Source organism: Haliotis rufescens, unplaced genomic scaffold (genome assembly GCF_023055435.1).
Source record: "Haliotis rufescens isolate VD_foot unplaced genomic scaffold, xgHalRufe1.0.p SCAF_26, whole genome shotgun sequence".
NCBI lineage: Eukaryota > Metazoa > Mollusca > Gastropoda > Lepetellida > Haliotidae > Haliotis > Haliotis rufescens.
Genome location: NW_025963957.1, coordinates 4,144,264 through 4,288,442, shown reverse-complemented (window position 1 = coordinate 4,288,442; position 144,179 = coordinate 4,144,264). Strand labels below are relative to the sequence as shown.

Sequence of the window (144,179 nt, the reverse complement as noted above, 5' to 3'; positions counted from 1 at the left end):
TATATTTACTAGAGGCAAGGTACTCTGGCTCCCTATTGTATTAACGAGAGGCAAGGTGTTCTGGTTCCCTAATATATTAAGTAGAGGCAAGGTGCTCTAATTCCCTATTGTATTAACTAGAGGCAAGGTGTTCTGGTTCCCTATTATATTTACTAGAGGCGAGGTGCTCTGGTTCCCTATTATATTTACTAGAGGCAAGGTACTCTGGCTCCCTATTGTATTTACTAGAGGCAAGGTGTTCTGGTTCCCTATTATATTTACTAGAGGCAAGGTACTCTGGCTCCCTATTGTATTAACTAGAGGCAAGGTGCTCTGGTTCCCTATTATATTTACTAGAGGCAAGGTACTCTGGCTCCCTATTGTATTAACGAGAGGCAAGGTGTTCTGGTTCCCTAATATATTAAGTAGAGGCAAGGTGCTCTAATTCCCAATTGTATTAACTAGAGGCAAGGTGTTCTGGTTCCCTATTATATTTACTAGAGGCGAGGTGCTCTGGTTCCCTATTATGTTTACTAGAGGCAAGATACTCTGGCTCCCTATTGTATTTACTAGAGGCAAGGTGTTCTGGTTCCCTATTGTATTTACTAGAGGCGAGGTGCTCTGGTTCCCTATTATATTAAGTAGAGGCAAGGTGTTCTGGTTCCCTATTATATTTACTAGAGGCAAGGTGCTCTGGCTCCCTATTGTATTAACTAGAGGCAAGGTGCTCTGGTTCCCTATTGTATTAACGAGAGGCAAGGTGCTCTGGTTCCCTATTGTATTAACGAGAGGCAAGGTGTTCTGGTTCCCTATTATATTAACTAGAGGCAAGGTGCTCTGGCTCCCTATTGTATTAACGAGAGGCAAGGTGTTCTGGTTCCCTATTATATTAACTAGAGGCAAGGTGCTCTGGCTCCCTATTTTATTAACGAGAGGCAAGGTGCTCTGGTTCCCTATTGTATTAACGAGAGGCAAGGTGCTCTGGTTCCCTATTGTATTAACGAGAGGCAAGGTGTTCTGGTTCCCTATTATATTAACTAGAGGCAAGGTACTCTGGTTCCCTATTATATTAAGTAGAGGCAAGTTGTTCTGGTTCCCTCATATATTAAGTAGAGGCAAGGTGTTCTGGTTCCCTATTATATTAACTAGAGGCAAGGTGTTCTGGTTCCCTATTGTATTAACTAGAGGCAAGGTGTTCTGGTTCCCTATTATATTAACTAGAGGCAAGGTGTTCTGGTTCCCTATTGTATTAACGAGAGGCAAGGTGTTCTGGTTCCCTATTATATTAACTAGAGGCAAGGTGTTCTGGCTCCCTATTGTATTAACGAGAGGCAAGGTGCTCTGGTTCCCTATTGTATTTACTAGAGGCAAGGTGCTCTGGTTCCCTATTGTATTTACTAGAGGCAAGGTGCTCTGGTTCCCTATTGTATTTACTAGAGGCGAGGTGCTCTGGTTCCCTATTATATTTACTAGAGGCGAGGTGCTCTGGTTCCCTATTATATTTACTAGAGGCGAGGTGCTCTGGTTCCCTATTGTATTTACAAGAGGCGAGGTGCTCTGGTTCCCTATTGTATTTACTAGAGGCAAGGTGTTCTGGTTCCCTAATATATTAAGTAGAGGCAAGGTGCTCTAATTCCCTATTGTATTAACTAGAGGCAAGGTGTTCTGGTTCCCTATTATATTTACTAGAGGCGAGGTGCTCTGGTTCCCTATTATATTTACTAGAGGCGAGGTGCTCTGGTTCCCTATTGTATTAAGTAGAGGCAAGGTGCTCTGGTTCCCTATTGAATTTACTAGAGGCAAGGTGCTCTGGTTCCCTATTGTATTAACTAGAGGCAAGGTGCTCTGGCTCCCTATTGTATTAACGAGAGGCAAGGTGCTCTGGTTCCCTATTATATTAAGTAGAGGCAAGGTGTCCTGGTTCCCTATTGTATTTACCAGAGGCAAGGTGCTCTGGTTCCCTATTATATTTACTAGAGGCAAGGTGCTCTGGTTCCCTATTGTATTTACTAGAGGCAAGGTGCTCTGGCTCCCTATTGTATTAAGTAGAGGCAAGGTGCTCTGGTTCCCTATTATATTTACTAGAGGCAAGGTGCTCTGGTTCCCTATTATATTTACTAGAGGCAAGGTGCTCTAATTCCCTATTGTATTTACTAGAGGCAAGGTGCTCTGGTTCCCTATTGTATTTACTAGAGGCAAGGTGCTCTGGTTCCCTATTGTATTTACTAGAGGCAAGGTGCTCTGGTTCCCTATTGTATTTACTAGAGGCAAGGTGTTCTGGTTCCCTATTGTATTTACTAGAGGCAAGGTGCTCTGGTTCCCTATTGTATTTACTAGAGGCAAGGTGCTCTGGTTCCCTATTGTATTTACTAGAGGCAAGGTGTTCTGGTTCCCTATTGTATTAACTAGAGGCAAGGTGCTCTGGTTCCCTATTATATTTACTAGAGGCAAGGTGCTCTGGTTCCCTATTGTATTTACTAGAGGCAAGGTGCTCTGGTTCCCTATTGTATTTACTAGAGGCAAGGTGTTCTGGTTCCCTATTATATTAACTAGAGGCAAGGTGCTCTGGTTCCCTATTGTATTAACTAGAGGCGAGGTGCTCTGGTTCCCTATTGTATTTACTAGAGGCAAGGTGCTCTGGTTCCCTATTGTATTTACTAGAGGCAAGGTGCTCTGGTTCCCTATTGTATTTACTAGAGGCAAGGTGCTCTGGTTCCCTATTATATTTACTAGAGGCAAGGTGCTCTGGTTCCCTATTGTATTTACTAGAGGCGAGGTGCTCTAATTCCCTATTGTATTTACTAGAGGCAAGGTGCTCTGGTTCCCTATTATATTTACTAGAGGCAAGGTGCTCTGGTTCCCTATTGTATTTACTAGAGGCGAGGTGCTCTGGTTCCCTATTGTATTTACTAGAGGCAAGGTGCTCTGGTTCCCTATTGTATTAACTAGAGGCAAGGTGCTCTGGCTCCCTATTGTATTAACTAGAGGCAAGGTGCTCTGGCTCCCTATTGTATTAACTAGAGGCAAGGTACTCTGGCTCCCTATTGTATTAACTAGAGGTAAGGTGCTCTGGTTCCCTATTGTATACAATCAAAATGTGATAATAAATTATTGAGAAAGGGAGTATGAAGAAAGCTTAGTCACTTGCTTTAGAAATATTTTTGACTTATGTGTGAAGAAGGGTATTGATCTACATTTACAGTGGATCCCTCGCTGTGGGAACCAGAAAGCAGATTACCATAGTCGTATGGTCGACTATGATGACTTGGGTATTGCTGAAAACGTTTTCCAAAATGTCAACACCAAGTGGGGCCCTTATGGTGTTGATCGGAACACCAAATTAGAGGTATTTAATTCACGTTACAGCAACCCTGGATGTGCTGCTGTGGACTGCTTCACTGTGAACTGGATAGGAACAATGAACTGGATTGTGCCCCATATTTGTCTGATTCCCCAAACAATCAAGACTTTAGCACAATATAGTGCAACGGGAACACTTGTCGTCCCCGAGTGGCATTTCTGGCCTTTATTAAATTCAATTCAATGTTTATTCGACAAGTTAAAAGTTGTATATATTTGCCAACTTCCAGAGAGTCTTATTTTGCTCGTAGGATTGCTGGTACGAATGAGCTTGATCATCTTCCTGTTCCTATTCGCCAGCTGGCTATCGGTCTGCCGGACCTGTTGTCAGAGTCAAGAGTTGAGTCCACTGTCAAGAAATATACATATGGTCTTGCTGATTGGCAAAGGTTGGCAAAAATGAATAACATGCCTGATGTATTACTTATTTCGCACCTGCATTGTGCTATTTATCTTTTATCTATTGTCCAACAGAGTGATACAGTGTCACCTGTCATTACAGCCTTCTATAGCTTAAGGCATGCACATTGTAGTGTGGGGCTTGAGAGTCCTACTGAAAATGGTCTTGTAAAACATGCATTGGAAGCAGCCAAACGTAAATTGGCTAAGTCTGTTGTTAAGAAGGAGCCAGTTACTGTTGCTATTCTTGAGAGGTTGTACGATTCTCCTACAGAAAAATATATTGCTTGTTTGCATTTCAGAATATACACCAGTTGAATTCAATGCACACTCGAAAATACATAATAACCGAATTTAATCAAGGAGTTCACTATCAATACATCAGACATCCTAACAGGGAATTAAAACTAATATGAAAAAAGATTCCTGGTGTAACATTGGAATTATCTGTCCGTGTATACCCTGCACCCTGAAACAGTGAGTGAGTGAGTGAGTTGGGTTTAACGCCGCTTTTAACAGTATTCCAGTCATATCACGGCGTGTCAGCTTAATTGTGGGAGGAAAGCCCGAAGTGATGCAGGTCTCAGGCGTTTACCACTTCGGTGAAACCCACGAGCACGGGTATGGTGCTGACAAACCTAGAAACATCATCGGGGCGAACCGGGATTCGAACCCACAATCATAGGTTTCTGGCGTGCCCAAGGGACGCAACTCTGCACAGCGAATCGCGGCGCCTTAGACGACTGGGCCACCCGTGCCCCCGCACCCTGAAACACTGTTGTTACATTGTTAATATGGTTTCAGGACAACATTGCTTGTGTCTGCAAATTAAAAAAAACACGACTTGGATACTCTAAAATAGATAATAACAAAATTAAATGATTGTGGTATGCTTTTTGTTTAACGCCGCACTCAGCAATATTCCAGCTATATGAAGGCGGTCTGTAAATAACCGAGTCTGGACCAGACAATCCAGTGATTGACATCATGAGCATCGATACACACAATTGGGATACGATAACATGCATCAACCAAGTCAGCGAGTCCGACAACCCAATCCCGTTAGTCGCCTCTTTACGGCAAGCATGGGTTGCTGAAGACCTATTCTACCCCCTATCTAAAATACTAACTTTAAATAAAGGTGTTAACTTTCAAACATCCCAGTAAGTTGTTGAAAATATTATCAAGATAAATACCTGGTTATACATGGCACTTATCGGTCATTAAACCTTGACTACGTGAAATACTCGAATTTGATGGACAAGCCATAAAATTAGACATAATCAAACACGATTGAAAAAACCCGTCTGATTTTATGACCGCTTCACTGCGCACTTATACAAATCATTTGTCGTGGAATCAGACGATGTTGGAATAGAGTTTATCACAATGACACATTCGGAATCCACCAAAAGTCACCCAGGGCCCGGGGCATGCAATATAGGAGTCAGGCAAACCCCCGAATATAGGCCACTCAAACTCCCTCGTGCCCCGTTGCATCTGTAGAAATTACATGTCCAAATTTGATTGGTTGGTTGGTTGGTTGGTTTGTTATTTAACGCCGCACTCAGCAATATTCCAGCTTTATGACGGCGGCCTGTAAATAATCGAGTCTGGACCAGACAATCCAGTGATTGATATCATGTTTTTGTTTGTTTGTTGTTTAACGCCGCACCCAGCAATATTCCAGCTATTTGACGGCGGTCTGTAAATAATCGAGTCTGGACCAGACAATCCAGTGATTGACATCATGAGCATCGATACACACAATTGGGATACGATGACATGCATCAACCAAGTCAGCGAGCCTGACTACCCGATCCCGTTAGTCGCCTTTTACGACAAGCATAGTCACCTTTTACGGCAAGCATGGGTTTCTGAAGACCTATTCTACCCCGGAATCTTCACGGGTCGTCCAAATCTGAACTACCAGAATCCTGCTTTCTACCAGCTTCCCTGCAAAACTGTCACTGCTGGTGATCCATGTCGGTACACTTTCAAACCGCTTGGATACAATCCTCTGTCCCAAATGATGAAAACTCTATCCAAGTTAGTCGCATTTACACAAATCATTGCGTTAGGGTCACCACTGTCACTCTTGTGTCGCATGCCGTGGTAGAGGCACGTGGAATCAACAAACTCACTGGTTCTAAATCAACACTCCTTAATGGGTTACAACACTGACTCGTCGGCCGATCAGAAAAAAAGTTCTATTCTTCGTGAATATTCCGGGGTAGAATAGGTCTTCAGCAACCCATGCTTGCCGTAAACGGTGACTATGCTTGTCGTAAAAGGCGACTAACGGGATCGGGTGGTCAGGCTCGCTGACTTGGTTGATGCATGTCATCGATCCCAATTGAGTGGATAGATGCTCATGATATCAATCACTGGATTGTCTGGTCCAGACTCGATTATTTACAGACCGCCGTCATATAGCTGGAATATTGGTGAGTGCGGCGTTAAACAACAAACCAATCAACCAATGAGATTCGACAGTATCCTCCACTGTCACTTCAGTCACTGGATTGTCTGGTCCAGACTCGATTATTTACATAGCTGGAATATTGCTGAGTGCGGCGATGAACAACAAACAAACAAACAAAACAATAACAATCTCTGGATTGTCTGGTCCAGACTCGATTATTTACAGACCTCCCTCATATAGGTTGAATATTGCTGAGTGCGGCGATAAACAACAAACAAACAAACAAAACAATACCAACCACTTGTCTGGTCTAGACTTGATCTAGACATGTAATAGCTGCACTATTACCGAGTGGCATTAAACAACAACGAATCTTCAAGACCTATCATGCAACATTTGTCATGATAATTGCAGTGCAGTTGTGTTGATTTATAAACCTAGTTAATAAATAGATATTGATCAGCTTGGCATATTATTTACAGAGAATAAAACATGGATTTGTACTTGAGACAAAATATTGTTATCAATAAACATGCCATAGACCAAGGGAATGTTTCAAATATTTGACAATATGAACATAAAATGAAGTAAAGAAGATGAAAGTGAAAGTAAACTGTTTCAATGTGGACACCTGGCTAAATGTTATCGTTATCTAATATTCACTTTTCAAATCATGCCCTGTATTAAGTTTTTAACATATAGTGGAACCCCGCTTATCCAGACCCCAGATACCCGGAAACGTCATCCCACCGGACAATATTTTTGTAAAACAAAATATATACTGCCAAAAAATGCTACTTTTATCTGGAAATCCAGTTTTCGGATCGTGTCAGTGAATTTAAATTACGAACAGTGCAAAATACTCAAGGAGAATCTTAACCTAAATCTTTATTTACACATATACTGAAAGGCCACTCCGAAAGTACAGATTGTATGGATAGTGTAATACATGTATACATATTATTATTTAATCCTTTAATATACATTGACTGTACTGATTTTTCCATCACAAGGGATAAATATTTCAATGTTAAAACAATTAAGGACCTTTTTAATGATGTTAATTCTCGTTTAACATTATGTTTTTTAAAAGAAATTGAACTTGTTCATAAATTTTGATGTGTTTAATGTATTATTTTATAAATGGGTAGTGCAAATTCATAACTTAGATGGTTAGTGGCTGTACCCTCGAGGGGGGTTGAAGTAGCGTAAAATTATTGTCCCCCTAAGAGAGTATGTAAGTCCCACATCATTCAAAGTATTTTTATGCATGCCAGAATTTTAAAACGTAGTATTTTTGTCATTTTAATACAAGGCTTAACTGGTAAACTATCGCCGGTGACTGAAGGGTTGATATAAATCCGGAAGCAAAGGTACTGTAAGTCCCCATGGTCCCTGGTGTGGTGATCTCCCTTTAGTTACTGACGATCTCTAGCCCATTTTTATATTGTGTTGTTTATTCATGCTTACTGCTTTTTAATATTCTCTACTAGTTTTAAAACAAATCTGTGATATTCTAGTTATTCTACTGTCCATCGTTGACAGGTTTTTATTTAGTCTAAATATATTTTATCATTAATGTAAAACTTGTCGTCACGATATGGCTGAAATACTGCCGATGTGACGTTAAATATTAACTCACTCACTTTAATATACATTTTCTATAATTCATTGCATGAAATGCATATGATATCACACGTTTTAACACGTTGATATTTTCGGAAGACAGTACAATAAACTTGAAAATGGCTTGTGCATATATGTAATAAGACGATGAATCCACCAATCCACGCGTGCTGCACCTCTCATCAAGGCTTTTGGATTATTGCAAAGCTCCTCTGTATGGGGTGCCTAAATACCAGATCGCAAAGATTCATCGTGTTCAAGATGTAGCTGCCAGAGTGGTAACCCGTGCTGGAAAATACGAATATATTACACCTGTACTAAAGCAACTACACTGGCTCCAGAGCACAAAGCGTATCGAATTTCAAACTACTTGTGTTAGTATACAAAGCTCTTCATGGGCGGATACAGCTTTTTTGAAAAGGGGGATGCACAATTAAGATCTATTTATTGTCTTTGGTGGTAATTTTTACAGAAATAAAGATTCTTTTCGAAATAAAAAAAAAAAAGGGGGGGGGGGGGGGGGGGGGGGGGGGCTTGCCCCTTCTACACGCAGCCCAGACAGCGAATGGGACTTCTCCCAGGAAGCGCTGCCTAGTCAAACCCACCCAGAACCTTTCGGAGAATGTGAAGACTCCCCAACACTGCAGCTTTTTGCATTATCCAGATTGTCAGAAAGGCTGTATTCCTGGTAGCAAACCCGGTAACTCTCCCAATGTCAGTCAACAGATTGGGAGGTGTCAAACCTTAGGCACCGAGAACAATGGGGAGTCGGACAACTTGGTACTTGGGATGCAAGCGTGACATTTCGAAAGCGAGGTCCGCATATTTGCCATATTTTTCCTCTTGTCAATCACATTAGTGTCAAAAGGGACAGATAATTCAATGATGTAAATGATTTCATTGGATTTATCAAAAAGGACAAGATCGGGCTTGTTGGCCTGGATATGTCTGAGGCTGTATACGGGCCTATTCCAAAGAATTTTGTATTTATCAAGTTCCATGACGCCCTCTACATATTCCGGATCGTACCATGGATGGACGGACCTCTGTTTCAAAACCACAAGCATTGCCAAGACGATAATATAACGATCGAGCCATTCCATCATGTCGCTGAAGATACTGTGTTTGTGCCAAAACTGGGCATCCACTGACAATGTGTTGGACAGTCTCATTAAATTCATTGCATAATATACATTTCATATTTACACTTTGATGCAAAATCACACATTGATGGTTTCGAGTGGGAAGTGACTTCCTGAGCAGCAACAGAAGGCCTGTTTCACTTTTCAGGCCAGCCGACTTCAACCAAGCGAAGGACTCTGCAGGGTTGCTGACCTTTTCAACACACTGCACATAACGCGATGCAGTCTGGGCCGATTTGATAAGGCAATTCGCTTGGTTGACACTCATTTCTGTACCGTCCAGCAGTACAGAACCATCAACAAAATCAACACTGACATTGAGATTATGTCCCACTTCCTTGGCCCGTTTTAGAAAACTGTGGAATGCCTTGTTTTCATCATGAGTCTTGACATGCTTCACAAGAGGATCATCAGACAAATTAGTGTTGCAAGAGTGCACAAAACTATTCTTTCATGAAGAGCCTCCACGTTAATTAAACCACGCACTCCCATCATAATTAGTAAATATAAGCGACTGAGGGAAGAGCGGGGATGGTGCGATCTATTGTCTGACATGATTCTTCGTGCGAGGGTGTCAATACCCTGAATGTCTTATATTATTATTATTATAAATACATGTATATTCAATTTGCAAATGATTATATACTGGACAAAAAATTCATTCGTGCATAATATATTTCTAGATAACATGTTTCACGCTTGAATGAGTTAGAAGTAAACATGGCTATAATTTATTTTTTCTGTGCGGCAGGCTGCACCAATCTCTCCGTCACCACCGCATACAAAACAAGTGTATTGTCGAAACAAGGCTAAACATGCATTTCAATAATGCAAGTTTCAGCATGCCTAGTAGGTCTGTACGACACAATGCATTTTATTTACTAATCGGTAGATCCTTCGTAAATCATACTTCTGCAATCCATTTCACTTGTGCCTCGAATAACTCTCAGAAATTTGAAACCAGTTTTTGCCTCAATACTACTGTATGTATCCTTCTGCCGTAAAATTCTCTCATTTGATGGCCATTACTTACAAGCCAATTCTATTAAAACTGGCAAGTTATATAAGATCATGTATGGAAATGTTCCACTGACATGTTTTCTCCTATTGTATCTAATTTCTGTATCCTGTATCACTGCCGTGATTCACGAGAATAAACATCATTCATTCCTCGGGAGAATTCAGGTAGGGGAGGTAACTCTGGTCGCTTAAGGGATTCAGATACCTGGAAACTCGTTTATCAGGACAATATTTGAGAACCCGAAGTGTCCGGACAAGCGAGGTTGGACTGTATATGTTTTATTTTCAATAGTTTATGATTATGGCAAATCAAAGTTGGTATCTGAGGTTAGGTATTAACTATTTTCTACTGGAGCTTCCTTATGTCGGTGATAAGATATGATTTTTGTGCAATTATCTTTTATGAATGCTTCACTGGTACTGAAGAGTGTTTTTCCCACCAAGGTTAGTATCTTTTTCGGGTGTGAGACTTTCAATATCCATGAGTCAGTAACAGCATGTGCGCTGTCTAATGTTTTAAGTATTTTGGCTTATAATACATGAATCGGCAGGTTGCGTTAAGTCCCATAGATGTATTTGTACTTTTGGCAATGAATACTGATAATCTGTATTATTTACTACCCTTTAACTGGAATTTAAGTTTAGGGAAGATTGTGAGGAATGCAAATATAAAAGAGATGGAGTTTCACATTATAGCGGGTGTATAGGAGTGGGTAGAGTATTTCATCGCGTTTTTTTCTGTTTCAGAGAAGCCACCGATGAAGAAGCAGAGGAAGATGCAGCGACAGACGGAGGGGTATCACCTCCCTCAAAAGATACCTAGAGAGCCAACCTTGGTAAAAAAAAAGAAACTAATCACTGATACTAATGATACTGACACCAATAAAACTGATATAGAGGAAGCCACCCTTGCCAAAACAAAGAACACCGAGGAAGCATACCTCGTCAAGTATACAGAAACCAATCATTGATACTAACGATACTGACACAAATGAAACTGTCAAGGACGAATCCAACCTCGTCAAGTATACAGAAACCAATCACTAATACCAATGATACTGACACCAATAAAACTATATAATAAGTTTGATCCAAAATCAGTGAATGTCCTATCACACAGTAAAGAGATACAATTACTTGCCTCATCTGCTATGCGAGTAAATACATGTTCAGCCTGTTTCTGATATATACACAGATGCCTCCTGGATATCTGCCATATTTACTTTCCTTCTCATATGACAGTGAAAACAACAACGGTCACTGAATGTATTACAGTAAAGTACGGTTATAACGAACTCAAAGGGACTACTAATTTTAGTTCGTTATAAACGTAGTTCGTTATAAGCATATATACAGCATAACTACAGCCAGTAGTCGGGACCAAAAAGTAAGTTCGTTATATACGTCAGTTCGTTATAAACGTGTTCGTTATAACCGTAGTTTACTGTACTACGTTCACTCATATCACTTGACCAGACCTCCAGTAAACATGTAACATCATATTCCTGTAGAGTGTGAACTAGTTGTAAACTTAAGTTCCTTTTCAATCACAGTGATCCCATTAGCTGGGCTGAGGCCTACTCGCTATTTCAATCTATTTTGCAGCTCAGTTATTTGTTCATTGTCAGCATCATAAGTGAAGACTTCATCACCAACAAACAGTGTGTCACAGTGACAAACGAACTCTAACACTTGGGTTCTTTTCTCTGTGTTCTATCATTAGATCTACCAGCTTTCTCCATGCTTCTCTAACACTGGGGGCGGTCGGGTAGCCTAGTGGTTAAAGCGTTCGCTCGTCACGCCAAAGACCCGGGTTCGATTCCCGACATTGGTACAATGTGTGAAGCCCATTTCTGGTGTCCCCCGCCGTGATATTGCTGGAATATTGCTAAAAGCGGCGTAAAACCAAACTCACTCACTGACTCTCTAACACTGAGACCAACGTCCCCAGACACACGAACTTCACTCTTTACATTGATCTGTCTGTCCTCTCACTGATTTCGTTTCTGGTTCTATTTTCACATTCAGACCATGTTTCAGTGTCATTTCCTTTTCAACGATACCGTTGAACATTAGGTTATCCTTACGGCTGTGGTTTTCCAAACTATCCAGTTGATGTTTTAAATTTATATTATCAGATTTTAAATAGTGTATGTCTTCCCGTAACTGATCTACTACAGATTACTACATCTTGTTCTTGTTTCAGTTCTCCGATACACGTACAAACCAACATACTGGTATGTTGCGTGAACGCATCACATGTGACGTCATATATCCATGACTCGAGATGCACCGATCTTGAGCAGGATTAGCGTGCAAATCACATGGAGCATATCGTGATAGGAATAAAGACACCCAGTGGTTGCATTTGATTGATTGTAAGTTTTGTCATTAATTAGTACACATTGGAAACATCTCTTCTTAACTTACATACTTCTCTATGTGTTTCTATGGTTCGCGTTTCTTTTGGAGGTGAGTATATTGGCGTCATGCCACACATAGATCGGACCCGAAACGAAGCAATGGCTGCAAATTGATTCAGGACATATATGATAAGCAGAGGGCGATATACACTTGATACTCGAGGCTGTCTGATATCAGACAGTTCCGCACTCAGCATTATTCCAGCTGCATCGCGCCTGTACATCAAAACTGGGCCAGACGGCGATTACTATTAAAGGTGAGTGAGTGAGTGAGTGAGTGAGTATGGTTTTACGCCGCTTTTAGCAATATTCCAGCAATATCACGGCGGGGGACACCAGAAATGGGCTTCACACATTGTACCGATGTCGGGAATTGAACCCGGGTCTTCGGCGTGACGAGCGAACGCTTTAACCACTAGGCTACCCGACCGCCCCACTATTAAAGGTACGTGGTCACGTTATCAATCATGTCACCGAGTCTGAACACCGGTCTAATGAGTCACCCCAGTATAAAGTGATCGAACGATGGGAAAATGATGAAAACAGTGTTCTAGACTGGTAAGAATAAATTTATGTTAAAGAAAGAGTTGAGGTAAAAAGGGCTTTAACGTCACGTTCAAGGTGATTGCACTTACATAAACGCTGCGGCTGTGGCTGCATGGGCTAGTGAAGACTTAGGCCAATGTTATATTGCAAGCGCACGGAGATACCGTGTCCCACTCAGACAGCATACGGACTCTGAGCAACCAGTCATTGTATTGGCTATCCCCTTAATGCCATGCGCCAGGCGACCGCCTCCGTGGTCTAATGGTAGAGCGTCCGCCCGAAGAGCGGAAGGTCCGGGGTTCGATCCCCAACCGCGTCATACCAAAAGACGTTAAAAGATGGTACTTGTTGTTACCCTGTCTGGCGCTCGGCATTAAGGGGCTAAAACAAGGACTGGTCGGCTCGGAGTCAGTATAATGTGTCTGAGTGGGGTATTCATGTTAAACTGCGGCATGGTATCTCAGTGTGCTAGCACTATAAATCGGCATCAGTCCGGACTAGTACAAGCAGCCACACACACACATACACGTGCATGCACGTCGCTATATAAGTGCAATAATCTTGGACGCGACGTTAAACCCCATATCACCTCACCTCACCAAGCGCCAGGCAGAGTAACAAGTGCCATCTTTGTACGGGTTTTAGTATGGCGGGCCATCCACTATACCACGGTTATAAAAATGAAATAGGCAGTTGTATATTTTATCATGTCCACAGCCATGTGCAAAGTATATGACTTCAATACCGTGCGAGAAACGAACATGTTGCGACAACTGGAGTATGATATCTTTGATGAACCAAGTTGGAGTGAGAGGAAAGCCCGAAGTGATGCAGGTCACAGACGTTTACCACTTCGGTGAAACCCACGAGCACGGCTATGGAACTGCCAAACCTAGAAACATAATCGGGGAGAACCGGGATTCGAACCCGTGATCATAGGTTTCTGGACGTAGAATCGAAGACCATATACATATATGAAATATGCAGATAGTAAAAGATGAATTTCAGTGTTTGTTAATGTGTTTATGCTTTAATATATTGAGACAAAATCTCATGTAACAACATTATGTTAAATATCCTGATGTATATCACTACAAGTCCCTGTTATCCTGCCATCACAAACATGTTGTTAAAGGAGGCTTTAGCAACAAGGAATTTACTGTTTGAATAAAATATTTTACTATTTGTTTTGGTTCATTGTCATATTCAAATTGTATGCAAATATATATATACAGTATATTTCCATTGTATTATGGGCCGGTGGCCTGAAGTACCGAATAAATTTGTCTGCCTGTCTGTTTGTAAATGATATATTTGTACGTGAGCCAGGGGCCTTTCAACTGAAATAACTAATCTAATTTATTATTGCACAATTGTTCCTACAGAACACTTGTCCACTCACAAAATGAAAAACATGATGAAAATGCAGAAATCAGCGACACCAAGCCCTTGGACGATTGCAAGCTGGACAAACTGCCCGGCAAGTAGCCAATGCATTTCAAGTGCACATACGGACCATATACAGGCTCCAGCAACGGTGGGGGCACGGGTGGCCCAGTAGTCTAAGGCGCCGCGATTCGCTGTGCAGAGTTGCGTCCCTTGGGCACGCCAGAAACCTATGATTGTGGGTTCGAATCCCGGTTCGCTCCAATTATGTTTCTAGGTTTGTCAGCACCATACCCGTGCTCGTGGGTTTCACCGAAGTGGTAAACGTCTGAGACCTGCATCACTTCGGGCTTTCCTCCCACATTAAGCTGACACGCCGCGATATAACTGTAATACTGTTAAAAGCGGCGTTAAACCCAACTCACTCACTCACTCCAGCAACGGTACCAGACCACCAACACTACAGATGATCGACCACATAGTGGAAGACCAAGGGTCACCATCCGACATCAGGAACGTCAGAATGTGCGACAACATCTTCAAGATCGCTTTATTGCCGTTGTGGAAACTGCTCGACAGACCATGGGGACACATCAGCGACACATTAGTGTGGACACCATGCGTCGACGATTGGGGGCAGATACCTCCACTGTCACAGGCCACACCGAGAACCCATTCTGACACCACATCATCGCCGGGACCGCCTTCAGTGGGCAAAACAGCACCAGCATTGGCACCACCAGCGGTGGAGAAGAGTCCTCTTCTCAGACGGGGGCCGTGACTGTATCTCAACAGCAGATGGCAGAGAGCGAGAGTCTGGAGACGCCGTGGGGAACGTTATTCGGATGCTTGTGTTGTTGAGGGAGACTCATGGGGTGGTCCGGGCATCATAGTGTGGGGTTGAATTGGTCTTGCACAGATAATCGGCCCTGTGGTCTTCCAGAACATCGGTCCAGATAGAGGCAATGGTGTCACAGCAGCTCGGTACATTGATCAAGTCTTGAGACCACACACCATACCTCATTTGGCACGTCGCCTCAACCACAGAGTTTCAGCATGATAACGCCCGTGCCCACACTGCGAGAGCAACAAGAGACTTCTTCCAACAGAATGACATCAGAACAATGCAGTGGTCTGCCCTCAGTCCCGATTTAAATCCCATTGAGCATCTGTGGGACGAGATTCAAAGACGGCTGAATGACGTCCGACCAAGGCCGACAACTGCAGCTGAACTGCGTCAGGCGTTCCTCAGAGTGTCGCCTTAAGTGCCTATGGCCTTCATCAACCGCCTCATCTGCCTCAACAATGCACATGGCGGATACACGAGACTTTACTGTGTTGCACTTTAAGAACATTTGACACTTTAATTTCAACCTTGATGATCTGTTTTGCCAAGTTTCATCTTTTTAATATGTCTCAAAGTATGTTCACAGTGTTTGGACAAATACGGTTTCTCATACATCTATCCATGGCGACGTTTCTTTTGCGGTTCAGTATATTATATCCATTTAATTCTCAATAAGTATTCATTTATGCAATTCTGTGCATTTAGTGATCATGTTCCTTACATTATATTACATTATATTCTATATTGTCGATTATATAAGCATAGGTATTTTTACATATTCGCAGCTCTGGAGAGCGGAGATGACGGGACAGTGGAGATGACGGGAGAGTGGAGATGACGGGAGAGTGGAGATGACGGGACAGTGGAGATGACGGGAGAGACGAGATGACGGAAGAGTGGAGATGACGGGAGAGTGGAGATGACGGGAGAGTGGAGATGACGGAAGAGTGGAGATGACGGGAGAGACGAGATGACGGGAGAGTGGAGATGACGGGACAGTGGAGATGACGGGACAGTGGAGATGACAGAAGAGTGGAGATGACGGGACAGTGGAGATGACGGGAAAGTGTAGATGACGGGAGAGACGAGATGACGGAAGAGTGGAGATGACGGGAGGGGGAGATGACGGGAGAGTGTAGATGACGGGAGAGTTGAGATGACGGGACAGTGGAGATGACGGGAGAGACGAGATGACGGGAGAGTGGAGATGACGGGAGAGCGGAGATGAATGGACAGTGGAGATGACGGGAGAGTGGAGATGACGGAAGAGTGGAGATGACGGAAGAGTGGAGATGACGGGAGAGTGGAGATGACGGGAGAGTGGAGATGACGGAAGAGTGGAGATGACGGGAGAGTGGAGATGACGGGAGAGCGGAGATGACGGAAGAGTGGAGATGACGGGAGAGCGGAGATGACGGGAGAGTGGAGATGACGGAAGAGTGGAGATGACGGAAGAGTGGAGATGGTATGCTGGCAGCGACACACGAGATTATCAGTTATCAGAAATGTGTGCATATATTTTAACGAAACATATTATCCATTTTGTGAAAGTAATATATTCAGTTTTCGTTATAAAATAAAATGATACGGCTATTCATGGACATTGGTTATATGAACTTATAATATTGACTATTACACATCCCAAGAAATACGTTCATGCTGCAGTTACATTTACACTTCATCTTGTAACATTTGTCCAGAGGAAACAACAAAACAAACTAAAGGAAAGAAATATCGTATTTGACACTATAAACCTATACATTCTTATGTAAACAATGTTCAAACAAACAGATTATCAAAGGTTCGTTCATACATGGTGTGGCCTATATGTACGTATGATATCATTTTGAACATTGACAAATATCCAAAGTGAAATTAATTGTGTGAAAAAATGAAAAATCTACATCATAACTGAAACTGTAAACATCGTGATACAATGATCGTGTGCACTCTCATTCAAGGACCTTCACCTCAAAGAAAATACCAAATATGTACAACAATGTTGACGTATGACATCACTACCGGTGACCGACTCTTACAAAATGGCGTGTTCACTGTCATCAATAGGCGGGATTTTGCGAGGGGACTTTCGTTGATTCAGGGATCGTATATACATAAATGTAACATGTAAGTAATCAGAAACATTCTGACAATCTATGTACTGTTATTTGTTGTTATATTTTTCATTGAAACCAACGGAAATAGTCAGAAGTTCCGACAAATACCTTTGTCGTTGTGCGTGATTTTGCGTCAGTCATGGCGTCACACAGAACGATAACTTTGACAATTTCTGTAGAAAATATCAAATCATTGCAATGTATCTATTTTAAATTCCCTTATTCTTCCTACGATTCTCTTTCCATGCATATTCTGAAAATGTTGAGTCAATATCTTGAACAAATAGACGAATGGACAGCTGAAAATATGAAAAAATGCTACACTGTGTAAAATCTGAATTTTGCTTTGTTTACATTTCAAACAAGTACAGTTTTTCGAGCACAGCGTTCGTTTTCACACCTAATTTGTTTTGCTTGATTTCATCTAGGCACTTTGTATTGGTGACAAAGACCATTGGTTATTTGATTCTAAAATGTATGAGGAATTCAAGGATGTATGTATCGCAGCTAAGTTTGAAATATACGTGATACGTTTTGGTTTGAAATATGACAATGCTTGTTTCCAACCCTTAAAATTTTAAAGAGTGTAATGTGTCATTCTATGCAATCCTGAAATATACTATTAATCTATAACTCAGGGAACAATAAAAGTTTTTAAAAAAAGATTTAAAGGAAGCTGAACATGTTCCAGTGGCATGACAATATTATACTATTTGTATGTCACAAACAGCCTATCCCACACATTCAGGTCGCACACTAGTGTCCCTGCCAAATATTGAGTTGCATAATACAAAAGTATTGTGGGTCATATACATTCGGCGTGGTGTATTGGTTATGGCCCTGAGTTGCGAGACGCGACACGAGACTACACATGCAGTCTATGTTAGGTATTTAATTGCAGCATGCTTATTGTAATGAGGCAGTGGTTACGTGACATTAGCAACCGCCGTCGTCGTGGTGTATTGGTTATGGCCCTGAGTTGCGAGACGCGACACGAGACTACACATGCAGTCTATGTTATGTATTTCATTGCAGCATGCCTATTGTTATGAGGCAGTGGTTACGTGACATTAGCAACCGCCGTTTACTTACTGGATCGATTGTGCATACTTGACACAGTTTAGTTGATGTGTATAGTAAATGCTATAGTTGGCGTTAAACAACAAACAACTAACAACATTGAAAGTTGTATGTCTAAAAATACATATCGCGTGTTAGTCGTACGTCTTATGATAAATATCAACAGCAGAAGTAGGTCATCCATTTATGCTATCTTTACTTAGTACTCCAGCTTCTATATGCCCCTCCAAGAAGTAATAGTTTACTATTGATTGGCTCGTCATGTCGAAAACTTGGGTTCAATTCCACGATCAGACCGAAACCCAAACTTTCACTTGGCTTGGCGTAACTTTTTCTTAAATTCTTGAATTACGTCTGCTGTGTACAAGTGCAGAGCTTTTGCTGCTTATAAGTTAAAAACGTTAAGAAATATATTTGGGGTTTTTAATGTGTTTGATAACTGTTAAACCTTATCAACAGAGATATATGAATGCAACTTTGGAATCATTAGATAGCACGGAACAGACACGAATTTGACATTGATATTGATACTTACGTCATCCAATTATTAGATACTGAAAGACATATGTCCATATTAAATAAATGCAACGTTAGCTGTACATTCAGGTAAATTGCTCCCCGATCAAATTATCTCTTACCTGCTGTTGTATGTAAATGTTCCTCCTTGGAACCGCGAAAAAGTGTCTATACTAATCTAACCTTACAATAGCGGTCGGGATTGGTAGCAACACGAGAGAGGGAGAGGGGGAGAGAGGGAGTGGATGGAGAGACAGAGAGAAGAGAAACAGGAAAAGAGGGAGGTTGGAAGTCAGAGAGAGGAGAGAGAGTGGGGAGAGAGCAGAAGGAGGGGGAGCGAGACCATGAGAGATAGTGGGGGTAGGGAGGTAGGGGAGAGAGGGGGTAGGGAGAGAGAGGGGGTAGGGAGGTAGGGAGAGATAGTGTGGGTAGGGAGGTAGGGAGAGATAGTGTGGGTAGGGAGGAAGGGGGAGAGAGGGGGTAGGGAGAGAGAGGAGGTAGGGAGAGATAGTGTGGGTAGGGAGGTAGGGAGAGAGAGGGGGTAGGGAGGTAGGGAGAGATAGTGGGGTAGGGAGGAAGGGGAAGAGAGGGGAGAGATAGTGGGGGTAGGGAGGCATGGAGAAAGCGGGGGTAGGGAGGTAGGGAGATAGTGGGGGTAGGGAGGTAGGGAGTGACAGTGGGGTAGAGAGGTAGGGAGAGAGAGGAGGTAGGGAGAGAGAGGGGGTAGGGAGGTAGGGAGAGATAGTGGGGGTAGGGGGGAAGGGAAAGAGAGGGGAGAGATAGTGGGGGTAGGGAGACATGGAGAAAGCGGGGGTAGAGAGGTAGGGAGATAGGGGGGGTAGGGAGGTAGGGAGTGATAGTGGGGGTAGAGAGGTAGGGAGAGAGAGGGGGTAGGGAGAGATAGTGGGGGTAGGGAGGTAGGGAGAGAGAGGAGGTAGGGAGAGAGGGGGTAGGGAGAGAGAGGGGATAGGGAGGTTGGGAGAGATAGTGGGGGGTAGGGAGGTAGGGGAAGAGAGGGGGTAGGGAGGTAGGGAGAGATAGTGGGGGTAGGGAGATAGGGAGAGATAGTGGGGGTAGGGAGGTAGGGAGAGAGAGGGGCCGTTTTATTCATAAGCATAATGCATGAAAATAAATCGAATCAGGTAACATTTGCACGTCCCTAGTTGGAGTATACTCAAGACGAGTATATATATATCAATAAATATGAATAAAAGCTATGTTTTAAAAGTAGATATAATAGAGTTATTATGCATGATATAAACCTGAATTTGTGTATAAACGCGCCATGGACATAACTGTCAAGTACTAGCAAGATCTCTGACTAGGCACTAGCTGCTTCTCAACTGGAAAGTTTCACCACTACATCCTGATATCAAGGTAATCGTAGAGTTGAACTAAGAAGGGTTTACTTTGATATATTTAATGTTGAAGATCTATTTGATAAATGTACATTTCCATTGAACTATTTGTCAATTTAATGTATACGCTGTTCTCTCAGTAGTCGAGGTGGTGTTGTAGTCCAGTGGTTAAAGCGTTCGCTCGTCACGACCAAGACCCAGATTCGATTCCCAAAATGAATAAGGTGTGTGAAGCCTATTTCTGATGTCCCATGCTGGACTATTACTGAAAGCGGCGTAAATCCGTACTCACTCACTCACTCATTCGGCCACCCACCCACCCACCCACTCACTCACTCACTCACTCACTCACTCACACACTCACTCACACACTCACTCACTCACTCACTCACTCACTCACACACACACACACACACACACACACACACTCACTCACTCACCCACCCACCCACTCACTCACTCACTCACTCACTCATATATGTAAATATGAGTCCCTTATCGTGTCGGGACGCTATGATCTCTGGTCCGAATCAAAGATTACCATTCTCTACATTTGTAAACCTAGTGAAGATCTGGGTTTTCAGCAACCCTCGCTTGTCGTCAGAGGCATCTAACGGGACTGATTACGTGCTTGATGCATCGTATCGCAAGTGCGGAGATCGATGCTCATTATGTTACAGGATAGTTCCAGATCCGAGTATTTACAGACCGCCGTCATGTAGCTGAGTGAGGCGTTAAACAACAAACAAACAAAACATTGGGCTACTCACAGACTCTGACCTAAACAAGGAGGGTCAGGTAAATAACACCTGAAGAGCATGTCACCATCACTTCACAAAGGACGAGTCGACACATCTCGGGAAGTCCCATGTGTACTTAGATCCTTAGTACTGTCAAGACATGACTACTGCAATAGTATGTTCCACCCGATAAACTTCTGAGCAAACTCCAAAAGGTACGGCAGTACGGGAATCACCAGTAAGACCTGCTAGAGAACTCATATAAATCTTAAACATCAACGAAGGGAACAACCTCTCTCGATCAGATACGCCGAAATAGATACACCAGGCGCAAAAGGCAAAATAGCGGTAAAAATTGATTGTATGAATAGAGACAAAACCCGAATCCGACTATATCATGAGAATGTGTTTATGAATCACTATCAAATAGTGATGATACCGGGTGTTCGCGAAAAGGTGAGCCTATCCTGCCACATCGGTCACAAACACATTCAAAGGCAAGTCAATTGTTCACCTATAAAACATGGGAACATACGATACAAGTCAGAATAGGGAATTGCATCGGAGATCGTTTTTGTCACTCTCTTCCACTGGTTTGGAAATGTCATCGACATGTCTGCCATAAAGCCTTTTGAAAGCTTTACTGAAGCCTTGAATGTTGTAGTCTTGAGCACACAACTTCTGAGCACGAGTTGTATTACAGTCTTTGAAATCTTGGTAGAAACAGCATGCTCGATTGTACCTCAAAAGTTGTGAAATGTTGATACCAACGGCTGGAGCTGCAGGAATATTGCTCGAAATAAAGGGAAAGTTGAGGTCCTCTCTCTTGTGTTGTTGATAATGTTTTATCACTTTGAATCACTATGCATAGGTCTAAATATGAAACATATGAAGCGGTCCCACTTATCTCCTTTATTTCTAGTTCAGGTGGGTAAATCAGTGGAAGGTAATTGACCATGTGATGGTTATTGAAAGATATCAAATCATCGATATACCTGAAGTTTAAGTTAAACTTCTTAGCCAAATTACCTTGTTTTGACTTTGCCAATCCGAGCAGAAATTCTGATTATGTGGCAGTGGATTTCATTCTTTAACAATGATTTTAACGTGTTACATTATTTCTGTTGAGATTCGGTAGACGCTCATTGCATTGTGTTTGGACAGTGATCAGTCGTTAGGAAATTACTATGTGTGGGGTGATAAGGTGATATTATGTTATGGAAACTTTATTAAGATGAACTGGGGAGGGCACTGTGTGGAACTTTCCAGTGGCTGGGTTGGTTGTATATAAGGGGACAATAGCGTGTTTACATATCTATCACGCAATTAATCGCTTCGGAACCAGCTTTCATGTGAGGATCGATCATCATTCCTGATTCCCTGTCTAGGCCATCTTGGAAGCTTGACCACTGTCGCCGCTGGGTGAACATATATTATTATCACTGACTTTTGCTATCACCACTGTCTTTGTGTATCTGATACTGCCCACTGCCATCATATCACATACTGTCATTGAATATTGTACTACCACTCTATTGTTAACTGTCACTGTAATTGCTGAGCAGTAACTTGTATTGATTTGTAAACCTACTTAATTTTGTAATACATTTGTTGATTGTATATCACTTGTTGGCTGTTTGATGGTTTCACAACTAAGTTCTTTTACCTACAGATTTCTGGGTTAACGTACTGTTTCAATTTGGGAATTGACACGTAACATGAGTCATGTACATACAAACAGACCAGCAAGAAAGGGGGCGCAATTGGTACCCATAGATATGCCTACTTCTTGCCTTAATGTCTTACTCCTAAATTTCCATAGATGTTATCAATGAGGAAGTCTTTATTTCTCAGGAAACTTCCGATGACATTTGCTTTCATTTTTGACAAATTGACCTGAACCTCTCAACATGGATATGTAACTATATCTTTGGTCACCGAGTTTGTAAAAAAAATCTCATGGATCAACGAAAGAAGTTTCCCCTTAAGTTTGTAACGTTGGATAGTGGTGTACAAGTTGAAAAATCTAATGTTTTGACAGAATTTAACCTGGTTCTTTTCGGAGATTATAAAAGTTAAGCAATTTTAATGAGATTTTGAGAATCCCGACTGTATTAATTTTCAGATTGTTTCTGTGAATATAAAGAAATTTCTTGTTTGATTGTATTGAGAATTAAGGTTAATCTTTGAGACGGACATTTGGTGATATATTAGCGAGGAATGGACACGTCTTCAAGTTTGAGCGTCATGTTCAAAGGTTGATAGTACTCATGCATGTGTTTTTGGCAGATTTCTTCTTCAGTTGACATACTGGTCTTATATATGGTATTAATATGTGGCTAATACCAATTATTTTTTATCAAACAATTAATGTATACCTGTTCTACAATCCTTGCATTGGTTACCCGTGCCAGCAATTATTATCATCTTATAAGACCAGACTACGTGTGTGAGGTGCTATCCAGGCACACCCCTGCAAGATCACTGAGATCTTGATCTTCACGTAACACTAAAACGCAACCTTTCAGCTCTGTTGCTCCAGGTTTGTGGAACTCTGTCTCGTGACATTCGTATCTTACCAACATTGACCTTCAAATCCAACTGTCTGTTCCGGAAACACTGTTAGCTTCTCTCATTGAAATCATAAATGCAGCAAAGAGGTTTTGGGTGTTTAGGTCAGGCTGGTTAGGCTCATCGGTTAGGCTCATCAGCACGGGGCCCTTGTCCCCTCTACACGCTGCCCAGACAGCGAATGGGACTTCTCCCTGGAAGCGCTGCCTTGTCAAACACACCCAGATCTTTATAGAGAATGTGAAGACTCACCAACACTGCAGCCTTCTGCATTACCCAGATTGCCAGAAGGGCTGTATTCCTGGTAGCAAATCCAGGTACTCTCCCAATGTCAGTCAACAGATTGGGATGTACCAAACTTAAGGCACCGAGAACAATGGGAAGTCGGACAATTTGGTACTTGGGATGCAAGCGTGACATTTCGAAAGCGAGGTCCGCATATTTGCCATGTTTTTCCTGAACCTTGTCAATCACATTAGTGTCAAAAGGGACAGAAAAATTCAATGATATAAATGATTTCATTGGATTTATCAAAAAGGACAAGATCAGGTTTATTGGCCTGGATACGTCTGAGGCTGCAAACGGACCTATTCCAAAGAATTTTGTATTCATCATTTTCCATGACGTCCTCTACATATTCCGGGTCGTACCATTGATGGACCTCTGTTTCAAAACCACAAGCATGGCGAAGACGGTTATAAAATGATCGAGCCATTCCATCATGTCGCTTAAGATACTGTGTTTGTGCCAAAGCTGGGCATCCACTGACAATGTGTTGGACAGTCTCATTAAATTCATTACGTAATCTGCAAAATCACATACTGGCGGTTTCGAGTGGGAAGTGACTGGTCCTGAGCAGCAAACAGAAAGACTTTCACTTTTACTCCCAATGGAATCACCTTCGGATAATCGAGACTGGTTATTCTCTGGCGTTGACGTTGTAAATTTCCAGTTGACCGACTCAAAACTTCTCCATTACGTGTCTATTTGTCGGTCTGGTGGAAGCCTTGTGGATAAAGTGTGTCCTTGTCTCGATGGATGTTGTTTTATAGAAAAAACGTATCTCTAGTCACAATGCCCTTCAGTAACCCTTTATAGCTTGGTTATAATAAATAGGTTTCAAGTACACTACGTCCATATGACCTTAAGACTTAATAATTGTCTCTGAACGTATGGTAATTATGTGATGGTCATCATTGATACAATGACCTATCATTTAAAGGTGATCATAAACGTATGTCAAATATGGTGCTGAATAGATTTTAGACATCACTACAGAGTGCTGCTGATTCCCACCCTCGATCATTGTAAGTGTAATCGTAGCGAAGACATGCAAACATTTGTTGTGTGTTTGTTGTTTAATGCCAGAAATAGCAATAGTCCAGCTGTATGATGAAGGTCAGTAAATCATCTGTGACATGCAATCAACCAAGTCAGCGGGCCTGACCACCCGACAAGCGTGCTGAAGGCCAATTGTAACCCGTATACCCACGGGATGTGATCTGCTATCACCCACATGCAGTGAAAAGCATTGACTTTAAAACTTTTAAATGTTGAAGATTAAAGTTAGTGTATAAATGATTATAATTTTTTAATTTGAAGTTTACACGATATACGGCTTTTCCATTGGACGAGAGGTCGGTCACGTTACCGCGAAATTGACGTTCATAAGTGTATGAACGACACAATTTGACGTTCATACGTATTTCACGAGATCGTGTTCTTGAAATGACGTAAACACTGACGGACTACTTCCACATTCCTGGGGAAACCCCTGGGAATTCCCTAGCACGAAAACATACATAAGCCTTCTTTCTGACCATTTAGAACCTTTATTCTTGGTCTCAGTGTTTCAGTATACATTGAGAAATGTCAGAGAGCGTGACTGCATGATTGTTCACGAATATCCTCGCTGCCGCGTATCCTAATGAACAAACGAAGAAATGCACATCTAAACTATCGTAGTATCGACTCAATCCGTGCCTAAGCTGACATTGACCGTCTCCGTCAATCTATGAATTTACCTTAGTGTCTGTTTGACGCATTTTTATTCACCTTTCAATGATCGGTCATTTGATCAATGATGACTAACATGTAACCTCCACATGTTCATTAAGAACTTCGGAAATCTCTCCCGTCACGTTTATCGTGTCGGCCATTTTGACGTCTTGTACTTGATGTAAATGTATTACGACGCGCTGTCATTGTGACTGACTTAATGAGGTAGTTCTTTACAGACCTTTCTAATCTAATGAGGATATGATTTGAACATATGTGCTGCAAATTTGATGTTAACAATTATAGGGGTATTACACTTAGTGATGTATTGGGTAAAATATTTACTTTTATTCTTAATAAACGGCTTACTATGTTTTGTGACATTTACGATAAGATACCAGAGTCTCAGGATACAGCACCATTGATAATATATTTGTGTTGCAAAGTCTAATACAGAAATACTTATCTAAAGCTAATGGCAGATTTTACTGTTTATTTGTTGATTTTAGAAAAGCCTTTGATTGTGTAAATAGAAAATTGTTGTGGTATGTCATGTTAAATAAGGATATACATGGAAAGTTATTTTATGTCATTAAAGATATGTATTTAAAAGTAAAATCGGCTGTAAAGTTATCAAATAGCACAGCAACTTGCTACTTTGAAACGCTTAGTGGTGTACGCCAAGGCTGCACCCTTAGCCTAATATTATTCTCTTTGCTTATTGTTGAATTAGAATCAATGTTGCAGTCCTCCGGGGAGAGGGGAATATTTGTGAGTCAAAAATCTCTAGACATATTGTTGTTATTATATGCCGATGATTTGTGCATAATTGATGATACTGTAGTTGGTCTCCAACGAAAACTTAATATCCTTAAATCGTTCTGTACTAAATCGGGTTTAGAAGTTAACCTTAGTAAGACTGAAATTTTAGTTTTCAGAAATGGTGGAAAACTTAGGAGTACTGAGAAATGGAGGTTGGAGATGTTAATGTTAATGTATCTACCTATTATAATTATCTTGGTTTTTTATTTTCAAATCGGCTGTGTTGGACGACTGGTATCAACTCTCTTGTTCAGAAGGCAAATAAGGCTCTATTCGTTGTTAAGAAATTACAGCATTGTTTGAAGAACATACCCGTACATATACTTTTTAAAATATTTGACAGTCAACTTAGGCCTGTATTATTATACACTTCAGAAATATGGGGCTATTCAAAAATTGCAGCAATTGAAAAATTTCAGATTAAATTCTGTAAATTTACTATTGGAATTGGAAGTCATGTTACAAATGTTGCTGCCCTTGGCGAATGTGGTAGATATGGATTATTTACTGATTATCACAAGAGATGTATTAACTATTGGTTGAAATTGTTATCTTTACCCAGTTATAGATACCCTAAGCAATGTTATTTAATGATGAAATCTTTAGATAAAGTTAATCGCAATACATGGGTAACTTGTGTCAAAAGATTATTATTCAGTTATGGATTTGGCCACGTGTGGATTTCGCAGGAAGTTGGTAATGAGACCCTCTTTATTAATGCATTTATTCAAAGGTTAAAAGACTGTAACCAACAGGACTGGTATTGTAAAGTTCGTGAAATACGTAAATTATCAATGTATAAGGAATATAAGTCATTGCTAACAGTTGAAAAGTATCTCTGTGAAATCACAAGCCGTCATTAAAGACGTATGTTTTGTTGGTTAAGAGTTGGCGAGTTGCCATTGATGGTAAATTTAGGTAGAAGATGCGGTATAGAGTACTGTAATAGGCAGTGCAGATTTTGTAATTTACAGGAAATTGAAGATGAGTTTCATTTTATGCTTGTCTGCCCATGTTACAGATATTTAAGAAATAAGTATTTACCTATTTATCACTCTTCCAAACCTACTTTATTTAAATATAATACACGGTTATCTTGTAACCGCACTAGTATTGTAACTAATTGTGTTAAGTATATACTGGAAGCACTTGCAATCCGAAATACTGTCACTTAATACCCTCTGTCATCTGCCTCATATTGTATTTTTCAATGAGTATTTGTACGAGGGCCTATGGCCTTTATACTGATATAAAGAATTGAATTGAATGTGCTGCGTAAGATGTTTCTGAAGAGCAAGTTGTGTATCCATACGCTCATGTCACCTCTCTTTTTGAGGAACTATTTTACTCCGCGATATAGCTGGTTGTTGTACGGCTGTCAGTGTAAACATGAAGTCACACGTACTACATAAAATTGTGTTTAGATTTTGGCCTACATCATTTGAGGTAAGAAATTGTGATAAAAAAATTATAAGCTCCGACGTTCATACAGTTTGGCCCTCACTCTATGAAGGTTCATACTCCAATGAACTCACACACAGTGAAGGTCAATTCTTAAATGAACGACGATTCTGTATTATTTAATGGCAGGAAAATCCACAGGGTTTCCCCTGGGAATGTGGAAATATACCGTTAGAACACATAAACGTCAAACTGTGTCGCTTTAACAGTTATGATCGTCCAATGTTAAAATAAACCTATATTGTTTTAACATAACATCAAAAGATTCATATTCTATGGACACGAACTTTCTTTTGCTCGGGTAAAGATAGACTGCCATTCAGTGTTCAGTGTTCTTGATATTTTTTTGGCACAATTGTGATACGTAATAGGACGAAAGACAGAAATTATCGGATCATGAAGGTACTCGTCTACGAGAAATAGACTTGGCAGCAGTTCCTTTATGCCGCAATAAGGACGTCTCTAGTTTATGTGTTTCTCATGTCCCACTGGCTCTAAACTACCGTCCGCTCAAATGAAAGAAAAGGGTTTATATATCAATATTTATTGTAATCCCGTTTCATAACAACAATTTTCGCGGTTTTCCTTTGGACAAATATGTTCATAATATCTGAGCCTAACTGTGAACGATGTATAGTACATGAAGTATAATACTTCCCATGCTTGCAGGCTTCATTTGAACCAAATACACAACCAGGCATCATATTCCTGTATGCATCAAAGTGACTTGATGACAATGTACGACATTGGCTACTGCTCTGTCATCTTCAACTACAAGAGCTGACTCTAACAGTTAGGGGAAGAGAGAGGGCCTCGAAGGTGATACGATATCAGGAAGACCTTCAGCTGCCACCGCTAAGGAAAATGTTGATAGAATACATGATTAGTTAATGGATGACCGACTCACCACCTCGCCATTACAGCAGGCATCTGCCACGAGGGAGTTGAGAACATTCCGAGGAACGAATTGGGCATGACAAAGGTTTCTGCAGGCTAGGTTCCAAGGCTTCACACGTCATCATATTTCGTCAGTAGGTACGTCGTTTGAAGCAGACATAGCTGATGTATTAAGTAACTTGTAACCATGGATGACTCTTGGTTTCACCAGCATCAGCGAGAGACGATCAGCCAGAGACTGTCAGCAGTGGAATCATATACCGTCTCCTCCTCCGATGAAGGCAAAGTCTGTTCCATCAGCTGGCATGGTGATGACTTCGGGGTTTTTATATTCCTAAATGATCCTACCTCCTGAAAGGTCAGATCATTAAGAACCAATAGTATGCTAATCTGTTCAGGCAACTTATTGAGAATATCGAGGCTCAACGCGTCGTGGAAAATTAAACGCGTATTGTCCAACCAGGCCAATGTACCGTGCACAAAAATATTTTGTCACCCCTGCAATGCATGACTGAAGCTTTGAACTCCAGATTTGGCACCGTCAGATTTGCCCCTCTTCACAAACTTGAAAAGGAACTGTCTGGTTGAAAATGATGATCACGTCATTTCTGCTGTTGGGGACGTTTTACGCCCCCAGGAGGAAGCCTTCGACAACAGTTGGATCCACGCATTCAAGCATCGTCGGCATCGTTGGACCTTGTGGACCGACGCAGTCCTGAGCCTCTGATGATAGAGGTGTAACTATATCTCTGTTTACCACGTTTAGTAACAAACAATAATCATATATTTATTACTGTTTGGTATAACAGAAGGACGCGTATATGAGTTCTTCCGGTCTCGTTTGTGGTATTTTCAACAATCGTTTGTATTAAATACTGCTGTAGGATTTCAAACAAAAATATTACAGAAGCTTAAAGTGCTCGCCCTCTGGCCCCATATTGTGATTTCCGCACCAAGAACGTGGTGGGCAATACACACACGTTCTACGGCTAGTGATGTTTACACCAGGGCTGAGGGACGATATTCCAATCAGGTACAAAGGTAAAAAAAAAATAACTTGCATTTATTGTGATTAATAAGAATTATCGAGAGTTTTCACTTCCAATGAGTAAAAAAGACCGTTTGCAGAATCCAAAATTGCCCCAACCTTAACAAAAACATTTTTTGGTATATTGTGTACAGAGACAAAATATAGAAGAATTTCAGTGGGTGGATTCAAAGAAAGAGGCCGGTCAGACATCAGATTAACTGACGTTCATCACAATAGCCATCGAGGAATATCAAGGCTCCATCAACCATCAGATTAACAGACTTTCATCACAATAGCCATCGAGGAATATCAAGGCTCCATCAACCATAAGATTAACAGACTTTCATCACAATAGCCATCGAGGAATATCAAGGCTCCATCAACCATCAGATTAACAGACTTTCATCACAATAGCCATCGAGGAATATCAAGGCTCCATCAACAATCAGATTAACATACTTTCATCACAATAGCCATCGAGGAATATCAAGGCTCCATCAACCATCAGATTAACAGATTTTCATCACAAAAGCCATCGAGGAATATCAAGGCTCCATCAACCATCAGATTAACAGACTTTCATCACAATAGCCATCAAGGAATATCAAGGCCCTATTAACCATCAGATTAACAGACTTTCATCACAATAGCCATCGAGGAATATCAAGGCTCCATCAACAATCAGATTAACAGACTTTCATTACAGTAGCCATCGAGGAATATCAAGGCCCTATTAACCATCAGATTAACATACTTTCATCACAATAGCCATCAAGGAATATCAAGGCCCCATCAACCATCAGATTAACAGACTTTCATCACATTGGCCATCAAGGAATATCAAGGCTCCATCAACCATCAGATTAACAGACTTTCATCACAATAGCCATCGAGGAATATCAAGGCCCCATCAACCATCAGATTAACAGACTTTCATCACAATAGCCATCGAGGAATATCAAGGCTCCATCAACCATAAGATAAACAGACTATCATCACAATAGCCATCAAGGAATATCAAGGCCCCATCAACCATAAGATTAACAGACTTTCATCACAATACCCATCGAGGAATATCAAGGCTCCATCAACAATCAGATTAACTGACTTTCATTACAGTAGCCATCGAGGAATATCAAGGCCCTATTAACCATAAGATTAACAGACTTTCATCACAATAGCCATCGAGGAATATCAAGGCTCCATCAACCATCAGATTAACAGACTTTCATCACAATAGCCATCAAGGAATATCAAGGCCCCATCAACCATCAGATTAACAGACTTTCATCACATTGGCCATCAAGGAATATCAAGGCTCCATCAACCATAAGATTAACAGACTTTCATCACAATAGCCATCGAGGAATATCAAGGCCCCATCAACCATCAGATTAACAGACTTTCATCACAATAGCCATCGAGGAATATCAAGGCTCCATCAACCATAAGATAAACAGACTATCATCACAATAGCCATCAAGGAATATCAAGGCCCCATCAACCATCAGATTAACAGACTTTCATCACAATAGCCATCGAGGAATATCAAGGCTCCATCAACAATCAGATTAACAGACTTTCATCACAATAGCCATCGAGGAATATCAAGGCTCCATCAACCATCAGATTAACAGACTTTCATCACAATAACCATCGAGGAATATCAAGGCCCCATCAACAATCAGATTAACAGACTTTCATCACTATAGCCATCGAGGAATATCAAGGCTCAATCAACCATCAGATTAACAGACTTTCATCACAATAGCCATCGAGGAATATCAAGGCTCCATCAACCATCAGATTAACAGACTTTCATCACAATAGCCATCAAGGAATCTCAAGACCCCACCAGACATCAGACTAACCGGAAGTGATAACGGACTGATTGTCGATTCGACAGACGGACAAATGGATGGATGGGTGGGCGGGCAGTTGACAGACAAAAGCCCATGAAAAATGCGTTTTTTTACTCACCTGACTGAACGTTAGGTACGTGTTTGTCATGCTTGTCGATGGTTGTTCACAGAAAAACAACTCTTGAAACATCGTCTTCTGATTCATCGATGAAGCTGAAATCTGGCTAGCATCTTTCTTCTAATCATGAAAACAACTTGTAAAGTCATCGTCTTTTTTCAAGTATGTCAGTATTGGTCATGAATATTTTATCAAAAGCTATCTTCTCAGAACGAAATAACTTTGGATTGGCATAGACGAGGATGTAAAACGTTCTCTTCTGTCAGAATCCGTTGCAGCGTATGTGCATTTCGTTTGAAGGTAACTAGGTGGAGGTTGACACATGTCATGATCGGGATAGTTGAATAAAACAATAACCATTTCTCAAGTAGTTCTATTCTTAGCTCACCTGACTGAAAATCAAAAGATCATATGTGTGGAGTGTCGTCCGTCGTTAACTTGTATAACTACAAGGTCTATGAAGCTGAAACTATAATACCGCTCAAGACTGTTCAATTCCGGGCCAGTTTGGAACAATTAAACGTAATTCTTGCCCATTTTTCAGCCATTGTTGCATGTATCATTATCAAATGATGCAAGCAATAAATGCGGAATAACATATGGTGTGGGTATGTTTTTTTATATTTTGTTCTTGACCCACCTTCTAGTAACCCCGTTGCATCTAGTTCCACTGCAATGTTTACGTCATCTCCTTATGAAGCTGAAATTTGAAGCTGAGAACGTGATCCCAGAAATGACGTCTCCAAAATTTGCAAACCAAATACAGACTTTCGACATGGCCCCATGCTGACCATGTCATTGTTGCCTATTACATAGCCATTTCTGAATGTATTTTGAGTGAGTGAGTGAGTTTTGACTTTATGCCGCTTTTAGCAATATTCCAACAATATCACGGCGGGGGACACCAGAATGGGCTTCACACATTGTACCCATGTCAGGAATTGAACCCGGGTCTTCGGCGTGACAAGCGAACGCTTTAACCACTTGGCTACCCGACCGCCCCGAATGTATTTTGAAGTTTGATGTACAGCAATATTATTTGGTATGCCATATAAATAAGGTTATGATATCTATTGTTGTGTTTTGTGTTGTTTTGCACAACTTCAACCTTTTACCTTCACGAATGCTATGGCTGACAATAATACCATGGCAGTCATGATGAACGAGTAAGTTTGTAATCTCTCCAAATAGCCTGTTATGCATGTATCCTTGTGTTATTTTACAACATGATGTGAGGAGAGAAATGTAGGTCCCTATCAACCTATGCCTGTCGTAAAAGGCGATGAAATGGATCAGGCTCGATGACTTGGTTGATTGCATGTCATCATATCCAACTTGCTCAGATCAATGTTCATAATGTCAGTCACTGGATTGTCTTGTTCTGACTCGACTACTTTCAGACCGCCGTCATATATCTGGAGGTGAGGTGAAATGGGGTTTAACGTCGAGTTCGGGATTATTGCACTGTGGAGACGTACATGTCCGTTTGCGGTGTGTGTGTGGCTGCTGGTACTAGATTTTATAGTACTAGCCCACAGTTTAACATGAATACCCAACTCAGACATAGCACACTGACGCCGAGGCGACAAGTCTTTGTGTTAGTCTCTAAATGCCGAGCGTCAGGCAGGCTGAAAACAAGTACCATCTTTTAACGTCTTTTGGTATGCTGCGGCCGGGGGTCGAACCCCGGACCTTCCGCTCTCAGGGTAGACGCTCTAGAGCTACCAATAGACCACGGAGGCGGTCCACATATCTGGAATGTTGCTAAGTGCGGCGGTAAACAAGAACCAAATTGATGCGTTGAGCCGTTATTTCTTTAGCTATTCCCCTCGACTCTTGTATAACCTAATTATTCCAGAAACATTCCTGTTTTTGATCTGGAGACTTGTCTCCATTCAGTTCACATATTCTGGCTTATGTCACGTGTTGGAATACGAGGTCCATAAAATATCTGATCCCAGTCTAGACCAGGTAACATGCTTGTGCTGTCCCCGCTAAAAGGTCTGTCGGTCAACATTTTACCTGAAAGGACGCTACATACGTTATCTCCTTGACAGTGAATTTGTTCGACGTCCATCAGACTCTAACTAAAAAGTCCATGTGGTAATTTCTACTGCCGGTAATTGTTTTTTACGATATATTTAGAATGTAATTTCCATCAAACTGGATTGTTAATACTAGACACAGGGTATTATGAACGATGTAATAACACTCTGAACTAATTAAAATCAACCGTATCATGTGGTGCCTGGTGATAATAGGGCATAGCTATGTTAAATGGTTGCACTGGCTTCATGTGTATAGGCTGCTAGTATTTCCTTGCTTTTCGGGGGACGACTTTTGTTTTTATTTGAGTGTATGAGTGTGGTTTTACGCCATTTTAAGCCATATTCCAGCAACATCACCGCGGGGGACATCGGTATTGGACTTCACACATTGTACCCATGTGGGGAATCGAGCCCGGGTCTTCGGCGTGTCGAGCGAACGCATTAACCACTAGACTACCCTATCGCCTATTTTTTTATTTGGAAACATTTAAAGGGTTTATTTTTTATTTTTTATTTGAAATAACAATATTTAAAGATTGAAATTGTTTCATTGTAATAGTTCATTGCCTGATCGAAATCCAATGATTAAGTACTTTGATATTGTATGTCTGGACATTCGGGTTTCATCAATTTTGAACATTTATTTTAAACAAGGAGGATACATAATTTCGACAATTTAACCTGTTCACTACCAAATGGTATTTCTTCTTTTCTTGTCGGAAGGTTGAGGTCAACAACTGACTTACCCGTGCATGTGTTTGTGACGGACTTTTTTTGCGAAAACCTGGTATCATCACTGTTTAATAGTGATAAACATATTGAAATCGTAAAATCGACTCTGCTCTGTGCAGATATTTCTTGTGGTTATGGACAGGGTTTTGTCGCTTTTATTTACCTGAACCAGGTCACTGATTATGCTGGTGGTCACTTTGTCCCCGAGACTTATCACGAACTTGGTAGCGTTTGAGGGCCAAGACAGTAACACTGCCCCCGTCATCCCAAAGGCGTTGACGCAGCCATGATCACACGAAAGGACGAAGGCCAAATGATACCATTCATTCCTGCTGAAACCAGGTACATGAACATATTCTCAAGTCTATCAGAGGAAACATTCGGTTCTAAATGTCGTTGGCTTTATATTCGTGTTCCAAAATAAGTAAAATACGAAGTATTCATGGACATGATAATGCATATATGACACAACCCGACTACAGACAGATAAAACGTCCAGGATTGTCTGCCCTTGATACAGCAGACATGTGTTCAATGGACTCCGTTGAAACTTGAGGTAATGGATAATAATATAATAGATATTTTCCCCAGTTCCCAGTCAAGCCCTCCTTTATATATCATGGAGAGCACGAGTGGCCCAATAGTCAAAGGCACCACAATTCACGTAGCAGAGTTTCTTAGCATACCAGAAACCTAACATCGTTGGTTTGAATCCCATATTTTCCCGGATTATGTTTCCGTTTTTGCCAGCACCATTGCATCACTTTGGACATTCCTTCAAACTGAAGCACCGTGACACCTGGCACACCGTGATATAACTGTCCAAACATATTGTCCAAAGCAGTATTAAACCAAACTCACTCACTCATCTATTTATTTTAGTGTTACGGGTATGGGGCCATGGGGCCTATCCGATTGTTGGTTGGTTGGTTAACGTCATACTCAGCAATATCCCAGCTATGTGATGGCGGTCTGTAAATAATCGAGTCTTGACCAGACAACCCAGTGATTGACATCATTAGCTTCGTTCTACGCATTTGCGGTACGATGACATGCATCAGCGAGCCTGACCACCCGATCCCGTTAGTTACCTCTTACGACAAACATTGTCGCCTCTTACGGCAAGCATGGGTTGCTAACCTGACCTATTCTAACCCAGATCTTCACGGGTGGCTCATCCAGTGTTCGAAATGAAGTGGGGTCCTGGGATCTTTGCATAACTAACCTTACATTGTGATCTTAGTCCTAAGACATCAAGCATACAAGAGTGAGAAATCGTCATGTCGCTCAGAGCACTTGTTAGGACCACTTAGAGATACGTCTATTCAGTAGAGAACACTTGTGTGTTATATAATAGAAGTAACTTGCATAGAACTAACAACGTTACCGAATACAGAGCGGTAATGTAACCTACGCAACCTTTTCACTGAAATGTTTAGTTTTGTAAGAGCTGGGCAAATAATCCCAGAAAGATATAAAGGGCCTTTTCGATTGTATATACTGGGTCAACTTGCACTGAGATGTTATATACTGGGTCAGCTTGCACTGAGATGTTATATACTGGGTCTACTTGCACTGAGATGAGTGAGTGAGTAAGGTTTTACGCCGCTTTTAGCAATATTCCAGCAATATCAAGGCGGGGGACACCAGAAACGGGTTTCACACATTGTACCCATGTCGGGAATCGAACCCGGGTCTTCGGCGTGACGAGCGAACGCTTTAACCACTAGGCTACCCGACCGCCCCGAGTAAACGTGGAGGTCATTCTGCCTTAAATCCTGATAATAGAACAATATAACAAAATCCATTATCTTTGAGAAACAAAAAGCGACAAACCCATTTCAATAATCGTAGGAAACCCTTGTTAAGAGCAAATTCCGTCGAACGGTGCTGACTATATCAGTTTATGAATCACTACCAGTTACCAGGGGTAAGCGAAAAGGTAAGCATATCATGTCGCATCGGCGGAACTGGTTACAAACACATGCAAAGCCATTCAACAAATACGGGAACACAGGCAAATATAAGGAATTGCGTCACACATAGGTTTGGTCACAGATGCGTCAACTTTGGAAATGTCCTCCACATGTCTGCCGTAAAAAAAATTCAAAGCTTTACTGGGGCATTGAATGTTGTAACCCTGACGAAGCAACTTTTGGGCAAGAGTCGAATGTCCCTCTTTGACATCTTCATAGGAAGGGCATACTCAATTGCACCTTGAGAGTTGTGAAATGTAGACACCAAAAGCATCTGCTTGTGAAATATTGCTCGACATTAAGGGAAGGTGGATGATATAATTTTCAGTCACTCTGAATCCTTAAGCATATTTTCAAGTATGAAACACGTGAGGTTGTAACTTTTTTATTTCTAGCTCAGGTGGGAAAATCCGTGAAAGAAAATAGGCAGTTTGGCCATATGTAAAGACATCAGATCATCGGCATACCTGAAGCTTAAGTTACAGTTATTGGAGAAATACCCATGTTTTGGTCATGCCAATCCAAGAAGTTCCGATTCATAAAGAACCAGATCAACATACTGGGAAGAATATTTGTTGCCTATGTGGATTCCTACTTCTTGTCTAAGCAAGATATTCCATGTGTTATCATTGAGAAAGTCCAGGATTTCACATATTGTTTTCTCAGCAGATGACATAAGCTTAGATTTCAGATTTCTGTCCTCAACCTGACAGAAATGTAATTACATCTATGGTCAATAATCGTATGGACCTGTATGAACATGGACCCGAGGCTTACATTCTTCATGCATAAAGATCATCAATATATCTATGGTCACCACGTTAAGTGACAAATGCCCCATAGGTCATAGATCAAGGAATAAATGTGTCGTGTGGTATAGTGGTGTACGTAGATCAAGGAATAAATGTGTCGTGTGGTGTAGTGGTGTACGTAGATCAAGGAATAAATGTGTCGTGTGGTGTAGTGATGTACGTAGATCAAGGAATGAATGTGTCGTGTGGTATAGTGGTGTACGTAGATCAAGGAATGAATGTGGCGTGTGGTATAGTGGTGTACGTAGATCAAGGAATAAATGTGTCGTGTGGTATAGTGGTGTACGTAGATCAAGGAATGAATGTGTCGTGTGGTATAGTGGTGTACGTAGATCAAGGAATAAATGTGTCGTGTGGTGTAGTGGTGTACGTAGATCAAGGAATAAATGTGTCGTGTGGTATAGTGGTGTACGTAGATCAAGGAATAAATGTGTCGTGTGGTATAGTGGTGTACGTAGATCAAGGAATAAATGTGTCGTGTGGTATAGTGGTGTACGTAGATCAAGGAATAAATGTGTCGTGTGGTATAGTGGTGTACGTAGATCAAGGAATGAATGTGTCGTGTGGTATAGTGGTGTACGTAGATCAAGGAATGAATGTGACGTGTGGTGTAGTGGTCTACAAAGTTGAAAAATGAAAGGTTTTGACATAATTGAACGTTGTTCTCATCTGAGATTGCAAAAATTGAAGGAAATTTTGGGGGGTTTTGAGAATCCACGTGGTATTGAGATGTGTCAGGCCTCATGGAGTGAGTGAGTGAATATGGTTTTACGCCGCTTTTAGCAATATTCCAGCAATATCACGGCGGGGACACCAGAAATGGGCTTCACACATTGTACCCATGTCGGGAATCGACGTGACGAGCGAACGCTTTCAACACTAGGCTACCCGACCGCCCCCAGGCCTAATGGAAATGGATATGATAAACACGTAGTAATATTTAATACACATTGAAACCGTACGTTAAAGGGATTATTGACCATATTCCAAACACGTTTAAGCTAATTACATATTCACATCATAATTATGCCAAACGTGATATGCAAACATCGTTGGCTTTGTTATGGTTCTCTAGTCGTAGTTTCAACATTTGGTGGATGAGTAAGACGACCCTACATTACATAAATATGAAAAACATTATTCCTTACCCACATATCTTTCATCTTGTTATTCAAAAGAACATTTTTCTTTTCTTGTCAAAAAGAATAATTTCCAGGGTTTATTTTTATGATTATGAGCATATTTTGCTCGTTTTGAAATTGTTCTTATTCAAATATATCATGGCAACACGCAGGTCAACCTTCGCGCATTGCCACATAGCAACATGCACGGTAGTTCAGTCTACTCGGATTGCCACATGGCAACATGGACGGTAGTTCAACCTCCGCGGATTGCTACATGGCAACATGCACGGTAGTTCAGTCTACTCGGATTGCCACATGGCAACATGCACGGTACTTCAACCTCCGCGGATTGCTACATGGCAACATGCACGGTACTTCAACCTCCGCGGATTGCTACATGGCAACATGCACGGTTGTTCAGTCTCCGCGGATTGCCACATAGCAACGTGCACGGTAGTTCAGTCTCCGCGGATTGCCAGATAGCAACGTGCACGGTAGTCCAGTTTCCGTGGATTGCCACATAGCAACGTGCACGGTAGTTCAGATTCCGCGGATTGCGACATAGCAACGTGCACGGTAGTTCAGTCTCCGCGGATTGCCACATAGCAACGTGCACGGTAGTTCAGTCTCCGCGGATCGCCATATAGCAACGTGCACGGTAGTTCAGTCTCCGCGGATTGCCAGATAGCAACGTGCACGGTAGTTCAGTCTCCGCGGATTGCCAGATAGCAACGTGCACGGTAGTTCAGTCTCCGCGGATTGCCAGATAGCAACGTGCACGGTAGTTCAGTCTCCGCGGATTGCCAGATAGCAACGTGCACGGTAGTTCAGTCTCCGCGGATTGCCAGATAGCAACGTGCACGGTAGTTCAGTCTCCGCGGATTGCCAGATAGCAACGTGCACGGTAGTTCAGTCTCCGCGGATTGCCAGATAGCAACGTGCTCGGTAGTTCAGTCTCCGCGGATTGCCACGTGACAACATGTACAGTAGTTCAACCCCGGTATAATGCCACATAACGATACGCACGGTAGTTCAACCCCAGTATAATGCCACAAGCCGATATGCACGGTAGTTCAACCCCAGTATAAGCCACATGACGATATGCACGGTAGTTCAACCCCAGTATAATGCCACTTGACGATATACACGGTAGTTCAACCCCGGTATAATGCCACATAACGATACGCACGGTAGTTCAACCCCAGTATAATGCCACATTACGATATACACGGTAGTTCAACCCCGGTATAATGCCACATGACGATATACACGGTAGTTCAACCCCGGTTTAATGCCACATGACGATATGCACGGTAGTTCAACCCTGGTATAATGCCACATGACGATATACACGGTAGTTCAACCCCGGTATAATGCCACATGACGATATGCACGGTAGTTCAACCCTGGTATAATGCCACATGACGATATGCACGGTAGTTCAACCCTGGTATAATGCCACATGACGATATGCACGGTAGTTCAACCCCAGTATAATGCCACATGACGATATGCACGGTAGTTCAACCCCGGTATAATGCCACATGACGATATACACGGTAGTTCAACCCCGGTATAATGCCACATGACGATATGCACGGTAGTTCAACCCCGGTATAATGCCACATGACGATACGCACGGTAGTTCAACCCCGGTATAATGCCACATGACGATATACACGGTAGTTCAACCCCGGTATAATGCCACATGACGATATACACGGTAGTTCAACCCCAGTATAAGCCACATGACGATATGCACGGTAGTTCAACCCCAGTATAATGCCACATGACGATATGCACGGTAGTTCAACCCTGGTATAATGCCACATGACGATATGCACGGTAGTTCAACCCTGGTATAATGCCACATGACGATATGCACGGTAGTTCAACCCCAGTATAATGCCACATGACGATATGCACGGTAGTTCAACCCCGGTATAATGCCACATGACGATATACACGGTAGTTCAACCCTGGTATAATGCCACATGACGATATACACGGTAGTTCAACCCCGGTATAATGCCACATGACGATACGCACGGTAGTTCAACCCCGGTATAATGCCACATGACGATATACACGGTAGTTCAACCCCGGTATAATGCCACATGACGATATACACGGTAGTTCAACCCCAGTATAATGCCACATGACGATACGCACGGTAGTTCAACCCCGGTATAATGCCACATGACGATATGCACGGTAGTTCAACCCTGGTATAATGCCACATGACGATACACACGGTAGTTCAACCCCAGTATAATGCCACATGACGATATACACGGTAGTTCAACCCCAGTATAATGCCACATGACGATATACACGGTAGTTCAACCCCCGGTATAATGCCACATGACGATATACACGGTAGTTCAACCCCAGTATAATGCCACATGACGATATGCACGGTAGTTCAGCCATTGTGTATTTCAACCAGATTTGTTATGGTCATTTTCGATTGTAAATATTTTATTTTTAAAAAAGATTTTGAGTTTAATTTACGTGTTGGTATTACATATGCTTGCTATTCCAAATTCAAAACTGCTTTGGCAGTGTTGGGCGGTGATCGAGCGTGTTCATCTTTACATAATGCAGCCATTATTGACGAAATCAGGTCAGAAAAACACGAGAAATCCTCTCTAATTACCAATAATCACACAAGAGTGATTCAATGCTGGCAATGCTATAAATAGAATGAACTCTTCACCTCCTTTGTTAAAAGAGTATCAGCTTGGAAGAACACAAAAGAAAAACTTTAAAAAAAATTCGTTAGACAAAAAGCGACAAAGCCAATGTGAAATATGAAGTTAATGACTAATCACATAATGAAAATCTTATTTATGTACTACAAGGAACAAACTAAGATAAGATAAGATAAGATTTATTGCAGAAACGTTCCATTACGGGACAGATGCAATTTTAAAAGACAAGACATTATGATTCATATATACATATATACAGACATACATAATTTACATTCCTGTAGACACATACAAAAACAAAACAATCAATATTACATATTTGATGATATTATTATACATAAAATGTCAACGATTGATTATGAAGGGGTATTTATTGCTTGAAATTATAGATATAGATATACTAGTGATGTTTAGTTTTAAGTCAGCGTCTGTGCAGACAGCAAGCACGAACATTAATTGGTATGCGTGACAGTTGATAGCCTTTCGACGCTATGATTCACTTGACACATTGAGTTTTGTACGTGTTTCGCCTGAGTTTCATAAATACTATGGCCTACAATGCAAATACTATGGCTTCCAGTGCTTCGTGATAATGGCTACACTGCCCAAATGCTTGTTCATTCGTCTTACCCTTTCTGTGATATATATGTTACGTAACACAAGAAAAAGATTTACATATTGTCTATGAAATACTGGGGAACTGGACATTTATAGCGGTGTGTGTGTGTGGGGGGGGGGGGGGGGGGGGGAGGGGATGACGGTGAGATTGAACTGTATCACATTTTGCTGCTGACTACCCCCCCTCCTCCTTTTATATAATATATTTTTATATTTGTTTCATCTACACTGTTTTTGATATTCTGCTGTCTTGGTGAAGGGTTATAAAAGTTGTGTCTGTTTAATGTTTTACTAACTTCTCCAAATTCTTCTTTTAGACATTTACAAACAAAAAACAAACAAAACCATATGGAATCCTTATCTCCGGCGTCTCGAACACAGGCCTTATGTCGCGTCAGTGTGTCAACGTTCTCAATATTGCATAACTCTCTATTCTAAATACCACACATGCTGGAATGAAACACCCAAAATCACACTAGTCTCAAATTTAGAGCTGCGGTGACAAAAATCGCAAGGCAATATCGATCCATGAGAGTGGTTAAAATACGTGCGTCGATTAATGTCATACATAATTACATCTTTCCGGAGACTGATTTAAATTCTAACACCAACTTCTGTAGAAGCCGGTTGTATTGGTGGCGCTCAAGGACAAACTATCCGCGAGAAGCAAAAGTGGGACACATGTTGACGCTACGGTCTAATTCTCACCGTCAACAACTCAACTCCGTGCACTTCAACCTGGAACAGGCTATAATACAAATAACGCCTGTCAAACCCTCGCTCAGCGCCATTGGTTAGAATTAGTCACGTGGACTTCATTGACAGGGGCAGTTTTTTCTTGGAGTGTGTAAAATATCGTACTTGTATTGTTGGTTGTGACTTCACTGCGCGGAGTTGACAAGGAAGGTAGGTGCATGATCTTCATCCACAATGACGTTGGCTACATGTGTATGCAATGAGGTGCCATAACTGTCGTGATCAAATAACAAACTTTGTGTGTACATCCACAGCCATTTACGTATTGACAAAAGTAGTGGCGCGAAAGAACGAAAGTTGGGTCATTGAGCTCTGAACGGGCAATTCGTTATTTGCATGCTTTAACCTCCACAATTGAATTAACGGTGAATTAAATATATGCGGATCGTCATGGCTGCAGTGTGTTTTCAGACATGTTTAAAATGATAAATCTCTCCAATACTTTTTAATTTGATACAAAAATGCATTTTGATTTAAGCCCGCCCAAGCAAAGCAATGTTAGGACAGTTGTCGAAACTTGATAACCCTAAAACGGGCTTGGCTGCAAGAGATTGATATCAGATTTCACATGACACTTCTTTTTTGTTTGTGTTTTAAGAGTGGGTTATTGAAAGTGGTTGAAACATTCTCAGCTGGTAGCCGAAGTACAGATGCCTGTCCGGCAGAAGTGTATTTATTTTCACAGTTTTTGCCATTTTGTCGTCATTGATTTTCAGGGTGTATCTGTTGTAATATTTTCCAAAAGTGTTGTATAGCTTGGGTTGGGCTAATCAGCGAGATTTTCTTGTTTTGATGATTTTTCCAGATACTTTATTTCTAAAAGGTTCCATATTAGTAATAAGACCAGATTGTATATACAAAATCTTAACATACCGACTCACTGATAAGTATTAGATACACAGAATTATGTAAGATTTTAAGCATATAAAGATCTTTTTAAAATTGAATAAAAAGGTTAATTTGTTCCAAATTGGGATGTTTTAATGTATTTTATTTAAATTCAAAAGTGATTTTACTTTACACTCTATGCATTTAGGTAAAACCAAACCTTTTCTTTTTTATTGGCCAGGTTATCAAAAAAATACAAATCAGAAAGCTAACATTGGTAATTACTAAATAACATAATTAGAGATTTTTTTATTTCAATTTTGGAATTCTCACTGAATATCATCCTCTGAGCAGGTTTAGATAAACTGTTGTGTTGCTATCATACAGCCTACACTCTGAGCAGGTTTAGATAAACTGTTGTGCTGCTATCATACAGCCTACACTCTGAGCAGGTTTAGATAAACTGTTGTGTTGCTATCATACAGCCTACACTCTGAGCAGGTTTAGATAAACTGTTGTGCTGCTATCATACAGCCTACACTCTGAGCAGGTTTAGATAAACTGTTGTGCTGCTATCATACAGCCTACACTCTGAGCAGGTTTAGATAAACTGTTGTGTTGCTGTCATACAGCCCACACTCTGAGCAGGTTTAGATAAACTATTGTGTTGCTGTCATACAGCCCACACTCGGAGCAGGTTTAGATAAACTATTGTGTTGCTGTCATACAGCCTACACTCGGAGCAGGTTTAGATAAACTATTGTGTTGCTGTCATACAGCCTACACTCGGAGCAGGTTTAGATAAACTGTTGTGTTGCTATCATAGCCAGAAGCTCATTAGCAAACAGCACCGCTTAACTTGTTCAAGTGCAGCAGCTGTGTGTGAATGTGGGTGTGGGTACTTTTAGTTCACTCATTCACTGACATCTTCAATACACCGTGGGGATCATACAATCCATGTTTATTTGCCTGGCAATACTTTTTCTTCTAATCGTTAATGAAGCGTATAAATAATTATCAAATATTTCCATAATATCACTTAACTGTCTCTTTCAAATTATAATTGGGTGAAATGAGTTGTAGGAAGACTGAACAGCACAGCACTATTTCTCTCAGGCGGAGTGCATCGACATATGAGGTACAAACAGTTAACATTTCGGTGGACAGAGGTTAACTGGAAGTTTTACAATTTTCATTATAGAGTTAACAAATTCACATAGTTTCTTTTGGACATAGATCATACGGCAGTTACATAATTGCTGGAGTTGTAACATAGTTGGTCTTTTTTCGAATAGTGTTTTGGGATTGAGAACACCCCCAGTGATTTGTAGTGAAAAGTGACATTTCAATAAAGTAGAGGAAGATAATTTTCAAAATTCTTGAAAAGTGGAATCAGTATTTCGGTCGGGTAGCCTAGTGGTAAAAGCGTTCGCTCGTCACGCCGAAGACCTGGGTTCGATTCCCGACATGGGTACAATGCGTGAAGCCCATTTCTGGTGTCCCCTGCCGTGATATTGCTGGAATATTACTAAAAGCGGCGTAAAACCATACTCACTCACTCACAATTTCATATATCACTATAGTTAATCTGTCATGCCATAGAAATATGAATGAAATTGGGCAATCCACAATTTCTTTTGAGTAGTTGTCTGCAAATGCTCTTCATGTGATCTAACATCAAATTTAGTTGACGGACAGTACTTTGAACACAGCTCCAGAGAAGGGATAACACAAGTATGTTAGGCCTAAGTAAATTCTGCATCCGTTCAAAGGTCTAGTTGCAACTTTAACCGTGAGCAAGTTCATCACCCAGGAGAATTTTTGACAGCATGTTTGTATTTTCTCTGTACGTCTTTTATCTGCTTATTGTAATAAAGTTATAAACTATGGCTGACACGATTCATCAGTACCTACGATATTATCAATACTTAGGTACGCACAATATTTGAATCATCAGTTTGTGAGATCATGATATGCTATAAATAGAACAAGAATTAATAGAGTTGCCTCCCATAATGACAAGTAGCACAACGCCACCTGTAAGCATGGCAGAACACAAGGATGTGGTAGATGGGGGCCGCTGACTAACTGTTACGTTTAATAACCATCCCTTTTCTTAACATGCTTAAGACTGTTTTGTTTTTCTCGTTTTCTTTGTTAAAGTTTTTGAGATTTCAATACATAAATGTATGAAGAAAGGGGGATTTAGAAATTAGAGCTGTATTTGAATGATTTTATCATTTCCTACCATTTGACGTGGTGTATCGTGATTCCTGTAGTATCGCCAGTCTGCATCGTGATACGAATTGTATCGCAAGATACCAGGCGATACTCAGCTCTATCAAAAACAGTGATGAAATTAACAAAGTGTGTATATTGCTCCCAGTATGACAGATGAACTGATAACTTACACTAGGTTTCTTAACCCGTGAGTGAGTGACTTTGGTTGTACTTTTTGCAATATTGAAGCAATATCATGGCGGGGGACACCAGAATGGGCTTCACACATTGTACCCATGTCAGGAATCGAACCCGGGTCTTCGGCATGATGAGTGAATGCTTTAACCTCTAGGCTACCTGCCCCCCCTTTTAACCTGTGAAGATCCGCATTAGAATTGGTCTTCAGAATCCCATTCTTGTCGTCAGAGGCGACTAAATTAGATTCAGTCTTTGCCCTCATACTGATCAAATCTATATAGCCAGCTAGACCTAAACTATATTTATCATCCGTTGGGATCTTGTCTGGTTTTGAGGCTAATAAATTATTTCAACTGCAGATATTCATTCCTCATTCATGGACCATTTGGATGGGGACTTTTTGTCTATTGGGTCATTGGTTGATCAACACTTAAGTTCCCATCTTTAGAATACACATGCCACATTAGTCAGGGATTTGTCTTCAACTGCTCAAAGGCCGATATTCAGTCCCAAGTGTGTGGCACATTTATGTTAATATGTTATCATTGGTTATGGCTCATAGAGGTAACATGTATATCCCTGACAACAGGGTCATTAAAGTGCAGGAGGCATTAAAACTTAGTTTTACATTATCACACAGAAGGCAATGTTAAGATATTTCTGAATTTAAAAAAAAAAATAAAAAAAATTTAATCCCAATTTTGAACAAAATAAAAAAAGATTTCCTCCAAAATTGCTTGCCATGTTCACTAAGTTTAGAATCTGAGATAAATCCCTGCAAGCTGGTTTAGTGAAATAGGTGCATGATAATTCCTCACTTAACTCCAATCTAATCACTGCTAATAGGTGTCACAGATCACAGCGTGAATGTGTGACACAGCTGATAATGGGATGATTGTCACACAGGGCTTGGGGACGTACATGGCTGATGGCACCCTCACTTACCCCCATGTTGGGGTAATCATCTGGGTGTAATAATGTCACTGTTAATAGGGTGGAACAGGATATTGTTTCTAATTGGTCTCTTGGTGAAGCAGTGGGAGTCCTTCCTAGTCTTACAGTGCCTCAATACTGAGTACTCTAGAGGGAGGGAGTTGACAGTGTGCATTCAATGTTGTCGATAAGTGTATTCAGTGTTGTCAGTCCAGTGTATTCAGTGTTGTCGGTGTAGTGTACTCAATGTTGTCAGTGTAGTGTAATCAATGGTGTCAGTGTTGTGTATTCGACCCGTAAAGGTCCAGGATAGAATGTTTCTCCAGCAACCCATGCTTGTCGTAAAAGGTGACTAACGGGATCGTGTGGTCAGGCTTGCTGACTCGGTTGATGCATGTCATCAATCCCAATTGCATGGGTCAATGCTCATGATGTCAATCACTGGATTGTCTGATTATCTGACTCGATTATGAACAGACCACCGTCATATAGCTGGAATATTGATGAGAATGGCATTAAACATGTTAAACACCAATCAAACACAGAAACAAACATTGTTGCATGTTCAATATTGTCAGTGTAGTGTATCCAATGTCAGTGTAGTGTATTCAATGTCAGTGTTGTGTAACCAATGTCAGTGTAGTGTATCCAATGTCAGTGTAGTGTATACAATGTCAGTGTAGTGTATCCAGTGTCAGTGTAGTGTATTCAATGTTAGTGTAGTGTAACCAATGTCAGTGTAGTGTATTCAATGTCAGTGTTGTGTATTCAATGTCAGTGTAGTGTATCCAATGTCAGTGTAGTGTATTCAATGTCAGTGTAGTGTAACCAATGTCAGTGTAGTGTATTCAATGTCAGTGTTGTGTATTCAATGTCAGTGTAGTGTATTCAATGTCAGTGTTGTGTATTCAATGTCAGTGTAGTATATTCAATGTCAGTGTAGTATATTCAATGTAAGTGTAGTGTATTCAATGTCAGTGTAGTGTAACCAATGTCAGTGTAGTGTATTCAATGTCAGTGTAGTGTATCCAAGGTCAGTGTAGTGTATTCAATGTCAGTGTAGTATATTCAATGTCAGTGTAGTGTATCCAATGTCAGTGTAGTGTATTCAATGTCAGTGTAGTGTATCCAATGTCAGTGTAGTGTAACCAATGTCAGTGTAGTGTATCCAATGTCAGTGTAGTGTATTCAATGTCAGTGTAGTGTATCCAATGTCAGTGTAGTGTATCCAATGTCAGTGTAGTGTATTCAATGTCAGTGTAGTGTATCCAATGTCAGTGTAGTGTAACCAATGTCAGTGTAGTGTATTCAATGTCAGTGTAGTGTATCCAATGTCAGTGTAGTGTAACCAATGTCAGTGTAGTGTATCCAATGTCAGTGTAGTGTATTCAATGTCAGTGTTGTGTATTCAATGTTAGTGTAGTGTATACAATGTCAGTGTAGTGTATTCAATGTCAGTGTAGTGTATCCAATGTCAGTGTAGTGTATTCAATGTCAGTGTAGTGTATCCAATGTCAGTGTAGTGTTTTCAATGTCAGTGTAGTGTATACAATGTCAGTGTAGTGTATTCAATGTCAGTGTTGTGTATTCAATGTCAGTGTAGTGTATTCAATGTCAGTGTAGTGTATCCAATGTCAGTGTAGTGTATCCAATGTCAGTGTAGTGTATCCAATGTCAGTGTAGTGTATTCAATGTCAGTGTAGTGTATCCAGTGTCAGTGTAGTGTATCCAGTGTCAGTGTAGTGTATCCAGTGTCAGTGTAGTGTATCCAATGTCAGTGTAGTGTATTCAATGTCAGTGTAGTGTATCCAGTGTCAGTGTAGTGTATTCAATGTCAGTGTAGTGTATTCAGTGTCAGTGTAGTGTATCCAGTGTCAGTGTAGTGTATCCAGTGTCAGTGTAGTGTATCCAGTGTCAGTGTAGTGTATACAATGTCAGTGTAGTGTAACCAATGTCAGTGTAGTGTATCCAATGTCAGTGTAGTGTATTCAATGTCAGTGTAGTGTATCCAATGTCAGTGTAGTGTTACCAATGTCAGTGTAGTGTATTCAATGTCAGTGTAGTGTATACAATGTCAGTGTAGTGTATACAATGTCAGTGTAGTGTATACAATGTCAGTGTAGTGTATTCAATGTCAGTGTAGTGTATACAATGTCAGTGTAGTGTATACAATGTCAGTGTAGTGTATTCAATGTCAGTGTAGTGTATACAATGTCAGTGTAGTGTATACAATGTCAGTGTAGTGTATACAATGTCAGTGTAGTGTATTCAATGTCAGTGTAGTGTATACAATGTCAGTGTAGTGTATACAATGTCAGTGTAGTGTATACAATGTCAGTGTAGTGTATCCAGTGTCAGTGTAGTGTATACAATGTCAGTGTAGTGTATACACTGTCAGTGTAGTGTATCCAGTGTCAGTGTAGTGTATACAATGTCAGTGTAGTGTATACAATGTCAGTGTAGTGTATCCAGTGTCAGTGTAGTGTATACAATGTCAGTGTAGTGTATCCAATGTCAGTGTAGTGTAACCAATGCCAGTGTAGTGTATCCAATGTCAGTGTAGTGTATTCAATGTCAGTGTAGTGTATCCAATGTCAGTGTAGTGTAACCAATGCCAGTGTAGTGTATCCAGTGTCAGTGTAGTGTATACAATGTCAGTGTAGTGTATCCAAAGTCAGTGTAGTGTAACCAATGTCAGTGTAGTGTATACAATGTCAGTGTAGTGTATCCAATGTCAGTGTAGTGTATCCAATGTCAGTGTAGTGTATACAATGTCAGTGTAGTGTATCCAATGTCAGTGTAGTGTAACCAATGCCAGTGTAGTGTATCCAATGTCAGTGTAGTGTATCCAATGTCAGTGTAGTGTATCCAATGTCAGTGTAGTGTAACCAATGCCAGTGTAGTGTATTCAATGTCAGTGTAGTGTATCCAATGTCAGTGTAGTGTATCCAATGTCAGTGTAGTGTATACAATGTCAGTGTAGTGTATTCAATGTCAGTGTAGTGTATACAATGTCAGTGTAGTGTATCCAATGTCAGTGTAATGTATCCAATGTCAGTGTAGTGTATCCAATGTCAGTGTAGTGTATTCAATGTCAGTGTAGTGTATACAATGTCAGTGTAGTGTATCCAATGTCAGTGTAGTGTATCCAATGTCAGTGTAGTGTATCCAATGTCAGTGTAGTGTATTCAATGTCAGTGTAGTGTATACAATGTCAGTGTAGTGTATCCAATGTCAGTGTAGTGTATCCAATGTCAGTGTAGTGTATTCAATGTCAGTGTAGTGTATACAATGTCAGTGTAGTGTATCCAATGTCAGTGTAGTGTATCCAATGTCAGTGTAGTGTATTCAATGTCAGTGTAGTGTATACAATGTCAGTGTAGTGTATCCAATGTCAGTGTAGTGTATACAATGTCAGTGTAGTGTATCCAATGTCAGTGTAGTGTATCCAATGTCAGTGTAGTGTATTCAATGTCAGTGTAGTGTATACAATGTCAGTGTAGTGTATCCAATGTCAGTGTAGTGTATACAATGTCAGTGTAGTGTATCCAATGTCAGTGTAGTGTATCCAATGTCAGTGTAGTGTATTCAATGTCAGTGTAGTGTATACAATGTCAGTGTAGTGTATTCAATGTCAGTGTAGTGTATACAATGTCAGTGTAGTGTATACAATGTCAGTGTAGTGTATTCAATGTCAGTGTAGTGTATACAATGTCAGTGTAGTGTATCCAATGTCAGTGTAGTGTATTCAATGTCAGTGTAGTGTATCCAGTGTCAGTGTAGTGTATACAATGTCAGTGTAGTGTATTCAATGTCAGTGTAGTGTATTCAATGTCAGTGTAGTGTATCCAATGTCAGTGTAGTGTATTCAATGTCAGTGTAGTGTATTCAATGTCAGTGTAGTGTATACAATGTTGTCTCAGGCCCCCTCAGAGGTCAATATTCGATCCTAGGACTGCATCAAAAGACAATAAACAATCCTGATTTGTATTTCAAATTTCCCAGTTCCTCAGAAATCCATGAAGATTAGAACAATGTCACAACTATTTTCCCAATTTGCTTGTTCTTGAGTTATCAGAGTTGCCATAGCTCCTGTACTCCTGGAGGTATCAAATTCAGTGTGACACTAGCTCCTGTACTCCTGGAGGTATCAAATTCAGTGTGACACTAGCTCCTGTACTCCTAGAGCTATCAAATTCAGTGTGACCCTAGCTCCTGTACTCCTGGAGGTATCAAATTCAGTGTGACAACAGCTCCTGTACTCCTGGAGGTATCAAATTCAGTGTGACACTAGCTCCTGTACTCCTAGATGTATGAAATTCAGTGTGACAACAGCTCCTGTTCTCCTAGATGTATGAAATTCAGTGTGACAACAGCTCCTGTACTCCTAGAGCTATCAAATTCAGTGTGACAACAGCTCCTGTACTCCTAGATGTATGAAATTCAGTGTGACAACAGCTCCTGTACTCCTAGAGCTATCAAATTCAGTGTGACAACAGCTCCTGTACTCCTAGGTGTATGAAATTCAGTGTGACAACAGCTCCTGTACTCCTAGATGGATGAAATTCAGTGTGACAACAGCTCCTGTACTCCTAGATGTATGAAATCCAGTGTGACAACAGCTCCTGTACTCCTAGAGCCATCACATTCAGTGTGGCAACAGCTTCTGTTCTTGAGGCATCAAATCAGTGTGACAATAGCTCCTGTAGTCCTAGAGCCATCACATTCAGTGTGGCAACAGCTTCTGTTCTAGAGGTATCAAATTCAGTGTGACAACAGCTCCTGTACTCCTAGAGGGCCTACCCTCGACCATAGCTTTGTGACTGGATACAAATGACATGACACTAGAGGCCGACATGAATTCAAATTACTCTCGCAAGCAAGAAATTCTGTGTGAAGTTACAGATGAGGGTGGTGAAAATGGTGTCATTGCTTCTCAAACGAAGTTACGAATGAGTCACAGTCTTTAGGATTTAGCTATTTGTGACACACACAAGTGCAAACTATTATTGCAAATTCAACCTTCCGTCTACATCAAGTGCATGTAAAATATATAAAAAATTGTCTAACCCTTAGTTGTGCACACAAAATCGATCTTTGAACACGGTCGGTACCTATAAAGTTTATGTACCATACTACATCACTAATCCCTGTGTTATGTGTAATTTGATATGCTGTCTTTGGCTTGACGTCACCAAACTGTGGGTACTTCAAGATCATGGGCACATGGTCCTATTCATTCGTGACAATATTGAGGTGTTACATTTAGCCAGGGCTCGATTTAGCTACATAAAACATGCACCAGTGCAACCTATTATTGAAAAACACAACCTAATATTTATGTCTAGATGAACCAAGTGCATGTCAATATATTTCAAATTTGTGTCCACACAAAATCAATTTTTGAACACACTCGGTACCTATAAAGTACCATACTACATCACTAATCCCTGTGTTACATGTAATTTGTCATGCTGTCTTTGGCTTGACGTCACCAAACTGTGGGTACTTAAAGATTATGTGCACATATTCCTATTATGTTTCACAACAATGTATCATCAGTTTATGTGACACTAACAGCAGACCAGCTAGATTTTATGGGACCAATCTGGTTTGGTTTTGTGAAACTTGCTTTTCATGTCAACATGCACCTGGTGCAAGGTAAATCAAGTTCCTTAAATCGAGCCACACTGTCACTTATAATAGAATGAGGATGAAACTCATGGATGGCTTAACATGCACTACAGCTTTTGTGTAACTGTTATGACATGTATTAACATGATACATTTTAAAACTTATGATCTATTTGTCAATAGCACATCAACAGGGTCTCATGATTCGACTTGAGTACGCAGGGGTAGAAACTTGACTCGTGCTCGTGTACCCAGTAATAAGAACCTTTTGATATCGTAATTTTCTTTATGAATAAATGAATATTAAGAGTCCCTTTTTCTAGCGAATAAAAGCTAATGATATATCACTTAAATTAAACGTAAATACAAGGCAATGACACTGACGTACATTAAAATACCTCAGACATTCTAATCTATCTGCAGCAGTCTTACGAGAAGTTGTCTGTCAGAATGTCAGCTTGTATGTGATTTGATGGTAGACAGAATTACAGAAGTGAAGAAATACTATCACTGCTATTCTGTATATATGATACAGTTAGGACGTATAATCAGTTTTTGTGCAAAATGCCGTAAATTTCCGGGTACAGAAAACTACGGACACAACAAACTCAAAGGGAGCCCTAATTCTAGTTATAACTGTAGTTTGTAAGGAGCATATATACAGTTCGTGTGTATTTGTTATAAACGAAGTTTACTGTTTTATGTCAATCTGATTCGCTCAGTTGTTATACATAATAACTGAACTTTTCATTGACATTTCTGAATTGACATTGGAATGTTAATGTACCGTATAGTAGTTAACCTTTGTGTTGTTTTCATAGGTTACTCACGTTATAAGAAAGGTTACTCACGTTATAAGAAACTAGTTAACGCCTCTTTGTGTAATTTGTTATTGAGTGATAAATATGATATGGGCTTTTTAAAAATATCAATTGAAAACACTTTCAGAGCTAAAGATAAGCTGCATATTTGCATGAAATAAAACCAAGAACATATTCAAAACCCAAATTCTTTCAATTAACTTGCGTACAGAAACGCATGCATTGAATGCAAAATTCAAATTATAAAAACACCTCACGTAAATTCCCATTGAAGCTTTTTCATCATACGTACAAAGGAGATAATTTCCGAAACACAATTACGTGCTTAATTACTTTCCGGGTCAAGCCTATATTTAAAACAGTTATATACATCTAAAACATTATTTCATTTTTTTAAAATCTTAAAATGTTCACTAATTTTGGGAAAAACCCAAAAGAGTGATGAATAGATGAGTGAAAAAATATTGGTTACCCAATGAAAAATGTAATAACCCAATTAAAATAGAAACCCTAGAGTAGAAGCTCAATTGCTCAAAATGTTATCTGGAGCTCTGACTCTTTAAGGTGTGTTAAGTGACGTCTTCAATAGAGTGGTGTTGTGCAAGAGATAAGGAGAAATGTCAGGTACCACTGTTGTCAAGTCTGATGTTTTGAACATCAAGTACTTTAGGAATAATTTGATGTATGTCCGACATCACTGTACACTGTGGACGATATGTAAACTAACTAACAATGCATAATAGGCGACTGACATGATCGGGTTGTCAGACTTGCTGACTTGGTTGATGCATGTCATCGTATCCCAATTGCATGGATCGATGCTCATGATGTCAATCACTGGATTGTCTGGTCCAGACTCGATTATTTACAGACCGCCGTCATATAGCTGGAATATTGCTGAGTGCGGCGTTAAACAACAGACAAAATGCTTCATGTAGCTGGAATATTGCTGAGTGCGGCGTTAAACAACAAACGAAACTAACTAACAGCGCCATTTCTCTTAGAGTTTCTGTACAGAGAGAATCCAAATATGGAGGTCAAGAATTTATTAAATGCAATAGCGCTGGCACCAACAGATACCAAAGTGACAGATGCAAATGCTTTAAAGCACGATTGATGTGTAATTTTTGATGCCACTCAAGCGGTTCCTGCACGAACAAAGACGGTTGATAAATCTTGATATTATTTGCTCTCTTGTAATGGCAATGTGACGATATTATGTTGATTGCATTAATAAAGAATCAAAGTTCTTTTCATTCCTCATTTTAACACAACAATGTACCACAAGAGTTTGCTTCATACTATTTTGTACATTACACATGTTATAACTGATTACACATTTTTTCTGTGAGCAATGTTGGTGTACAATCAGTTATTATATATAATACCTGCATTTATCAGATATTATACACAATACCCAGAGCTCCAGATAAGCTGCGTATCTGCATAAAATATGCATCAGAAATGCAGAAATATGCAGTAAAATAAAATCCAAGCGTATCAAATACGCAACGAACATTACAGATACGCTACAAAAATAAAACTTGTGTGTATCATCAAAATGTTGTGAAGTAACTCTGTGTATTGGATTAGCAAATCAGCAACTTATTTTGAAATTATAAACGGGCATTCCGTCAACCTTGCCAAACTCCATGATGACAGTTACATCATGATCATTTGCCATCACACTTTCTTGTGGAAGTATCATGGTATTTTTAAGTCCTATAAAGCTCTCGAACCCACACAACACCAGTTTGCAGGGACTAGATGAATAGTGTTTAAAAATATTTAACTTAAGTACCCACATGTGTAAAAACTAGTGGGCAACAGAAATTTGAATACCCAGATAGAATTACTGATACCCAATGATTTTAAAATGCATGGGTAAAATACCCACAACACCAAAAGCTTATCTGGAGCTCTGAATACCTGAAAATGTCTGTTATGTATAATAACTGTTTTGCATTAACAGATACACCAGCTCTCTCTTGTAGCCTAGATTGTTTGCCTAAATTATAAGGTGCCTTTCCTTCATTATGTACGACATGTGTATTGAAAATAACAAAGTACATGAATTAGAGTTACCTCCCTTTAGCGAGTACTTGAGTCGTCAATAACAGACTCAAGTACTTGTTGGAGCCCTATTTGTCAAATTATCTGGATGCTTTGCTAAATCGGATACTGACCATGGCAGCGGCAGTGGCAACTATGCATGTCATTATAATCTCAGAATGATTTGTCAAACAAGAGAGGAAGTAGTTTAGGCCTGAAATAGAAATTGTGTTTGGGGATTCCCTGTCCGAACCTGATCTGGAGTCCCAGACCTTAAACCTGTTTTCTGTCTTTTCTTTTGTAAGTTGCACCATAATTTTACCTTATTCTATGCTACTTGCATGCATTTGCATTATTATGGATAAACCAGTCATTCTACCTTGAATTATGAAATTGCTTGATTCTGATTGGTCAGTCAGAGGTATCAAATCACAATGACCACTTCTGATTGAAACTCGCTGCAGATGTCGCCCCGTTTTCTCCCACTGCAAAGTGATGGGTTTAGCGGAGTTATTGAACGCCCAGTATAATAACTAGAAAAAACAAACACTTTTGATCCGTAATAACGGTATTTAATGATAGGGTCTTTCATTGGTTCTGACATTTGGCCTTTGGATTTTATTCACATGAAAAGCCATTTATTTGGCATTTGTTTTCTTATTACACAATGAAATTAATCATAAAAGATCTAATAATTTTGGAAACATATTTGACTATCATCAGATATCATTATTACGGATCCAAAGTGTTCGGTTTTATCCTTGGAACTGAATATATGTAATCATAGTTAACATTTCTGTCATGTTCAAGCAGGACTAGCAGTCGCTGAAATAAAGTTTCCACTAGAACCCAGGGTCCTGTTCCTCAAAGCGATCATAGCGCTGCAACTGTCGTAAGCCAATGTTATAGTATGGGGGTTACGATCAAATTTGCGCAAAGATCGCTTTATGGAATGGCATCCTGGACTAATCTTCAATAAGACAAGTTTCTTAGGCACCACCAACTAAAATCAAGATTACCGGTATGTTAATGGGAACATTTCATTACCAACTTTGGTGTACAGGCCAATAGATCATGCAATAACATGCAATGAAAATAAACAAAATATTTCAGATTGATTTGCACCACCAACGTCAGACAGTACTTTTTTAGATAAGAAGGGACTTGTTTATAACATATTTAGTAAATTAAGCTACAATAGAGAATCAAAACCAGTTTCCTGATAAAGTTGTTTCCTTGAGGTAGATATAAACCAATCATTGTCCATCTGTAAGTTTTGTAATGGGCGAGGGGCGGTCAGGTAGCCTTGTGGTTTAAGCCTTCGCTTGTCACGCCGAAGACCCGGGTTCGATTCCTGACATGGGTATGATGTGTGAAGCCCATTTCTGGTGTCCCCCGCCATGATATTGCTGGAATATTGCTAAAAGCAGCATAAAACCAAACTCAGTAATGTATTGTGCGATCTTTCTCAATTTATCTTCCCTTCACTAACTTGCTAGGTGCGGCGACATAGTGGTTCTAACCTGGACCTGAAAGCACATTTGGCATGCCCCATACAGGTGATACGTAGTACTATCACGTAAAGCTTGTCATGTTTTGAAATATGTAATCCTTGATTCTGTGAAACTTCGGGGATAACCACGACTACTTATATTGTAGTAGTATTCATTTAATGGCCACTTTTGAAGATCCGGGGTTGAATAGGTCTTCAGCTATCGTGCTTGCCATTAAAGATGACTATGCTTGTCATAAGAGGTGGTTAACGGGATCGGATGGTCAGGCTCGCTGACTTGGTTGATGCATGTCATCGCATCCCAATTGCTTAGATCGATGCTCATGATGTCACTCACTGGATTGTCTGGTCCAGACTTGATTATTTACAGACTGCCATCATTTAGCTGTAATTTTGTTGAGTTCGGCGTCAAACAACAAACACAAACAAACATTTGAAGCAAGACCGTGGGAACAGCTAATAGTTCATTCCAGGTTGCTCCGTTTTTCAGTCAGTATTTAAGTGCGCCCTTCTTGTTTGAAACCCACACTTTCAAAAATGAAATATATTTAGATTGTTTTCCTACATATATGGTGCTGTTGAATAGCAGATTAGGCCCCATGCCTGCCTGACAGTACAGTTGAGCGATGTAAAGGTCTTTTGCTGCATGTACAGTTCGTCAGTAAAGTCTGAAATTTGACAGCTACACAAGTTTTTAACATGTTTAATAGGCTTGTAACTGAGAGAAATTGTGACAGAAACTGGCAAATTAAGCCAGCAACTACATATCATAGCACATGTTCAGAATAAAAGAGATGGCAACCACTGAAATCCATTTTGGCATTGTACAGGTTACACACAACCAAATGTTTTCCCATAGACTTTTATAGTAACGTTATATTTTTTTTTAAAATAACTAAGCATTCAACAGCTATTACCTGTACATGTGTGCACAGTTTGGCCTTAGAGCAGCAATAAAAAAATAAAAAATGACTAACTTAGCCAGCTCCTTTTCCGAGTACAGGAAGCTAAACACACCACCCCCAGTTTCGCACCAAATGTCACCTACTTTAAAATAGCTGTGGTCACATTCAGCATAAGTCATCATGTCGAAAAAGACAGCACTAAATATAGAAAAACATGGTCAGTTTTAATAACTGGATGGATGTACATTTGAAAGACATAAAAATCTTACAGAATATCCTCCAATCACAGCCTGCAGATATCTCTCGATCTGCACTGAAGGCTCCCTACGAAAACCGCACTGTCCAAACTGGTTCTGATTTGGTGTAGTAGAACCTGTAAGGGTTTGTGCATGGTGTAGGAACAGATTGAATGGTGGCTGTTTGTTGCCAATTACTGCCATTATTAGATCTGAATTGTAACTGATTGTAACTCCCATACCTTAACATTGAAAGTCATAGCCTCGAGGTTGTGCAGTACAACCACACTTTTTATGTCATTATACCTAACCTTTTATGTTTCCATATTCTGAAATGTTCAAATCCATAATGGCATTGCACAAAGCCTAGTTTTATTGGATATTGTTTGATATTTGATATTATGCATGCATAGTTTGTTGCACTTGCATGCATTTTGAGCAGTCATTATTATCATTAGCATTATCATAAGCATGATTATTCATGGTGTGCTCAAGTATAGTTTTGATAATAACATGAATAAATGTATCAGGTCTTTGAATAAATATAGCATTTAGGATGTTTGGACAAATCTACATGGAATGATTTGGGGGTTCAGTTTGCATTAGTCTCATAAAATATAAACAATATATTTACTATAAATATAAAATAGAGTAAGTTTGCATTGTTTCATTGATCTGATGTTATCTGACAGAATGACTCCTTTTCTGACGTGGAAAAGTCCTGGGCAATACACAGTTTTTTCCTGTTGTTTTTCTGTTACTTTCCATTGTGTCTGTTCAGGTTTTTGTCACAAACTGAAGAAATGTTGCTATTCTAAGGGTGCTTGGGTAGCCTAGTGGTTAAAGCGTTCGCTTGTCACTGCAATTTGGATCGATGACATGCATCAATGACATGCATCAACCAAGTCAGCGAGCCTGACCACCCGATCCTGTTAGTCGCCTTTTACAACAAGCATAGTCACCTTTTACGGCAAGAATGGGTTGCTGAAGACCTATTCTACCCCGGAATCTTGTCAGTCTTCACGGGACCGCAGTGTAATTGAACAGTCAGAAGGGCATTTTCAACAGCCCAGTAAGTTATGTGTTTACAGTGCATGAATTTGTGCACCTGTGAGCATTTAGAAAAATGTTTGATATAGACTATTAGTTTGCAGTTGATTCTCCTAACTAGCATTCCGGATAATGAGTGTTTATTCTCATTTGGTACATGTATTTTTAGCTCACCTTATGTCATGGCCTGTAGTGTCCGTAAATAAAAGTGAAAATCCCTTTCCATTTTCAATTTGAATCTCTGTTAAAATCTCTAAGTCAATTTTATGATTCTGACTATAACGTGAGTATGTGTTTATGAATCACTGTCCAATAATGATGATACCAGGTGAGCGTATCCTGCCCCACCGGTGGCACTAGCCATAAACACATACAATTTTAAGGCAAGACAATTGGTCACCTGAAGTAACACGGGAACATATGTTACAAGTCAAACTAGGGAATTGCATCGCACAGCATTTTTGTCACTGATGCGATAAATTTGTAAATGTCCTCCACATGTCTACCATGAATCTTTTTGAAAATTCTACTGTGGTCTTCAACATGTTCAATACAGTAACCTTGCTCTAACAACTGTTGAGCCAGAATTGTACTGCGCTCTTTAAATTCTTGGTACTCTACATGGAGAACCACTGGACCGATAAAGCTGAAACTTCACCTGCTTGTTTTAACTAATGATGACACCTGAATTATTTAAGAGGGTCCAGTCTGATGTTTAAAATGACCACCATGGCAGTGATATTAAAAATCCCATGGATGGCTATGACTGGATCAGTGTTCCCTTTCTTTGTGATATCCTTAAGTTTGACCTTTACATTTTTACCACATCCGTTAATGGTCTCCAAAGGCATTCCTACCTAACAAACATCTCCTATCAAACTGCTGGACTAACAAAAACTAACCAAAAATTCGGCATGCAAAAATGATGCATGTTTCTTCTGATGATGACATCATAGTTTGTTCAAAACATCCTTGTTAGTTTTGTGTCGTAATATTTATTAGGCTTTTTAAGAATCAAATTTTGCAAAAAAGATTTCCGAAGGATGGTCTGGACAAAGTTTCACCTTGCAATTTTTCAATGCCTTGTGGTTTAGGAGAAAACAACAGGCCTCACAGGATGTAACCAGCTGGAAGCGGTACATCACTTTAGACATGTTTGATGGGTCGTGAATGCAACTGTGGTTTGCAGTCATAAGGTCATACCGCAGAGGTGCATCACTATCATGTGCAGTAGATGACAAAGCTGGGTTTCCAACACACACAATGCCAGAAACCTTACAGTACGACACATATAGAATTTAACTCTCTGAATGTTGTTCCTGTCAGAGCTGTAAATAAGCATGCAATATTTTTTGCATGTATATCAATATAAACATTAAAAATTTGACTTCAATCTTTATATGTAAATGTTTAATGTTTTAATGTTTAAAACAAAAAATGGAACCAATACAAAATTCGGTGACAGCGCAATAATAATTCAAGCCATTGCTATTCTATTGTCCAGCCAACCAGGAAACAGTAGTCTGTTAAATGAGAAAGGCCTAATTTCTTTTGGTTTAGACACAAAACAAATTGCTTACATACCCAATCAATTGTCACAGGATAACTGTAATTTGATTATTGATCCATGTTTCTTATCGATAGTGGTCATGATTCCTAATTCAGATTTGACACTCACCAAAATTCTGTTGCCTTTACTCATGCCTCCCAACATTAAATGTTGTTGGTCCCTAGGATTGTATCACTGACAACTGACAACCACATGTAACCATGGTAACAACCACATTTAACTTACAGCTACATTTAACTGACATTTCATGATATGACTGTTCAACATGTTTCAGAATTGACCAAGATGAGCGACCACCCTGACATGATTGACCCAATGGTAGCCGGTGGCAACTCTAGAATGAGAGGAATGTTTTCTCGCATGAGCAGAGGCAGGCAAATGTCCACTTCGGTAAGTGTTCATCCTTGCTTATCCAGGGTATGATACCTCCATTCTGTTGTGATAAATATGACCAATCCTAACCAACACTTTGGGTTCTGTACCCAATCAGATGTCAGCTATCTGAAACTATGCTGCTTTATGTCTTCAGTAATTTCGATCTCTGTCAAAGAAAACTGTGTCAGAACAAAAATATTATCTCCATAGTAACCCTTTGGGTGTAGATACCATCATGATAGCAGTCAGAAAAATGTCAGGATGTATAAATCATCCATAACATTATGACAGCACAGCATTTCTCTTTTCCATTCAGATTTCCTCAGTTATGTTTGTTTTTGAATTCAGAAACTAGATAAGCTTGTCTGACTTCTTTCGCACACTTGTACAAAGAATTAAAAAGCGCTGAAGCTGATTGGCTGATAAGAAAGTTCACCAGATGGCGTTGATGTCCCCTGATCTTTGCACAGTAAGGTATTACATCGGAGTAAGGTCTGATTTGAATGAGATTGTGTTTCTGAAGTGACAGCGTCATCGTCATGTCTCTCACTTTCTCCTTCTCAAATTAATCTGAATTGCTAGATGCTGATGTCGCTCTTATAATTATGTTGGGAATGGGTCCAGGTACTTTTCATAATAGAATGGAGATGATTTATATACTGTACAGTCTAGGATGGTTATTGTCAATTTTCATTTGAATACAGAGATGGCTCGTGCCTCTGAAAACAGGTGTGTGCACATAATACCAAGTGACGATGTGGCTTGGCTGATTGCGCTGTTAACATGTAAGGCGTCTGAAAAAGGAGAGTGAATAGTGCTGAAATCACACATGCCATAATCAGCTTCTGAAACAAACTTATAAGGGGGCATGGCCTAAAGCTACCGGCGCATCAGTGACAATAGTTTTCATTGGCTGACATGTTTGCCACGTTTATCAGTCGTGTTTTTCTTTGCCATTATACATGTACTGTTTCTGCTATTTCTGTTAATCAAAAAAGAATTATCATCATTGCATACATTGTTGAATGTGTGAAAGGACCTTTGATCTTGACATTGTGACTAATTAAGATAACAAATAACAATCTGTAGCTAGCGTCTTGTTCCTGACATTCTGTGTGGGTCACAAAACAGCGCTGCCCTGGCCCTAGTCCACACAGTGGATGCCTGTCAGGGATTACTCCCGAGTAAACAACGGAAGGCATCTTCAGTGTTGTTACTAAGGTGACATAAGTTGTGGACACGGTAATCAAATGGATGAGCAGACGTAAAAAAGTTGTAACATATTGAAAAATCGGAGGCAGAAGCAAGCAGACTGGGCGTCAGCCTGATCGTGATGATAATTTAAGTTGTGCAGCGTGTCAAACATTAGGAACCTGTTTTAACACCCAGTAAGGGGAATCCCCTCAGTGACAAAATTTATGGTTTTGGAGATGATTTCGCCTGTCGTTTGTTATCATCCGCTTCAGGCTATTTCTGTTTTTCAAATATAATTTTGGTGAAGCATTTGTGATTAACTATGCCCTAACGAAAATAAAATCTGCAGAGTTGACTTAACATGCCCTACAATACTTAGTTCTATTCTAGTTAGCCCATCCCAATTTTGAACAAAGTAACAATTTTTCCATTTTTGTTTTTGGTTGGCTAATATTCTCTGTGGGTATATAGGACTTCAAAGGTTTGATGTTGAAATGGGATGTGGGGAATGTCACAAAACTTGAAACACATATATTTGTTAACCCTTAGACTGCATGTGGCAACAACATTCACGCAGATCTACTGAGTATAGCAGTGTCTGTCGCGACAGTTGTCACCCAGGCAACTGGAAAATTGCATGCCCATTTTCGACAGAAACTTGTCATGTTCAGTTGTTTTAGAAGTCGAAACTAAAAACATTTTCTGATTCTCAGAATCACATACTTTTCAGTGGTACCAAATTAATTTAATGGATTTATCATTGATATGTCATTGATTCAAAAAATTATCATTGTGCCTCATGGCTCATTGAAAATGGTGGCAGTTTTGGCATCAGTGCAGCATGCACAGGTCGTGTTAAAAACCATAATACTGGCGATGTGGCAATACCAAATTATATTGAAAATATTATCAACCACGACAATAAGCTGTAGGTTGCATATTTCAAGCCCAAACCTGGATTTGGTAAGATTATTTTGTCATGAAAATGTAACCGTATATTAAGATTGGAAATTTGCATTCAAAGAACCGCTACGCTCTAACTGGAAAATAACATATACTTTCAACAATCTGTCAAGTAAACGCTGCCCAGTTGTTGGGCTGAAATGTACAGTTCACTGGATCCTACAGAATTGATCTATGAATCTGTGTATAATTTGTTTAAAGATTTCATTAATTACTGGTAACAACAGCATAGTCTTTGTATAACTACAAAGTCAACCTGACAATCATTTCCCAAATTTATGCAACTATGGTCACATGAATTTTGAAGATGTTCAAAGAAAACCCTTTTACACCAATATCGGAGTGAAAACTTCAGATCTACCATATATCGCTGTGCATAAGGCAAGTTTTTCGTACCTAGAATTAGGGAGCTTTCAGGGGGGGGGGGGGGGGTTGTTATACACAGAGTTGAAGAGTTTTGATGTTTTTCCCCCTTACACAAAGACATTTTATCAGTAAATTAACTGGGAAACATATTTTAATGAAGTTTAAAACTTTTATCTGTAACTAAAAATGGAAATAACTTAATCAAGATGGGCTGAACTGAAATCCCTGGTGAAAGGATGGCAGGACTGCTATCATTGATTTTAAAAAAACACCTTTTGTAGCTGGTGCTGGTTGGTTTGTTGTTTAACGCCGCACTCCGCAATATTCCAGCCATACAACAGCGGTCTGTAAATAATCGAGCCTGGACCAGACAATGCAGTGATTAATATCATGAGCATCGATCCACGCGATTGGGATTGATGACATGCATCAACCAAGTCAGTGAGCCTGACCACCCGATCCCGTTAGTCGCCTTTTACTACAAGCATAGTCGCCTTTTACGGTACTCACATGTGTATGTAGTGATAGACTGGCACACTGATACACAAATATATTATACTTGATCATTTTTGATGATATGGCTCAGTTGTCCTGCCATACTAAATGGGAGTTTGTTCCTCACAGTCACAGCTTTGTTAGCCAGATGATTTTTTTGTCATAATTCTACCACGGCGGTTGATTGTCCCTTTGAGACGATCAATTCGGCTGTTCAGTCAAGTGTGTGACTAATTTGTATAGTCTTTATTCTACTGTTTGTTTAATGGTGCTAATAGTCTTTACCCAGGTATATCAACAGGTGTTATTTTATGGACTGTCAATCACAGAGCTACAGATAACTCCCCACCATAATATTCAAAACCCAATTACTTTCAATTAACATGCGTACAGAACCGCATGCATTTAAATGTAAAACAGCACACATAAACACCCAATGAAGGTTTTTCAGTATGTGTACTGTGGCGTATATGTATTTAGTGGTATGCAACTTCATGAGAGTGACTTAGCTCCCTTGGTCTTGAGCACATGTTGAGATCTGCACATGCGATGCCGACGCTTGTCAATATTAAACTATCATGAAGCCTAAGAAGACTGATGTCTTTATTTGAGAACTCGGCATGTACAATGGAGCTAATTTCCGAAACTCAATTACGAGCTAATTTACTTTCCGTGTCAAGCCTTTAGTTAGAACCCTTATATACATCTAAAACATTATTATTACTTTTTTTGAAATCTCAAAATGTTAATTCGTTTTGGGAAGAAGCCAATAGAGTGATGAATAGATGAGTGAACAAATATTGGTTACCTAATGAAAAATGTAATAACCCAATTAAAATAGAAACCTTCAAGTAAAAACTCAATTGCTCTAAAACTTATCTGGAGCTCTGAATCATTGAGTTTAGGTTTCTGATACTCATGCCCCTTAATTATAATACAGTTACGAGAAACACTTGACGATTCTTGAAGATAAACATGAGTAAACAGGGGGAATGAGTGAGTGAGTTGCGGTTTATGCTGCCTTGAACAATATTTTAGTTTATCATGTAAAAGCGACATTGTTATTGTGAGAGGAAAGTTTCAGTGATACAGGTTGTAGATGTTTACGAACCCATGAAGATCCGGGTTAGAATAGGTCTTCAGCAACCCATCCTAGCCGGAAGAGGCAACTATGCTTGGTGTAAGAGGCGACTAACGGGGTGAGGTCATCAGTCTCGCTGACTTGGTTGATGCATGTCATTGTATCCAAATGGGTTGACGATATGGAAACACACTCGGTTTATAATCTAAATTTACTGTTACATTGCCTATGTTTGTGCCCCAACTGCTCTTGCAACGACTTCACCCGAAGATAAGGATTGCATTTTTGCCATCAAAATATTAACATCCGAAAGACGGTTGTGTCAAGTAGATTGTTTTGGTGGTGTTTCTTGTCGAGTGTTGGAGGTCACTGAGGAATAGCATCAACGTGCGTTGTTCGGGGGAATGTGGAGAATGTAACTTGTCAGGAGCCGCCTCCCTCATAGACTTGGGCAAGTCCCTATGGCAATAATAAGTAGTTTAAATCATAATTTCTAGATTATGTAAATTATAAGAACAAGTTGTCCCTTTAAGAGACTGGAGTCTTCCTGTACTGTCCACATATCGAGACTTGCCTATTAGGAGGAAAGAATTACCACACAGGTCTTTTCTTTCAGTACGCAGCCATGGAGAAAGGCTACCTCCTGGAGAGCAGATCTACATTTGTAAAACAACTTTTTCTCTTCTTAACGTACAAGTTTATCCTTTCAGACTGGAAAGATTTGTTTGTTTCGTGTTTTCAAAATGTTTTTTTTTGTCTCAGTTGAGGAAGAGTGATCACAAATATTGGAGTGCAGGGTTTGAGTGTGATGTGTTGTTACTTATGGTGGGTGGGAAGTCGAAGTGTCAACCCCTGCTGTGGGATCTTTCATGTCTATCAGGTGGGCTGTCACAGGGGCATTCCAGACTACTGTTACTAATCTTTCAATAAGATGGTGACCTAGTTTCAGGTACGGAGTCTGATCACAAAGAAGCTTTGAATAAAGATGGAATTTCCCATAGTCTTGAATAAGAGAAGAACCACACAAGGGTTTTGTATAAGAGACGGAACTCACCATGGTTTTGTATAAGAGGCGGAACTCCCCATGGTTTTGTATAAGAGACGGACCTCCCCATGGTTTTGTATAAGAGACGGAACTCCCCATGGTTTTGTATAAGAGACGGAACTCCCCATGGTTTTGTATAAGAGACGGACCTCCCCATGGTTTTGTATCAGAGACGGGCCTACCCATAGTTTTGTATCAGAGAAGGACCTCCCCATGGTTTTGTATAAGAGAAGGACCTCCCCATGGTTTTGTATCAGAGACGGACCTCCCCATGGTTTTGTATCAGAGTCGGGCCTCCCCATGGTTTTCTATAAGAGACGGACCTCCCCATGGTTTTATACAAGAGACGGACCTCCCCATGGTTTTGTATAAGAGAAGAACGTCCCCATGGTTTTTTTTAAGAGACGGACCTCCCCATGGTTTTGTATCAGAGACGGACCTCCCTTTAGTTTTGTATAAGAGATGGACCTCCCCATAGTTTTGTATAAGAGATGGACCTTCCCATGGTTTTGAAAAAAGAGAATGAGACATCACAAAAATGGACAAAGCTTTCTGGTAATGATGAAGTTTACACAGAGGTATAGCTGATATGTGACCTTTAAAACTTCCAAATGTATAAATGCAACACACCCCTGTATCCCCCTCGCGATTTGCGTGGGTAAAGTGGTGGAGGCTAGTTGGGTGAAGTGATCGGGGCTATTTGGGTGAAGTGGTGGAGGCTAGTTGGGTGAAGTGATTGGGGCTAGTTGGGTGAAGAGATCGGGGCTATTTGGGTGAAGTGATGGGGCCTGGTTGGGTGAAGTGATCGGGGCTATTTGGGTGAAGAGATCAGGGCTATTTGGGTGAAGTGATCGGGGCTAGTTGGGTGAAGTGGTGGAGGCTAGTTGGGTGAAGTGATTGGGACTTGTTGAGAAGAGATGGAGAATAGTTGAGTGAAGTGATCAGGGCTATTTGGGTGAAGTGATCGGGGCTATTTGGGTGAAGTGATCGGGGCCTGGTTGGGTGAAGTGATTGGGGCCTGGTTGGGTGAAGTGAATGGGGCTATTTGGGTGAAGTGATGGAGACTATTTGGGTGAAGTGATGGGGCCTGGTTGGATGAAGTGATCGGGGCTATTTGGGTGAAGAGATCGGGGCTATTTGGGTGAAAAGATCGGGGCTATTTGGGTGAAAAGATCAGGGCTATTTGGGTGAAGTGATGGGGCCTGGTTGGTTGAAGTGATCGGGGCTATTTAGGTGAAGAGATCGGGGCTATTTGGGTGAAGTGATGGAGGCTAGTTGGGTGAAGTGGTGGAGGCTAGTTGGGTGAAGTGATGGGGACTTGTTGAGAAGACATGGAGAATAGTTGAATGAAGTGATCGGGGCTATTTGGGTGAAGTGATCGGGGCCTGGTTGGGTGAAGTGATTGGGGCCTGGTTGGGTGAAGTGAATGGGGCTATTTGGGTGAAGTGATGGAGGCTATTTGGGTGAAGTGATGGGGCCTGGTTGGATGAAGTGATCGGGGCTATTTGGGTGAAGAGATCGGGGCTATTTGGGTGAAGAGATCGGGGCTATTTGGGTGAAAAGATCGGGGCTATTTGGGTGAAGTGATGGGGCCTGGTTGGTTGAAGTGATCGGGGCTATTTGGGTGAAGAGATCGGGGCTATTTGGGTGAAGAGATCGGGGCTATTTGGGTGAAATGATCGGGCCTAGTTGGGTGAAGTGATCGGGGCTATTTGGGTGAAATGATCGGGGCTATTTGGGTGAAGTGAACGGGGCTTTAGGGCGAAGTGATGGAGGCTAGTTGGGTGAAGTGATGGAGGCTAGTTGAGTGAAGTGATATGACAAGTCAGATGAAGTGACAAAACTTCTGGTGTCTACCCCTGATCATGCTGTATGAGTCTGCCCAGGGCCTCTCTGCTGCGTTACGCTAATGTGTACACTGGGGTGTCGTTCACGTGTAATTCCCCAGCTGTGTCAGAGCCAGAGGTGATTACGTGAGAAATTGTACATAATTGTAGCAGCAGCTCACAGCAAACTGCCAGTTTCACATCACTGACTGTGACCCCCTTGTCCTGTGTGTGACAGTTCACACTGTGGGTAGTCACACTGCACAGTGGGATACCTCACTAGTGGAAGTATATTCGTCAACTGGATGATCACTCTCAGTCTCACTGAAACAGTTGTGCCGATCATTATTTGACCCAGACAAACAGCATCCTTACATTATGGTTGAGTAGGTTCGGGAAGCGTGTATTTGTGTATTCGTAGCCGAAGTGTTTGTCAGCTCCGACACAATTCAACCTGAACAAATTTACAAAGTTATTCAACTTTCTATTCATGTGTTTTCTGTTGAACCATTATCTAAACCACTCCCCACTGGAGTCCTGATATTGGAGCACTGAACCAGCCCAACTAATGTCTAGTAACCAGGGCGACCAACCATCTCACTGGTAACCTGAAATGTAGGTCATGTCAAGAAAACTCATCAAAATTTTGTCCCTCAGGGATCCTGGGCAAGAATAGTTCTGGGCAAGCTATTGCTTGTGTTTTGAGTTTGTTTGTTTGTTTGTTTGTTGTTTACGCCGCACTCAGCAATATTCCAGCTATATGCGGGTGGTCTGTAAATAATTGAGTCTGACCAGACAATCCAGTGATAGACATCATGAGCATCTACGCAACTGGGATACAATGACATGAATCAACCAAGTCAGTAAGCCTGACCACCCTATTCCGACACCTCTTATGACATGCATGGGCAACTAGATGAAGTCAGGCGGTGAGACTCGGTGGCAGAAAAACTCTGTGGGATGGTACTGATAGGAGAGACAGATGAACGAAACTGTGCTAGCAAATTCAGGGATTATCTAGACCTGTTCAAGGGCCAATTTTTGACCCAAGGCTGCTGCAAATGTCAATAAAAATTTGCGAGTTACAATTAAACATTTCCCACTTCATGTTCATACAGTTATAACTAATGTTATTGACTGACACCAGGGCCAAAAAGTGAAAGAGACATTGGTGCTTAGTATCCAGCATTGCACTGAATGCAATGTAAAAATACCTCCAAAGTAAGGAAAATCAAAAAGCTTTGTATAAAATCCCAGATTTGAACAAAATAAGTATTCTTTCCTAAATTCATTCGCCATGAGCACTTATTTAGAATCCAAGATAAATCCCTGAAATATGTCCAGGGTATCACAAAAGAATGAAGATATAATACCCTGGATAACAGGATGATGCTTTGTGTGTTTCTGTTGTATACAGATTATATGTACTACTCATCTTTTGATAGGGGTTCTGAAATAGTTCATAGTGTAACAAACACAAGACGCTGAAGGGAATGCTAACATTTACTATTTTCTAAATTGTAGTAATGTTGAAAATGAATCAGTTATAAGGCATTTTGCATGCTGTTTGTATGACAGCTTCTCCCAGCAATCTGGTACATTCAATCCCTGCCTGGACACTCAGGAACATTAACACAGGTATGGAACTTTCCTGTGTGTTTCAGGCTCTGAATCGCAGGTATCGCTAACTATAACTTGGTTCCTGTATTTGTGCATATTATGTTATGGTTGTATTTTTCATATCATGTTAATTTGGGAAGAAAAACAACAACCTTTGCTCACGGAAGGTCTGTGGTGTCTCATGCCATGGAATCCAAGACAATGTGTTATGAGCCTTGGTTGCAGAAGTCATGGAGAAATCAAATCGTAACTCAGAAAAACAGATTCTCTACATGAGTGAGTTGGGGTTACAGCCGCTTTCAACAGTATTCCAGTTATATCGTGGCGTGTCAGCTTGATGTGGGAGGAAAGCCCAAAGTGATGCAGGTCTCAGACGTTTACCACTTAGATGAAACCCACGAGCACGGATATGGTGCTGACAAACCTAGAAACATAATCGGGGCGAACCGGGATTCAAACCCACAATCATAGGTTTCTGGCGTGCCCAAGGGACGCAACTCTGCACAGCGAATCGCGACGACTGGGCCACCCGTGCCCCCGTCTACATTATAATAAGAAAGCAACAGGAGAGATTCATACTGTAAAAAGGCCTTGGCCAAGGCTCAACATTAGTTTCAGTTATTTTGGTCAAGTATTTAATCTTATCAGTCTGATGGCCACCAACTGACTTGTACATGTTGTGAATAAAGCAACTTGAATTAAGTACCAAAGTCACTGTTGGCTGAACCTTGATTTAACATTTCAGAAGTTTTATTACCCAATCCAACAGGACATGGATTTTTTAGCGATGCGAAATATCTTTATTCTATTTTTTAAAATGGTGCAAAGAACAAAACAAGCCTTTACATCCTGGTCACATGGGTCCTGTCATGTGACTTCTTGAAAGAAAAGGTGAGTGAGTGAGTATGGTTTTTTGCCACTTTTAGCAATATTCCAGCAATATCACGAACCCAGGTCTTCCGTGTGACAAGTGAATGCTTTAACCACTAGGCTACCCCACTGCCCCTTATGAAAAGGACTTATAGATTTATATTACACAAGTCTTGTTTCCTTGAAGGGATGTTGGGGCAATAATAAGTTCCGAGTACTCATTGTTTGTCTGTGTAACTCCATTAATTACAATATGCAGTGATGAGTTACCTGCTTGAATGTGTGTCGCGATACCCCAGCCTGGGGAGTTGCTCATGATGTCAACCACTGGTTTACAGGCTTGGACACAGCCACTTTTCAGTTTGTTCAAGACCAGTGAAGTCCTTGACGGACTAGTTGTTTTTCGTTAACTACTTGTCCAAAATGAGATGTGGACCAGTTGAATAGGACCTATAGTGTACGACCCTGCGAAGTGTAAAGACGAACGTGTTACATGTGCCTCTCAAGGAGTAGAGCACCACATGCCATGGACATCTACAGAGCTCCAGATAAGCTTTTGGTTTTGTGGGTATTTTACCCATGCATTTTAAAATCATTGGGTATCAGTAATTCTATCTGCGTGTTCAAATTTCTGTTACCCACTAGTTTTTACACATGTGGGTATTTACATGAATTAAGTTAAATATTTAAAAACACTATTCATCTAGTCCCTGCAAACTGATGTCGTGTGGGTTCGAGAGCTTTATAGGACTCAAAAATACCACTATGCTTCCACAAGAAAGTAAAATGGCAAATGATCTTGATGTAACTGTAATCGTGGAGTTTGGCAAGGTTGACGGAATGCCCGTTTATAATTTCAAAATAAGTTGCTGATTTGGTAATCGAATACGCAGGGTTAGTTCACAATATTTTGATGATACGCACAAGTTTTATTTTTGTAGCGTATCTGTAATGTTCGTTGTGTATTTGATACGCTTGGATTATATTTTACTGTGTATTTCTGCATTTCTGATGCGTATTTCACGCAGATACACAGCTTATCTGGAGCTCTGGTCATCTACTGTATATTGTCAGGTATAGGCCACGTTTTGAGACCAAAATGTGCCCTGAACATTTTAACATACCATACCATACATACAATGCTCGTACAACAATTAGAAGAGAAGAGAATGTGTCAAGATGTAAACACGATTGATCTTTACACACAGGAATGTTTGTACTTGTGTTCAAGACCAATCAGTTTTTAGACCTGGGAAGATCCAGGTAGAAAACAGGTCTTCAGCACCCCATGCTTGTCATAAGAGGCAACTAACAGGATCGGGTGGTCAGGCTCGCTGACTTGGTTTGATGCAAGTCTTTGTATCCCAGTTGTGTGGATTGATGCTCATAATATCAATCACTGGATTGTCTGGTTCAGACTCAGCTATTTACAGACCGCCGTCATATAGCTGGAATATTGTTGAGTGCGACGTAAAACAACAAACAAACACACAGACAGATAGTCAGAATGTAAAATCCTCCATCATTGATGCAGGTAACTCATAATATATCTGTGTATATAGGTGGAAATCATTTTGGGTGAGTGCAGTGAGTGTGTGGGTTGTGTTGTTATGAGCAATATTTCAGTTTTACCATGACATGTCAGCCTGATGTGGAAGTAAAGTCCACATGGATTCAGAAATACAACTTTTGTGAAATCCTTGAGCAAACTGAAAATCACGATGATTCTGAGATTCGAACCCATGATCCTAGGCTTGGAGCATGCCACAGGGATGCAACTCTGCACAGTGAATTGTGGCACCTTGGATGAAGGGCCCTCGGTGTCCCCCATGTCCCCCGGAAATCATTTTGGCTTGAAGGGACCTGAGAGACAGGTGAGCTAGTTGATTGTCATCAAGTGGCGGTGGGTAGCCTAGTGGTTAAAGCATTGGCTCGTCACAGTGAAGGCCCAGTTCGATTTCCATTTCCACGTCCCCTGACGTGATATTGCAGAATATAGCTAAAAGCGGTGTAAAACCACACTCACTCACTCTCACTCACTCACTCACTCACTCACTCACTCACTCACTCACTCACTCACTCACTCACTCACTCACTCACTCACTCACTCACTCACTCACTCACTCACTCACTCACTCACCCACTCACTCACTCACTCACTCACTCACTGTATTGTTCAAACACACACCACAGTTGAAACCATATTTCTTATGTATTGATAATGTTAGTTCCAATAAGCTTGTCATGTAGAATCTTGATGTATTGACAGTACCTAGCATAGATAAACAATAAAGTTCTAATTTACACAAAGCAGTTTATGCCATTTTTTTTTTTTTATTTATGATAAAATCTTAAGTTAACGATTGTTTTTTTAGCTGTTTTATGCTAAATAGTAAATATACCCCCGGCGTTATCAGGTTTTTTTGTGACTGAATTTGTAACTGTGACAGTGGACGCACTAATAAAGTCAAGTTGGTACTTTTAATGCCAACAGCTTGTGTTGACAGGCTAGGGCATTTGAATTTTGCAAACATTGATCTGGAATTGTGATGATGGAATCATGATTTGACGACTTTTTTGTGAAACAGCCGAACTGATCTATCCCGACTCTTGTAGAGGTGTCAATGCTTTGTTTCACAGAAACAGCCGAAAGTGTGTGGGTTAAGGATATCTCACGGCTTCTAATTCTTAAAATAAGAAACTTATTCCATGGTTGAAATTTGCGTAAAGTAAATTGAGCGTGTAGAAGTTGGAAGGATTATGCAGGAACTGACATCATGGCTTGCGACCATTGTGTCTCTGTCTACCTCAGTAAGTACCATGCTTTTTAAAATTAGGCACACTTTGCGGTTTGTTTGTTTTTTGTTTGACACATTCAGCAGGCTGACTAGTCTGCTCTTACAACTGCTATGGACAAGTCTAACCTGGAATATTTTAGGAAGAGACATTGCATGTCACAGGGCCCTGATAATCTCGATTTTGCTGGTGTCGTCAAAAGTTAAGGTTTTCCTGACCCAGACTAGATTGTTTATTTATACTACAAGAACACTCAATTCTTTCATATTACTGTAGTTTATCTATCATGGCATGAAAGATTTGGTTGTTTTAAAACTTCTTTTACGTAGTAGTGCCATATATAATTTACTTGCTGTTGTATTTACTGTAGTCCTGTATGACTGTATAATTTTTACTAAAAGCCTAGGCAAGTCTATATCAAACTAGGCCAAGTCTAATTTCCTTGATTCCACATGAAAACAACAGAGGAGCAAAGGTTCAAAGAAAAACTAATATGATTATTTTAAAGAAATGTTTTCATTGACTAAGTGTTAGTCTATGTTTACAGGTGCTGACTGTACTTGAACAGTCACAATTAAAATGTATAGCATATATGGAGTGAGTAGGGTTCTATGCCTTTTTAGCAATATTTTGGTAATTTCAACCTATCTCCATGTTTTACAATCTATATAGTTACAGATGTGTTAAAGCCAGTGTTAGGGCTAATGATACTACTTACCATTCTTTTGAGTGTCCTTTGGGGGCTAAGACAAGGATGATTTTAAGTCCGCTATTGTTCACTCTTTTTGTAAATGAATTAGCAGTTGAAGTGAAGGCCTCCTGCAGGCCAGGTATCCAGTTCCACCCCGACATTGGTCAGTTGTTTTTATGGTTATTTATCTTGATTTCTGATACATTGTATGGCTACAAACATGCATCAATGCTTTAAAATATTTTTGTGATAATTACCATTTATATGTTAATTTAGATAAGACCAAGGTCATTGTTTTTAAGAATGGAGGAATTTTATCTAAGAAATGGGAGTATGATGGACAACTGCTTGTGTGTGTACCTTCTTAGGAATACTTAGGATTAATGTTTACTAAATCTCTATCATGGTCCAAAGACGTAAAAGATGACTCCTTGCAAGCCAAGAAGATTCTATATGGTGTTTTTAAATGTTTGTCATACTTAAACCATTACCATTTCATTTATTTTTGAAAATATTTGACGCCAATATGAGTACAATTTTTCTTAATGGGGCAGAAATATAGGGTGTAAATCGTGAATTATCCGAAGAAATTGATACTGTACATATGTTGGTCTGTAAGTGCTTCCGTAGTGTAAAATCTACAACTGAAAATCATGTTGTTAAAGGTGAATGTGGAAGATTCCCGTTATGGATTAAGCCTGTAAACGCGTTATAAAATATTGGTGTAAAAGTTTACATATGCCTGACTCAAAAGAAGATCCTATATTTTGTTACACATCTTGCCACATGACTTGACTTGACTTTATTTATTTATTTGTTTGTTTGTTTGTTTGTTTGTTTGTTTGTTTGTTTGTTTGTTTGTTTTTATTTATTTTAATGCAATGCAATGCCGCATGTAAAAACAGGATTTGTAAAAACAAAATTGTGTTTGGTGAATTCATCATCATTCATAATTGCTGGATAAGTCCATAATCATGTGATGGACATTGATTCCTTCAGCTACATCTATTAAAGTACCAACTAAATCAGTTCATATGCTTGAAAATACATCTGTCGACTAGGATTTGCATGCTGTTGTCACATGGCTCCCTACACTGTCAGTCACGTGGAAAAACAATATTTCCCTACTGGCATCCTTTTAAGCTGTTGTGCTGCTGACAAGTGCGTGTAATTGAGAACACGAATGTGTACATCAGTATGAACACATCTTGCCACATGTTTGCTGCGTCCTGCACGTGAAGCAGATGCTGTAGCCGTGCAGCGTTGTCACAGTGCTCCTTCACTACTGCGTTCTGCTACTTCACAAGGAGAAAACTCAGGCGGTTGTTTCAACATGACCATGGTAAGGTTGTTTAGTTAAAAACTCAAGCATTTTGATATCTCAGACTATATGGAGTTTGCACATCCCCCTTTATCAGGCTTGAATTGGTTTTATTTGTGTGTATTCCCCAGGGCCCTGTTCCGAGTTTACATGATCACACCACCACTTTTCTAAGATTTGTTTACTTGCCTTGTGTTTCAATGCCATACTCAGCAATATTACAGCTTTATAATAGTGACCTGTAAATAATCAAATCTGGACTACACAATCCAGTGACTGATATTTGTAGAAATGACCTACTTCATTGGGTACGGTGACTAGGTCACGGAGTCGGACCACCTGATCGATCCATAAAGTTGGCTCTTAAAATTCAGGGGACAAATTCTAACCTGGATTTATTTATGAAGAGGTATTAGCAGTGTCAGTGAACAAGTGATCACCTTGTAGAAATTGCACCAGAGTATTTGCAGGCGTGAACCATTTGGCTCTGAGGAGAAAATAGTGTCTTGAGTCCTCCGTCAGCAAATGTGGTGGAGAGGCCTTGTGGTTGCAGCTAGGGCTGCAACGATACAGGAAGGTCACGATACGATACGCATCTGGATATTCTGGTCACTCACTCACGCACGCACGCACGCACGCACTCACTCACTCACTCACTCACTCACTCACTCATGCACTCACTCACCGACCCACCCACGCACGCACGTACGCCTGCACGCACGCACGCACTCTCACTCACTCACTCACTCACTCACTCACTCACTCACTCACTCACTCACTCACTCACTCACATAACCCATGCAGTCACTAATGATTGCACCAGATCGTGAATTCCTGAACTACTGGAGACATCTTGTAAACTTCACATCTCCACATCCCGTTCTACCCTTTTAGGTCCAGGATCCAAACTTCCCATTAGTCAGGGCTTAAATTAGATTATTTCTGTGTAAATTCTCAGGGAACGTTTTTAGTTAATAGCAAGGAACTATGAAGAGAAAGTGAACATGTCATGCCTTAGATTGTGTAAACAGTCTTCAGGTGATACCTTTCTGTGTCAGGAATATATCAGCATCAGAAATGAACATGTATTTATTTTTTTCAGACGATGATTATATGTTTGCCGATTTCTGGAATTTGATATCACATCTTCATGAATACAATGAAAACTTAACCCTCTTGGTGCCAAGGACCATATATGGTGCCTCACTTTTCTTACCCCGTTAGTGCCATGGGCAAGATGAAAATTATACCCATCATCAACCCAATCATCTCAGCTTGAACAGACATGATTTACAATTTCGGTTGTATTTCTGCATTGTACTATATACTGCTCCACTCTAGATAGGGATGCTTTACTTTCCATGATATAAAGAAATTTCACAATATGTCAAATGTATATTTAGATATACCTGACATTTCTGGTTATCCCTTTGAAAAGTTGAGTAGTATATACTTTAGGGATGTGCGGTTTTATCGGTATACCGGTATATTGCAATACAAATTCATCACGATACGTATCGCGATACGTTTTTGGTGTATCGGTTTTTCCCTCATTATTCAAACTGTGACTGACATGTATATGCCATGATGTATAGTCTTACCTTATTAAATCAAACGAAGACAAAACAAATGCTTCATACTCTTATTTGATTGTAGATAAAAATAATAGTACAATTTTTTTAAATTGGTTCATAATTTTGACCAAATTGTTAACATTGCAGCTTTCATATTAATATTTGTCAAAGGGATATGAAAAAAAGCTTTTCTCTTGGTAGAAATTATTTCCCAATATATTGCAATATATCGCAATACACTTTTTGGTCCAATTCCCGACCCTAATATATTTCCATTTGATTACTGGTATCTCATTACCAGGTTCATCCGGGATGGTTGTTGACAGTCTCTGTACAGTAGTCCTGTATAATGGTTCCCTTCTTGTATACAACTGATCAATACAGTATTTCTAATCTTAATCCTCTCAGGCCTCGCATTTTTAATGCATTTCTTCTTTTTCTTCCATCTTTGTGTGGAAATGTCCTGGACCGAGAACAGTTTCCAGCTTAAAAAAAGCAATCCACCCCACACCTCGTTTTTATCCCATTATCAATGGCTGTGATGTACGAGATGTCTTGGGGTGGTTTGTTGGGTTTTTTGAGCTGGAAATTCTGTTACTGGATGTTTCCATACCATGATCAAAGAATAAGAAGAAATGGATATTGTGAGATAGGATAACGGTATATATGAATATTCAATTTATTGTAAAATTTACAATTTTTTATACTGGGCCCGTCCCGTATACTGAAATAAATATAGTTGAAAGCCGAACCTCAGATGAGTCAGATATGAATTACAAATGAGATATTTTAACTCTTTGATCACATTTAACACATTTGATCCAGAAACTAGAATCACCCAACCGGAATAGATTTGTAATAAAATTATTCATAGAACTCTTGCTAAAAAATTGTTTGATCCGGTTTAAACAAAAATATCTCTTAAAAAAACATGGCAAGTCTAATTTTTTTGAGAGATTCTCCATTCGATTGTGTGTTAGAATTAATTTAACAAAACAAATATATTCATTCCTGACACTAAATTGCAGTCTAAACCTTGGCTAAGTCAGCCCGACTGATACAGGCACCTTGAGAGCCTAAGACAATGACAGAGAAATATGTTAATGCCAGGTGTGGAATGTGTTGTAAGATATGGGGACACCTGAATGCCTGTCTCTACCTTGGTCTTGAGAGGAGATAAAAGGCTGAGGTTATCACATTAATTACCCTAAATACAAAATATACTCTCGCGCAACACATCCATCACTGGGGACAATTTCTTTCATCCTCAGAATTTGTTGTGGTCAACAACATTGATGTCAAGTACTTGTCCATGAAACATATTATCAGCTACTATGAAAATAGACTTCCGTTTGTGTGTGTCATGTTTTTTCCTTTACAGGAAATGACAACTTAGATTAATCTGAAGCTCCAATCACTAAAGATTCTGAGCTTGAGAAAGAACTGTTTGAAAACGGGTATTGGTATTTGTCCTTTAATATGTGACCACCTCCGTGGCCAAGTGGTAGAGTGTCCACCCGGTGAGCGAAAGGTACTGTGTCTGAGTCGGGTATTCAATTGTGGTATAATGGTATCTCAGTGGGCTAGCACTAATCGACATTAGTCCGGACTAGTACAAGGGACAAGCAGACACACACACACACACACACACACACACACACACACACACACACACACACACACACACACACACATACACACACTCTTGGACTCAACGTTTAACCACATTTCACCTCACCTCACCTCACCTCACCTCACCTCACCTATAATAGATCAATATCATTATTTGATTTCGTGGAATGGTAGCTAAATTTGTGAGTATGAATAATTAAGAATCCCATCAAAGGGCATTGAAAGTCAAAGGCCATATGACATACCTTTAGTGTCCAGACAAGAACTGTAAATCTGGAAATTAATGCAAGCGTGAATTAAATGCAAGTGGTCTTTGCTCACATTGATTAAACATCACATATATATCTAAAAAAGACTATCAACAATAAGACGGCCTCACTTCGCATTTTTGGATAGCAGAAATACCAACTTGGACATAAAATTAAACAACTATATATTTCACATCACTGTTTATTGAGCAGCACTTGTAACAAGTATATAACAGAGTCATTCAAACACTAGAAACTACATAATGGATTTACAGTGTTAATTTGCTGAGGCATGTGAAGGTCCTGCAATACAAGTACAAGCCCACACTGTCCCCATCATGGCCCTGCAATACAAGTACAAGCCTGCACTGTCCCCATCATGGCCCTGCAATACAAGTACAAGCCCGCACTGTCCCCATCATGGCCCTGCAATACAAGTACAAGCCCACACTGTCCCCATCATGGCCCTGCAATACCAGCACAAGCCCGCACTGTCCCCATCATGGCCCTGCAATACCAGCACAAGCCCACACTGTCCCCATCATGGCCCTGCAATACAAGTACAAGCCCACACTGTCCCCATCATGGCCCTGCAATACAAGTACAAGCCCACACTGTCCCCATCATGGCCTTGCAATACAAGTACAAACCCGCACTGTCCCCATCATGGCCCTGCAATACAAGTACAAGCCCACACTGTCCCCATCATGGCCCTGCAATACCAGCACAAGCCCACACTGTCCCCATCATGGCCCTGCAATACAAGTACAAACCCACACTGTCCCCATCATGGTCCTGCAATACAAGTACAAGCCCACACTGTCCCCATCATGGCCCTGCAATACAAGTACAAGCCCACACTGTCCCCATTATGGCCCTGCAATACAAGTACAAGCCCGCACTGCCCCCATCATGGCCCTGCAATACAAGTACAAGCCCACACTGTCCCCATCATGGCCCTGCAATACAAGTACAAGCCCGCACTGTCCCCATCATGGCCCTGCAATACAAGTACAAGCCCACACTGCCCCCATCATGGCCCTGCAATACAAGTACAAGCCCACACTGTCCCCATCATGGCCCTGCAATACAAGTACAAGCCCACACTGTCCCCATCATGGCCCTGCAATACAAGTACAAGCCCACACTGTCCCCCATCATGGCCCTGCAATACAAGTACAAACCCGCAGTGTCCCCATCATGGCCCTGCAATACAAGTACAATCCCACACTGTCCCCATCATGGCCCTGCAATACAAGTACAAGCCCACACTGTCCCCATCATGGCCCTGCAATACAAGTACAAACCCGCATTGTCCCCATCATGGCCCTGCAATACCAGCACAAGCCCACACTGCCCCCATCATGGCCCTGCAATACCAGCACAAGCCCACACTGCCCCCATCATGGCCCTGCAATACCAGCACAAGCCCACACTGCCCCCATCATGGCCCTGCAATACCAGCACAAGCCCACACTGCCCCCATCATGGCCCTGCAATACCAGCACAAGCCCACACTGCCCCCATCATGGCCCTGCAATACAAGTACAAGCCCACACTGTCCCCATCATTTCCCTGCAATACAAGTACAAGCCCACACTGTCCCCATCATGGCCCTGCAATACAAGTACAAACCCGCACTGTCCCCATCATGGCCCTGCAATACAAGTACAAGCCCACACTGTCCCCATCATGGCCCTGCAATACAAGTACAAGCCCACACTGTCCCCATCATGGCCCTTCAATACAAGTACAAACCCGCACTGTCCCCATCATGGCCCTGCAATACAAGTACAACCCCGCACTGCCCCCATCATGGCCCTGCAATACAAGTACAAACCCGCAGTGTCCCCATCATGGCCCTGCAATACAAGTACAAGCCCACACTGTCCCCATCATGGCCCTGCAATACAAGTACAAGCCCACACTGTCCCCATCATGGCCCTGCAATACAAGTACAAGCCCACACTGTCCCCATCATGGCCCTGCAATACAAGTACAAGCCCACACTGTCCCCATCATGGCCCTGCAATACAAGTACAAGCCCACACTGTCCCCATCATGGCCCTGCAATACAAGTACAAGCCCACACTGTCCCCATCATGGGCCTGCAATACAAGTACAAACCCGCACTGCCCCCATCATGGCCCTGCAATACAAGTACAAGCCCACACTGTCCCCATCATGGCCCTGCAATACAAGTACAAGCCCACACTGTCCCCATCATGGCCCTGCAATACAAGTACAAGCCCACACTGTCCCCATCATGGCCCTGCAATACAAGTACAAGCCCACACTGTCCCCATCATGGCCCTGCAATACAAGTTCAAACCCGCACTGTCCCCATCATGGCCCTGCAATACAAGTACAAGCCCGCACTGTCCCCATCATGGCCCTGCAATACAAGTACAAGCCCGCACTGCCCCCATCATGGCCCTGCAATACAAGTACAAGCCCACACTGCCCCCATCATGGCCCTGCAATACAAGTACAAGCCCACACTGTCCCCATCATTGCCCTGCAATACAAGTACAAGCCCACACTGCCCCCATCATGGTCCTGCAATACCAGCACAAGCCCACACTGTCCCCATCATGGCCCTGCAATACAAGTACAAGCCCACACTGTCCCCATCATGGCCCTGCAATACAAGTACAAGCCCACACTGTCCCCATCATGGCCCTGCAATACCAGCACAAGCCCACACTGTCCCCATCATGGCCCTGCAATACAAGTACAAACCCGCACTGCCCCCATCATGGCCCTGCAATACAAGTACAAGCCCACACTGTCCCCATCATGGCCCTGCAATACAAGTACAAACCCGCACTGCCCCCATCATGGCCCTGCAATACAAGTACAAGCCCACACTGTCCCCATCATGGCCCTGCAATACAAGTACAAACCCGCACTGCCCCCATCATGGCCCTGCAATACAAGTACAAACCCGCACTGCCCCCATCATGGCCCTGCAATACAAGTACAAACCCGCACTGCCCCCATCAACACCTTCCTTAAATACCTGGTTCTCCACACAGATGAGTAGGGGGAACCTGCTACAGTTATGTGGTCAGTTGATCCCTTTGAAAGGTAATGATAGATATTAGGACCTAGATAATTATGTGACTAGCAAATGTGTCATCAGCTTGGGGTGCTTCCACTCCAGTAGCTACATCATGTTATTACCATTCTAGGATGCCCTCCAAGGATGTCTTTTGTTTTGTTTTGTTTGATGTTTAACGCCACACTCAGCAATATTCCAGCTATAAACTTAAAAATCACTCGGGTTGGTTTGTTGTTTAATGCCGCACTCAGCTATATTCCAGCTATATGACGGCGGTCTGTAAATAATCGAGTCTGGACCAGACAATCCAGTGATTGATATCATGAGCATCGATCTACGCAATTGGGATCAATGACATGCATCAAACAAGTCAGCAAGCCTGACCACCCAATCCTGTTAGTCGCCTTTTACGACAAGCATAGTCACCTTTTAAGGCAAGCATGGGTTGCTTAAGACCTATTAATCACTCTGTTTTCAATTATGTGAATCCCTGTTACTATGGTGATGCAGTAGGCCATGTTACCAGAATGAGTGAGTGAGTGGTTTAACATCGCTGTTAGCACTATTCAAACAATATCATGGCGGGGGATACCAGAAATGGTGGGATGAGGTGAAATGCGGTTTAAACTCGCGTACAAGATTATTGCACTTATATAGCGACAGGCATGGACGTGTGTGTGTGCGTTGTTGCTTGTACTAGTCCGAATGGATGCTGATTTATAGTGCTAGCCCACTGTAATACCATGCTAGAGTTAAACATGAATACCCCACTCAGACACAGTATACTGACTCCGAGCTGACCAATCCTTGTCTTAGTCCCTTAATGTCGAGCAAGTGCAGGTATATCACCATACAGGCTTACGTTACAGTGATATACAAGCACTTAATCCAAGTTCCACTTAATCGCCATACAAGCACTTAATCCAAGTGCCGCTTCATCCCTAAACTTGGCTTACATTACAGTGATATACAAGCACTTAATCCAAGTGCAGCTTAATCCCTAAACTTGGCTTGCATTACAGTTTTGAAATCTGTCTTAATACGGGATGTTCTTTGCATTAAATATCTTATCTCATCTTATCACCAGTGTGTTGTGCGGAAAGAGAATTATATAAAGACATTAAGGTCACGTGGTCCTTTCAGCCCTCCAGTTATATAGTGGATAGATTCCTTTAAGCAGACCCAGCGTGATATACGGTAATTGAAATGGGGGTTCAACATTAAATCCATGTGTACTCACATGTCACTGGGTGTAGTGACACACAAGTACTATCAGCAAGTCAGCTACTGTAAAACAAGGTGTAATGTTTGTCCCACAATAACAATGGTATAGGTATCTAATTGTGGTGTACTTGTTCTCCATGAAAAGAACAGTTTGCCTTCTGTCAGTACTCTGCTGGTAGTCGACAAGCTTTAATGGACACCACATTTGATTGTTTCTTTCACTTGTGGTTGTATAGAAATACACAGCTTGGGGTAACAGACTCACAAGTATCAAGCTACAAGGGGAGCTCTATAGCTGCTGAAGCATTCCTGCCTATCACTCCTTATCCACAGACTAGAGGGGTATGGTGAACAGCCAGCCAGCGAAAACAACTCGCTTTGTTGACTCTGATCTTTAGTGTTGATTTTTATCATAGATTCATAATACTGTCATTAAATTTGCCAATCTGCTTGAGAAAATGCTACATTTTTTGTTAACTCTTAAATATTGGCAACTTTTGGATTGACACAATGACAGTAAAAGCAGCTTTAATGGTATTTTGTACATTGTATTTTATAGCTGTGTTTGAATACATGACTTGATGTCTCTTCCCAAGTACTTTGGGTCTCATTTTCTCAGGTAAAGCCTCCATGATAAATGGAGAATCTCTCCCGAGTGTCTTTTGATATCAAAACGAGTTGATAAAAGTGGAAAACTCCAAGGCTTGCTGAGGAGATTTTCCACTTTTATCAACGAGTGTTGATATATTTGATATCAAAAGATATGAGGGTGAGATTTAATTTATCATCCAACATCATTCTTCCACCTTTTTCAGTGTGTAGACAGTAATAAGCAGTGCCTTAATTGTAAAAAGTACTGCTAACAGCTTCAGTAGCAGAGCCATTAGTGATGTCATTTGATTGTGACATCATGGTAACCAATGACGTCACAATGCTTTGCAGACCATTGTGACGCAATTTCATTGCAGCGATATCTACAATGTAGATATCACTTGATCTCACCCAAGCATTATCTCCTGTGGGAGCCAGTTTTGAATGATAAAAAGTCTTATGCATTAGGTTTTTCACAGTTTATTCTATTTATTGCCACTGATGTATACTTGCGAAAATACCATACATGTTGGTTAATATCTGAAGAATTACTCATATTCAAGAAATTTTAGATTGGTGGGATCCGCAAACAAACATTCTGGTATATTGTGTGAACCACTGCTCATGAACGCATCACATGTGACGTCATAGTCCCATAACTCAAGATGCACCATTTGTCTCGGGCAAGATTAGAGTGTAAAGTTTGGAAATCTCGTGCAGCATATCATGATAAGAATAAAGACACTCTGTGGGAACACTTGATTGATTGTTAGTTTTGTCATTAAGTGGTACACATGGGAACATCTCTTCGTAACGTTCATACTTCTCTATATGTTTCTATGGTTCACATTTCTTCTGGCGGTGAGCGTATTTGAGTGCAACTCAAGGTGATCTGTAATACCAGCGATGGTCCATTTGTTTCATAGTTTAGGCTTTGGGGTAGCCTACTGATTATATCTTTTGCTCATCAAGCCACAGGCTTGAGTTCTACTCCTCACGTTGGTGAGGTTGTGAAGAGAAATGGTCACATTCAGGATTATTGCATTTAAATAGCGACGTGCATGCATATGTGTATATGCCGGTTTTCTAGTGCTGGCCCACTGAGATACCATACGACAGTTTTAACATGAATACCCCACTAAGACACAGTGTACTGACTCCAAGCCAACATGTCCTTGTTTGCTGAGCACCAGGCAGAGTAACAACAAGTACCATCATAGATTGTCTTTTGGTATGTCAGTTAATTACATTAGCATTACAGTAAGGGCTGGGCGGAAGGGAAATAATATTGCTCAGGGGCTGTGAGACAGACTAACAAGACCAGTGCCACCTCAAGTTTTTAAGAGATTAATGGTGTAAGATACATTCCTAATTGTGGCCATTTTTTTATAAAATGTTGAAACCAGACCATTCAATTTGTGAACTTTTCAACTTTTATTTATTTGTTTATTTGTTTGTTGTTTAACGCCGCGCTCAGCTATATTCCAGCTATATGACTGTGTCATGACTATATGTCTGTAAATAGTCAAGTCTGGACCAGACAATCCAGTGATTGACATCGTAAGCATCGATCCACGCAATTGGGATACAATTACATGCATCAACCAAGTCAGCGAGCCTGACCACCTGATCCTGTTAGTCGCCTTTTACAGCAAGCATGGGATACTGAAGACCAATTCTACCCCAGAGTTTCACGGGTCTTTTCAACTATAAGGTTGAGCGATAAAGGTTTGGCACCGACTTTTAGCAATATTGGGCTTCATACATAGTACCCATGTGAGGAATCCAACCCAGCTTGTCTGCACGAGCGGTTGTTTTAACCACTAGGCTGCCCCATTGCCGCAGACATTTTATAAGCCAGTGCAACTCAACTGTGGTAACTGTTTGAACAATTTACTATAAATAATCCAAAATAGATATTGTGTATATATACTGATAGTCATTTATATCAGAAGCTTGGAATGTTTGAATCATTAAAACTAACTAAATTTCACCAGTTTATACACTGAAATCCTATTATAGTGATAATGATAAACCCTCCTTCAGATTGACATCTGTCAGAAACAAATGTTGAAAAGATGTTTTGATCTGCAACACTCTGTCAAGCCCCTGTCAACCAGGCTTGTGTGTTTCAGATAAATCTTCCCTGGGCAATGATGTAGTACATTGTTCCAACCATTTCTCCCAACACAGTTTATGAGACCTTGTTGATGAGAATGAGGGTTTCCATAGCAACAAGTAATTACAATTGAATATATTCATGGTATGTACTTTTTGACTGTGGTCGGAAATGAAACCAATTCCTGCCCATGTGAGGGACCTATAGTTCCCGGGCTAGTTACTGAAAGGTCAAATGTTCGTGAGTTTTCCATTAATCTAAATTCAAAAGGGGCCTTGTTGTCTGCTTGCAACTTGAGAATAGAACTGTCGCCCTGGTCGCATGTCCCCCCCTCCTGCTCCCATGTCCCCCTCCCACGTTCCCCCTCTCCCCCCCAAAGGAGGGGCAATAGGGCTAGCACTATCTCTCTTCATTCAGCTTTTCTCTGAGGCTCTGAAGGGGGTCTCGTTACTCATTTAATTTTGATTTAACAATTCCAGGTTTAGATTGGGTTAAGAGCTTTTGTGGGGGGGAAAACAAGCCTGTTTATGCTGTGAGTGTTTGATGTTGGCAGCAGTATTTAAGATATTGGTTCTTAGTGTTGTGTCTACTAGGGGAGTACATCCAGCCTAAAGAGATTGAAAATGGTACTTGTTGTTACCCTGCCTGGTGCTTCACAATAAAGGGATAAAACAAGGCCTGGTTGGCTCAGTCTGTGTACAGTGTATCCATGTTAATCTGAGGCATCGCAGGGTTCCCCCTAGACTCCAATATCTGAGAGTCACCTTGACTCACCCTATAAATTTTTGGGAGTCAAAAATATTTTTTGAGAGTCAAATGTTTTATTGTATGATTAATGAAATTTAAAGTGTTCACTGTTAATGTTACACTTAAAGTTAAGTATCTTTTATATATTATATGTCTTTAGTTTAAGTTAACAAGTGCTAATTAATGTTCTTAGCTGATTGTACAAAAGAGAAATAAAGGATATATGAATGAAAAACAAAGTTTGTTGGTTTTATTTTTTCACAATCTTTAATTACTTCACAGCTCATGAAACAATTTACAGTGACACTAATACAGGATGAATAAATAACATCAGTCTCAACTGTGAGACATAATTTTTAATCATGGATGGATATTCAAATACATTTCATGTCAGATTATAATTTAATACCACTAACTCATTTACAGGTTTTATCTAGTTATCTTGTATTATCTATCAACAGTGAAGTTGAACTGAAGAATTGTGAACACTCGTAATATTTTCTGGTTGAATACAGTTTATTAGCAACAACAAACACGCCTTAGGCTTTACATTTCGTATATACCATATTTATTCATGTATAATACACACTCGTGTATAATACGCACCCCTAATTATGGGCAATTAAATCCTGAAAAAAATATCTCTCGTGTATAATACGCACAGACTTTTCTCCAGTCTCATTTCAGGCTGTCATGATCCGTCATCGGAAATAGCATAACAAATCCGAATGGAATTACGCAAGTTAATCCTTTTGGTACACTATCTGGTAATAAAAATTTGTCTCTGTATATCTGACCTTATGTTTGTCATCTATTTTATTAATTATCCCCCGCCGCGCGAAAGCGCGAAGCGGGGGATATAGTATTCACGACCGTCCGTACGTCCGTCCGTACGTCCCACCTGTTTGTTGCCGCGATATCTCAAGAACTAAACACTGGATTGTCTTCATATTTGGAACTATGGTGTATATACAGACTCCGCAGACACCAGTCGGTTTTGGTGACCTTGATCCCATTTTCAAGGTCACAGCAGACAAATCTGCTTTTAGAGTTGGAAAACGGTGTTGCCGCGATATCTCAAGAACTAAACACTGGATTGTCTTCATATTTGGAACTATGGTGTATATACAGACTCCGCAGACACCAGTCGGTTTTGGTGACCTTGATCGCATTTTCAAGGTCACAGCAGACAAATCTGCTTTTAGAGTTGGAAAAAGGTGTTGCCGCGATATCTCAAGAACTAAACACTGGATTGTCTTCATATTTGGAACTATGGTGTATATACAGACACCGCAGACACCAGTCGGTTTTGGTGACCTTGACCCCATTTTCAAGGTCACAGCAGGCAAATCTGCTTTTGGAGTTGGAAAACGGTGTTGCCGCGATATCTCAAGAACTAAACACTGGATTGTCTTCATATTTGGAACTATAGTGTATATACAGACTCCGCAGACACCAGTCGGTTTTGGTGACCTTGATCCCATTTTCAAGGTCACAGCAGGCAAATCTGCTTTTAGAGTTGGAAAACGGTGTTGCCGCGATATCTCAAGAACTAAACCTCTCGATTGTCTTCATATTTGGAACTATGGTGTATATACAGACACCGCAGACACCAGTCGGTTTTGGTGACCTTGACCCCATTTTCAAGGTCACAGCAGGCAAATCTGCTTTTGGAGTTAGAAAACGGTGTTGCCGCGATATCTCAAGAACTAATCGCTGGATTGTCTTCATATTTGGAACTATAGTGTATATACAGACACCGCATACACCTGTCAGATTTGGTTACCTTGACCCCATTTTCAAGGTCACAGCAGGCAAATCTGTTTTTGGAGTTGGAAAACGGTGTTGCCACAATATCTCAAGAACTAATCGCTGGATTGTCTTCATATTTGGTACTATGGTGTATATGGCGGGGGATATTTCGTCACTCTGTGACAAATACTTGTTTTATTTAAAATTTCATTCAATAATGTTTACCTAAATTTCGGCAAAAACACGTGTCCCTCCGATACTTACAACTTCCGTTTACCCCGTTCCATAGGTTCCGCTTTACCACATACTGTGACCGCGCCAAATCACATTATTCACCGCAACAATGATAATATTTTCTTCTGTTTCATTTTTAACGAGTCTACACATCTAGATAAACATATGTCATGTTAACTTTTATTGAGAAAATATGCCGAAATGTGAAAAACCTTGTCCATTTGCGGAGTTTTCCTTTGTTTACATCACATTCTGTCATCGAAGCCACACGGAGTGTGAGAGTTACGTTCACTTTGATGAATAAATATATTTTGTCGTGTACCTCACAGTCACACAGTTTTAGTAGCATATCTAAATAATTATGAAAAACAATATGTAAAGCCCCTGGCTGTTCTGATTTTAGCGTTTGTTTTAAAACGAGAGAAAAGTCTGGTCATGTGACAGGCTATGCAAATTAGCCCGTGGCAGTGGTGTTATGCGAAGTTAAGTTACTTCTAAAAACGACGATTAATTAAAAAACTAGACGTAACTTTTAAGATGTTTGCATATATTGTCTTCAGATAATGTTTATAAATTAAGTTCAGGTGAGTAATTGTAATATTTTCATTCCAAAGCTGGTAAACAACAACACAGATATTTTGAAATTGCGTCAGTCATGACTCAGTCATTTATTTCTGGACGTATTTTTCCTTAATTGATAGTCATATACGCAAGAATTCTGCGTCAAGGGAAACCCTGGCATGGTATCTCAGTGAGCTAGCGCTATAAAACCACCATTAGTCCAGACTAGTACAAACAGACACTTACACTAACACACACACGCTTGCACACACTGACACATGACACATGCACTCACGCATACACTCACACACTAGCAGACACACTAACACTAACCGAGCTAGTGTCCACCACTACCTGAGGGATCCGGCGTAGAATAGGTCTTCAGCAAGCCATGCTTGCTGTAAATGGTGACTATGCTTGTAAGAGGCAACTTACAGGATCGGGTGGTCATGCTCGTTGACTTGGTTGATGCATGGAAGAACACATATGCCACATGGTTGTGTAAGAAACACAAATGTGCATTAATCATGCATAATGCATTTTGCCTGTGGCCACATGTTCCAGAAACACCACGCTAATTGTTTTCAGGCGAGAGTAATGTGATTGTCATGATATGTCATGTTGGCTTGTAACTTCTACCACTTTTCTTGCGATGGCTGATTTGATCACCGATTCGATCCTACCTATGCAATTATCCCCAGGTAATAGTTGAGTGGGGTTAAAAATGTATCTTTGAAATTAGATTTTAATTATTATTGCCATGAAGCAACTCATGATGACAACTGACTCACAAGGTTTGCCTTAATTGTTTGGCTGATGATGCTAAAGTAGGACCATCATGAATAGTTCTAAATGCAATTATTTCTAAAATATGTTTTGCATAGAAATTTGAGCTGGAAAAGCCAATCATATTGGATATTAGTATGATACAGGATGTAGGATATACGCTTTGATCAAGGTGATTACAAATACATATTTGCAAATATTATGCAAGATTTATCATGATAGTACAAGATGTATATAAACACTGTATACATATTTGCAAATATTGTGCAAGATTTATCATGATTGTACAAGATGTATATAAACACTGTATACATATTTGCAAATATTATGCAAGATTTATCATGATTGTACAAGATGTATATAAACACTGTATACATATTTGCAAATATTATGCAAGATTTATCATGATTGTACAAGATGTATATAAACACTGTATACATATTTGCAAATATTATGCAAGATTTATCATGATTGTACAAGATGTATATAAACACTGTTTACATATTTGCAAATATTATGCAAGATTTATCATGATAGTACAAGATGTATATAAACACTGTATACATATTTGCAAATATTATGCAAGATTTATCATGATTGTACAAGATGTATATAAACACTGTTTACATATTTGCAAATATTATGCAAGATTTATCATGATAGTACAAGATGTATATAAACACTGTATACATATTTGCAAATATTATGCAAGATTTATCATGATAGTACAAGATGTATATAAACACTGTATACATATTTGCAAATATTATGCAAGATTCATCATGATTGTACAAGATGTATATAAACAGTGTATACATATTTGCAAATATTGTGCAAGATTTATCATGATTGTACAAGATGTATATAAACAGTGTATACATATTTGCAAATATTATGCAAGATTTATCATGATTGTACAAGATGTATATAAACACTGTTTACATATTTGCAAATATTATGCATGATTTATCATGATCGTACAAGATGTATATAAACAGTGTATACATATTTGCAAATATTGTGCAAGATGTATATAAACTGTATATATATTTACAAATATTATGCGTGATTTATCATGATTGTACAAGATGTATATAAACACTGTTTACATATTTGCAAATATTATGCATGATTTATCATGATCGTACAAGATGTATATAAACAGTGTATACATATTTGCAAATATTGTGCAAGATGTATATAAACTGTATATATATTTGCAAATATTATGCGTGATTTATCATGATTGTACAAGATGTATATAAACACTGTATACATATTTGCAAATATTGTGCAAGATGTATATAAACTGTATATATATTTGCAAATATTACGCGTGATTTATCATGATTGTACAAGATGTATATAAATACTGTATACATATTTGCAAATATTATGCAAGATTTATCATGATCGTACAAGATGTATATAAACACTGTATACATATTTGCAAATATTATGCAAGATTCATCATGATTGTACAAGATGTATATAAACAGTGTATACATATCTGCAAATATTGTGCAAGATTTATCATGATTGTACAAGATGTATATAAACACTGTATACATATCTGCAAATATTGTGCAAGATTTATCATGATTGTACAAGATGTATATAAACAGTGTATACATATTTGCAAATATTGTGCAAGATTTATCATGATTGTACAAGATGTATATAAACAGTGTATACATATTTGCAAATATTATGAGAGATGTACCATGATTGTACAAGGTAGTATTAGAATGTGAGGGATCCTGCATCAACATTTCAAGTGAAACGAATAAATGGAATAAATCTTTCACCAATAATTGAGTGTTGTGAAAGCTTTGAGTACTATGATAGATGTCTGATGTTGAGATATGGGATATGATAATTACTTAATAATGTAATGATTCCGACATTTCCTGTTTGAAATGCTGCTTCCCATAGCCATGTGGGTAGAGGTGTTACTTGTCCAGGAATTGAGATTATATCATAGTCATGGATCCGGGCCATGCTGAGTATATTAATGTGATCCAGGTAAGAACTGTTGAAGTGAGTCATAGTAATGGCCTCTTCCATGTTGACCATGTTGACAGACACTAGTGTGGGACACCAAATCTAGAGAATTTATCTGTGTCTTGCCTTCCAGGCAATACTTCTCCACAAGGTTCCTAGAATTCCTATTAGTTTTCTTTTGGTGAAGAGCTGTAAGATCACAGATGCAGGTTTTAGGGGAAAGAGTGCTGCATGATATGAACACAAGATTACCACACAATTGCTCCGTGGATTCAACAACAGAAAGTCCTAGATGTGTTGTTTTCATTGATAACATACAGGTAATCCAGGTGAAGTTGAACCAACTCACAAAATGCGTTTGAAACAAGTAGGCGGTGCACAGAATTTGGGCAAACATATTTGGTTTGTTACAGGTAGATACGGGGTGTACATATGTTGTGCCTGGCAGGTCATGGCGATGAAATTGCGTGGGACAAATTGATACCAGAATTCCCTAAAAGTCATTTGATAGCAGGTAATTACAAACAAATAAACATGACAAAGCTAGGTAAGCATGTCCAAATCATACATTCTCAGGCTCCAGAATTGGCCAGTAATGTCATAAATTACATGGAGTAAGAATGTACCAATAAATCTCAAGCACTGTCAAAAGCTAGCATTGCCAGGGTCTGTCCGTGTCTACACTAAGGCGCCCCAGAGCAGAGGTATCGCTCGTGACAAAGGCAAGAGTAGTTTAATTATCTCAAAATAAATCGCAAAATCACCCAACGTTTTCACAGTCATCGGGTACCTCACATCAGCATGTTATAGAACTTGTAAGCTGAGACAGGACATGCACATATACATCGTACTACTTGTCGCGGACAAACTGCTACCCCTTTCTTCACAGTGGGCGGACCTCAAACATAGTCATACTGGGTTAATTGTCAGATCACAACTCAACTTAGCTTGACTTTCCAGTAGTTTTAGTTTTTGATGTCCGATGCAATTCCCTATACCATAAAGGAATACCATATGTTCCTGTGTTTGGGGGTGAACAATTGACTTTACCTTGCATGTGTTTGTGACGGGTGCCAACAGTGGGACAGGATACGCTTTCTCGAACACGTGGTATCACTGTTTGATAGCGATTCATCTACACATGCTCATGATATAGTTGGAATCATACAATGGACTCTGCTCTCAGTAGAGATTTTTGTGAACACCTTGGCATTTGAGGGCTGTAATTCAGAACCAGTTCTCAAGGCTTCCATTTTGGTACAATTTGAACTGAATAAAACTGACAGAACTGTAAACACAGAAAACACATTAGTTCTGATCTAACAGGACCAGCTACAAACTCCGAGGACTAGTGAAATTAGTGATCCACTAGTCCTCTAGACTAGTCTTACAAAAACAAAAAGCAAATTTCTAATGCTGTTCTTGGCATCAATGAAGTCCAACATCTGTAAATACTGAAATTAATGCAGGAATGTAATTAATGCAATAATTATGAGTGTCCCTTGCTTGCATTAATAAAATGAGACCTTTCTATCTGGACATGTTGGGCTATGTTATGTCAAGTTTGCATGGGCGGAAGGGTTGGAAACAGTGACATATCTAACAAAACTTCACAATAAACAATGCAAGTATTGCTGACTCGTGTAACAATACTTTAAACCTGTACAATCATAGTCTGTGACCCATTTCAATATATGCATTATTTGGGATTTTTCAGTGGAGAGGTCTTGTATGATTGCACCTTGTTGAACATTGTTGTTATGGAGAGTCAGGCACGTTGTATTGGGAGTCTGCTTCTTGTCTGTTTGTACCTCATTAAACATTGTCTTTCTGGAGATCTACGTGCAGTGTTCTGTGGAGATCCATTTCTGTTTGTTTGCAACGTGTTGGATGTGTTGTCTGTCCAGTACATGATACGGACAGAAGTTGTTAGCATACTATGCCAGTCCCACTGATAGGACAACATTTAATAAGGGACTTCCTGTCTCAAAGGTTACCCATCTAACCACACAGAAGCGCGGGAGTCATCTTCAACCAATCAGATTAGCATTTCCTGTTCGTTTCCGGATGTGGCACCATAGTTTTCAACTGCAGCTCATTAGTGATCCTTTACGGTTCACTGAACTTTCTGCCAGTCATCACAGAGGTCAATTTACTAGAGTTATGTTGACGAAAATTGATTTTCGGATGACAATTGATGTATTTTCTTCTAAAGTATTACCGGTATATATACTCAATATGTAATACCCTCTTTGCAAATAAAAATGACAAAAAAATATTTCATAATCATAGCTATAAAACATTGACGCTGGAGAATAACCTGTCTCAGTTATCCGACAAAACATATTCCATTGGGAGAAAATAGCAAAATAGCGATGAAAATTGTATGAATGGATATATGAAAATCAGTGTTAACACTGGAAAATCTCTACCAAAAGGAGAGTCCATTTTATGATTCCGACTATATCATGAGCATGTGTGTCTCAACAAATGTTATATTTGGAATAACACTTTCTTAGTAAAGTACGGATTCTAGTACTTTTTGGGGTTGAGTCCCATCCAGGATTCGAACCCACACTGCCTGAGTGAGGCACCAAATTGCCAGCACACAAAGTCAGTGATGTAACACCGAGGATTCCATAAAAATTGAAAGTCTGACAACTGGTAATCTAGATCACGAACTTAGTGTACCCTTCTGACAAGTGTAAATTAGCAAGGCTGCCATAGCCGAAAGCCGAGGGCTACACAAAGCATGTGTTCATTGCTTTCAAATAAAGCGATGATACCAGGCGTTCGCACCAAATGAATCGACCCATGAAGGTCTGGGGTAGAATAGGTCTTCAGCAACCCATGCTTGTCTCCATGAAGGTCCGGGGTAGAATAGGTCTTCAGCAACCCATGCTTGTCTCCTATGAAGATCCGGGGTAGAATAGATCTTCAGCAACCCATGCTTGTCTCCCGTGAAGATCTGGGTTAGAATAGATCTTCAGCAACCCATGCTTGTCTCCCATGAAGGTCCGGGGTAGAATAGGTCTTCAGCAACCCATGCTTGTCTCCCATGAAGATCCGGGTTAGAATAGGTCTTCAGCAACCCATGCTTGTCTCCCATGAAGATCCGGAGTAGAATAGGTCTTCAGCAACCCATGCTTGTCTCCCATGAAGATCCGGAGTAGAATAGATCTTCAGCAACCCATGCTTGTCTCCGAAGAAGATCCAGGGTAGAACAGGTCTTCAGCAACCAATGCTTGTCTCCCATGAAGATCTGGGTTAGAATAGGTCTTCAGCAACCCATTCTTGTCTCCCGTGAAGATCTGGGTTAGAATAGGTCTTCAGCAACCCATGCTTGTCTCCCATGAAGGTCCGGGGTAGAATAGGTCTTCAGCAACCCATGCTTGTCTCCCATGAAGATCTGGGTTAGAATAGGTCTTCAGCAACCCATGCTTGTCTCCCATGAAGATCCGGAGTAGAATAGATCTTCAGCAACCCATGCTTGTCTCCGAAGAAGATCCAGGGTAGAACAGGTCTTCAGCAACCAATGCTTGTCTCCCATGAAGATCCGGAGTAGAATAGGTCTTCAGCAACCCATGCTTGTCTCCAATGAAGATCCGGGGTAGAATAGGTCTTCAGCAACCCATGCTTGTCTCCCATGAAGATCCGGAGTAGAATAGGTCTTCAGCAACCCATGCTTGTGTTCCATGAAAAACGGGGTAGAATAGATCTTCAGCAACCTATGCTTGCCTTAAAAGGCGACTATGCTTGTCGTAAGAGGCGACTAACGGGATCGGGTGGTCAGGCTCGCTGACTTGGTTGATCATGTCATCAATCCCAATTTCCTGGATCGATGCTCATGATGTCAATCACTGGATTGTCTGGTCCAGACTCGATTATTTACAGACCGCCGTCACATAGCTGGAATATTGCTGAGTGCGGCGTTAAACGAACAAACAAAACAAGACCAAATGAATCAATGGCGTCTAAAATGTTAATGTCGATGGCAGACTGAGATTGATAGGTTGGCACAGTGGTCAGAGTGTTGGCTTTGCTGGGACAGAATGCCTAGGTTTGACTCCTCACAGAGTGAAGCTCTTTAATAGTGTCCTCACATCACATGGCATAATGACTGGATGTAAAACTAGCAAATAACAAAACATATCTGAAATATCCTGAAATGATTATGAATCACAGTGAGCTCTAGATATGAGCTTGAGAAAATGCATGTGTTCATGGCAGTGCTGAGAGTCTGGTGGACAGCCTCATGGCCTGAATATAGAGGAAGCATGTGGCTACAAGCCTGGTGGTCATTATGCATGTTGACTCATACCACAGACACTTCATGGAGATGCAGAAGTCATGCTCAAGCCTGCATTAGCATTAATCAGAACTTAAGCATTGGATTGCATTTCCATATCATTAGAACAAAGTACAAAGACAAAATAGGATAGTTCGGAAGTACTAATGTAAGATAGAAGCACTAGTGAAAGATAGAAGTACTAGTGTAAGATAGAAGCACTAATTTAAGATAGAAGTACTAGTGTAAGATAGAAGCACTAGTGTGAGAAAGAAGCACTAGTGTAAGATAGAAGCACTAGTGTAAGATAGAAGCCCTAGTGTAAGATAGAAGCACCAGTGTAAGATAGAAGTACCAGTGTAAGATAGAAGCACTAGTGTAAGATAGAAGTACTAGTGTAAGATAGAAGCACTAGTGTAAGATAGAAGCACTAATGTAAGATAGAAGTACTAGTGTAAGATAAAAGCACTAGTGTAAGATAGAAGCACTAGTGTAAGATAGAAGCCCTAGTGTAAGATAGAAGCACTAGTGTAAGATGGAAGCACTAGTGTAAGATAGAAGCACTAGTGTAAGATAGAAGCACTAAGATAGAAGCACTAATGTAAGATAAAAGCACTAGGTATAAGATAGAAGCACTAGTGTCAGATAAAAGCACTAGTGTCAGATAGAAGCACTAGTGTAAGATAGAAAGAAGTACTAGTGTCATATATAGAGAAATGCTAGTGTACTTAGGCGTACTAGTGTCATAGAGGTGTGTGCATGATGTAGGCGTTCTAGTGTCATATAGAGGTGTGTGCATGATGTAGGCGTTCTAGTGTCATATAGAGGTGTGTGCATGATGTAGGCGTGCTAGTGTCATATAGAGGTGTGTGCATGATGTAGGTGTACAAGTGTCATATGGAGGTGTGTGCATGATGTAGGCGTACTAGTGTCATATAGAGGGGTGTGCATGATGTAGGTGTACTCGTGTCATATAGAGGTGTGTGCATGATGTAGGCGTACTAGTGTCATATAGAGGTGTGTGCATGATGTAGGTGTACTAGTGTCATATGGAGGTGTGTGCATGATGTAGGCGTACTAGTGTCATATAGAGGGGTGTGCATGATGTAGGTGTACTAGTGTCATATAGAGGTGTGTGCATGATGTAGGTGTACTAGTGTCATATAGAGGTGTGTGCATGATGTAGATGTTCTAGTGTCATATAGAGGTGTGTGCATGATGTAGGCATTCTAGTGTCATATAGAGGTGTGTGCATGATGTAGGTATGCTTTAGGTCTTACAGTTGTCAAGGACTTACATAAGAAACATGCCAGTGATATAACATTATGTGCACATGTTGTCTCTTGTCTGTAGCTGTGCAGAGCTGCAACTGTTGGTTGTTTACATCTGGGATATGCTTCACGTTCAGCTTTACACATATATTAATGAGTGGGTGGTGTCATTTTATGCTTGGGTAAACAAACTTGCTTATCCTGTTTTGCGTAGTTGTTTTGTTTTTAGTGCAAGATAGGAAATATGTGACAAAAAATCAGTAAACGATATACCAGTTGGCGGTATCCAGAATCATGGAGTGCAGAAAGTTAGTTTCCTTTTATCCTTCTGCCAGTAATGGGGAGGGATGCAGTAAAAGGCAAATCCATCTTCTCGTCCTTCTGTAATAAGACATCTGTTGAGTATGTACTCACAACACTACTGCTATAAAGGGGGACTGCTATCATTGTTTAATGTGTAACATAAAGAGAGTGTGTGCTGCAGTCTGATTGGTTGAAATATGTTGTTAAAAGGCATGGGATCACGGAAAGCTTTTGGACTTTTACTGCGTGTAAATACTTTTCTTGACACAATTTTTTTTTTCAGTCCCAAATTTAAGAGCAAATTTTCTACTATTTAGCTCAGCACAATCAATAACAATTAAATATTAAATTTTAACAATATTTATCACAACTTTGATTTAATTGTGTTTTTCCACGTTTTGCTTGCCAGATGAGTGAGTGAGTCAGTATGGTTTTACGCCGCTTGTAGCAATATCATGGTGGGGGACACCAGAAATGGACTTCACACATTGTATCCATGTCGGGAATCGAACTCAGGTCTTCGGAGTGAGGAGTGCCTGACCGCCCCTCTTGCAAAATGAGTTCGATTATCATGGAAGCATGTGACGTCATCCATTGTATCAGACATAGCTTTCAAGCATAACGGCCTTGCCTCACCACTGTTAGAGTTCAAGCAGATAGGTTGCTCAGTGCATTTGAAGGGGCATGGTGTCATCATAGGTGCATAACAGTGAATGTTGGAAGTAAAGGCAGGCATATGGCAATTCTGTAACCAATGGTAACACCACATGAATGTCATAACTACCTGTTCATATCAATCTCAATTGGATTTACAGAGTCATTGTTGACATGTGGTACATCGTATGAGTGTCACTGGCTGAAGGTTCATGTGCCCATTTCTGTTGACTGGCTCCATGAGATCATGTGCCCATTTCTGTTGACTGGCTCCATGAGATCATGTGCCCATTTCTGTTGACTGGCTCCATGAGATCATGTGCCCATTTCTGTTGCCTGGCTCCATGAGATCATGTGCCCATTTCTGTTGACTGGCTCCACGAGATCATGTGCCCATTTCTGTTGACTGGCTCCATGAGATCATGTGCCCATTTCTGTTGACTGGCTCCATGAGATCATGTGCCCATTTCTGTTGACTGGCTCAGTGAGATCATGTGCCCATTTCTGTTGACTGGCTCCATGAGATCATACTGCCAGGCCTTATGACTGGGACCAGAGCATCTGTCCGAAGACAGAAGATTTGATACCCATCTGCGTCGTACCAAATGACATTAAAGATGGTACTTGTTGTTGATGGTACCCTGTCTGACGCCCAGCAATAAGGGTTAAAAACAAGCACTCGTCAGCTTGGAGTCAGTTTAGTGTGTCTGAGTGGGTATCCATGTTAGACTGGACTAGTACAAGCAGCCACATACACATGTATGCACGTCTCTATGTATTCATTTCACCACACCTCGCCAAGTGACTGGCTTGGGTAGATCATGTGCCCACATTATTGCCAGACTATGTAAGATGATGTGCGAAGTAGTGTGCAAAGTATCTGACATGGACTTGCGAACATCTGGGGTAGAATAGGTCTTCGGCAACCCATGCTTTCTGTGGGGCGGTTGGGTAGCCTAGTGGTTAAAGCGTTCGCTCGTCACGCCGAAGACCCGGGTTCGATTCCCGACATGGGTACAATGTGTGAAGCCCATTTCTGGTGTCCCCCGCCGTGATATTGCTGGAATATTGCTAAAAGCGGCGTAAAACCATACTCACTCACTCACTCACCATGCTTTCTGTAAAAAGTGACTATGCCTGTCGTAAGAGGTGACTAACGGGATCGGGTGGTCAGGCTCACTGGTTTGGTTGATGCATGTCATCATATCATCATTGCGTAGATCGATGCTCATGATGTCAATCGCTGGATTGTCTGGTCCAGACTTGATTATTTAGACCCCCACCATATATTGCTGAGTGTGACATTAAACAAAAAAACAAAATGACAACTAAAAACGATTGGCATGATCCGATCATGTGATCAACAACATGTTTAAGGTAAACACAGCCTGATGGGACACTTGTGCAACATCCACTGTTCAGTGAGCCAACTGGACCAATATTATTGCCATTTCGCTACTCCTTTGTTGTCGTGGTTTCCTGGATTACCGTTGGGGATATCTTGTAAACAGCGGGGAACACACAATTTGGAAAGTGCCTATCTCTGAAAAACATTCACCTAGAGTTTAGTCTAACAGTGTAATGCCTAGCTAATCCGTCGTTTCATGTGCTTGTCTCCGAGTGTTTGAACCCTGCTAACCTTTAATTTGGTGCATAGTTATCATGATTTGTAGGGAACAGTCGTGTGAAATGGATAGCTCAGTTAGATTTCCGATGCTGGTGGTATATCCTGTCAGTTAATAAGCTAGGTGACCAGTAATTATGCTGGATCAAACAGGAGTAGGAAGGGAACCTTGTCTCACGCCACACTTGCAGTTTACAGCTACAGGAAGGATTAGTAATTGTCATTATTGGTGGTATGTTGAAAATGAGTGCAGGTTACGGAATACAACTTTGTGACAGGGAAATAAATATGATATTGTGGTTATATCTGAAGGGTTAGGTGTATAACATGTATAAGTTCATTGAAATGCATGAACAAGTGATTCAGTTTCTTTTACAAGAAGGTTTTTTTCATTAATCCATTTTGTGAACAAGGACAAGATAAAAAGGTATTGAAATGTTGAATGACAAAAATATGAGGAACTGTTTATTATCTAGGTTATCTAGTCCTGACCAATCAATTCATTAACCTTGTGAACTGATCTCAGAAAAGATTATTCCAAAATTTGTCATGAATACCCTACTCAGACACCGTATACTGACTCCTAGCTGACCAGTCCTTGTTTTTGTCCCTTAATCCCGAGCACCAGACAGGGTAACAACAAGTACCATATTTTAACGTCTTTTGGTATGACGCGGCCAGGGATAGAACCCCCAACCTTCCCCTCTCCCGGCGGACACTCTACTACTAGACCACGGAGGTGGTCAAATGTGCGTTGAAACCTTAGACTTTTACCCCATTTGTCTGGAGATTGAATCTCTAGATCAAGGCTGATACAAAGCCAAGGAAATTCAACATGGAGATGTTCACTGAATATTTCATTTTGGTTGGAAAAGTGGCTGACAGGTGTGTTTTCAGAAACATGTGACTCAACAGGAAGTTACATGTATACCCATTATTTAAGTTTATTTTTGTTTCAATCTGCTGCATGTACAATAGGCGCAAAACAATCTACTGTTGTAGTGTGGTTCAAAGAAAACAGACAATATCCCAGGAAACATCCTCACAAGAGCAATGATTCATTCATATCAATACAAAGCTCCCAGATAAACTGGGAGCTATTTTATTCATGAGCCTACAATGTTCGTCTATTTGTGTCATGGATTAATGTTGGTGTTCCCATATCCTGTGCACTATCAGGTGTGAAACGCGGCTGATCCCAAGGACTGGGAATCTCAATGCAACAGATGTATATGGTCCCAGTGCTGACATTTTACTGGTATTGTTGTGAAGCTCTGCCCATCACTACACTATAGTCTGTTTTAATCACCAACAACCGGAGGCGTTCCACCCCTTGAAATATGAACACATGTATTATTCATTCAACATTTCAGAAGGACATATAAATCTTGTGTATTAAATCCTCCTTGAACTGAGTTATTGCATTTCAAGCGCTTTGCTCCTTATCTGTCAAGAGGTTACAATTCAAATGTGTAACAGTCAGAGGGCGATACCATAATTTGATAGTGAGTGATCGTAGTCAGTCTCTCTATGAATCATATTATCCGGGTAATAAAGACTCGTACCACATAGCTTGAAAAGGTCGAAATGAAATTCTGTTGCAGGATGTTTACTATTTACACACTAACGCGTACATGTATTTATTTTTTATAGAAAAGGCTGTGTTCTCTTTATTAGGTGTTTGTAGTGGCCAGAGGCTACATACAATATCTTTGATCAGTTATATTAAAACAAAAATGTACCTTTGTTTGATTTTTGGGCTATTCTGTTATTTTTGTAATCCATCTAAGCCCACCCCGTGGATAAGCCGAGGTTTTAACTTGACCCTTGAAATATGAAAGAACATGACATGACCACAGATAAGCCCACCCTGTAGATAAGCCAAGGTTTTAACTTGACCCTTGAAATATGGAAGAACATGATATGACCGCAGATAAGCCCACCCCGTAGATAAGCCAAGGTTTTAACTTGACCCTTGAAATATGAAAGAACATGATATGACCGCAGATAAGCCCACCCCGTAGATAAGCCAAGGTTTTAACTTGACCCTTGAAATATGAAAGAACATGATATGACCGCAGATAAGTCTACAACGTTGATAAGCCGAGGCATTAACTTGACCCTTGAAATATGAAAGAACATGACATGACTGCAGATAAGCCCACCCCGTAGATAGGCCAAGGTTTTAACTTGACCCTTGAAATATGAAAGAACATGATATGATCGCAGATAAGTCTACAACGTTGATAAGCCGTGGCATTAACTTGACCCTTGAAATATGAAAGAACATGACATGACTGCAGATAAGCCCACCCTGTAGATAAGCCGAGGTATTAACTTGACCCTTGAGATTTGAAAGAACATGATATGACCCTCATTGAAACTTATCTCTTTAAAATCTCTCGAAAACAAAGGAATTAAACCCCTACTCCCAACACAACTAAGCACCCACAACTTGAAAGTGGTTGTGTAAACAAACAAAACAATACCAATTGTCCCCGTTATTATCAGTGCTCATTTCCTTGTGTACTGCGTTGCTTTTCAAACAACAGGAAGCAATCACAGTGTTCACTGTTTGTGATGTCACAGGTAACAGCACATTTTTTTGCAAATGGCGAACAGAATAACTCGCCGTTTCAGTTGTTTAATTTCCTCTTTTATGAGGTAGATACTTGTAACCATCATATCAATTTATTAACTTTGCAAAATGTACGTAATAGCTATTGGCGATTTCATCTGTGGATTATATATTATATCTGTGGATTATGTTGTTATATGTAAAGATCGTGGAGTTTATGAAGAACAATAAACCTTGAACATTTGAAAACCTATGATTGGAAATAGTAACGTGCATAAAATTATTTAATAAAGACAACATTGGTGTATAATTATAACTTAATTGATCATTTATAACAATAATGGCTGTAGTTGTGGCAACTACCAAACTTTCAAGAAAATTGTAATCTATCGGACCGTCATTCAGGCGATGTTTCTGACAGATCACGATCTGAAAAATACTATCATGAAAGTGTATCCCGTGGATAAGCCAACCCCTTTCTACAAAATGTTTTTTCTGGTCCTCAAAATTCGGCTTATCTGCGGACATATACTATACGGTGTATAGTCTATATTATGATACTTAGCAGCTATACTTCAGGAAATGGTCTGCCGCATGGTGACTCATACACCAGTCAAGAGCAAATCTAAAGATGCGGCCATTTCTGTAAATCCTACAAAATTAACAACATTGCAAATATTGTTGCATGTGTAAAATGACCTTTGATCTTGACATTGCAAATATTTAAAATAACAGTTATGGTCTTTAACTAGGCTTTTATGCCTCTCATCCACTTTGTGTACCAAAAACCACCGGCTATTCTTTATTTCCTTCTATTTGTTTATAGTTCAGTGGTGTTGAACCTCACATTGTGTTCTTTTTCCAGTGTTTCAAATGGATGAGGAAGAACCTTCTGCTGGTGCTGACTGTCATTGCAGTGTTCTTCGGAGTGTTGGTGGGGTTCCTGTCTAGATTGAGCGCGCCGTCTGCCAACACCATCATGCTCATCTCCTTCCCAGGAGACCTGCTGATGAGGATGTTGAAGTGCCTCATCTTGCCACTCATTGTGTCATCCATGATTACAGGTTTGTCTTATTGGATTCATTGTTGTTGGGGATTTCATAAAACCGTGACTCCGGGTAAGAATATAGGTCCCAGATACTTATGTATGCTTGTAATATGCAACTGAATGGATCAGGTGGTCAGGCTGGGTGGGTGGGTTCATTGCATGTCTTCGTATCCCAGTTGCATGGATTGGTGCTCATGATGTCAATCACTGAATAGTTGACATATTAGCTGACCACAAATACTCAGCCCAACTGTGTGGACATTTCTAAATACTCAGCCCAACTGTGTGGACATTTCTAAATACTCAACCAATAGTGGAGGCTTCTAAATACTCAGCCCAACTGTGTGGACATTTCTAAATACTCAGCCTAACTGTGTGGACATTTCTAAATATTCAGCCCAACTGTGTGGACATTTCTAAATACTCAACCAATAGTGGAGGCTTCTAAATACTCAGCCCAACTGTGTGGACATTTCTAAATACTCAACCAATAGTGGAGGCTTCTAAATACTCAGCCCAACTGTGTGGACATTTCTAAATACTCAACCAATAGTGGAGGCTTCTAAATACTCAGCCCAACTGTGTGGACATTTCTAAATACTCAACCATTATTGGAGGCTTCTAAATACTCAGCCCAACTGTGTAGACATTTCTAAATACTCAACCAATAGTGGAGGCTTCTAAATACTCAGCCCAACTGTGTGGACATTTCTAAATACTCAACCAATAGTGGAAGCTTCTAAATACTCAGCCCAACTGTGTGGACATTTCTAAATACTCAGACCAACTGTGTGGACATTTCTAAATACTCAGCCCAACTGTGTGGACATTTCTAAATACTCAACCAATATTGGAGGCTTCTAAATACTCAGCCCAACTGTGTGGACATTTCTAAATACTCAACCAATAGTGGAGGCTTCTAAATACTCAGCCCAACTGTGTGGACATTTCTCAATACTCAACCAATAGTGGAGGTTTCTAAATACTCAGCCCAACTGTGTGGACATTTCTAAATACTCAGCCCAACTGTGTGGACATTTCTAAATACTCAGCCCAACTGTGTGGACATTTCTAAATACTCAACCAATAGTGGAGGCTTCTAGATACTCAGCCCAACTGTGCGGACATTTCTAAATACTCAATCCAACTGTGTGGACATTTCTAAATACTCAACCCAACTGTGTGGACATTTCTAAATACTCAACCAATGGTGGAGGCTTCTAAATACACAACCAAACTGTGTGGACATTTCTAAAAACTCAACCAATAGTGGAGGCTTCTAAATACTCAGCCCAACTGTGTGGACATTTCTAAATACTCAACCAATAGTGGAGGCTTCTAAATACTCAGCCCAACTGTGTGGACATTTCTAAAAACTCAACCAATAGTGGAGGCTTCTAAATACTCAGCCCAACTGTGTGGACATTTCTAAATACTCAACCAATATTGGAGGCTTCTAAATACTCAGCCCAACTGTGTGGACATTTCTAAATACTCAACCAATAGTGGAGGCTTCTAAATACTCAGCCCAAACGGTGGACATTTCTAAATACTCAACCAATAGTGGAGGCTTCTAAATACTCAACCAAACTGTGTGGACATTTCTAAATACTCAACCCAACTGTGTGGACATTTCTAAATACTCAACCAATAGTGGAGGCTTCTAAATACTCAACCAAACTGTGTGGACATTTCTAAAAATTCAGGCATTAGTGAAGGCTTCTCACTCACTCATTCAACCATGCATGCAAGCACTCACTCAACCACACATGCACGCACTCACTCACTCAACCACACATGCATGCCCCTCACTCACTCAACGACAAATGCAGGCACTCACTCACTCAACCATTCATGCTGGCACTCACTCACTCAACCACACATGCAGGCACTCACTCACTCACTCACTCACTCAACCACACATGCAGGCACTCACTCACTCAACCACACATGCAGGCACTCACTCACTCAACTATTCATGCTGGCACTAACTCACTCAACCACACATGCATGCACTCACTCACTCAATCACACATGCAGGCACTCACTCACTCAACCACACATGCAGGCACTCACTCACTCAACCATGCATGCTGGCACTCACTCACTCAACCACACATGCAGGCACTCACTCACTCACTCAACCACACATGCATGCACTCACTCACTCAACCATGCACTCACTCACTCACTCAACCACATATGCAGGCACTCACTCACTCACTCAACCACACATGCAGGCACTCACTCACTCAACCACACATGCAGGCACTCACTCACTCAACCACACATGCAGGCACTCACTCACTCAACCACACATGCAGGCACTCACTCAACAACACATGCAGGCACTCAACCACACATGCAGGCACTCACTCACTCACTCAACCACACATGCAGGCACTCACTCACTCACTCAACCACACATGCAGGCACTCACTCACTCAACCACACATGCAGGCACTCACTCACTCACTCTCTCACTCCAGAAAATAGGATAATGCTCTTAACATATGAAAACAGTGAAAACTCGCCTTTTCAGGTCTTGCTTCTCTGGATGCTAAATCTAGCGGTCGTATGGGTCTCCGAGCCATTGTGTACTACTTCACCACGACGTTCGTAGCCATCGTCATTGGAATCATACTGGTCGTGTCCATCCACCCCGGCAAGTTCACTGGTGAAGGCAAGGCGTACGTGCAGTCTGCTGATGAAAAGCCACCATCATCCACCGATGCCTTTCTGGACCTCATTAGGTAAAACTCCATATTTATCATATGTAGAAAACACTTCCATGATTGCTCAACATATCATTAGTGACTGTTGTTGGTACTCAAGGAGAGGACGTGCCATTATCTAGCAGAGCATGTTCAACTTCAGTGATTTTGTCTGTCAGAAATATGAATCCTTTTACGTTAAAGATTTGCTTTAAGTCAGGATTTAGACATTGGAAAGCAATTGGTATATATATATGTTACAGGAAACAAGTAAAATCAGTGATTAAGTCTAATGACTGAAAATGTCAGTGATTATGTCTAATAACTGATTCACTCAAATCTTCAGTAATTAGACATAATCACTGAAATCAACCAAGGGATTTTATACTTGTTTACTGAAAGTATATTCCTGCCTTGTTTTTATAATGTGTGCTAGTTTTGAAATTAGATTAGTGTAAGTAAATACAACCTCCTGTAACCAGATACCTTACACAAAAATCACAGAAATAAGCTTAAACAGTTCAATCTTTTATTTCATAAAATGGTATGACGTGAATGGTATGACATGAATGGTATGACAAATAGCAGTCAGATGGACACTCAGGAATGTTTGTTTGCACATGAAAGACTTGAATCACATCTAGAATTACATTGCATCTTGGCCTTAAAACATTTGTAGCGATTGGTCTGACACCGTTTAGTTCCAACACAATTACACCTTACAAAGCCTTGACCACCACAGACTGAGTCAAGTTGAACCGCTTGACGCAAAGAGAGTGTTCGATCAGTATTGAAATCGTCAGTATTATAAAGTTTGGTGACACATACATCAAACTGGTTACGGGAATATTTCCCATTTAGCACACCACCCTTGACTGCAATTGTGAACATGTCATTGTCACTACACTCAATAACTACACCAATTATGTTAGGTGGATCACCTCTTCCTCTGTCGACATGGGGGATAGGAACTCGTTAAATCTCCCAACTATTGGTTGATACCTCACACTTTGACTCATGGAGCCTCACGATACCTTCAGAGATGCACTGTACAAGATGTATGAGGAAAACAGGCGTGTATAAGTGGATCATGGTTTACCAAGATCATCTTACCAAGTTTGTTGTGTTGCGTCCCAGGAAGATCAAATAGCAGCACAACTTAACAGCATCACGCAGAACAGAAAAAGAGCCAGAGAAGCACAAGAACAAGCCCAGCGCATGGTAAAACGCAGCAAACGTGTTTTTGGGCCTGTAAGTGTTGGAGACAATGTAACTGTTCCTATCCCCCATGTCGACAGAGGAAGAGGTGATCCACGTAACATAAATGGTGTAGTTATTGAGTGTAGTGACAATGACATGTTCACAATTGCAGTCAAGGGTGGTGTGCTAAATGGGAAATATTCCCGTAACCAGTTTGATGTATGTGTCACCAAACTTTATAATGCTGACGATTTCAATACTGATCGAATGCTCTCTTTGCGTCAAGCGGTTCAACTTGACTCAGTCTGTGGTGGTCAAGGCTTTGTAAGGTGTAATTGTGTTGGAACTAAACGGTGTCAGACCAATCGCTACAAATGTTTTAAGGCCAAGATGCAATGTAATTCTAGATGTGATTCAAGTCTTTCATGTGCAAACAAACATTCCTGAGTGTCCATCTGACTGCTATTTGTCATACCATTCATGTCATACCATTCACGTCATACCATTTTATGAAATAAAAGATTGAACTGTTTAAGCTTATTTCTGTGATTTTTGTGTAAGGTATCTGGTTACAGGAGGTTGTATTTACTTACACTAATCTAATTTCAAAACTAGCACACATTATAAAAACAAGGCAGGAATATACTTTCAGTAAACAAGTATAAAATCCCTTGGTTGATTTCAGTGATTATGTCTAATTACTGAAGATTTCAGTAATTAGACATAACCACCGCGTGAATCAGTTATTAGACATAATCACTGATTTTACTTGTTTCCTGTAACATACATACCGTATTCGGAATCAACCGTTTGCCTGCAAGATGGGTAATAGATATTTCACATTGGAAATTTCAAATCAATGACCAAAAATATTGAGGAACTGTTATGATTCTCTCAGTTTCTCTTCAGAATGTAATTGGTCATGCAGTGGGTCCTTTGCATGGCCATGCTTGACACCTGTTGAACTGTCTCCCTACATGTCAGATCAGAACTGATTACTTTCAGCGAACTTTTTGAAAATATTATGAAGGAAATGATCACTGAACCTTGATGATGCCAAAACATGTGTCAAAACAATTATCTGTTATACTGGTATATATGTTAATGACATTGAAGCTGTCAAGTGGCTCACCTGCCTGAACTGTTCATGTGATGGGGGTTATAGCCTTGAAGAAGTGTTTGGCCTCTAATATAGTGAGTGAGTGGGTATGGTTTTATGCCGTTTTTAGCAATATTCCACCGATATCACGGCAGGGGACACCAGAAATGGACTTCACACATTGTACCCAAGTCGGGAATCAAACCCAGTCTTCGGGCGAGGAGCGAATGCTGTAACCACTAGGCTACCCGACCACCCCCCTCTATTGAGTTATTATGTCTCATGTATGATAAATACTATGGCCCAGTGGCTGCCATGGCTTCTTTAGGGAAGCAGTTTCACCCAACAGCTCCATTTCTCTATAGCTGATGTAGTCGTCATGACAACCACAAAGTCGTGATGATGCTCTATTGGTAATTGAATCTAAAGACTTGCAACGAAACATGTGTTCCCCAACTCACTTAAGTACAGAATGGCAATAACATGTACACGGCATATTTCCAGAGTACAGGCAAAACAGTTTTATTGGCAGATTATGTTTAATGACAAACCAGATCTGAAACGAATGAAATGGACCCAGGGTATTTATTATATTAGAATCGAGATATAATACACTGAAACACCATAGATAAATACTGTTTTAAAGATAATATTCCTGACTTAGAATGATCTTGCCTTGGTCAGTTTCCTACATATATACAGTGAATGGTTATTGTCTGTAAACAAACCACAAATCTAATCTCACAAAACTGTTATACAGGGACTTATTTTCAGCCACATGTTCACAGTAGATGATGATACATATTTCCAAATTGGAATTTCCCAAATCAAGTTTCCTTACTATTTATTGTTATTAAACTTTGCATTGGTCATTTGCATTCACTGAAAACAGAATAAAGAGAAAGGTGCATTAATGATTAGTTATACATATATGTAGTCAAATTTAAGAAAAATAGAACTTTACAAATATTCACAACTTTGGACAAAAGGATGTTTTTTCCTAATTTGCCTGCCACAATCCTATACAGATTCTTGTGTACTATAAACTGCCTTTTACTACATCCAAGAATTGTGCCCCACTGAAGATCCAGGTTAGAATGGGTTGTTACGACGTAAATTGTAATAAAAAGGTAAATTGTAATACTTGCAGCAAATAGTAATAATTTTGACGTAAATTGTAATAACAACGTAAATTGTAATAATATTTGACGTAAATTGTAATACGCAAACTGTAATAAAAATTGACGTAAATTGTAATAATCTCTACTTGCGGTAAAATGTAATAAATTCTTACGTAAATTGTAATAACCTTACTACCGTAGTGTCCAAGACGCCAATTGACTAGAAATGATCTTTGTCAGTTGAGCTTGTGTTTCACATGTACAATTCGAGAAATACTGTGTATGATGACAAACGTACAAAACTGTTAAGTTAGGGATCGTTGGTATAGGCTTTATCGTACAATCGTCATTAAAGGGTGGTATCAACATAGTGAAAGACATTTATTGGAAGTGATGTGATGTTTGTGGCATGCTATCATCTACGTAGAATATACTACCATCTGCGTAGAAAATACTATCATCTACGTAGAAGATACTCTCATCTACGTAGAAGATACTATCATCTACGTAGAAGATACTATCAACTACGTAGAAGATACTTTCATCTACGTATATGATAGTATCTTCTACGTAGATGATAGTGTGCCATCGAGATACTATCGTCCACTTACATACTTTCATCTACGTACATGATACTGCCATCTAGAGTATGTACAAGTGCAGTCATATATGTGATACCAATGACATAGAGCTCACATTTACTGTCATTACATACACACCTACATGCGCGCACACACATACATACATACATACATACATACATACATACATACATACATACATACATACATACATACATACATACATACATACATACATACACACACACACACACACATACATACATACATGCATAAACACATACACAAACACACACATACATACATACCTATGTGTGTATATGTTTGTATGTATGTTTGTATGTATGTATGTGTGTGTGTATACTGATGAGGGCATAGTATCGGAGATAAATATAATTTGGTTTCTTCGTTAGTCACTATTCTTTTCATTGGAATGTTAAGATGGTATGCTATAACTTCAATATTGTATTACAGTGCTTGATGTTAGCTGGAATTATTTTAATCCTCTTAAACCCCCAGAGAAGATTATCCTCTGAGGTAATTTTTGTCCGTATATATGTCACAAATTAGTGATAACTTATGAAAAACCTAATTATCTGTTTCGAAAATTATGTACCGCATTAAACGTGAGATACCAAATTTGGTATCAAGGTTGCTTGGCGCAATCAATCAACGATTGTCGAGTTTAATGATCTTAGAGTACTCTTCGTATAAGGTCAAAGAGAATATTTACGTTAGTGACAAAACCCTTTTCTTTATAGATTTTCCATCCTTTCAATTTTGATCAAAACAAATATATTTCAGCAATAATTGATTGCAACAAATTTTATTATACATTCTGATGCTCTTTGAAACTCAACAAGACATGCCCGAAGATACCGGATATTATTTTCGTATGCTTTGAATTATGATTTCGTGCTGTTATCATGATGGATTCTGTTTTTGTTGTTGGGGCAAGGAGTTATTATCCCAGCAAAAGTTGTCAGTAAGTTGTTGTTAGTTCTTCATGACATATGAAAGGAATCCAGACAGTTACATTTATTCATTTATTTCATTAAATATACTTCTTGTTATGAAAGGACATATTTTATGCTATATTAATTATCCATATGTTAATCATATATTGCTACAAATATTGCATAAGTTAACATGGTTTGCATTTATTTATTATTATTTCTTTATCTGTGAGAAGTTCACAGAGATCGAGAATACACAATATCTAATAGTATATGCAATGTAGGTAAAAAATATCCCACCCCTCTTTTGATATTAATAAAAACATTGTATATAATGTTATGTATTAAGTATTCTCCTTTCCCATGCATGGGAAATCTATGCTGCATTTGCTGACGACTGTTTTTTTTCATTTGACATTGCACAGGAGATTTGTCACTCATTTGATGTATTTGAATTCTTCGTCAAAATATAATGCAAAACACACAGAGTATTTCTCAAATAAATAAGAAAACTAAGTTCATTCTAGTAATTAATCCTCTTCTGGACAACCATAGAAATGAATATCCAATGCGTTTATATATACATATAATTATACAACAATTCACGATAACGACCTCAATCCTCCCCCACACCCATACTTTAATGACAATTGTACCATAAACCCTGTACCAACCCTAACAAGGATAGGTTCTAGTCATTTAACGCCTTTGACACTAAACTTATAAGGTTATTACAATTTACGTAAAAAGTTATTACATTCTACCGCAAGTTGAGATTATTAGAATTTACGTCAATTTTTATTACAATTTGCGTATTACAATTTACGTCCAATTTTATTACAATTTACGTTGTTATTACAATTTACGTCAAAATTATTACAATTTGCTGCAAGTATTACAATTTACCTTTTTTTTACAATTTACGTCGTAACATGGGTCTTCAGCAACTAATGCTTGTCGTAATAGGTGAATAATGGGATTGCTGACTTGGTTGATGCATGTCATCATATCCCAATAGATTGATGCTCATGATGTCAATCATTGGATTGTCTGGAACAGCCGCAGTTATTTACAGATGGCAGTCTGAAATAGCAACATCTGCTGACTGCCAATCCAAGAGTTGTAAGTTGATGTTCAGCTAGTGTTCATGGGTACTTCCCCTGCTGCTGAATGGAGCAAGGTGCACGTCTCAGCACCCGAGACAGTGAGTGGAGGCACTTGGTGGGTTGGTTGTTGAGGTATTTGTACTGCTCCGTTGTTTGCCCCCAACTGTGACAGTCTTCTTCAGTTACTGGTACACATAGCGGCAGCCAATAACACAGTTACAATTGGCCGCCTGCTCCCACATAGAGCTAGACAGGCAACACTTTGGAATTGTTCGGTTTATGAGTTTGTCAAGGACGATATTTGTCCTATAGCACATATAAGTTAAACTTCTCAAATGGGAAATAGAAATTTTGCCGTTCAGGTTAGTGTACTTATGGGCTTATTGCTGATAGGAGGGCCTAGAACAGGTTAAGGCGCTGTTACTTACTGGTACCTGTACATTACTGCATTGTATGAAATGGTGAAAAACATCTAAATTTTAGAGAAATTTTTTTATTAAAAAAGTCCCATTTTTTTAAACCTTACCATGTTTTTTCCCCAAATTTGCTAAGAATGTTAGGTAAACATAATTTGTTGTTGGACACTGAGATGTAGAGAACAAACTTGGTTCTAACGTTTATAAAACTTGAATGTTTTTGATAATAGTTGCAAGACAATAATATAGCCCTTCTACACCTCTGTAAAAAATACAAGTGTGGCCTAGCGCAGAGTATGGTGTTAATGACTGACATACTTCACTATTGTGTAGACATCGCTTCTAACCATTTCCCTCCTTAGCAACAGCATGCTTATAGCAGCAATGGAGTTCAAAAGGAAAATGTACAGACCCACGAAAATATGTAAATATATAATTTTAAAGTCAGAATAATCAGCCTCGATTATGTGAAGAAACAGATTCCTATGGTTGTGAACTATACAAGACAACAGTGTGGCCTGTCACTGTAGGCACTGGCCTCATCAGTGTCTGTTCTACAGTGTATGCATGGTCTCATCTCCCAGTAAAGGGCACTAGTGCTGGGGTCAACTCTCAGGAAATGGTGTACAGATGCTACTGTGTATTGCCCTGTGTGCAGGGACATGGTTCACAGAGTCAGGGGATTGTGCCTCTGCCTTGGCACATTGTGGACATGTTTCAGCATTCCAGGATGTGATGCACTGAGCCACATACTCTGCCTCCATTATGTTTGTATGATGTGATGGTTGATCTCGGGTTCAAAGGATGATGCAGCAAATGGAGGTTAATTCACTGATGTACGGGAAAAAACAACTACAAAGTAACTGAGGGTTCCACTTTCCTATTTTTAAATATTTTTTAAATTTTTTAATTTTATCTGGAATAGGTTTATTTTTAGCTTCCTAGATGGTCTAATAATATCAGAACAAAGCTGTATTGAGCCAAACTAAACTCAAATGGAAAAGTCTTTGTTACCTTGGCTTCTGTTTGAAAATGACCCCACTTTTTGTCACCATTACAGAGTAAACATTCAGACAAGGTGGTGAACACACAATGCCGTTTAGAAAGTGTTATATTTGGGATAACACTTTCTACTTTTTGGGAGGCGATCGGGTGGCCTTGTGGTTAAAGTGTTCGCTTGTCACACTAAAGACCCGGGTTCGATTCCCGACATGGGTACAATGTGTGAAGCCCATTTCTGGTATCCCCCGCCGTGATATTGCTGGAATATTGCTAAAAGCGGCGTAAAACCAAACTCACTCACTCACTCACTCACTACTTTTTTGGATTGAGTCATGGGAGCCATGTCAATTTACGCTTGCCAGAGGGATACACAGAGTACATGATCTAGACTACCAGTTGTCAGACTTTCAATTTGTGGAAGACTAGGTAGCTGAGTGGGTTAGATCGCTGACTTGGTGTGCTGGTGATTAGGTGCCTCACTCTGGCAGTGTGGGTTTGGATCCCCGATGGGAGAATCTGTACTTCACTAAGAAAGTCTTATCCCAAATATAACATTCATTACAAGCAAATGGTGTGGGAATGATTTGAATCAGATTGTCAAGGACAGCCAACTGGAACAATCCTAGTCTGATACCTATAAAGGACTCTGACTTTGAAGAGGCTGTGAGGGGGCTAATTAAGACAGTATGTCTATCTCAGCTATGATGCCTCCCAACCTTGGCTGCACCAAGTGTTATCTATCATTCAATTATGTCGGTGAGCCTCATGATTTGTTTGCATTCTGTGATCCACATAACAGACAACCCTTGCTGAAGGAGTTCCTCATTAACATCCCTCTAGAGGGAGTGTGGACTTATGTCGTAGAGTCTTTGGAATGAATTGGTATTTTCCTGTTATACCTGTATCACTATGTTCTTATTGTTAGTATACTTAAACTGATTGTACAGTTGACTCTAGACTTTATTTCGTTCTACTTTTTGTATGGGCATTTGAAATGAGAATAAGGCCAGCCATTTCAGCCCCACATTTAAGTATGGTGACTACGTTGAGTTTAATTATGCCCTAAATTTTCACTGCCCTGATTTGCCCTGATTATCTTTCTAGGTTTGTCAGCACCATACCAATGCTCGTGGGTTTCACCTAAGTGGTAAATGTCCGAAACTTACATCACTTCGGGCTTTCCTCCCACGTTAAGCTCACATGCTGTGATGTGACTGTTAAGAGTGGCATTAAACCCAAATCACTCACTCACACACTCACTCACCATTGTATGAAACCACAACAAACACAGGGAAATGATGCATGTATGTGAACATGCTTAATGTACAGTATGATTCACAAAATATATTTGGGCATTCAGAACTCAGACATGCTTAATGTACAGTATGATACACAAAATATATTTGGGCATTCAGAACTCAGACATGCTTAATGTACAGTATGATTCACAAAATATATTTGGGCATTCAGAACTCAGACATGCTTAATGTACAGTATGATACACAAAATATATTTGGGCATTCAGAACTCAGACATGCTTAATGTACAGTATGATACACAAAATATATTTGGGCATTCAGAACTCAGACATGCTTAATGTACAGTATGATTCACAAAATATATTTGGGCATTCAGAACTCAGACATGCTTAATGTACAGTATGATTCACAAAATATATTTGGGCATTCAGAACTCAGACATGCTTAATGTACAGTATGATACACAAAATATATTTGGGCATTCAGAACTCAGACATGCTTAATGTACAGTATGATTCACAAAATATATTTGGGCATTCAGAACTCAGACATGCTTAATGTACAGTATGATTCACAAAATATATTTGGGCATTCAGAACTCAGACATGCTTAATGTACAGTATGATACACAAAATATATTTGGGCATTCGGAACTCAGACATGCTTAATGTACAGTATGATTCACAAAATATATTTGGGCATTCAGAACTCAGACATGAAAATGGGTATTTTCAATCTCATGATTACACAATAATTATATAATGATAACACTATTCAATTAGACCACACTTCAGATGAGTAAGATAAAAATATCTTTTCATGAAAACTAGTTGAGTATATCAATCCTCACAAATCACTGTCCTACTCGCCGAAGGGATGCTTAGGCATGTTAGGGGAAAATACTTGTCTCTGATCGATCCATTTCAGGCAACTTTTAAGTATTAATTCCAAATATCCAGATTAAAAAATGTCTACTTATATTACACAAGACCCCATGCAGAGGCATGCTCACAATGCATGATATTGTATTCCCTTGGTAAACAAGCCAGTGTGCATTCATATTGCATTCTCAGCTCCCTGGGGACCATGCAAGGTGCTTGAAGGTTTTGGATGTACATTATTATCTCACCCTACCTGGAAACCAGACACTGCTGGGTGAATAGACACCGCTAAATGAAGCCATGTGATTGAGGAGACATGATATGGTCCTGATTGAATCACCACCCAATGACAATGATTTCGGTTTAACTGGGCAAAAACTGCTGGGATTAAAAAATCAGTCACAACTCACTGGCTGCAAGTAATCAGCTTGCCAATATTACTCAGGATTGTTTATGAACAGTCATTGCCAAGTCTTGAACCTATGAAAATATTTTGGTGCATGTTTTATTAGCATATGCAGTTTTTACACTTCCAGCCCAAATGTTTAGAACCAATTGGACGTCCGAAACACTGTTAACCATTAGATACGATGTAGTACATACTTTACATTGTCAATTGCCAAGAGTTGGCTGTGTTGAGTCACTTGACAGCTTGCAGTATACAGATATACTCACTTGTAGGTATACTTACTTAAAGGTATACTTACTCATAGGTGTACTGAATTCTCTCCACTTACTTATGTATATGTACTGAGTTAATCATCCTCATATGTATATGGTGTGTTACAATACATGATCTAGGGTTATTGTAGGACTGTGTATGGTGTATTACATTACATGATCTAGGGTTATCATAGGGCTGTATATATGGTGTATTACATGATCTAGGGTTATTGTAGGACTGTGTATATGGTGTATTACATTACATGATCTAGGGTTATTGTAGGACTGTGTATATGGTGTGTTACAATACATGATCTAGGGTTATTGTAGGACTGTATATGGTGTGTTACACTACATGATCTAGGGTTATCATAGGGCTGTATATATGGTGTATTACATGATCTAGGGTTATTGTAGGACTGTGTATATGGTGTTACAATACATGATCTAGGGTTATTGTAGGACTGTATATGGTGTGTTACAATACATGATCTAGAGTTATTGTAGGACTGTGTATATGGTGTGTTACAATACATGATCTAGGGTTATTGTAGGACTGTATATGGTGTGTTACAATACATGATCTAGGGTTATTGTAGGACTGTGTATGGTGTATTACATTACATGATCTAGGGTTATCGTAGGGCTGTATAGGGTTATTGTAGGACTTTGTATGGTGTATTACATTACATGATCTAGGGTTATCGTAGGGCTGTATATATGGTGTATTTCATGATCTAGGGTTATTGTAGGGCTGTATATATGGTGTATTACATGATCTAGGGTTATTGTAGGACTGTATATGGTGTATTTCATGATCTAGGGTTATTGTAGGACTGTGTATGGTGTATTACATTACATGATCTAGGGTTATGGTAGGGCTGTATATATGGTGTATTACATGATCTAGGGTTATTGTAGGACTGTGTATGGTTTATTACATAACATGATCTAGGGTTATCGTAGGGCTGTGTGTATGGTGTATTACATTACATGATCTAGGGTTATCGTAGGACTGTGTATGGTGTATTACATTACATGATCTAGGGTTATCGTAGGGCTGTATATATGGTGTATTACATGATCTAGGGTTATTGTAGGACTGTATAAGGTGTATTACATGATCTAGGGTTATTGTAGGACTGTGTATGGTGTATTACATTACATGATCTAGGGTTATTGTAGGACTGTATATGGTGTGTTACATGATCTAGGGATATCGTAGGACTGTGTATATGGTGTATTACATAATCTAGGGTTATCGTAGGACTGTATATGTTGTATTACATGATCTAGGGTTATTGTAGGACTGTATAAGGTGTATTACATGATCTAGGGTTATTGTAGGACTGTATATGGTTTACTTCATCAGGTAAAGGAGAAAGGTACTTACATATCTTCTGATGTCATAAATGATTAAATATTTTCAGGGCGTTTTTGTCTTTCTTTTGAATGGATAGTGGACATGTACGTAATAGTCTTTTGTGTCATATCAGGGAATAAGACGGCATCAGTGAAAATACTTCTGTGAGTGTTACACTGTTGGTCCATTAGTTGACTGAGCACAAATTAATGTCAATATTTTCTTTCAGGAATTGGTGAAGAATTCATGAGAAGTTGAATGTATTGTAATATCAGGGTTTTTAGTATAATGTTTGTTTTGACATGCTTTTCTATTTGTAGGCAGAATTTGGGTGACCAATCTGAAAGTTCTGTCTGCAGCACAGAGCTTGTATTGGTCTTTACATGATTAATATGATCATGACCTTGCAGTCCAAGGATATCAAGGGGAATAACTCTAGTAGCACATTCCCATGCCAAGTGACGGCCTTGCGTCAGTAACAGTTGTGTTATTTGTTATTTGTATTTCATTATGTTTATGTTGTTTGACATGTGAATACTAATATGCATAAAACTTACATTTTGAGATAGTTCGAGAACAGACATTAGTGTTAATCAAATGGTAGACACAGGAAGAAAAAACAAACCAACAGGGCTAACAGTTCAAACATTTCCAGCTACCAACTAAAATTAAGTACTTGCAGGTAATAAGAAAGTATCTAAGAATACTGCAACTTTAGAATATTTCACAGGTGACATTCTTCATGGCATATAAAGCCAGACCAATTCCTTTTCTTGTATTACGTAATCTTTAGATCTAATTGACTGTATGGAGGAGGGAAAGTCATGAAAAACAAAAATTGTGGATTTATGGGGCCAAAGTAGTTAGACTGAGTCGGGGAAAAGAACAAGTTTGAAAATGGCCACCCTTTCCTGACTTATGGGTAACCACTCCAGATCTACAGATAAGCTGCGTATTTGCGTAAAATACCCCCCAAAACTATTCAAAACCCAATCACTTTCAATTAACTTGCGTACAGAAACACATGCTTTAAATGAAAAACACAAATGTTTAAAAATAGCATGCATAAATACCCAATGAACCTTTTTCAACATGTGTACAATGAAGCTAATTTCTGATACACAATTACGAGTTAATTTACTTCCCGAGTCAAGCCTATTGTTAAAACCCTTATATACATCTAAAACATTATTTTATCTCTTTGGAAATCTCAAAATATTAGCTCATTTTGGGAAAAACCCAATAGAGTGATGAAAAGATGATTGAAAAAATATTGGTTACCCAATGAAAAATGTAGTAACCCAATTGAAATAGAAACCATCGAGTAAAAACTCAATTGTATAAAAAGTTTTCTGGAGCTCTGCTACTCAGAAACCAACTTGTGCAACTCCGAGGAGCCAAACTTCTTGAAGCCGTAAATCCGACCAAGCAGGGCCTGTGACCTTGACATTCCATGACAAATCACCAACTGTTCTGAATTAGAAAGCTGTTCTGTTCTGTGACCGTTAGTATGCTCTCAACCTTGTGATGTATGGTATATATATATATATATATATATATATATATATAGTATTGCTTTCCTTGGAAAGGCCAAAAAGTCACACTCTGGGATTGTTTGTTTGTTTGAAAAAAATTAAAATAATCTTTGTATTATGGTAAAGTTCTTGAAGTTTTATTTATTACCACAGAGGATAATGTATTTTTATGGTATTTTTATAACGGATTAATTATTAAAGATTATGCAATTCTGTTGTAAGAGTGAGTGAGTGAGTTTATTTCAGTAAAGAGGCCACCGGCCCATTATACAATATGGATACAGTGGATTACAACAATAGCAGGCGCCAAAATTTATCAAATGAAGGTTGTGAATGGTAGTACTTAGGTATAAGACTATTTCTCAGATCTGAATAAAATTGACATTCAATGCAGAAATGATACTCAGTTTCAATCACACGGACTACACAAAATGGACATAAGCGTTCATCTCTAGAAAGACCAATTTTTCTTCCTTCTTCAAGCATTAGGTTATGGCTAGAACAACAGAAAGAACTAAGAGCAAATTGATATACTCTTAACAGGTATTGATGTTAAATATCTTTCTAATACAATGCATGGTTTAATTTGTGAATACATTGTAAGTTTGGAAAATGTTTTTAATTTACTTAACCAAGTTTGCTGATCTATATCTATACATCTTTGCTTAAAACAAACAATAAACTTATTTACATTTGGAACATCTTGATTACACCAGACAGAACCAAAACCATATGATGATAATAATTGTTTTACGTGAAAAGCCCAACATTCAATACCTTTATCCGCCAAGGACACTTGATAATCATAGACATTTTTCAAAATAGGATTATCAGTTTGAAATAACAATCTAGTCCAATATTTAATAATTTTCATGTATTGGTTTACTTCAAGTGAATAACGACCTATCTCCCCCCTTGCAACAATATTAGGTGTACTCCGTCTTAAATGTAAAAGCTGTTTACAGAAATTGTCATGGAATGTATTAATATCAGGTGAAGGATGAACCCCCCAGACTTCACTGCCATACAACAAGATTGGTAGGAGCTTGACATCAAATAAATGAGTCAAAACATGTAAAGGTCACTTATGAAAGAGTTGTAAGAGTGTACCAGCATATATATCCCTTCTGTCAATTAAGCATCTGTTCTCTGTGAAAATATATATACCTTTGGGAAGTACAGATTATTAGCCATTATATTATTATATACTATTAGTCATATATTTGGAATTAAATTGTTTTAGCAAGTGTTTGGTGATCACAATGCATATTTTGTTTATTCCTGTTTCATTCTACACAATTTTCGATAGGAAATTTCAATTTCTTTATGTACAGAAATATTCTTATCATATTTTGAGTAGTATATTATGTTTACACGATGGAGCACAGGACGTTAATAATCTATACAGTACAGACATGTCCTTATTAAATCTGATTATGATTTAATTCTGATCACAAAAGCTGCTTATTGCTTCGATGCAGGGGAGCATGGAGACAAGATACTAGGGATAGAAACACATCTCTAAATAAGCTCTGCTGCTGTTATTACTGTGGTAACTGATGCTTGAAATTGGCAGTTCAGTAATCATGAGCAGGTGTGCTATTAGAGTGAAAAATCCCAACCAACATTGTGAACTTCTTTATTCACAGCAAGCCCAAGGGCCCTGTTTAACAAAGCGATCGCTTAGACAGTCGCCGCTCCCATACATTTACATGGACTTACGATAATCGTAGCCCTGTGATTTCTGCGTTGAACAGGTCCCAGCTCCACACTCATGACTTGCTTAGAACTGAAGATAATCTTGGTTTAGTGTCTGTTTTGGTCATCATTTCTTAAAAACATTCTTGAAAATCATTTTCATAGTATCGATAACTTATATGCTTATTTGCCGACACTGAAAGGTGTATATTCACAATTACACTAAAGAATAAGACAAGCCAATCTAGAGGTACTTCTGCAAACATTAGGGCAAGAAACATTTAATCATTAAGGGTACGTTTGATTGTCTAACACTGAATATACGATCAGAAAAATTGTAAAAGAAAATGCTAGACACACAAACTTGATTCAGCTGAAGCCAGAAGTGCTGCACACCTTTATCTAGTCCAATGTCAGTCGTATTTTACAAAGCTTGGAAATTCCGATGTTTATCGTGCATATCAAGTTGTTGTGAGTGTTGTCTCCTCCATGTCAAGTGTACATAATGGACTCACTGTGTCACTTTGACCTGTGTAGGTTGTTATTGGTTACAATGTCACGGGGTCATGTGTGACATGTGTCAGACAGTGCATTGCTTGAGGTAAAAATACTAGATCTATAGTCATTACTAATATTTCTTGTCAAAAGACAAAAATATATGAAATAGTGAAAATAACAAATATGAATAAGTTAGTCAAGACAAAAAGTACATTAGATTTTGTCTCTTATTTACCTGTGTCTGTCATCCATTATTCTGTTCATTCAAAAGATCCCAGTAAGTCAAATGTCATATACTACCTCGATGTATTACATTTCGAGCAGCTAGCTGTGTTAGGCAGTAGTATATAATTCCTGGAGAGGTGAGGTGGTGCAGGGGCCCAGTAAAACAAATGCAGCAATTTGCAGTGCAGAGTTGTGTCCCCTTGGCATGCCAGGAAACTATGATCGTGGGTTCAAATACCTGATTCGTCCTAATTATGTTATAGGTTTGTCAGTACCTTAAATAGGTAAAGTGGTAAATATCTGAGGCCTACACAAATTGGGCTTTCTGGACACATCAAGGTTTAAGCCGTGATGTAACTGAAATCCTGTTCAAAACAGGATTAAACCAAACTCTCTCACTCACTCACTCACTAGCTGGTGAGGTGATTGTCAATACCTTTAGTAATCTCATTGTAATGAGTTTGTGCTTCGGTCACAACAAATTCATTATTACATTTTATCTAATCATTTTAAAGAATCTGAGGTGAGGCATTTTATTTCTCTGTATGTATTTTTATGAAAGGTTCAAGGCATTTAGCTTTTCAACAAATCTTATTCGCATAAATCATTAACTTTATTGTTAAGGTTTCAAAAGATAAATAATGAAAAGAGCTTGTATAAAATGTAAATGTCTTAAAACTGACCCATGACACCACAGGCACCATGTTTTCACCTTAAAGTTGGGGTCACATGTTTTGCATTCTACATTTACTTATGTTACATGGCACAATTTCTCTTGTCTTTGGGATAATAAGGTTTGAGGTGGGATATTTGGTCCTTAGGTGGGACCAAACCTGATAATTAATCTTTATGGCCTAAATAGTCTCATGTAGAATTAATATAATAATATGCATTTGTAAATTTAAATAATGTTGAGTTTTTGTTAGTCATATACTTTTTATTGAATAATCATCAATAAATATATAAAATATGTAGAAAAGCATAGGGTAAGATGGTTTGAACAAATTTGTCTGTACATAGTTGTTAATGTTGTGTTAATTTTGATGTATCCATTAATCAGCCATGTTTCATAAAACTGTTTTGTTTGTGTTGATCTTATTTATCTTCTTAAAGATATATTTCACCAATCATCATTTGAACAAAATATCTTTTTAAATTACTCTACATAAAATCAGATCATCTTCATAACAACATGATCCTTCATGTAGTTTAAGAAAATATATCCATGTCTATTAATAAGTTCATTTTCTGAGTTTTCAGCTGTATGTTGATTATAAACTAATAAGAATTATGTACATGAAGTAAGGAAGGTCTTTAAACAATTGTTTAAGTATGAAATGGAATGCCATGGCTGTTGCTGCAACATTGTTGCTTTGTGTTTCAGGAATATATTTCCAGACAATATTCTCCAGGCAGGGTTCCAACACACAAGAACGATATACGTCAAAGCTCCAGAAGAGGAGGTTGACTCCAATCTGACTGGTCTGTTAAACGAAACTATCACCACGACAACTGTCATGACAACAGTGACAGATAACTCCACCGGGGCCAACACTACTTACATCCTGATGAAGGAAGAAAAATGGATTCGAACTTTTCCCTACTCTAATGGAATAAATGTTTTAGGTAGGTGATGTTGTGAGCTCATCGGGCAGGAGGGGATTATTTTGAAACATCATCAGCAACCAACTCCTTGAACCCAGTCCATCACGGTTAAGCTCATAACTTTTCAGCCACCCCTCGTTGCCCTGATACATTATTACAAATATCATTATCAAGAAAAAGTTCATATTCTTGAAGTTTCCAAATGAGAATCAAAAGAATCTTTAGCATTACAGATCCTAAGTTCTGAAAACCACATTGGGCAGAGGAGGTGTTAGACCTCGTTCGATTCCCTACATGGTGCAATGTGTGGACTCTTGAGGGAATATTGCTGAGACGGACTAGAACAATACTCACTCACTCACTCACTCACTCACTCACTCACTCACTCACTCACTCACTCACTCACTCACTCACTCACTCACTCACTCACTCACTCACTCACTGCTTGTGTTTCAGGTTTGATCATGTTCTGTACAGCGTTCGGCATCATCATGAGCAACATGGCAGAGAAGGCCAAACTGATGGTGGACTTCTTCTTCATCCTGAATGAGATCATCATGAGGATCGTCGGGATGGTCATGTGGTGGGTACTTCAGTGTGGTGCTTCTGTGGGGAATACAGACGAGAATATCTTGTGGTTGGGGCTCTAGTTTCTATAGATTTGTCATCATCTGTCAGTCATTGTTAGTATGAAATCCATAGCTACCGTTATCTTCTTGCCCTCCTTACCTGCTCTAGATTCATCCAGGACACCCGTATGCCAACATGGTCCATCTAATGTGATCCATTACCAACCTTTATCTTCTTGCTCTCCTTACCTGCTCTAGATTCACCCAGGACACCCGTATGCCAACATGGTCCATCTAATGTGATCCATTACCAACCGTTATCTTCTTGCTCTCCTTACCTGCTCTACATTCAGCAAGGACACCTGTATGCCAACATGGTCCATCTAATGTGATCCATTACCAACCGTTATCTTCCTGCCCTCCTTACCTGCTCTAGATTCAGCCAGGACACCCGTATGCCAACATGGTCCATCTAATGTGATCCATTACCAACCGTTATCTTCTTGCTCCCCTTACCTCCTCTAGATTCAGCCAGGACACCTGTATGCCAACATGGTCCATCTAATGTGATCCATTACCAACCGTTATCTTCTTGCTCTCCTTACCTGCTCTAGATTCAGCCAGGACAGACGTATGCCAACATGGTCCATCTAATGTGATCCATTACCAACCTTTATCTTCTTGCCCTCCTTACCTGCTCTAGATTCAGCCAGGACACCTGTATGCCAACATGGTCCATCTAATGTGATCCATTACCAACCTTTATCTTCTTGCTCTCCTTACCTGCTCTAGATTCAGCCATGACACCTGTATGCCAACATGGTCCATCTAATGTGATCCATTACCAACCTTTATCTTCTTGCCCTCCTTACCTGCTCTAGATTCAGCCAGGACAGACGTATGCCAACATGGTCCATCTAATGTGATCCATTACCAACCGTTATCTTCTTGCTCTCCTTACCTGCTCTAGATTCAGCCAGGACAGACGTATGCCAACATGGTCCATCTAATGTGATCCATTACCAACCGTTATCGTCTTGCCCTCCTTACCTGCTCTAGATTCAGCCAGGACAGACGTATGCCAACATGGTCCATCTAATGTGATCCATTACCAACCTTTATCTTCTTGCTCTCCTTACCTGCTCCAGATTCACCCAGGACACCCGTATGCCAACATGGTCCATCTAATGTGATCCATTACCAACCGTTATCTTCTTGCTCTCCTTACCTGCTCTAGATTCAGCAAGGACACCTGTATGCCAACATGGTCCATCTAATGTGATCCATTACCAACCTTTATCTTCTTGCTCTCCTTACCTGCTCTAGATTCAGCCAGGACAGACGTATGCCAACATGGTCCATCTGATGTGATCCATTACCAACCGTTATCTTCTTGCTCTCCTTACCTGCTCTAGATTCATCCAGGACACCTGTATGCCAACATGGTCCATCTAATGTGATCCATTACCAACCTTTATCTTCTTGCTCTCCTTACCTGCTCTAGATTCATCCATGACACCCGTATGCCAACATGGTCCATCTAATGTGATCCATTACCAACCTTTATCTTCTTGCTCCCCTTACCTGCTCTAGAGTCAGCAAGGACACCTGTATGCCAACATGGTCCATCTAATGTGATCCATTACCAACCGTTATCTTCTTGCTCCCCTTACCTGCTCTAGATTCAGCCATGACACCTGTATGCCAACATGGTCCATCTAATGTGATCCATTACCAACCTTTATCTTCTTGCTCTCCTTACCTGCTCTAGATTCACCCAGGACATCTGTATGCCAACATGGTCCATCTAATGTGATCCATTACCAACCGTTATCTTCTTGCCCTCCTTACCTGCTCTAGATTCACCCAGGACACCCGTATGCCAACATGGTCCATCTAATGTGATCCATTTCCAACCTTTATCTTCTTGCTCTCCTTACCTGCTCTAGATTCATCCAGGACACCCGTATGCCAACATGGTCCATCTGCATTAATAACGTGATCCATTACCAACCGTTATCTTCTTGCCCTCCTTACCTGCTCTAGATTCACCCATGACATCTGTATGCCAACATGGTCCATCTAATGTGATCCATTACCAACCTTTATCTTCCTGCCCTCCTTACCTGCTCTAGATTCAGCCAGGACATCTGTATGCCAACATGGTCCATCTAATGTGATCCATTACCAACCTTTATCTTCCTGCCCTCCTTACCTGCTCTAGATTCAGCCAGGACATCTGTATGCCAACATGGTCCATCTAATGTGATCCATTACCAACCGTTATCTTCTTGCTCTCCTTACCTGCTCTAGATTCAGCCATGACACCTGTATGCCAACATGGTCCATCTGCATTAATAACGTGATCCATTTGCAACTAAGAACATATATGTTCCAGGTACTCCCCTATTGGTATATTCTTCCTGATCATTGGGAAGATCCTGTCCTTGGAGGACCCTGCTAAGGTTGGAGAGCAGCTTGGCATGTACATGCTGACAGTGTTGTCCGGCCTCATCATCCACGCTGTCATTGTTCTCCCCGCCATCTACTTTGTCATCACCAGGAAGAATCCTCTAAAGCTCTTCATCGGCATCCTCCAGGCTTGGGTCACTGCTCTGGGTACAGCCTCAAGGTAAGGCACCAGATATATCTGGTCAGAATATGTCCCCAGGGCAATCTTGGCCCAAATACTTCAAGGCTCCTTGTTTGAATGTTCTTTTTCAGTAATTTTAGAAACTGCATTATGAGAACAGAATTTTACAAGATTTTAAAAAAAACCGGAAATGTCTAGTTTGCATTTTTTACACCATACAGGAATTTGTCACATGGCATTAGTAAACCAAAACAAAAATGAATTTTGACCTAATGCAATAGTGTTATCATTGTATCATTTGTGTAATCATGAGATTGAAAATACCCATTTTCATGTCTGATTTTCTTAATGCCCAAATATATTTTGTGAATCATACTGTACATTAAGCATGTTCACATACATGCATCATTTCCCTGTGTTTGTCTGGTTTGTTGTGGTTTCATACGATGGTGAGTTTGTGAGTGAGAGATTTGGGTTTAATGCTGCTTTTAACAGTATTCCAGTTATATCACAGCATGTCAGCTTAATGTCGGAGAAAAGCCTGAAGTGATGACAGGTCTCAGACATTTACCACTTCGGTGAAACCCAGAAAATGGGTATGGTGCTGACAAACCTAGACACAAGATCAGGGTAAACCGGGATTCAAACCCACAATCATAGGTTTCTGGCATACCCAATGGACGAATTGCTGTGCCTTAAACGACTGGGCCACCCACGCTCCTCATGTGATAAATATTGTAACAAGGTATTGTTGTTAAATATATGATTACTAAGAGTGCAGGTCAGGATCAGGGAAGGTACTTTAAGCATTATTGAACCATGCCATCAACGCTAACATACAAGGAACCCTACTTTCTCTTCACCAGTATGATTATCTGGCTGATAACAGTCAATATCAGGCACTCTCAGAGTTGAAGTGATTATATGGAGATATAGTTCATAGACTAATGAATACTAATGAATGATTAATGAATAATATGAATATCTGCTTTTGCCATATGGTCATATTGAAGGGATCAGATGTTTGATATCTGAATATAAACTGGCCTGATAAGCATTGTGGGATACTTGGTTTACAGAGTCAATATGAGAAATGTTACCCAAGAAGATTTTATGAAAACAATCTGTTTAATTATGCACTGCCACTGACAGATGGCACAGTTTAATTAAATATCAACTTTTTATTTATGTGCATGTCATTAGCTCTTCTACTGTTTATTCCCAATTTTACCGTGAAATTGGAAATTACTCAGTTCTTATTGGTCATTTAGAGGTATTACAACAACCAATGGCAGTTAATTCAAATCACTTCCTGTTAAATATGGCCGCTGTGGCACTCGACATGTTATCAGCGTTTCGGTCATTTGTTATCACCAACAACCACTACAAATATATGTTCAACAGTTTCTACTGCCACCAATATTTGGCTTGAAAAAAATAAAAGAATTGGTTCCCAGGCAATGACTTTTGAAAATATAGTGCGAGCGCGCAGTGGTTTTTGTTTGTTCAAAGTAGTAAGTAACCAAATAAACAGTTGTGTACCATCAACCTGGGAAAGGGCCTCCCTACATAAACAAGCATACAAAATCCTATTGCTAGCATGACCATAACACACGATGCACATTATAGCAGTGTGCATGTAAAGGGAAGAAAATGTGTTCTATATTGGATCACATTGTTTTTAAGTAGTAGGATTTTTTTGAAGAATTTTGAAAATGGAAATAAAAAACGAAACGTGCAGCAGACTTTATGATGATGCGGGCGGTGCCTAAGAAGCCATACTAGTATTTTTTTGGCCTTACTTACATATAACAATGTCTCCTTTTTCAGGGCTCCATAATCACCTTCATCATGTTCTCAAAAAGTGCACCCAATTTATAAAATGCTTCTAAATATAATTAGTAACCCACAACACCATAAAGAGCCTTAGATCATACCCATAAATATAGAAAAGCGGAAAAGAGTATCTAAATTCGTATTTGTATTTCCTATTCTGCTGAAGACAAACTTAAGTGTTTATGCAAGCAGTAGATTAAACTGGTAGAGAAAAGGGGTCAAAAGGTTAGGAACCCACAACACCATAAAGAGCCTTGGATCATACCCATAAATATAGAAAAGCGGAAAAGAGTATCTAAATTCGTATTTGTATTTCCTATTCTGCTGAAGACAAACTTAAGTGTTTATGCAAGCAGTAGATTAAACTGGAAGAGAAAAGGGGTCAAAAGGTTAGACTTTCAGAAAATAGGATAAACTAGGTTCAACAACAACACAAACTTAACACACTTAGTAAAGTATTCAGATAACCTTTCGCAGCACACACCAAAATAAGGAAATTTATTTTTTATTTTTTTTAACATATGGACAAATATCTTTCATTGAAACAGCTGCAAACCAACAATTATAATATAATATATTGCCCGATGAAGGTGAGCTTCTGTACCTGAGGTTCATGTTTACTGGTCCTTGTCACCAGTAGAAGATGACATGTTCAGTCTGATCTCTGTGATAGCATTGACAAACGACAGGGACCCTCGGTAGTAACTCATACTGTCATCTTATTACCTTTGTCAGCTCTGCAACACTGCCTGTGACATTCCGATGTCTGGAAGAAAATTTGAACATTGACCGACGTGTGACGAGATTTGTCCTGCCTATCGGCTCCACCATCAACATGGATGGCACGGCGCTGTACGAAGCTGTGGCACCGATCTTCATTGCACAGATGAATGGCATTGACCTCAACTTTGGCAAGATCATCACTATCAGGTAATGAAATTAGGCGTGTTTCTTTATACGACTGCGACGTCATATCATTTGCATCAATGGGCAGTGTAAGGTCTTATATCTAGTGGAAGCGCTTCATTTTCTTTACGGGTGCCCACGTCTTGTTGGCTCATGAGGTATCCGTGGAACACACTTTCATACCATGCCAGATGTGGGTGAGGTATTACGACATCTTTTGAGAATATTTGTAACCATACTCATTATAAGCTTTTATTTGTGTTTCCATAAATTCATATCAACAACTCGCTCAAAACGTTTTATGTACAAGCCTGGACTAATGCTGGTCTTATTGTGCCAGCCCACTGAGATACCATGCTGCAGTTTAACATGGATACCCCACTCAGACACAGTATGCTGACTCTGAGCCGACCAGTCCTTGTTTTTGCCCACTGAGATACCATGCTGCAGTTTAACATGAATACCCCACTCAGACACAGTATACTGACTCCGAGCCGACCAGTCCTTGTTTTAGCCCACTGAGATACCATGCCGCAGTTTAACATGGATACCCCACTCAGACACAGTATGCTGACTCCGAGCCGACCAGTCCTTGTTTTTGCCAACTGAGATACCATGCTGCAGTTTAACATGAATACCCCACTCAGACACAGTATACTGACTCCGAGCCGACCAGTCCTTGTTTTTGCCCACTGAGATACCATGCTGCAGTTTAACATGGATAACCCACTCAGACACAGTATGCTGACTCTGAGCTGACCAGTCCTTGTTTTTGCCCACTGAGATACGATGCCGCAGTTTAATATGGATACCCCACTCAGACACAGTATGCTGACTCTGAGCTGACCAGTCCTTGTTTTTGCCCACTGAGATACCATGCTGCAGTTTAACATGGATACCCCACTCAGACACTGTATGCTGACTCTGAGCTGACCAGTCCTTGTTTTTTGCCCCCTGAGATACCATGCTGCAGTTTAACATGGATACCCCACTCAGACACAGTATACTGACTCTGAGCCGACCACTACATTTTTATCCCATTTATGCCAAGGTAGCAACAAGTACCACCTATTAAAATGTTTTGGTATGATGCTGGAGAATAACTGTCTCCATTATTCAACGAAACAGATTCTATTGGGAGTAAGAGGCAAAAATAGTTGTGAAAATTAAAGGAATGGGTCACTGAAAATGAATGAGGCCACCAAGTGTTTGCAAGAAGCATGTTCTGCCCTGCAGGGAGCTTCCTCCACTCACGCAGTCTGCATAAATCCAATGATTGACATCATGATGGGATAGGATGACATGCATCAACCAAGTCGGCGAGACTGACCACCCGATTCCGTTAGTCGCCTCTTACGACAAGCATGGGTTGCTGAAGACCAATTCTAACCAGGATCCTCACGGGTCTCATACAGCCTGATATTTAACACTTTTTTGTATGTGACACAGATGTATTTTGTTTCAGTCTGACAGCAACATGTGCCAGTATTGGCGCTGCCGCCATCCCTAGTGCTGGTCTGGTTACCATGGTGATGGTGTTGACATCTGTTGGGCTTCCTGCTGACGATGTCAGTATTATTCTGGCTGTTGATTGGTTCTTGTAAGTATTGTTATTATCAGTAGGAAAAATAAACATGTTGTTAGTGAAACTGTGCATTATTGAAGTGAGTGAGTGAGTTAACGCCGCTTTTAACAGAATTCCAGTTATATCACGGTGTCAGCTTAATTTGGGAGGAAAGCCTGAAGTGATGCAGGTCTAAGACATTTACCACTACGGTGAAACTCACAAGCACGGGTACGGTGCTGCCAACCTAGAAACATAATCGGGGCGAACTGAGATTGGAACCCACCATCATAGACAATGTCTCAGACATTTACCTCTTTGGTGAAACCCACAAACACGGGTATGGTGCTGACAAACCTAGACACAAGATCAGGGTAAACCGGGATTAGAACCCACATTCATAGGTTTCTAGCATGACCAAGGGACGCAACTCTGCACAGCGAATTGCAGCACCTAAGACGACTGGGCCACCCGTGCCCCGGTGCATTATAGAAATGATGTTCAGTTTGCAAGCATGCTTCTCAGGATGTTGACTCTTGATTCTGGACTTTTGATTTATCTGGATCTCAAATATGAACCAAATTTTCAGTCACAAAAGTCGTTATGTTAATTTAACAAACTGAAACTAAATAATCTGAAATTTTCTTCAACTTCGATTTTTGACTGAAAGGACCAAATGTAATTGATGCTCTATAACCATTAACAAGCAGAATGTAAGGCACTCTCAAGCCATTTCCATCAATATGCTACCATATAGGCCAGGGACGAGGCAAATGTACTACCCGGGTACTGCTGTAGGTATCAAGACTTGGGTACAAAATGTCCGATTGGGAATTGTTTTACTGAGAAATACACCATGTAACGATCTGGTCAGACAGACACTGAAGTTGACTGAAGCTTTTTCTTTATTCAAAACTATAAAAGTAAAAAATCAGAAGGAATGCGATTATTAGTGACTTTTAGTGTAACAAAGGGAGTTGTGGTTACTTTTTGTCATAAAACAATATCTCACATGACTAACCACTGGGGTCCAGGTAGTCCTGGAGGTACCTGGTCCTACTCAGTACCGATTTGTAGTCAGGCCACTGATGGAGATCCCATCCTTGAATCAGGCCACTGATTGACTAGATCTAGTCTTGGAGGCTGGGTCCCATGTAGAGAAACTGTATCTAGTCTTGGATACTGGCCGTCTCTGGAGAGAGTAGATCTAGTCTTGGATACTGGTTCTGGCCTAAGTAACATTGAGCTACTTCTTTAACAACACCTTTAAAATCTTCTGATGTAGGCTTTGTGATTCCAGTGGAATATTGTTGACCGTGGTATTAGACAATATTCACTCACTGTCACTACTGCTCTGTTTGTCTTGAAGTGTGTTAATTCCTGTGGGTGAGGGACATTTGCCCCAGGATAATACTGATAATATCATCATTGTGGGGGTACATGGTCCTGTGTACAGCACACAGGTCATGCTCAGGTCAAGTTAAGCGACATTGGTTGCAGGGAGTAGTTAGATGGGAGACTGCATTTTGCAACTTGACTCCTGAGAGTTTCTAGGGCTTTGGTCCTGCCACGCTGAAGCACATTTAGCACACACGTGTGATGTCTCATGTCCCCTGAGGCAAGTGACTTTTGTTCGAAATATACCTCTGTGAATGGGTACCCGGTAGGATGAAATGGAATTGTGACAGTTAACCTTCTAGTGCCTCACAGACAGATTGGGTTGTATACTCCCCAAGGAGCTGAGAGCACAGGAATCCATTGGCTTGGGTGATAATGGAGCCCTATGAGCATGCTTTTGGGTGTGGACTTGATACATGACAAATATGTATGTTGTTGTTGTTGTTATCATCATTATTATTATCATCATCATTATGATTATCATTATCATGAAGCCTATTTCTGGTGTCCACCGCCGTGATATAGCTGGAATATTGCTAAAAGCGACGTAAAACCATACTCACTCACTATTATCATTATCATCATTATTATTATTATCTGTTTGCAGGGACAGAATCAGGACATCTGTGAACGTGTTGGGTGACAGTTTTGGTGCTGGAGTCATCGCACATCTGTCCCGCCATGAGCTGTCCGAGGACCGCCATGCACCGCTGGACGACAATGTTGAGATGAAGGATGCAGATGACTGGGCGAATCAAGCCAATGGGGAAGTCCCGCCCGAGGAGGCCAAGATGATGGACGGCTGAATCATGTGTCCGAACAACAGGCATCACTTCACAGCTCCATTAGAATTGCCTTAGTCACAATACTTTTCTATGGTTTAGAAATATATGTGATGGTTTCGATTACATGGATTTCAAACTGATATGGATAGTAGAAAAATGATTTTTTTAAAGTGTCTTATTTAGAAAATGAGATGAGTGCTTGTGTAACAAGTAGTATTTAAGTATTTGGTAATATGTATATATTAGGTCAGCTAATTAATCGAAATCACACATGTATTTCACTCCACCTAATCCTTATCAGTTAATGATCGACATATTTTGAAGTACCTGGTCTCCTCCAGCACATGGGCGTCCCAGTTTCACATGCAGTACAGACAGACCTGGTGTTGAAAACCGGCTTCCATTAGTGAGATCTAGTCCTTGGGACAAGCCCCACATGGACTGACTAGATCTAGTCTTGGATGCTGGCTGGTTGAAGAGAGACTAGATCTAGTCTTTGAGTCAGGCCACTGATGCACTAGTCAGGCCACTGATGGATAGACCAGATCTAGTCCTGGAGGCTGGCTGTCTGTAGAGAGACTAGATCTAGTCTAGATTTCATGAAATCTTGAAAGATTTTTTGGGGCAAGATGGTGCTAACGGCAGTATGTATATTCCTGCATAATTCATGTCACATTCATTCTCCACCCAAGTTCAGCCTGATTTACAAACATACCACAACGAATGTATGACAGATGATATCCCACAGGAAATAGTTCTTGCCTCAACACTGGTGCATTGTGGTTCCCTGAACTTGCCTCTGAGTGAGACCAGGATGTGCTTCTCCCGGCATGTGTAGTTTCCAGTGCTGTAGATCAGGAATCCTACCTTCCATGCAGTGATGGAGGGACATTTGTGTGTACATATTTCCTCATCTTCTCGAGTCCTGTTTCCACCCTTGCCACACCAAGCCCACTTTCCTGCGCTAAATATGAAAGGACTATCGCACATATCAATAGTCCAATCAGAGAACGTTTCACAAAATCAACATCCACGACTGGTACACCTTCATATAGAAGTGATTTACCGATGCCTGTCTTTGTTGACACGTCTTTTTCATCACAGAACCACCCCCCAACAATTGCCTGTGTTTTTTTTGTCAGGGATGAAATCGTGAATGCTTTCGTTATATGACCTACTAGGTCATCGCCTATGGTAGTCGCCATCTTTGTGAAGCTATAAGAGATCAGCGATCTGATTGGATAGCGCGTTTTCATTACAAGGGGCACAACTCGTGATCTACGCGAGGTGGCGCCATGGTCGAGCCAATTAAAGTGGTCTTGATGTGGCAAGGGTAGAAACTAGGCTTTGATATAGGCTAGTGGGCATGCTTTCCCCGGGAACAGGACATTTCCTGTGTGTATGTAGAACAGGAAATGTCCTGTGTGTATGTAGAACAGGACATTTCCTGTGTGTATGTAGAACAGGACATTTCCTGTGTGTATGTAGAACAGGAAATGTCCTGTGTGTATGTAGAACAGCACATGTCCTGTGTGTATGTAGAACAGGACATTTCCTGTGTGTATGTAGAACAGGACATGTCCTGTGTGTATGTAGAACAGGACATTTCCTGTGTGTATGTAGAACAGCTGCTACTCACTTACCTGCTATTTGCTGAGAATGTAAAATTTGCAGTTACAGCAAGGACATTATTATTTAGTTCTGATTATTATGTATGCCAGACTGATTTATTTTCTTTTGTTTTTTGCCCAACAAGCCTACCATGAATAATAAGTATTAAAATGAATAAATAAATGAAATATGTTTGATTGAAACTATATATTTGTTCAAATATGTTTGGTTGCATTTTGATCGAAACGTTTTTTCTCAATATTCTTATATGAAATTAACAACAAATCAATGTAAATAACATTTTTTTAATTTGCCTCTTGCTGCTTTGAATATTGAATAAAATAATTCATTAAACAAGAACTTCATTTAGCCTGGCTTTAGACTGAACATGTATACAATTCGGGTGTGTTTTGTTGATATTAAACTTTTTATCCAGTTTTGTAAATATGGGTGAATAAGATTTCTTACTAATTTGATTGCCTTTGTTAAGAAAGTATATATGTTTTGTTTGTTAACAATTTCAACATCTGTTCCACATTTAATTTGTTATCATTGTCACTCAAATTTGCTATATCTCAAATATCTGTATCAACAGTGTACATGTCACATGACAACAGTGTACATGTCATGTGACAACTTATATGACATGTGACAACAGTGTACATGTCATGTGACAACTTATATGACATGTGACAACAGTGTACATGTCATGTGACAACTTACATGTCACCTGACAACCGTTCATGTCATAACAACGATGCAGGGGTGGGAAAATCAGTCTGATGTAAGGGCCATTATATTTGTATGACTTTTCATCTTAGGTTATTGGACATGTACACAGATTGGATCAGTAGATTAAGTCATCAATCAAAACAAGTAATTTGTATGAGATTATTCATTGGTTTTGCGTAGTGTTGAAACAGGATATATTATACATAATGTGTCAGACCTGAACCGTTTTCTTTTAATCATGTTGTCACAAATGTGAATTTGTCTTGCATTGTGATCATGTGAAATCAATGTATGAGTCATGTGACATCAATGTACACATCATGTGACAATAGTATATGTGTCGTGTTGTAGAACTAGAGTATGTGGTCTTCTCAAATCCAACACCCTTTTTTTACTTATCTGCAGTATAACTTAGGCAGGTGCTTGTTGATTGTTTAGTTTATAGATTGACCAGAGTTTCACAAAGAAAATATATTAAGTGTTTGTCTTCTTCCTGCTGAGAATTTAAATGATGAAAAAAGCTTGGACAAGCACCCTAAGAGTGGTTTCTTTCATGCCCTTTTTTTTCCTTTTATATTTATGAGCATTCTTTAGAAATCACTAAATTATTGACCCATGGAACCAAAATCTGTCAACTATACAACTCACAACCTTATTTTGTAGCATGAAATTGATTGTGAATTACAGAGGAGGATTTTCTCTCAAGTTATAATGTTCTTATGTAGGACGTAGTGCAAATATTTCTTAGGTGTACAATATTTTCTTGCATTTATTTCTGTGATCTTGAAGACTTGGGAATTAAACCTGAATCATTCGAACTAAATTGACTCATTTGTGTGCCCAAGGTGTTCTTTCCAGCTAAAAAAATCTACATAATGTGTCAGACCTGAACCGTTTTCTTTTAATCATGTTGTCACAAATGTGAATTTGTCTTGCATTGTGATCATGTGAAATCAATGTATGAGTCATGTGACATCAATGTACACATCATGTGACAATAGTATATGTGTCGTGTTGTAGAACTAGAGTATGTGGTCTTCTCAAATCCAACACCCTTTTTTTACTTATCTGCAGTATTACTTAGGCAGGTGCTTGTTGATTGTTTAGTTTATAGATTGACCAGAGTTTCACAAAGAAAATATATTAAGTGTTTGTCTTCTTCCTGCTGAGAATTTAAATGATGAAAAAAGCTTGGACAAGCACCCTAAGAGTGGTTTCTTTCATGCCCTTTTTTTTCCTTTTATATTTATGAGCATTCTTTAGAAATCACTAAATTATTGACCCATGGAACCAAAATCTGTCAACTATACAACTCACAACCTTATTTTGTAGCATGAAATTGATTGTGAATTACAGAGGAGGATTTTCTCTCAAGTTATAATGTTCTTATGTAGGACGTAGTGCAAATATTTCTTAGGTGTACAATATTTTCTTGCATTTATTTCTGTGATCTTGAAGACTTGGGAATTAAACCTGAATCATTCGAACTAAATTGACTCATTTGTGTGCCCAAGGTGTTCTTTCCAGCTAAAAAAATCTCAGGAATAAAAACATAATAAGTAAAGTACAGCGGAATTTCTTTTGTTTTTAACTCAAATGTTTTAACAGACTTAGTGATTTTATTTCTCCTGGCTACAACACATGGCTTGGCTTGGTCATGTCACCATAATACCGTATTCGAGGTAATAAGCGCCCAGGCGCTCTCAAAATTAGAAATAGGGGGCTCTTATTAGAATATTATTTTGATGGAAAAAAAACAGTTGAAAGATAAATTTCGTGGTTTATGTTGACGGTCTGAACTGTTTATATATGACAGATATATTTTTCCAGAATTGACTTGCCCAAAATTAAGGGTGCATATAACACACGAGTGCGTATTATACACGAATAAATAAGTCGTGTACATTGACCAATCGGAAGGGATGCTAATTGGGATTGTTCACTTGCCAATATATTAGCAAATATCGCCGTGGGCGCTTATTAGAGCGGGGCGCTTATTACGCCGAATACGGTATGTCTATAGATGTTGTGATGGGCACAATATGACTCTTGTGTGTTTTCCTGTCTACACCATCCTTTCAATGAAATAAATTTAGATTAAAATGACATTTTTTGTTTTTTTATTATTGACCTTGTAAAACAGAATCTTCGTGGGAATGAGGATGTCAACACTGTTGATTGGTTGAACACTAGTTTGAACAGTATTTCAGTTATGTCATGGGTGTCAGTATGATGTGGGAGGAAAGTCAGAAGTGTTGCACATCTGAAACATTTACCACTATGGTTCTGATGAAGCTAGAAACAAAATCTTTGCAAATTTAGGATTTCAAATGATCGATCAGAGGTTTCTACCCCTTAAGAGTCTCCAATTAACTCTGCACTGTGAATTGGCCTTTAGACTCTGCTGCAATTGACTTGACTTTGCATGTGTTTGTGATGGTGCCTACGGAAATGCCTACTGAACTAGCAATAGTCAGTCATACCCTAGATTGTCTGAATCATTTTAGATGTGGCAGGCCTCAAAGGACAGAGGTCGTCTTCAAGGCTCTGCTTGTCAGGCTTAAACTCTTGTGCCCACCTCTATACCTCTATGCCTATATATACTTTGTAAGTTGTCTTAAATCACACCATGTCACTTGATTTCGAAAAGAACGTTAAGCAGTCATACATGTTAAATATGGCCATAACCTTTCTGTACCAGACACATTCCTCTAAAGGTCACTTCACATTTTTATGGACAGAATAACTAAATGAGAAAACTGTTCAGAGAAAACACTGAGAGGGTGCGTTGAGAGAAGGGAAGGCTATAGTCAGCAAAGCATGCCACATATTGAAATATTAAGCCCTGTCAAGCAAAGTGAGTGGGTGAGGGAGTACTTTTAACAATATTCCAGTTATATCACGGCGTGTCAGCTTAATTGGGGAGAAAAGTTCCGAAGTGATGCAGGTCTCAGACGTTTATCACTTCGGTGAAACCCACGAGTACGGGTATGGTGTTGACAAACCTAGAAACACAATCGGTGCGAAAACCCGGATTCGAAGCCAGAATCATTGGTTTCTGGCGTGCCAAGGGACGCAACTCTGACCAAGCAAAGACGCGGACATAAAATATATCACCAGGCGTTATAGAGGTAGGCTGGGTTTGATTCAAGTTATTAAAACTTGCCGCGTGTGTCTGCTATCTCCAACTTTTTATGTTTAACAGTTGACAAGATTATTAGTCCTGAAGTACACTTTTAGATTGAAGAAGATCTGATAACCAGACACCTTATTTTTCATCTGCTAATGTTCTAAATGGTGGTGGTGATGGTGGGTTGCGCTTGAATTACTCAAGTTGTGATATATTTTCAAGATACACGAATACGAAACGAAAATTGACAAATAGCAAACCGTAGCCCTCCTTTTCCAAAAGGGTTTATCGACGCTTTATGAGAGATATAATGTAGAGCCGATCGCCTATCCATTGTTTTAGTAACCCCGGAGTCGAGTTATGTTATTTTCTATTTCACAAAATCTGAAACCGAGTGTAACGAAACTGAATGCGACAAATTCAAACTAAATCCCATATGAGTCATTCTAAGGACAAAGTGTTCTCGATGGGTAAACATGCCCTGTTTCGTCGACAGTGCCTTATGGCCATGCATGTTTATATAATGAAGCAGTGACAAATGTTTATACAAGGATAAACATAACTCCTTTCTAAAGTTTAGTTCCGATATATTTACTTCACTAACTAACCAATACAAATATGTACACACACGCATTGCCTGACCACTATATGCACCAACGCTCACTATATGTCAATATATGCATTAACACGTACTATCTGACCAATATATGCATCAACGCTCACTATCTACCAATAAATGCATGTAGAAGTCTTCACAAAAAACAAAACGTGTTTAAACACGCAGGACCAGAATAGACCAGTGATTGACATCATGAGCATCGGTCCCCGTAATTGGGATAAGTAGACACAAGCAATCAACCAATCCATTTAGTCTGTTGTTACGACAAGCACATGTTGCTGGGGACCTATTCTTACCCACTCAGGGACGTATTTACAAGCTTTAATAGAGTTCTATACACCTATCAAACATACAAGCTTATAGAGCCCTATACACTATCGTACATACAAGCTTATAGAGCTCTATACACTATCGTACATACAAGCTTATAGAGTTTTATACACTATCGTACATACAAGCTTATAGAACTCTATACACTATCGTACATACAAGCTTATAGAGCTCTATACACTATCAAACATACAAGTTTATAGAGCTCTATACACTATCGTACATACAAGCTTATAGAGTTCTATACACTATCGTACATACAAGCTTAAAGAACTCTATACACTATCGTACATACAAGCTTATAGAGCTCTATACACTATCGTACATACAATCTTATAGAACTCTATACACTATCGTACATACAAGCTTATAGAACTCTATACACTATCGTACATACAAGTTTATAGAGCTCTATACACTATCGTACATACAAGCTTATAGAGCTCTATACACTATCGTACATACAAGCTTATAGAGCTCTATACACTATCGTACATACAAGCTTATAGAGCTCTATACACTATCGTACATACAAGCTTATAGAGTTCTTTACACCCATGGGGTGGTCGGGGAGCCTAGTGGTTAAAGCGTTCGCTCGTCACGCCGAAGACCCGGGTTCGATTCCCGACATGGGTACAATGTGTGAAGCCCATTTCTGGTGTCCCCCTCCGTGATATTGCTGGAATACTGCTAAAAGTGGATTAGAATGTCCTCTTCAAGATCCGTACGCCAGCAACAGATATTTTACGCCCGTTTCCTAAGGTTCATGGAAAGTATGTTCGAAACGTAAAAATGTTGATAAATGTTGTTTTAAGGTTCAAAATCGATTTATAAGTAAGATAAAACATTTCCCCCCGGGTTGTTATGATATTTAAAACCCTTTCCCTCAGAAAATCCATGGGGGCAAGCCCCTCGGGATGCGGGTTTTAAATATCATCACAACCATCGGACGTGTTTTATCATATACATACAAGCTTATAGAGCTCTATACACTATCGTACATACAAGCTTATAGAGCTCTATACACTATCGTCCATACAAGCTTATAGAGCTCTATACACTATCGTACATACAAGCTTATAGAGCTCCATACACTATCGTACATACAAGCTTATAGAGCTCTATACACTATCGTACATACAAGCTTATAGAGCTCTATACTCTATCGTACATACAAGCTTATAGAGCTCTTGACACTATCGTACATACAAGCTTTTAGAGATCTATACACTATCGTCCATACAAGCTTATAGAGCTCTATACACTATCGTACATACAAGCTTATAGAGCTCCATACACTATCGTACATACAAGCTTATAGAGCTCTATACACTATCGTACATACAAGCTTATAGAGCTCTATACACTATCGTACATACAAGCTTATAGAGCTCTATACACTAGCGTACATACAAGCTTATTGAGCTATATATACCTATCGTATATACAAGCTTATAGAGCTCTATACACCTATCGTACATACAAGCTTATAGAACTCTATACACTCTCATACATACAAGCTTATAGAGCTCTATACACTATCGTATATACAAGCTGATAGAGCTCTATACACTATCGTACATACAAGCTTATAGAGTTCTATACACTATCGTTCATACAAGCTTACAGAGCTATATACATCTATCGTACATACAAGCTTACAGAGCTCTATACATCTATCGTGCATACAAGCTTACAGAGCCCTATACACTATCGTACATACAAGCTTTTAGAGATCTATACACTATCGTACATACAAGCTTATAGAGCTCTATACACTATCGTACATACAAGCTTATAGAGTTCTATACACTATCGTACATACAAGCTTATAGAGCTCTATACACTATCGTACATACAAGCTTATATAACTCTATACACTATCGTACATACAAGTTTATAGAGCTCTATACACTATCGTACATACAAGCTTATAGAGTTCTATACACTATCGTACATACAAGTTTATAGAGCTCTATACACTATCGTACATACAAGCTTATAGAGCTCTATACACTATCGTGCATACAAGCTTATAGAGCTCTATACACTATCGTACATACAAGCTTATAGAGCTCTATACACTATCAAACATACAAGTTTATAGAGCTCTATACACTATCGTACATACAAGCTTATAGAGTTCTTTACACCCATGGGGTGGTCGGGGAGCCTAGTGGTTAAAGCGTTCGCTCGTCACACCGAAGACCCGGGTTCGATTCCCGACATGGGTACAATGTGTGAAGCCCATTTCTGGTGTCCCCCTCCGTGATATTGCTGGAATATTGCTAAAAGTGGTTTAGAATGTCCTCTTCAAGATCCGTACGCCAGCAACAGATATTTTACGCCCGTTTCCTAAGGTTCATGGAAAGTATGTTCGAAACGTTAAAATGTTGATAAATGTTGTTTTAAGGTTCAAAATCGATTTATAAGTAAGATAAAACATTTTCCCCCGGGTTGTTATGATATTTAAAACCCTTTCCCTCAGAAAATCCATGGGGGCAAGCCCCTCGGGATGCGGGTTTTAAATATCATCACAACCATCGGACGTGTTTTATCATATACATACAAGCTTATAGAGTTCTATACACTATCGTACATACAAGCTTATAGAGTTCTATACACTATCGTACATACAAGCTTATAGAGCTCTATACACTATCGTACATACAGGCTTATAGAACTCTATACACTATCGTACATACAAGTTTATAGAGCTCTATACTCTATCGTACATACAAGCTTATAGAGTTCTATACACTATCGTACATACAAGCTTATAGAGCTCTATACACTATCGTACATACAAGCTTATAGAGTTCTATACACTATCGTACATACAGGCTTATAGAACTCTATACACTATCGTACATACAAGTTTATAGAGCTCTATACTCTATCGTACATACAATCTTATAGAGCTCTATACACTATCGTACATACAAGCTTATAGAGTTCTATACACTATCGTACATACAAGCTTATAGAGCTCTATACACTGTCGTACATACAAGCTTATAGAGTTCTATACACTATCGTACATACAAGCTTATAGAGCTCTATACACTATCGTACATACAAGCTTATAGAGCTCTATACACTATCGTACATACAAGTTTATAGAGCTCTATACTCTATCGTACATACAAGCTTATAGAGCTCTATACACTATCGTACATACAAGCTTATAGAGTTCTATACACTATCGTACATACAAGCTTATAGAGCTCTATACACTATCGTACATACAAGCTTATAGAGTTCTATACACTATCGTACATACAAGCTTATAGAGCTCTATACTCTATCGTACATACAGTATGGCATTATCTTCATTTCTGTTAAACAGACCTCAAATTGCACAATCCTTGGAAGAAGCTAATCGAATCGTATTTGCCTGAACATCAAGGAACGTTCCTTAGTTATAAGCCTCTATGCCGCCGGTACTTGACATTGAACCACATTTCTCTTTCTACAACCAGCGACACCTGGGATGAAGTTAGACTTTTTCCTTTAAGACCTCGTCCATGCATGGAGGTTTTCCTCGTTAGGTGACGTTTGGACTTTGTGTTTCAAACGTCCAATGTTCTAAAATTTAAGTCACGATTGAAATGTTTTCGCCATGATCGACCCCATAACCCCCCGATCAGCTCGTGCACCATGACCCCACGGAACTGATTGAAAAGAGGTGCTTCATTAGAGGGTGCCACGTTGAGCATGTACACTTCCTGACAGATATATTTTACGAGCGTTTCTTAAAACTGCTTCAATGCACTTCTGTACAGGGGGTCAACTCGACGCTCAGACATTTTGTAGCACACCTGGCTATTGATGCAAGTACCGATACTGCCATAGAGCACACACATGTAACCCAGAAGGTGAAACATATTGGAATTTGCATCTGGTACATGACACATATGAGTTTAAATACATATGTTATATAAAAATAGGAAACAAACATATCATGAAAATAAAACTAGTAGTATGTGTTCACAACAATGACTTCTGAAAAACAACGTTATTATTTACAAGGAACAAAAGGTATTAAGCTGACACAATCATAGTGGTATACATGATAAATGTTTAAATGTTTAACGGAATGGAATGGCATACAAACTCTTTTGTTGACACACCCTATGTTAGAAACATATGTTGCATTGTCTAAAATTGAACGAACAATATTGGCAGTGACACAATGGCTGGACGGAATGGCATAAAAATGTTTTATATATCTACATTGGTAAAATTATTAATATTTTCATAATAAATCTTGGCCCCTATTGAACATTGAGCCCGACTAAGACAAACTCTGAGGATCATGTGCCAAGGTAGAGGGTCTTGTAACTTAAAGCCATACACATCCTAAACATGACATATATATAGTGGAGTGAGTGAGTGAGTGAGTGAATATGGTTTTACGCCGCTTTTAACCATATTCCAGCAATATCACGGAGGGGGACACCAGAAATGGGCTTCACACATTGTACCCATGTCGGGAATCGAACCCGGGTCTTCGGCGTGACGAGCGAACGCTTTAACCACTAGGCTACCCGACCGCCCCATATATATATATTTAGTGGAAAAGGAAGGAAAGAGTCGATTTCCACGACCGCAAATCCGAATGTAATGAAACCCAGGGACGTCAATACCAGTTCATTACAGCCGAAACACGATATTCAAGTTAACCATTGTATATAATAGCAATCCTAAGGGATTACGAGTTGAATTCGTTATAACAGAGTGCTACTCATATCCGATTTCTTTATTACGGGGTTTC

The 144,179-nt window shown here is 39.9% G+C and overlaps 1 protein-coding gene across 3 annotated transcripts; it reads left to right on the top strand.

Annotated features, from left to right (window-relative positions):
• Positions 1–42,532: 42,532 nt before the first annotated feature.
• On the top strand, positions 42,533–137,429 carry LOC124147337 (excitatory amino acid transporter 2-like). Of its 3 annotated transcripts, none has more exons than XM_046518016.2 (10): positions 42,533–42,653; positions 60,737–60,852; positions 103,225–103,423; positions 105,950–106,160; positions 123,109–123,350; positions 123,786–123,912; positions 126,297–126,530; positions 129,063–129,257; positions 130,699–130,833; positions 132,803–137,429. In XM_046518016.2, exons 2-10 carry the CDS (start codon positions 60,748–60,750, stop codon positions 132,999–133,001), a joined length of 1,647 nt encoding a protein of 548 aa, XP_046373972.1. In that variant the 5' UTR covers positions 42,533–42,653; positions 60,737–60,747; the 3' UTR covers positions 133,002–137,429. The 3 variants fall into 3 exon arrangements, with proteins under 3 accessions (XP_046373972.1, XP_048258412.1, XP_046373973.1); XM_048402455.1 differs by lacking the exon at positions 42,533–42,653 and adding an exon at positions 52,222–52,343; XM_046518017.2 differs by lacking the exons at positions 42,533–42,653; positions 60,737–60,852 and adding an exon at positions 75,011–75,126.
• Positions 137,430–144,179: the final 6,750 nt, after the last annotated feature.

Excerpts from the sequence above, each read along its gene's own strand:
- LOC124147337 (XM_048402455.1), top strand. The coding sequence starts at position 52,280 with ATGGGACCAATCTGGTTTGGTTTTGTGAAACTTGCTTTTCATGTCAAC. Across the intron at positions 106,161-123,108 it reads GCCTTTCTGGACCTCATTAG|GAATATATTTCCAGACAATA; the intron begins GTAAAACTCCAT and ends TTTGTGTTTCAG. Across the intron at positions 129,258-130,698 it reads GGCAAGATCATCACTATCAG|TCTGACAGCAACATGTGCCA; the intron begins GTAATGAAATTA and ends ATTTTGTTTCAG.